The sequence below is a fragment of the Vanessa atalanta genome, chromosome 3 (genome assembly GCF_905147765.1).
Source record: "Vanessa atalanta chromosome 3, ilVanAtal1.2, whole genome shotgun sequence".
Classification (NCBI taxonomy): Eukaryota; Metazoa; Arthropoda; class Insecta; order Lepidoptera; family Nymphalidae; genus Vanessa; species Vanessa atalanta.
Window position 1 is genome coordinate 11,146,420 of NC_061873.1, and position 116,962 is coordinate 11,263,381.

Consider the following 116,962-nt stretch of genomic DNA (forward strand, 5'->3'; position numbering starts at 1 on the left):
CGGCTAATTGATCGAGTTGATCCTCGATACGAGGGAGTGGGTAATGTTCTTTTTTAGTTTTCCGATTTAACGCTCGGTAATCGACGCATAGACGCTTATCACCAGTTTTCTTTTGGACTAGTAAAATCGGACTAGCATATGGTGAGTTTGATTCCCTAATAATGCCATGATCGACCATTTCCTGAATCATATTTCTAACTAAAGTACGATCAGCATAGGACATTCGATAAGGTCGATAGTCGACTGGCTCTGCATCATCAAGTTCGATCGTCATTTCCGTCAAGTTTGTGAAACCTAAATCATGAAGTCCAGTTGAGAAACAATTGCCATATTTTTGTATTAATTTTTGTAACTTTTGTTGTTTGTCCTTATTTAATTTATCACTATAGTTTAAATTTTCGGTTTTCTGACTTTCTGAAAATGTAACATTACACGAATCTAATACGTTGTTTGATAATTTTGACTCTTTAGGAGTCACACGTGACAAAAGTGAACCCTTTTTTATTGTAAAGGTATGTGTAGAAACGTTGTATATTAATAGGGCGCCTTGACCATTCCTAACCTCATATTCACCTGGAAGGAGAAAATATTCTTTACCTTCTGGACCCCTGATAGATCCATTCACGAAAACTTGACTAGAAAGACTTGGTTCAGCTGTGATCTGAACAGCACATAACGTATTGGGAAATATTTCCGTATCTTTACTTGCCACTAAGCGCGTCTTAACAGTGGGGGTCTGTTGAAATATAATTTCAGTAGGAGTCTTTGTAATAATAATATCCGGTTGCTCGGTAAAAGAATGACCTAGTAAGGTTGATTGGGTTATTACGTAATCATCGACAATATACATATTTATGACTTTTTTGATATTTTGTACTTCAACGGTGACAATCGTCATACCTACTGGTGCGATAAGGTTAGCACCAATACCCCTGAGTACAGGCAAATCATCTGGTACAACTATTTCCAAATTAAGCTCCTTAGCTTTAGTAAGCCTAATAAGGGAGCATTGACTTCCTAAATCTAAATGACAATCAACAAAGCTATTGTTTATTTTAATAGTAATTATATATTTGGCAGTTGGATCATCTGTATGACTTAATTGAGCTACGCATTTTTCAGTTTTATCGTTGGTAGGATTAGAGTCTTTCTCACGATCTTTGTTAAATTTATTTTTAAAACAATGAATGGACTGGTGGCCTAATTTATCGCAAGTAGAACATTTTGCAGGAGGTTTGTTACATCTAAAACTTGGGTGGCCTACTTCATCACAATTGTAGCAAACCACTTTTGTATCAGATTTTGAACCACCTGATCTAGAAGTTGATTTTTCATTTCCGGCATGTCTACGCTCATTCCGAAATTTAGAATACGATTCATGGTTTTCGCGGCTTGGTCCGACTTTAACAGTCCTAAAATATTTTAAGACCTTTTCCGGTTCTGAGAACTGCGCAGCTTGCGCACCGACTTTTACGGCCCTATCTTCTACCCCGTACAGTAGACAATCTACAGCCTGGCGTCCATATATCTTACATCTATTTAACAAATTAATTTTAGCGTAATAATATTGCTCAAGAGACTCTCCATATTTTACGCGCTTGGCCAGCATTTCAGTTAAGAGTTCAGCGTAGTCTTCACGAACGGGAAATGATTCAATTAGTTTATTTTTCCACTCGACCCATGTAAATTTCATACTAGGTAAGCTTTGATACCACGACTTGGCTACACCAGTTAGTTTTGGAAGTGCATAATGAATGATTTCCTTATCATCCCAACCGTATATTTCAGAACACTCTTCCACTTTTGTAAGCCACGTTAAAATTGTTTGCTCTTTAGACATAGGGTCGAACTCAGGGATAATGTTAGTATTAAAAGTTAACTTTGACTTATCTGAACTCTTGACTGACTGCAATATTGACAAAAATTTATCTATTATATTATCCTCATTAGAACTATCTCTACGTCGGCGTCGCCTAGAGGTACATGGTTGCTCACCCGGATCATTTGGACTTCTATTCCTCTTACTTCCGGCTCTGAATGTGGAATTTACATCATCATATTCGATTCTAGTCCTGCTTCTTTCTCGCATAACACGTCTCGAGGAACCGGCACCAGGCGATCGATCCCGTGCGACTGAGGGCGTGCGAAGAGATCTTTCCATATTTCTTCGCTCTCGAAAATCATTTAGTTGCTGACGCTCTCCGTCAGGCCGGCGAATACTCTCACCCTCGGTATCACGCTCCCGCGATACCCTGGGTTGCTCGGAATTATAATGTCTAGCTCTCCTGACCTGACCCTCATACCTGGGTTCTCCTGGCCAGCTTGCACGACTAGTATGTTGCCTTAGGTCTAGTGCGTCCTGACCCTGACCCTCGAACCTGGGTACACCTGGGTCTGCACTAGTCCTATCATAGGCTGCTCTTTTTCGTTGATCATTGCCTTGATCCATAGCAAAAAGCTGAAACTGACAAATCTCAGTTTTAGATAACAATTAATATTCTCTTTCATAATAACCTGTTTTAATATTATGAAACCAGTCTAGGTTTGTAAATTTACGTGTATTATTTCTTAGTCAACATAAAACACATCATATTGTCATTATGCTAAGATTAAGCGTTTTATAATAATAAAACGATTAGGTGATCATAATTAAATAAAAAAAAAAAAATATCACTAGTCAATGAAAGGAAAATCATTACGACACAAAATTAGTAGTACACTTTTGTCGCATAATATTTGTATTTATTACTTTTATTCAATCTAATGTGTTAAGTTATACCTTCGTTATTATGAATCACAATAATTTTATCGATTTAGTATTATTACTTCTTATTTCATAATAAAATAATTTTTTAATTTTTAATCACACTCAGATGTAGGTAGAAGAAGAGAAAAAAAAAAATTCTTTAAGCAATTAGATATCAAATTTAAAATATTAACGGTCAGTAAGTGACTTATAGTTAGCTTTAAAGTACGTTTCTTTGGATGAAAAAAAATTATCAAAATAATTATAAAATTAAAAACCTACACAAAGTTCTAAAAAAAATTAAAATAATGTACTATATGTACCTCCACGTTACTTACAGTTTCACGGTGGCGTGGAAAGGAAAATGATATTATCTTCCTACGATCCCACTTCTGAAGTTGAAGTCACATTTCCAGTTTAGCTAGAACTTTTAATAATTGAAACACACTGGTTTACACTTTTACAATTTTATTTGTCTCGCTTCAATTTCGACGCGTCCAAATAACTTCTAGAACAATCTGCTTCCCACTACCCACATTGTCAATCATACTCCTTTATCATTTGTTTATTTGTCTAGTGTTGCTATTTTAAATATATTTATTAGTAATTATTTTAAATTAATAATAAGTGTTATTTTACACAATAAAAATCTATAATTAGATAATTATGACTTATTATTTAGCTTACATTATACACAATTTACCTAATGATCCTTTAAAAATATATATCTATATTATCTATATAAATAGGTAGGCTTACAATACTTACTCAAATTCCAGATCAGGCTCATAATTTTTTTCTGCAAGAAATTCCGAATATGGAGGTATTGCACTCTCGTACTTCAAAAATCACGTAAGGCTCTTGCAACTGATCTCTCTCTCTCTCTCTCCTTCTCTCTTTCTCTCTCTTTCTTTCTCTCTGTTTGTGATCGTGTTGGATTACCGTCCCGTTTTTTATGAATAGTAAGTAAATAGTGAGTACAATGTGATCACATTGAAATTGTCCGAAGTGGCTGAATTTCAGAATTTCTATCGGGTTGTATAAAACACCAAAAATCTACAATGCTTTTTAACATAAAAGTCTTAAATAAGTTTCCTCAATCTATGTATGATTATATAAACGTATCGTTATATTTAATCACAAGTTAATACAGCTCACAACAGTTGAAATTACTCGAACCTACAAAAAATATATACACTTCAACGCAGCGAAATATTATTTTATATGTTATCCCCTTAAAAAGAAACTTACACACGGTATACTAAAATGAATTGCTGTTAATTGTAATTTTACTCGCTTTAAACGGTTACAAGTTGCAAATTAAGCCGGTCAATTTAAAATAAACACCGTCTGCGCTAATTAATCTATGGCAAACGCGCCTCCAGTGTGCCCGAATGATTGAATGCGAGAGCAAATTATAGGCTACGACTGCATGGACACCTTATTACTGCTCTCGAACTGTTAAAGCAATTTATCTGACATTTAAATAATTCCACAGCGAATGGGAGCAGTAATGACGGTTTACTTAATGTAACGTACATTAACCTCAGTTTGTTGCTAAAGTATAAATCTGCCGTATTTCCAATTACAACATATGCAAATATTATTAGCCGAGTTCTCGACTTTATTATTTTGGACTCTAGTATTGTAGAGGTTACTACTCTGATAATAATCAATTGGGTTAATTTGATTTCCTCGAATTACTGTATCATATTATAGAACAAAAAATTCTGCTTGTTTCTACTAATAATCAAGAAGACTCGTTAAACGATTTACAATTAAGTGACAACACCTTAAATCAATAAAATAATACATACATTTATATACCAGTGTCGTATAAAACAGTGTCGAATACTAATGTATTTTTTAAGATATAAAATTTAATACAATATTATATTTAAAAAACAACAACTAACACTAAACAACTAAAAAAATAAGCCACTTCTTTAAAATACTGCAATACAAAACACTGCTGTGCTATCTGATCAAGACGGTTTTACAAGAAGTCCTGCCTACCAATGGTACTAGTACAAAACTCTTTAATTATCACTATTGAGTTCTTGATCTTGTTTATTTATTATTAAACTATATATTGATTATTAATACAAAGTCATAGACAATACAGAGTCATAATCAAAGACAATGGGATTTAGACAAATTTCCTAGTTTTACTAATGTGACATATTCCTTATAGAATCGTTAAAAAAAAACTCAAGACCAGCTAAAACCCAAAACAGTCCAAAACCCTTAACCAGCAGTAAAATTCCTTGTATTGTGTCTTCTGAACCATCTCGACATTTTAAATATTATTTATAATAAATTCAGTGTCAATTAGAAAACATCCGAACAGTGGAACCTAACCTTAATTATGGAGGTAACATGCTATGAAACGTAATTACGTACAAAGTCCGGTAGTTAATTTTCTCAAATTGTTTAATGATACGCGACCCGTAATAATACACCTGGGGCATTTGCAGACCAGACCTTTTTATATATACAAGCTAATCTTAAAATTGTACGTCTAACTATAAACATAATTGTAGCATTATAATAATTCTTTTCTGTGTTATTTGAAATCGATAATTATTTGTTTTATTTAAATGTATCAAATGACAGTTAATATATGATTAAGAGCTTCTGCAGTGATCTTAAGCTATTATATATTAATAAAACTATTGATTAGTTTTATTGGAATCTAATTTGCCTCTTAATTGCTTGACCTTGATTTTTATTCATATGTATTTTTTTAATGCTAAAATTCAATGATTTCGATAGTGAAAACCAAAAATAAATACGTACAATAATAACTAATGTGATATATATAATATATAAACATAAAAAGGACAAAATTAGAAACTGATTAATATGTAACAAAATAATTTTGTAAATTAAAATGTCATACATAAATTTTTTTTTATATATAGTAAGCGATGGTAAGTGATCACCACCGCCCATAAACATAGTGCTGTAAAAAAATCCTCACCAACCTAAACCAAACTAAGACATAACTTATGTCCCTGGTGCCTAATTACGCTGGCTCAAGGGTGAGCCTTCAAACTGGAACACAATAATACATAATTGTGATATTCAACTGTAGTATAAGTGATGAGTGGTACGTACCTACTAAACAGGCATAAACAAGGATTGATTTTTTTTAATTCTATTATTTAAAAAGGTTTATAATCTGTTGTTTTCGACACTGTAGGAAAACATCGTGGAAATGAAAATCTTTCTTGTGTGTATACATACTGTTACTCTTTACTAAAATTTGTGTTCATGCGATATACATTTAGCACAAAAAATTATTGTTCGTGGATGCCAGTTTATAGTAATACTTTTTTTATTAAACATCACTAATAAAAATAACATTACGGAGAGAAATGTTATATTTCTAGCGATATTTATCTCATTAGCAGAGTATATTGCGTAGTGAAACGATTTGCTAACGGTTTATTACGTCAGATTACGCGAATAATACCGCGCGAAACAACTCATTATATTTCCAGCGAGGGTTGCCATATTTTAAATTATAAACTTATCAAAAAGGTATTCTTTCATTACTCTACTTTAAAGAATATAATAAAAAAAAGACTTTAATATTTACGTTAAATCTATTTATGTTGATATAACATTGTAACATATATTTTACGATAAATTTAAATAGCTCATATTTTTTTAGTTACGTTTATTACTTTTGAAATATAAAATACTGCATTATTTTTAAAATAGTCGCTGTCAAATCAATATTGAGCTATCGCAACCCTAGTTACGATAGTGCGAAGGGCGTGAAACGAATCGATAAAGTTGGCCGCTCACAGAACGAATAATATCTCGCCATTAATAACCGATTCCGATTCTGATTTTCGTTCATTCTTTTGATAGGGTTGCGCGAAATCGCGTGCTATCACTTTTATTAGTACCTTTGTTATCTGTAATAAATCATTCACTACTAAGTTACAGTGTGTTAATGTTACAATGTTGGATAAATACATTAAGATTCGTTTAAACCGACTATGTTATTACCTGATGTGGGTTATCTTTTATACCCCCGACTATGGAAAAACATTTAACATGCAAGAGTTTAATAAACTTATCCATTCGTCATAAATGCATATTAACGGTATCATCAAAAAAAGTAGGCCTATAAATTATTTTAAATAAAATATTTACAAATAATAATCAAACGTTGTATAGCTTCTAGCTATTGAGTTATATTCAATCACAGAATTGTATAAATGTAATGAATACTTTTTGGTTTGACAATTTTACAAATAAAAGTAAAAGAAGATTATTTTGGAATTTGACATGGGAATTGTTAGTCTGGGTTGAAAAACGAAAAAATAATAGATGATTGTATCAAAAACTGGAAAATAAAAATCTTGTAAACTATATTAAATATTACTTGAAGCTGGGTCTTCATTAGTATTGTTGTGTTCCTGTTTGAAGAGAAAGTGAGTAATTCTTACTACAGGCACAACAGTTAAACATTTTAGTTAGTTTAATATTTGTCGAACTTTATATCAATGACTTGAATTACAAAGCTTAATTAAAAAAAATTAATAATAATGTCATGTCATGTTAATTCCGAAGAAAATATAATTACTTGGTTGTCGTATTTCATTTTAGAATACCTACTTCTAGAGTTTAGAAATTCTTTGGAATACTGTGGGCTACTATTGTACATAAAAAATGTTTGTATCCGCTTTCGTCGTCTAAAACACTCAACGGATTTTGACACGGTTTTCACTAAAAAAAACATTAAAGGAGAAAGGTTTGTATACATAATTTGTACAATATCACTGAAATATTACGGTATTTTATCCAAAAACTGTTTTTGTACGTTTACATGGTTAACGCCTTAGGAGATACATCAAAATAGTGTACTAGAAAATTGTAGGTTTTAAAAAGGTTTTTATAATTTACACTATAATATTTGAATGAATAGTTTTATTTCCAAATTGTGTTGGAACGAAATATATCGTTAACGAAAACGTCACGAAATTGAAACGCGTAATTGACTGTAAAAATAAAAATTTGCCCTTGGCAATTAACACTGTCCAAAATTTAATATACAAGCCGGGGACACATTTTCATCGATGTATGTCACATATGAAGTAATAAAAAAATATACTTATTAAATATTTTCTTGCACGTCTCATTTTCTTTATTATTAAATTGCAGCCGGGTGAAGTTATTTACAGTATAATAATTGTCGCCCGCATTTTCACACGGGTTCAAGGGGTTGGTCGTCAGGTGTGGGACATAAAAAAGTTCCTTGGAGTTATTAAAATTGGTTTAGTGGTTTGGCTGTGAAAAACCAACAGACAGAGTAGCTTTATAGATTGAGTGCATAGATTTATTTATTTATAATCAGTTCCTCAATCCCTTACTTTTACAATCCAATGAGACGATAAATATGACATGACCGGAATAACCTCAGGCGTAACACCAACAGTCTTCATATTTGCTCTCTTATAAACTAACCGATCGCGAGGTACTTAATTTCCTACTTAATTCAACCACTTGTACGAAGTATCTCCTGGGAAGCAAAATCTATCTAGCTAAATGACAGAGGCATTTTTATTTTTAATTGTCGTTAGTTACACTTTTATGTGACTAAAATTGGCTCTTTGTCGGCTAAGTTAAACAAAATCCCTTCCCTAGATAATATATTATTATTAGCAGACCGGTATTTTTTATTTAAAAAACACAGTTCTAAACTATTCAATCATCTTTAGAAAATAAAATTGCAATCCATTTTCACACACACACACACACACACAAGTCGTTTTCGGAAATAGAGTTGGCAGCAAAACATTCTAGTTTGATTTTGATTGATTTGATTCAAAATGAAACGAAACCGAAGTGCTGCTTGACATAGAAGCAATGAACGGAATTATTCCCAACTTTGTTTAGCGATGTTTCATTTTATCTTCTATATCTGAAATTTATTATTATGTTACAATTCATCACGAACACCACTTTTTGGTGAAAATACACTTTTAATATCGTCTACATTGTCATGTCAGATCATATATAAAAAAACGAAATGTTCGTCTTAGGGCGCCCGACAGAAGTAATAACTTAAACTAATCTAAGTTGAACTATTTAATATTGAAACTGTTTAACTTGAGATAAGCTTAGATTATTACTTAAATTTGATGTATATTAATATGATAATAATTGATATTTGATTGATTGATATAAAATATATTTTATGTTTAGATATAATCTAGAATAATTATATATGTCTACCGCTGTCGTATGCGTAAGAGAAAAAAAAACCGGACAGACTGGCGCCGTAACGCGTAACGTAACGAAGCTGTTTACCCTCCCATAAGAAGTTATGACTGCAAAACATTAAAAGAAGTTTTGCAATTTAAAAATCAAAAAACACAAACCACAGCCTTTTAACTCACCTCGGAACATAAACAAAACGTTCAACCGGGAATCGAGTAAAAATCTCTTAACCAACATAGTAAGGAAATCGCCCTTAACTCGCAGTCATTACTGCTTATTGCGATACATCCATTATGCTTCATAAACGATGTATTATTTAGACTTCATAAGAGGAACCGGTTGTTCAACAATTATTCACGATTCTCTTTTAAAGTGCATTAATTATATCTAATAAAAATAGATTTATAAATAACTGGGACAATTTTCGTTGGTGGCAAGTTTTTAAAGGCGGTTTTTTTTTATTTACCTGCTATTAAGTCTATGGTTAACTATCGTAAGAACAACGATTCATAGATGTTTAATTTAATGTATCTTCAATTTAAATTAGTGCCCGATATCTACTCAATTATTAGCATCGACATTTTTCTATTTTAGAAAATATATTAAAATTATTCTCATTCTTAAATAAATATTTAACTAGAACACTTTAATACTAAATATTTCTTTTTCTTTCTTTTCCTTATTATGAGTTCATACATCACTTATTAGTGTTTTAAAGGAATAAAAAAAAATCGACTCGTATGGCCTCATAAAAATGTACTACCATTATGGTGAAGTCGCATAAGCTGCTTTTATATTTTAATCATGTAATACTGCCTAATGGCTTGAACTAACAAAATATTATATGAATTATAGACTTCAATTAATAACATCTATTTATCAATGGAAGGTTGACTAGCAAAGCGACAGGTGGGTCCAATTCTTATCCTTTGCCTTGTTTAGAGGCATTAATAAAAAAATTAGTAGAGCTGAGCATGGGAATTTATTTGCCTGACTTTGAAATTAAAAAAAAAAACCTCAAGCTACTCGTAGCTTCGCTTGCGTAAATTTTTGAATAAAACGCAACGAATTTGTTTGTCGAACGACACACTATAAATTTGAAAAATAAATAGTATGTTAGTCAACAAAATTATAATAAAATAAATACTCATTTAATACTTCAATAGTGATATATAAAAAAGCATTGTTGTTCGCTTAATATTTTAGCTGTTATAAATATATGAACAATTAAGATTACACTTCACAGGCCTACTTTATAAAGTTTGTAATTAGTTTACGTATATGGTAATGCTCCAATCCTACGCGTAGCGTATAAATAACGGAACGTAAAAATAATTATTAATATTGGACTAATAGTTTCTGAGATAAGTGCTAAGCACTCTAATCATACAAATTAGCCATCTAAATATATTCGTCATACAAATATAGTTAGATGGATAAATTTATTACATTATATAATTACTATTGTTTTTCTTAGACCGGATAGTGTCAGCGGTGTATCAATAACTGGTTACAAAGAATCAAACGGAGCTTTAATCGAGCAGCTCAATTGCGGAATTTCCTTACTTACTAAAGGGAACCTCTTGTAATATATATCGTATCTAGTGGATTTAGATTATTCGCTATTTTCAAATTATTATTTTTTTTAATATGTTTTGTCATAGGCGGGATTTATACAGAAATAATATTTATAAGAAAATTTTATTAACAAAAACTTGAAAAACATTCTATTTTTATACCTTAAAATAACAGGTACATAATATAGTCTATATGTGACATAATATACAATGTTTTAAAAGTTAACAATAAAAATAAGAAAATAATAAATAAATATTTTCCAAATCGTCGTCGTAATTCATAGTAAAAGATTAAAATTTGTCACCCATTATAAAGTCGTAGAAAGACGATTGTGGGTAGGTCTTCTCACTAAATAAGATAGCAAATTCCTATCAGGGTCGATGAATGTGCACTTCGTGTGATTTATACCTCGGCTCGCGATTATTGCGCCAGTTATCACTTTATAACTGGCAGATTTATGGAATAAATTCTCTCTACGGGTTTCTAAGATCACGAATTTTAGTTATACTAAAGGAACATGTTAATACGTAATATATTGTTTACGAGTAAAACTATACATTTTCGCATAATTTAATTTCACTGTCGAATAGTATTATTAAACAAAGAGATAATTTTAAAGCTAATTAAAATTTAAAACAGGTGATACTCCGAAGAGCAACTAACTACTTGTATGTAAATAATAATTTTATATTCTCCGAAAGGCGCTTGATCTTCTGGTAAATCTTTTATATATAGGCTTATCGTTAGTAGTATTTATAAATATAGATTTTATTACATTTACTTTAAAAATTACATTCATATATGTATAACGTAACTGGAGTACACATTTTCTACATTTTTTTTTTTTTGTGTAGAGTGCTAAGCGAATGACGTCTGTCTATAAAGTAAAAAAATTATGTTTCGCTGTTTATTTCTGACATAAAATATGTCAGGCCGTTCATCGTATCATGCGTAAATTGTACTTAAAAAAATCTTTGCATTATTTTACACAGTTTCACGATGTTTATTAAAAATACATATTTTAAAATTAAAAAGGCGTGCGAGGTAGCGGTCGTAATCTAGTATTACGTTTAATTGACGAAGAGTCATAAATAAATTACGCGGTAGGGCTGATCAGCTCTGAGTCCAACTGGACCGCATCTGGTTCGTAATTTAATTAAAAAATTCACAGAAAACGAGCGGCGGCGCAGAAGCAATCTTCCAAATTGCACCGAGGACCGGCAGCCTAAATATTATTTTTGCCTCCTTTATCGTATATTTTGAAATTAACCCATGCCTGGTAATAACTGTAATATCCAAGCTTTTGATTAAATCCACCAAAACCAATACTTAAATGTTATCAAAGTTGTGTTATCGATTTCTGAAGGTCAGTCCATTTTATCAGTTGTGGACTCAGAACCTCCTCTTTTGTGTCCCTCCTAACAAAGTTCTCATTTAGTCACTAATTTTGATATAATTTAGCAATTTCATAAAATAAAAAATATATATTGAACATCAAAACTGGAAATGACCATCGACCGGGAGAGTTACTAATTAGTTCCTGTTTTAAATAAATAAAATACGCTAAAGTTTCGATAAAAAAATTAAACAAAAATCTTTTTCTGCATGTTCATCGTTGGTCAATAAAAGTAAAAAAAAATCTATAAAGTGTAAATAAAAAATAAAAACTATTAAGTATATTACTTACTATCCGTTTCTGAACTACTTTCCATTAACATAAAATACTCGATTTCATTCTTAATAAGCATATAATGCCAATTGATTGCTGTATTTACAGCACATTACGAGTTCCCGCCATTTTTTAGCGGCGCCATTTCCCGCGCACTTGTCTCTGGGTAGCTGTAATTTGAGCGATTATGGCTGGCAACACTTTATGCCGCATTTGCATAATAAAATTACCAGAGGCCAGCAGTGTGGTATCATCACGACACAAAAAATATGAGCGAGTAGAAGACTTGATCACTTATGGTATTAATCGCAAAAGTTACTTGAGTTTGATAATAAATCGACTCCAGCTGTTTAAGCCGTTTATTCTTTAATTGAATGATGCGATATTAATTAAAATAAATTTACGCGCTACTAGTATTCTCTATATAATTAAATTTATATAATACATATTACTTTATAATATTTCTGTAATATTACTTTGTTTTGAAAATATCTTAATTATATAAAAAAAAAATATTTTTTCTTTAATCTACCCATAGACTATTTTTATTCTAAGCCTACTTGATGTAAAAATGATTAATTGTCTATTTAAAGTACTTTTATGAAGTGTATGTACTACACCACTTATTTTATCATATTCCTTTAATCATTTTAATTAATTATAAATATTTTGCTTTATCATATTTTTAAATATCAATTAATAAAAAATATGATCCACAAATATCTGTACATCATTGACATTTATTTTATAATTTAACCCTTTAATGCCGATCTGTATCTGCAACAGCCGACGGCATAGTAAAGGTCTCCTCTCCTATTAAGGAGAAGAAATATATAAATAATGTAATTAAATTATCAGTTCATTTGCAGTATATTATCCAGAATACTTCGTGTCTAGAATTATAGCGCGGCCTCCATTAACTGTCTTTGAACCTAAATTAGCCTAATTATACTGGTTGTCCGCATATTATAGTTCAAGAAATGCTATAAAGGGCATTGTTTTCAGAGTAGTTAAATTATCTTTATTGTGATAATGGAGGATATTCAACTTTATCAGATAATGCATTTGACAATTGTCGGACTTGACATTCCTCTAAAATCTATATGACTCATCAATTGGAATCAATTACAATACCAGCCTGTAAATTACCACAGCTGGGCGAAAGACTGGTCTATATAAAGAGTTTAAAATTTTAAATGAAAGAGCGGTTCTTTGATGTCACAGTATTTAATTTAAAACGTGCAAGTACAGGTGAATTATGAACACGAATTTAATTAATACTATGTGATACTTCATCGCAATCGTCATCCACTTAACATTTACATAGCCTTTGGACCACCTGGGATCTAATTGACTCACGCACTCGTCGAATTTACTAACAATTTGTAACTTAATGCTATTCTGTAAGAAGTCACCTGTGAAATGTTGAAAACTGTCTAACGCTGATAAATGATAGCTATCTTGATTCACCTACCATTAAATGCTACAATTATACCCAGTTAATATCTCATAGTACTTTTTGACATTTCACGATTGCGTTCTGCCGTCTGCGGTGAGTTTCGAGTTTTTTTTTTTTCAAGAATAGTCCCCAAACCGCAGCTATCTTATCTGTCTATCGACGGTCCGCCTTTTATTTTAAATCACGGCAAAAACTTAAATCGAACATATCGAGTGTGACATCTGTAACGAATCAAGAATAATGCTTTGGCTTAATCTTCTATTTCAAGCCTTAAGTGTAGAAGAACTAAAATTGCTAATTCCTATTTTTATTTACTAATGAAAACCATACTATTTTTTACAAAACTCTAAAAGTGTAAAAATTCATTAATCTTATTCGTATTTTGCAAATTGTTTGAATAATTGGTTGGATATATCACCTGATATATCAAACGTTTCTATAACTTAAAGTATCATTTTATAGTTATCAATATTTGATCGGAATTAAATTAAATTACAGGTATTGATTTTATAACTTTATGAATTTAACTTTACAAATATAGTCGTGTTATTTAAGAATAAGCCCCGTTAAATAATTATATAATTTGCGACATAAAACAAACCACAGCATAAATGCTAAAGAAGTGGTTTAAATTACAGCTATTGTAAAAATTAAGAAGTGTACCTACGTCATCAAACCATGCCATGTACCTAATAAATAATATATAAAACATAAAGTTGTTTCCTTTTTGTTGCATATATCACGTTTTGAATAGAGATGCGTTTGTCTGTATAATAAACATATACATATAAACTAAAGTATAAAGACTTCATTATCATTCCTTCTTTTAAAAGAAAGACATACATGATTTTTAACATATAAATAGAGTAACCGTTCCGCATGTGCTCACACACGTTTAATTTTTATTTTTGTTTATAAAGGGAGGAATAGAAATGCTTATTACAATTGCCTCATTAGTCTAATATTAAAGTAGAAATCTAGAAGTCAGTGTGCCTCGAAAGCACATAAAGCCATTGGTTCTGCGCCTGATGCTCTCCTCGAGTCCGATTACCGTCCAGGTAAAAAGGTAATGAAGGAAGAGAGAGTGCACTTATGTACCAGTACACATTATTTTAAATCATTTGTATTTGCTAAGGGTCAACTTCGGTCAGCAGGACGTTTACCAACGATAACTAAGAATAAAAAATAAATCTGCAAAGTAAATTTAAAGACATAAAGTCAGTTGGAATTAAGTTGGAATAGGTAAAAACGCAAGATGGAGTCCTAAAATTATACCCAAATTAGACATATTCACGTAACGCATAATCTTTGCGGTTTCTTCATAATTGCGGTTCATAGTGATTATTATCAAGTTTTCAAATTGGTCACGAAAGTCACCTGGACCTTCAGACATCTTATTTCCTTTCTTTGATAGCTTTATTAAATGAAAATTGTCTCATAAATAATACATATTAAGGTCGGACGTAGTCACGTCACACGCAATATTAATACTTATTTAAATGTTAAGCGTGCATGTTATTTAGTGATTGATTATAAATATCGATTTTTAATTAAAACTAGTTTGAATAACGTATATTTAGAAACAAAATGGATTATAAACGAATAACGACCATAATCTAGTGAGCTTATTAATTTAATGCTATTCTGAAATTGCTATTTAACTTTTATAGGCGCAATGTAAAAAAATATCGTAACAACTTTTACAGAAAGGTACCGTGGTGTATTGAACACATCTGCGTCCTCCCATAAAGGGTGCAGACCTGATATTATGTTGTGTGATTGCGTAAGCAATTTGTAGATATGCAATAGCAACAATGACGGTTGATTTGCTGGCATTTATTGAAGAGTTCCGTCGCCTGTCTTTGAAACTCATCATCATATATTTATTAAATTTAAATTTAACTATTTCGTAACAAACCTTTTCAAACAAAAAACAACAAAAATATGCAAATCCGGCATATGAACGAACTTAGATAAAATGTATGACCCTTGTACAAAGTAGGCTTAGTACTTTCTTATATGAAATATTAGAATTAAATTCAAATCAAAAATTACTTTGATGATTTTTGAACTTGTATCAGGGCTGTTAAAAATAAAGGTTATTTAATTTTTTATACTAAAAAAATGTAAATTCATGTTACGCATAATAACATTTATAATAATTTACATGTCAATTCAATGTCATATTAAAATATTCTGCACGTTCAACCATAAACGATATTCATATAATACAATTTTTATAAGTATTAAAAGGTCAGAAAATTGCGTAATTTAGGAGTAGGACAAATTGCCCTCAATTATACAGGGGCGGCATCGAACTTGGCCGGGATAAAGCAATTTGAGGTAATCAAGGGACAATCCACCATCGCCATTAACTTTGTCGGCACTAGCTCTGTAACGCTTACCCGGAAAGAACATTGTGGGGCTATGTTATAAAGATAAAATTAGCCTAATTAAGCAATTATGTAATACTACAGATGCAGTAAACAAGAAAAAGGTTTATTTCCTCTCTTATTTAATGAGACGTATGATAATGTAAGGCTTACCTAAGAAATTTTGCAATTTATTAAGGATGCGAGAATAGGAACTCAATATTAACCTTCCATTGAGATATTGTAGGCTTTATACAATACTTAAATTTTGTTGAAAATTGAATTAAACTGTTGACGTTAAAAATATATCTGGGAAACTAAATAAAGCTCGCACCTTTTTAAAAACACTACTATCTTGAATTCATTATTTTTAAAATACTTTATTACTGAAATATATTATCATAAAAATAGCATATTGAGAAATAGTTTTACAATTATTGTACTATTAAGTTTTATTTTATGTAATATGTGTGCTTAGAATTGAACTTACTTGTACGTGTTGATACTATGTGGGATTTATATGGTTGAACTTATGAATTGATATAGGCTTTATTTATTTTTTATTATAACTTGATTTTTTAAAAGTTGTTAATGATATGCTAACTTTTTATCATGTACATAATATAAACAACGAAAAACTAAATTGAAACTCAAAATATACTTTATTAAACGGCAACACTATATTGATATTTTATTAAAAAATATATAAAAACACATTTAATTTTGATATAGGTTTAATAAAAACCGAAAATTTACACAGTTCACAATTTAATACAAATCAAAACATAATCTAATTGTTCTGTTTCGCTTCCTTAGCATTCTGGAGTGCTTGAGTCAGATACAACTTAGCCAGACTCTGAGAACAGAACTGACTTATATGTGCACTGTATGTGTTAATTTGACCAGCCACAATCATAGGATTTAGCCTTGGTGGAACTGTGTGCGGCTTGAACAGTTTATTGACATCTTCCTCTGGTAGCGGTGCCTCGTCCTTGGCAGCACGAGCAGCATTCTCTTGAGCCCGCTTAAGCAACCAACGGTGCTTGTCTTGCTGTTGGCGGACTACTAACTGCTGGTAGCGGTTGAATTTAATGGCTTCCTGGTTTAATTCATCAACACGTTCCATCAAACTCCTTAATTGACCTGTAAACAAATAGCACAAATATCATACATAACTTTTTCAAAATTAGTTAATATAAAGCTGGTGCGGTTTTAGTGCAGGTTTTAATTTTTAAAATAACCAAATATTAAGTATTGTCGTGTTCTGATTTGAATTGTGAGCCAGTCTTTGTACAGGGACAAGGTACATCACATGTTAGATGCCATGATTCGCATAGTGCATTCATGTACACACAAATTATTTAAATAATTTAGATGATTATTTTGAGATTAAGCAAAAACAATCCCAGTTAGTAATAAATTTTCGAGAATCATCAAATCAACATATTTTATCCACAGGAAATTGTTGGGCGTCTCATCATAATGAAGCTACTCAGGAAACATTAGCTTGATAGTAATCAAGTGCAAAAATAGACTATGGACCCTGAACTATATTATTGTTGTTTATACGAAATTGAATGCATGCAGTCTATTTAGTTTCATCAAAACCCTAGCCGTTGTCAATGACAATGATGACAATTTGTCATCGACTTACATTACTAAAGATAAGATTGTCACTTTTAGTACTCATATGTGTCTGAGTGAAATTACAAGATAAGTGGTCTCAGTTAAATATTTATTCAATACAAATGTAGACTTTTAAGCAAGTATACTTTTTTTTACTTCTTACTTAGGCTTAAAAACAAAAATTTTAAATTTAGATAAAAATCGTAATAGATACAGCAATAAAATATTAAAATAATTGTAGGATTATTTGACTTTGAGTTGAGCATGCATGTACTTATGGCAAAGCAAATATGTAAACAACAGATAAGTAAAATTAACAATGCATACAAATAAAATTGAATGCCAATTATTTTTAAACTTTCATAGAAATTTAGGAAAAAGGTATATATAGTATAAAATAGGGCAAAAATATATTACCTTCAAGCACTGATGCAGTTCCCAGATCCAAGAACTTGGAACCTTCCTCCTCAGGAATCATCTCAGAGAGCTCTGACATCATAATGTTTGTCAGAGGTGAGTTGCGAATTACTATTGGCACCTCAATAAACAGGCTCTCGTAACCAATCTTTAAGTTACGTAATGCTTCTGGTGTGTAATCTCTCTCCTTGTACATTGCTATAGCCTTGAAACATAGAAGTTAATATTATTATATAATTTCAGTAAAAACACTAAAGAAATGTAAGCATATAATTTAGATTTTTATATAAAAAATGATACTTTCAAACCTTCAAATTATAATGACAAAAACATTTGTATCTATTACTTTATTTGAAATTGTATACTTACTTGCGGAGTCAGACGGTAAGCTTTTAAAGTCAAGAATCCTCTAGCTGACTTCTTGGTGTCGTAGATAACGACAACACTCTCCTCAATCGATGTCTGATAGTGGTACTGTGACTCCAATAGAGATTGGCTTAAAAAGTTGCCCACATCTGCACTCTGGTACCTAAAATTGAGATTAATATTCATTTATTAATTCTATATACAAAAACAGCCCAGTGACATATACAATTTTTAAATAATTTACTATTTAATTTACACATTTACATAATTGTGCTTCAGTATTTTATGCGAAATGTTCTGTAAAATGTACTATAATTACACTTTATTATTATAAATTGAAGTTTTATGCTGATCCTATATGATATTTGCAAAATTATAATTTTATACCTTGTAATTTATTTGATACTTACCAGCCCACATGAAAATGATCAACATTGACACGACGGAGTCTCCGCATCATATCCAGCTGATATTCTTCCTCGTCCATTGTATCATCATGTTTTGGGAATGGAAAGCAGTTGGTGATCTCTAAGCGGTTTTCCACTACTAACCCTAGAAGAGCCCCTTGGGCCACTTCCATGTTACTATATGACTCCTCATGACAGTGCTTCACTATCTTCATCACTGCCTTTAATAACAGAATTCAAATAAATATTTTTTTAAGAATATTACATTTTGCTTTGGAAGCAAGTGTTCTAGCTGAAATACAATTGTACTGAAATTTATATCCATTAATAAGTATGCTTCTCTTGAAAATGATAGTGTAATGATTTTAAGATTTTTAGGGTTGATTTGATAATGTGACTGCTCAATCATTTTATGAATTTAATGAACAGAAAGTTAAATATTTATGAGCATATTTTTAACTATTACTTTTGAATATAAAAAGAGTTAAAATATATTTAAAACAATATCTGAAATATCATCACAAAACTTTTTTAAGCAAAACATCACACACCCATAACTGTTAATAAAGGTCAATCAACCGTTGAAACATAACAAACATATAACTTCGAATAGTAGAAAGTGAGGTGAGCATCTCAAAACAGTTCATGAGTCATGTCTCCACAGGTAAATAAACGAATTTGGGGTACATTATAACCTATACAAAAAGACGATCGATATTTTAATGAATATATGAATCCATACAATAATTATAGTATCACATGATTACGTTAATAAAAAACCATTATTTCTTAATAAAGGAACTGGTGTAACATCTTAGAATAAGCCAAATTTATAGCTAACATGACGCGTCAACAGATTTAAATGAATGCTTTGTGAAGTAAATATGTTCATTATTTCACTACACACAGTAAAATCTTATCATTTACCAATCCATCGCACTGCACATAAGTAATCGCAGCTTCATTTTCTGGAACGCGTCTAGAAGCTCCACCGCGACTCGCCATTTTTTAGGAGAAAAAGGCGAATTGAACACTTGTGCAGCACGAGCTTGACAGCTCTACTTTATAAATAATTTCTGCTTTGAATACAGATTATTTCAGACATTCGAATACTCGTCCAACCATTTACAAAATGACATATAAAAACATGATGATTACTTCTGACAATTTAAATCAGCTGTCAAACTTCTAACGTCAACCCATTCCTAGTATTCGAAGTTAATCATTACCAATTTTGCATAATAAATAAAATATTATTATCAAACGTTTTCCTGAATCAATTTGTGTTTCATATATCAATAATACAATAGTGATCTTGTATAAATGTCACTTCATTATGAACATCACATTTGTTGTGAGAAAATAAATAATCGCCTTAATTGGTCATAATGATCCGCCTAGTTTCAGTCAAAGGAAGGAGAAAGTGTTCATAAAATGAGTCAACATAAGTTCTGGAGAGGTATAACAACATTAAATATACCCTCTTTGCAACAGGTACCTGATAAGATTGTTAAACTTTGTTCTTTGGACACAGATTTCATTGTTCTTGGAAGTGACCATGGCCTTTATTATTGCACTGTTTTGGAAGAAAATTTAAGTTTTAAAAAAATTAGCGGTATATCAGCCATAGACATATCGTACCACAATGATATCTTATATATTATTGATGTACATGGACGCCTCTACAAAACAAATTCTTGTTTTAAAAACAAAGAAGAAATTGTTGTTAAAGAGGAATCAAAGTGTTGCCCTCATGGCTTTAAAAGTACTAGTTTTAAAGTAAAATTTAGAAATGTAGTGACAAGTGATTTTGGGCAACTATTTATTAGCAGTGATGGACATCTCTGGGGCTCTGGTGTAATGCCTCAAATAGCATTAGAAACTAATAGTATTAAGAAAGTCCCATTCTTTGAGGGAAGGACAGTATACAGTGCTTCTGTAGGTCAAGATTTTGCTGCTGTGATAGCAAGAAAAAATGTTAGAAACTCTGGCAATTGTGATACAGATAGTGAAAATGATGATGAAGAAGTGTTTGCATCTAATTGCTCACAGTGTCAAACAATTATAGGGCTGGCTTCACCTGCCTCAGTTCCTTCTTTATCTGAAACTTGTCCCCTTGGAGTTCACATAAGTAAGTCTAGTGAAGATTCGAGTAGCACGACCGCTCCTCAGACTGATGTTCATGTTGATGCTCAAAGTCTTACAGAAGATTCAAGTCCTTCTTCTGAAGAGTCCAAAGTCGAAAAACCTGATGCCATACAATATGTAAATAATAATTTAGATACAGATAATGAAGTACAATTAGAAAATGTTGAAGATGATGATGATAGAGAAAATACTGAGAATGATCATAATAATACAGAAAAAATAAATAATATATTTATTAATACTGATGCAGCAAGACAGTTTTTAAGTAGACAACTGTCTTGGGTATCGGCAGGGGAAGATTATTTAGTAGAATATACAGAGAAACCTACAAGAATAATTAAAGAAAATGTTTCCAATCTTACAAATTTTGTTTATGAAGGTGTTAAAACAGTTGGTGACAAAGTAGCTACTTTATCTAGACATGTAAGTGGTAGTAGTGACAACAATGAAACAGTTGAAATTTTGAACCGTAACTTCAATGAAGAAGTAAATTCACTTATGTACAGTTGCATTTCGAACAAATTTGAAGATCTTCAATTTTCAACAAGTACAATTAGTAGTGAAAAAGAGTTTGAGACAGCTAGAAAGAATGAGAATCTCAAAAACATGTCAAAACTTGGTAAAAATATATTAGCAACTGAGCTGTGGACTTGGGGCGACATATCACATGGACAATTAGGTATAGGTGATACTGTAAAGAGAATCAAACCAATGATAGTTATGAGTTTATCCGGTTTTGGCTTGCAAAAGGTATCTTGTGGTAAATGGCATTGCAGTGCATTAACTTTAGATGGCAGACTTTTTATGTGGGGCTACAATCATTTCAATCAAGTTAGCTTTGATACAAGAGAAGATAAAAGTAGTCCTAAACAATTTACAGAGAATTCTGATAGTGACCGTATCAGAGACATGATAGCTACTGATAACCACACCCTTGCCTACACACACAATGAAAACATTTTCTATATGGGTAAACATCTAGATGGATTTACTGACAGTGTTGTAAATTTAAATAAGAAAAATGATGAAATTTCTAATGAAAAGGATAAAAATTGTCAAAGCAATGTCAATGAAACTCAAAGTCTTGGCAATAAAGCCGAAAATTTGTGCTATCATTGGAGGGTACTGTCTTCTGGCAACATTAGTTACTGTTCTGTAGAAAAATCCACAATATGCCCAGAATTTCAAAACTTGTCTATTGCTCAAAGATATCTAGAAGAAATGCTTTTAATATATCATTCACTAGTAAAGCCTTTTCTCAAAAAGAGCAAAGCAATAACTACACATTCCAATGTATATGAAACAGTTTGTGATATGTTTAGTGACATATTAAATATAACTGCTTTGAATGTTCTATCAACTTGGCAATATGCTGAGAAGCACATAAACGAATGTGATATTTCATTAATAAAAAATTTAGAAGAATTTATTTATTTATATAGAAAGTATTATATAAGTATAAGCAATTTAATTGTTATTGGTGGTTTCGCTCATATTAACAATATTGTTGATGTTCCATCAAGTATTTATAATTTATTTAGTGATCAATTACCTACGAATAAGCAGAAAAATAATAAAAAGACATTGGAAGCTGTTGTTTCCTTAGCATTTGTGCAACCATTGACAAGATTAAGCTCTTACAAATGTATATCGCAGTCACTATTACGTCATAAAACAAAAAGAAAAAAAGCCGAACACAGAGCGATTGTAGAGGAAAAAATAGCCAAAGTTGTTTCATCATTAGATATTCTAATAGAAGACCAAGACAAGAAAAGAAAAGAAGCCGATGTGACTAAATTATTTTGGGAAACTATTGGAAAAAGTTTAGATTTGTATAGAATGCCTGAGAGACGATTGATCAGGGAATCGAAATCACGCCCTTTAAATTTAGTGAATCCCGGGCGATTCAGCAGCCATTGGTTCATTCTATTTAATGATTTATTCGTCCATGTAAGCGGAAGTACACCAAACGTCCATCCATTAGAAACGTTATGGGTTGAAGCCGTCCCAAACAGTGACTCCTTACAAAATGCATTACAGCTTACAACTCCAGAAGAAACAATATGTGTTACTACTACTTCTGAAGAAGAAAAAACCGAATGGTTACATTCAATAAATTCATCGATTCGAACTGTTTTAAATAAAGAAACAACATTCAAACCTCCAGCTATCAGGACAGCCAGTTATACATTTTCTAATAAGGCAGCATTTTACAAAGATGCCAAATACAATGGACGATGGCTAGATGGTAAAATTCATGGTAGTGGTAAAATTGAATGGCCAGATGGCAAGTTTTACGTTGGACAGTTTCAAATGAATGCTCTATGTGGTCACGGAAAAATGGAAATCCCTGGAGTAGGTAATACAAACTTTTCAATCGATTTATTATCCTTACATATAGTTCTATGAGTTAAGAAATGTTTTTTTTTTGTTTTAGGAATTTATGAAGGTCAATGGAAAGACAATCTGCAAAATGGTTATGGTGTTCTGAAATATACATCTGGTGATATTTACGAGGGATACTTTAAAGATGGTCAACCTCATGGTCATGGAATTAAAAAACAGGGTGATTTTACTACATCTACAGCTACAATATACACTGGGGAATGGGTCGTCGGCGTCAGACATGGCTACGGCGTCATGGACGATATTGGTAAAGGAGAAAAATACCTTGGTAATTGGAGCGACAACAAAAAACATGGCTGTGGTCTTATTGTGACCTTGGATGGAATTTACTATGAAGGATTATTTACGCAGGATATATTGACAGTACGTTTTATCATTTTTAACTGTGTAGTTTTCATTTATTATTATATCTAATTATGTTGATTCTTCGCAGGGTCACGGAGTTATGGTTTTCGAAGATGGAACTCATTATGAGGGCGAGTTCAGATCAGCCGGCGTATTTTCAGGAAAGGGTGTGTTGACCTTCTCAAGTGGCGATAAAATTGAAGGCTCTCTCAGCGGAGCTTGGACAGAAGGTGTGAAAATATCAAATGGAGTCATGCATCTAAATGTGTCCAATCCTGTTCTTCCAGATAATTCAAAACCGAAGTAAGTATTAAATTCGTTTAATATTTGGGCTTATACATTTAATGTTGATGAAATAATCGTTATATTGTATTGTATTTCTTCATTTTAGCTCATTTGGCAAACTAAGTGTAGTACCAAACCAGAAATGGAACGCAATATTTCGACAATGTTTTCAATGCATGGGTGTATCTGAAACCGTTCTAACTCCAAACGGTAATCATTTATCGAATGGTACGTCCGCTGTAACAGATAACGTGAAAATATGGCAAAATGTCGCGGTTGCCATATCTTGTTCTCATAAAGAGAAACATTCCAATCTTTCTGCAAAAAAATCTAAAGGGTCCGATTTGGAAAAGTCAGTTGATTGCTTAGAAGTGATACCGCAGTTTGGCCAGAAAACACTGGCTTTGAACGATTACACGGAATTAAAACAATATTTATATAATGTAAGTATGTTATCTTGACAAAATATTAAGATATAAAACCAATTTCATTATCTTTTAGGTCATTGACGAGTCGTTAAGTTTTATGAAGCAAATATTAAAATTTACAGAGATATACTTTATTTATTACAATAGAATAATTTCCAATTTTAATTAAAAGAGAATAATTAATACTTCATTATTATTTTTTTACCTTACATTTCAATGCAGTAAAAATAAAATAAAGTGAAAAAACTATTTTTGTCAATTCCAGGCTTGTGAATCCGCACATCATCCTTTAGGACAACTCGTCTTAAGTCTAACTAACGCCTTTAACACAACGTACGGTGGTGTCCGCGTTCATCCACTTCTGTTGAGTCATGCTGTCAAAGAACTGAAAAGTATTACTTCAAGACTTTACCAAGTTGTTCGACTTTTGTTCCCAGCGTTACCATCAGAAGGCACAGATATTGTGTTGCCTTATAAGACTAAGGAGGATCCAGACGATAATGAAGAAAGCAATCCGATAGATGGGTAATTTCATAATTACTTACTAGACTTAATGAGGTTCTCCGTATGACCCATATGTATTTTAAAGTGGTTAGGTTAGGAGATAGACAATGAAACGCTTCAATAACAAACAGCATATGACTACCGATAGTTATCCTGTCTATGTATTGTTTTCCATCCTATAATATTCCATTTGCTTGGTGATATGGCTTTGTGCAAGCCCGTCTGAGTAGGTACAACACTCATTAGATATTCTACCGCCAAACAGCAGTACTACATATTGTTGTGTTCCGGTTTGAAGGTTGAATGAGCCAGTGTAACTACAGGAACAAGGGACATCTTAATTCCCAAGTTTGTATGAGCGATGCAAAGAATTGTTAATATTTCTTACAGCGCCATTGTCTATGGGCGGTGGTGACCACTTACCATGGTTCATTTGCCCGTCCGCCGACCTAAACCATAAAAATAATAATATTAATATGGCATTATATTTTAACGCCACGTTCGTTTTTCTTAAAAAAATATAGATTGTTTAAAACAATGATATTTTCTTGATGTATATGTAATCGAATGGCTCGCGTGACGTCGTTGAATATTTGAAAAAATTACATGTTCGATGAAAAATTATAAATACCAATCGGACCCATTTTTAGACTTAATAAAACCTCTTAATATTCTTAAACTCTGTCCTTTATATTGTGAATTTTCAGTGAGGTAGTATCAGCAGCATCACTATTGCAGCCGACATTATTGCCTAGAGTACATCCGGCTTTGTTCGTGCTGTACGCCTTGCACAACAAACGAGAGGACGATCTGTACTGGAGGAGACTCCTCAAATGGAACAAACAGCCTGACATAACACTTATGGCTTTCCTAGGAATTGATCAGTAAGTTGAGATGAACATAAATTATTACTTATTTAGGTTAAATGATGTAAGAACTCTCTCAAATTCATAATGACTAGAAACATCTATGATCTAAGGTATACCCTTCTACTTGAAGTAGAATATTATAATTTAAAGTACAAGGTTTATCTAACTATAAAATTAAATTGTTAAATTAGCTATTTGACTGGTTTTTAAAATCCATTTTATATTATTTAGTAGAGGTTAAGGAACCCAGTAAAAGTTGTTTTTTTTTTTTTAAATTCTAATACAGATTTGCTGAAAAATATCAAATTAAAAATTCCATATTTATATAGTGCGCGAAAACGCTACTTTGACAATATGGCACTGCAATGAGGTCGGTGACGTCACTTGCTTGTATTGTAATCAGTGGCACATATAATCCACGTACAGGAGGCAAACGAGGTTAACAAGCAAGTGACGTCATCATAAGCCCGACCAATCAGGAGCGTTTTGTGTCACTTGACTAACGTTTAAAAAAATGCATTTTTAATTATGGATTTTTGAATAAATTAATCGATATTTTCAACTTTCGTTAATAAATGACCATTTTTATACTCATAATATATACCGATTACAATAATTGACACTTTATTTTTCGCATTGTCAAATAGCCTATTGTGAAGCTGCCTTGCATTAGTAGAACTAAAAGCAACCGGAAAATTATTTTACTCCGTATTAATGCTAGTTATTATTTCGATATAATGTGTGTCAATTTATATCCGAGTAAACGGATAAAAGATGTTAAACTTTCACAAAACTAACTAAAGCCAAATATTGCTTTAACTATTTAAAGCTGTTTTTTCACTGACAAGCGAAGAAATAATTGCTTACAGTTTCCTTTTATTTGTTGAGCTTTCATAATATTTCATTACATTAGTTACTAATGAAGTAATCTTTGGTGTTGTTTATAGAAAATTTTGGGCAACCAACCAGAACCATCAATCTTCCCCACCTTTCTCCCCTATGAAAGAACAACTGTTCAATGAAGCCGTGGAAACCCTCCAGCAATTGAAGACCACCTTTTCCCCCATAGAAAAACTCCTCGTCATACGAAGTACTTTCCAAAAAATGACGACGGCCGTGCAACAGGAATTAGGTAAATGTTGATATATCTACTTTTTCAAATTTAAATTTTTACTTTATTAGTTGTAATCAATATGAAGTAATATAGAATAATATAAGCAAGGCCGGCTTAGGGAAGGGATCATACTAATGATGTTAATTCTCAATGTACTCGAAAGATTTTTTATCGCGCTACGCGCTAGGCTGTAGTTATTGCCGTCCTGCCATGAGGGCGTCGCGTCCGTGGACCCGGTACGCCACACCCTGGCTGGTTAAGCCACGTAACGGCTCCGGCGACAATTATCGGCGTAGACCTCTATTTCGACGACGTTGCCGAGATTAATAAAAATCATACTCGGTAACGACAGGTGCTGAGAGTATATGGCCTCCTTCCGCGAAAACATGTCGCAGAAGGAGGTCCCAGAGCCGGTCGATCAATTATCAACAAACATATATGTGTATTAATGGTATTAATAAATTTATTATTTATCCATTTCACCAGGTCAGCATTATCTATGGAGTATGGACGAACTCTTTCCCGTCTTCCATTTTGTGGTCGTCCGAGCTCGCATTCTGCAACTCGGTTCCGAAATACACTTTGTTGAGGATTTCTTGGAACCTGGTATGCAGCACGGCGAGTTGGGACTCATGTTTACAACATTGAAGGTAGATTCGTTATATAACATTATATCATTTTATAAATATTACAAGCTATATTTTTTTCATTTGCTTGGTGGTAGGTCTTAGTCCGCCGGTCTGGATTATTAACATCTATGACCTACTCATCATTATTTCTACCGCCAAACAGTAATTCTTAGTATTTTTATATACCAGTTTAAAGTGTCAATATATATGGATAGTGGTGACCACATTTTATCAGGTGTTCCTTTTTCATCCATAAAAGAACATATTTCTACGTTTAAGTAGTGGATCACTTGTATTTATTAATTCATTTTGTTTCTCAATTACAGGCGTGTTACTTTCAAATTCTACAAGAGAAGATGTCTATCAACTCTTAGTATAATTATTATAAGTAAATCGAATAAAATATTGATCTCGCAATAAACGTAAAGTGCGCTTTAAGGCATGGAATTTCGCTAGATGATGCTATGTGTTCGTGTTTTTGTCGTTTTAAATGATAATATTCAATTTAAAAAAAAAAGTATTCAATATATAAAACTTAAATATATAAAGTGTTAGTAGTATTTGGTCCTACAGTTGTGTCGCAACTTGGTCTAACTATATTTTGATACTAATTGAATAGAATACACCAGAAACGACTCATTGATTTAGCGCATAGACAAGAATACATTTTTAATTAGATTGTCAATACGTTTCTACTCAAGGGATGAGATTTAAGATAATTAAAGTGACTCGAATCGACGGAGCGTATTGGAAGCGTCTAATGAGTCAATTTGTCAAACTGTCTATATGAAATAGTATTTGAAGATTATTTTATTAACGTGGACAATTATATAGATGCCATATTTTTTGTTAAATATATAACATGATATTTAGCAACATCCTTGTTATAATTAGATGTTTTGAAATAAATACTACGTTGGAAGTCACGCGAAACTACGCGGACCCAACATATGTATTTATGTGTATATATTTGAACAAACTTTAAAGAAAGAGCAATGCTTGACCCACCTTCGTATACTTTTCGATAGCAACTAATTATTTGTTATATTTTAATTAATAATGTTATTTATTGAATAACAAATCTTTGTTGGTCGGAACTTTTTAATTCCAAAAATAAAAGGAATTCTTGCAAACTCAATGAAATTTTATTAAAACCTAAATGAAAAAGATTTTCACATATTTGAAATGAAGACAACTTGTAAGTTTTGACGATAATTATGTACTTTTTAAAAGTCGATGTATTTTTTTTTAACTGACTAATCCTAAATAAAATAAATTGTATTTGCAAGGTAGTAGAACTTGCTACAATTATTCACATTTGTAGTAAAGTAACTACTTAAAGTTGTCCAAATTTAACCGATTCCTTCGTCAGTTAGGCGTGACGTGACACTGGCACGACCGTTGACCGTTGAGTAAAAATGCACAGGTAATATTGTATACATAAAAATGTGCCAAAGAAAAAACTCAAAAGTTAATTTGCTTTGAATTTGTTATAATAATTTAGATCAACTTCTTGTAACCAATTAAGCATAGATTACACAGATTAAAAATTTTAAATATTAGTTTTTTTTTTTCATTTAAATTATATATATTATTGATATATATAATTTATTTAATCGTTTGAATTTAATAGAAAAAATTTAAGTTATGTTTAGGTGAATAAATTTTATTTTTTTACAAGTTGATTTTATTACAAATTATTCCGTACATGAGGAAGCAATTTTTATTTTTGGGGCTTTAATTAATTTTAAGAAATAATAACTCGCCTAGCAGCTATCTTAATAGTTAAACTTAATAAAATAAAATTAGAGAAACATTAGTGTAAAAGGTAAAAAAGGTAATTCCATAAATATCAAATATATTTTTATCCCATTGGCAATATATATTTTAGTTTCCGAGAATCAATAAGCAATACATTCATCCAAAGTATAAGTACAAATATATAAAGAAACCATTAATGTTTCCTCATTATTATAACGTAGTTTTAGATATAATTATAAGTATTATATTTATTTAAAAAGAAAACCTTTTTTTAAGTAGCAACATGTTGTTATACACATAAGTACTTTTACCATATCATATTACAAGTGAAAAGAAAGATACATAATTATTTATTATATATTTCATGCTATTGTACTGTAGTATATAAATTTTAAAAATATTTATTTAATTTCAATAAACGTTTAGACAAAATTGTGTATGGTGTTTTAATTTAAACAATGTATTGTCCTAGTCAATGTGCCAAAGCCCAAAACCTAAGAGTTAATTTGACAGCTCAAATTGACATGTTTTTTTTTTCATTTGCTACTTACCAAGGAGCAGCCAAAACAGCCGCTACACATTTTTCATATTTTAATAACCTTTCCAGGGAAACAATTAATTAATAAAAATAATACACAAATTATTAATTAAGGCTATTTATTTCATTCCTATAAAATAACATACCAAATGTCTCTTTTGTACAACATCATATCAAAAATGTACACCACTATATAAATTTCGTCTCAGGTAAATGTTACCCATTACTCTTGATTCCTCATATTTCCTTGCTATTACACTTCATAAATATTACAGATAATTATCGTCCGCTTACCTGCCTAATCTCTGATAGGTAAAAAAATTCATAATACCATTATAGAGGTCTTGTCGTGTAACATAAATAACATTTAAACGATTAACAATATTAAAAGTACAGAAAGTTTTTTTTAAACATTTTCATAAATATAATTAAAATAGTAACTAATGCTAATTAGTTTTGTCAGAGTTAAAATGAAACCTGGATGGTTATCAGCTTTATATAAAGGAAGTACAATATACTTACATTTATTTAAAAATACACGACAAGTCCTTCATTGAATGCTGTACAATATATCTACAATATGCCAACACCTATTTATTGTAATAATTCATTGTTAAGTAATCAAATCTTACAAGTACAATGACAAATAAAACTGTTTAAACAAATATAATTTTTCAAACATATTGCACTGATTTGGTACTTAACAGTCACTTCTACAAAACAATGAAATATTGTCGTATGTCAAGCATATCGTTTTTAAAAAATATTTATATAAATAACAGACAAAAAAATCAGTTTAAAATTTATTTTAATACTATTTAAAATGTAAGTAGTGTTTGATATATCCAGTACTGTACAAGCACGTCAGCTATAAACTCACATACATACAATAGCCACCAAGAAATTTGACTGTCAACATAACAATATGTTCAGTTAAATGTTAATCTTCATTTTTCAATGATGTAATTTTATTGTATGTAAATAATTTTTATTGCTGACGCTACAACCATTAATAAGTTGGATCAATCTAACGAGGCAGTGACGTAGGTGGGTAGCTATTGTTAGTCAATGTGTAAAAATAAAAATCCAGCATTCACCCAAACATCTAAACCTAGAGGCAAGTAATATTTGGGAAACGATAATTTTCGTCGTGGAAACGTGAAAGATGGTACGAAACAGCACAATCTTACACTAAATAAATATATAATGTTCTCGTTATTTAGCCACTGCGTTCTATTTATGATTTGTACTTTGTTTACAAGCGAACTAAAAATCCTGACAGAACACAGAACTCGACCATTATAGCACTTGATCTAGATTAAATTGTACAAAATTGCCAATAATAAAAAAGAAATTCATTGAAAATTAAACGATAATTTGAGAGCTTATTTTATAAATTACGAAATATAAAGAAGCATAATATTTATGTGTTATTATTAAACAATATTAGTGACTATAATATTGTACCAAATAATGGGTTAATGGCTTTTTCTCACACTAAATATGGCTACCGTTTAAATTGGTTTCGAAAAGCACCGGGACGTTTAAATCGAGTTCCGTACCGCTTTATAGGAGTTAGCTAAAATCCAAACACGTAAACGTTATTGCGTTAAAAATCACTATTTCACATAACTTACACTAATATTAAATTACAATATTTAAAAAAAAATCGCAAAATTAATCATATAACAATGAATTCCCGATATAATGTTAAAACCATAAAATTTATACTACACATTAAGATATAGGATAAAAAATATCAATTCAATTTTTTATTGCATGCATAATTTTTTTTTTTTTAATTATCTATTATATCAAAATTAACAGATAGTAAATTCCTAAACAACGTGGACGTTTGATCGGTGACGTTTTATTTCATAATAAGTGTATAATATGATACAATTCACGGGGAATTGATTGTGTTCATGTATAAACTTGCGTTAAATATACATTATATGAACAACATAAATCTTAAAATTACAGAAATCAACGTATATATTACTATAACATACTACATCTATGTGTTAATGCTTACGAAATAAATGCTCTACTGTGGTTTTATGAGTGATAAATATGACGATCCTATTCTACTCAATCTCTAAAATAATTTGACAGCAATAAATATAGCGCTCTCTTTCCTACATACGAGATTGAAAAGAGCGAGTTAGTATTGAAGTCAAATTAGTTTAGTTTATAGATTGCGTACAATGGAATTAGCATCGACTGGGTGACGTATCCGATGCGTAGATAGTGCATACATTTATACTTCTACGATTTAATATATTATTTTCATATTACTTAACAATTATGTAATACTCTTTAAGCGAATAGCTAATAACAGGTTTTTTGTTATTGATAAGTTTACAGGAAATATAATTCTAATATTAATTTGTATTTAATTCATTTTATATTTTCAATTGCCAATAATAACTTTCTCTTCTGAATTCTAACATTTTGGGCTACAATAAATCGCACAAGTATAAACGTCGATTGATGAATGAATTACATATTGAAAATAACGCACATAGCTATATTACACAATAAGATATGAACGGGACGGCTGGTTTAGAAAACTTTAATGAATTATCTACGAACGAATATCACGTGATCACGGACCAATGGATGAGGCGAGACGTGAACAGGGTCAAGGACCGTTTGACATTCGCAATAAAGCTTGACATATAGATCAGAATTCAGAGCATCTTTAAATATAAGGATAAGGTTACAATTCTAGCGATAGTGTATAACTATTAATAATAAAAAAAAATATGTATAATACGTACATCGATATACTAAATAACAAATGTGTAAAATACGAAAAGTTTTAATCAAATCAACTATCGAAATCATTTTTTTCATTTTTTATTTTATTTACATTTCCACTACAGACATTTAATGATTAAGATACAGAATAAAAAAAAAAATAAACAATCAAGGTTTTTGCTAAGCAAATTGAAAGAAAAAAACAAAAAACATAAACGGCATAAGCCAAGTCGAGTAGTTATATATAAGAATATTATATATAATTTAAGAATGCTTCCAAGTTACCGTCCACTGCTCACTACAAAACTACCAACCAAAGAGTATCCGTGTGCGTTACGAGTTTTGCAGTACAATTTTCGATTCGCTTATTTAACTAATACTGAAAGCACCATTTTATTTCACCTAATTATTTAATCGAATTCTTATTATAAAAATGTTTTAAAATTTTGAATTTTGACTCCCCAAGCTGGATATCTGAAAGCTGCACACAATACTGAGTTTAAATTATAGATAATGTTTATATTTATCATGATAATTTGAAACAAACTGTTATGTTGTCAGAATTAATTTAATTTTAGTTCAGTTTTTGATGTCATTACTTTCCACGTTAGAATATCGACTTTTATGCCATGTTAAGGTACAAACACCCAAACGCCTATTCCAATCGAAATAGAAATATATAAATTAACTTTAGATTTAATGTTATTCATGCGTTTTGCTAATAACTCAGCTATATTGTGCACTACTTTTATTGAGTTTATGATTAATATATCTTCATTTATAATACAACACTATTAAACTTATATCCACTTTAATTTTACTTCCAAAATTCCGATAACAGTTCCGTCAACGTTCAAAATTTTCACAAAACCATAGTGAATATCATAGATTAGTCAAGCTCTCGACCAATGATATCGCGTCATTATGCTGTCAAATGTTGTTTACTTGTCTTTTCTCTTCTTACAGTTGGAATAGAGTATACTTCCATACTTTCGCGTTTAAACCTATTCCAATGGAAATAAATTAAGAAATTTAAATGTAAATAAACTAGTTTGATCTTGTATCGGCAGATAAGATTGATGTCTAAAATAATCATTATAGATTTATGAAAAACTTCGTTTTGAGTGTCGGCTAATTTGTTATAGAAAATATGAAAGTAAAATAAAAGTGGATAAAAGTATTTGAGTGCAACAGCGCGATATTATTAATAGTATATACTAGTGTCAGAGATGTTAGTGAATCGCATTGAATTTACAAATTTAAGGTTTGTTTATCTTTACTCATTGACATAGTACACAGTATAAACTCATTAGTATCAATATGTGTGTTCAAAGCGCCCTTATGATTGGCTGAGAATTATTACATCTAATGAATGTCATATTCAATGATTGTAAGCAGAGATCATTAACCTCCTAAAACTGTTATTAATTGTAACTTTGTTATATTTGTAAATGAACATTGACGGACACTGCAATATCATTATCCTTAGCCTCAGTTTTGTGTGCAATTTTCGATTCTCTTTAAAATGTAAAATATATATATATATATATATATAAGGGTTACTCTAAATAAATATTCGTGTACAATGGCATCCATATCTAATAATCTAGTTTAATACTGTGACGACTTAAAAATCATATCTTGTGCTGCAAATACTGATTTCACAAAAACGTGAATACAAAACGCTATATATATAAAAATATCATCATTTGGTTGGTGATCAAATCCATCGTATATTATTTAGTTAGAATACGTTGTGATAATAATTTTTCGTCATTAAACAATTACAATCATGATGAAATTATCGATTAATACAGTCGATTTATGTGACAATTTATAATATTCCCTTACATTCATATACTTTCATCCATATATATAATTCATATTTGATTACATAGTTAATGTATATATATGTATATGACACTGTACCGAGTGACTCATTATTGTCACTAACGAAATTAGTTTTCTTTTTATATATAAAAAAAAAAATATTCCCCAAATAAAAATTTTCGTACATATTTTGTACGGTGTGCATACATTATTATAATGTAAAACTGATCACATCAATGCTTATGCACAAGCATTCATCTAAAGCCAGTGTCAGACTAAATGAAAAATTATATTAGATATTTTTTTAAAAAATAACTATATTTTAACGTTATCATAAATATTAATAAACTTTTGTGCTTTAAATATTCCATTTCCTGAACTATTTACATAGATACCATCGTAACAGTGGCTTTAGACCAGTGCGATACTGTACACCTTAAGTGCTAATCATTCTGCTGCTATTAAATACTATGCTCTATGTACACCATAGTCGGTGGAATATATACCGCGTATGATTAAGACCATTCACATATATATGATAAAAATATATACATTATCAAGGCTGATTAAAAGTCACGGGTAAATAACAGCCAGTCTGCGAAATTCGTGTTTACATGTATGTGTATAGATTAAAGAAGCAAACCGAGTCAAACAATTCCCGTCAACGGCAACCCCTGAGACCACGATCGCAGTACACTAACTTACTCATATTTGATCCCAAGCACGATATAAAAAAGTTAAAATTGATTTTAGTCATTTAAAACACTGAATCGTTACTCATAGACAATACAGAAAGTATTAAAGTCGAAGATTTAAACGCGACGCTCGTCGCGGAAGCTTCACAGCGAACCTACACGGACCACTTACGCACTAGGAGATACCTAAAATGTATAATAGGTACAAATAACGTCCTTACTAACCAGAAGGCAAAATTGGCACTTAAGACGAAGTTCGCTCCTTTCTTGATGAGTGTCTCGAGGAGAGTGAGCGCGCCCGCGTGCCCCGCGTGCCCCGCGCGCCCCGCGAGCCCCGCGCGCGCCTCGGGCGGCGCGTGCCCCGCGAGCCCCGCGCGCCCCACGTGCGTCTCGCGCAGCACGCCGGCCGAGCACGCCTCGCGCACTCGGGGGAGGCTCGAGGGCCGCGGCTATGTGGGCGGCGAGTTGTTCTGTGTGGGGTTGTAGGGGTGATTCGAGTTGCGCAACACTGTGTATACACTGTCAACCTTGCTGAGTTTCTCGAAAAATGGTATTAAGTCCAAAAGTTCTGAATCTGTCATGTCGTCGAACCATGACGCGACAGGTACCTGGAAACAGAAATAATACATATTGTCATTTATAATCATTTGAATCAGAACAAGTAAGTTTCTCGAATGAAATTAGTGTTGAACTGCTTTAGATAACTGATAGAAATAGAACACATTGGAAATACGGTCGACCGATTTTATTTGGAACAAAATAGATAAAATTGGTGGTCTGATTTTGATTTCGTTATGTATGCTAATAGTATAGTGAGTAATTCATTTGTTTAATTAGGGTGAATAGTTAATCAATGTTGTGCTCAGTGTAGTTCAAACCAAACTAATATTTACCGATGAGAAGAGAATAATTTAAAAACTGTTATTTTAGTTCACTTTTACTCCAAAATCCTTTAAAGCGTGTACAAACGTAAAATAAACTAATTTGAGTTGCCCTAAAACTTCTTTTTCAGTTAAAAATTTTGAAAAAACTTGACAAAAAAAAATTAGTTTACATTTGAATGTTAGTTTATATTTACAACGTCGCACTGTTTACTGTTTAGGTAATTATTCGCTTTTTATTCCTAAGCTGTCTATCAGAAGACATTTTTATCGACGTCCGTACATTCGACAACACAATACCAAAGGAACCTTCGTTTTATTTTAGCATATTGCATTTTTTTTTTATTTTTCGTATTATTTTTTTTAACAAATATATTACGTAATCATAATAAAATCAACATGAGTAAATCGACATGCAACCCATAGGTCGCCTAATTAATCAGAACAAGGACATTATGCTAAACAAACTTGTGACACGATAACTATTTTTCTAAATACAGAGCACAGGATAGTGAGATCTGCTCGACGCATATTCATAAGTAACGCCCAATCGAGCAAGATCAACAACGTATAACCTCTTTAATGTTATAAAAACCATTTTGTAATACTTACAACACAATATAAGAATTTTAATTTATTTAATTAGAATTGTAATAGCCTCTATATATAGAATGTATATGAATATGATAACGTACTATTTTATTTATTTCTTATAAAACGAAATGATATGATATTATTTATAATTAGGATATCAATTAAAACACTAAATTTAATGGTATGGACACCCCAGTCTGAGGGTTACTACTTACAGCGTTGTCCGGGTGGAATATGTACGAAGCGGGCGAGTTGTCGACGATGACGACTCGACGCAAGTCGCGTCCGAGACTATTGAGGTCCTTCACGTAGTTCCCGCGGTGGAACACACAGCTGTCGCGGAAGAGTCGAGCACGGAACACGCCCCATCTGAAATAACAAAATCATTACTTGAAATGCGATTTTGTTTTTATTGGTTAATAGTTTTTGCTCGCCGCTTCGCTCTTTAGCCATATAAAAGCTTTTTCCTTCCTTGGATTTCAAGCTTGCTTTATAGCAAATTTTATAGAGTTTGGTTCAGTGGTTTGGCCGTAAAAGAGCTACAGACAGAAAGACTTAAAAATTACTGTCGCATGTATACTGTTAGTATAGGTTTATTTGTACCAGTCGAGGTCAAATTTAATATTCTAATGTCAAACAGAAATATTTAGTATTATTGTGTTCTGGTTTGAAGGGTGAGTGAGCCAGTGTAACCACGATCACAAGAGACATCTTAGTCCAAGCCTTGACAACACATTGACGATGAATGGTTAACTTCTTACCATCTGGTTTCATTTGACCACTTATCGTTTTTATATTTAAAAAAAAACTATATTGTCAAACATTTTAAGAAGTTTGCTTTACTAATCCCTGCAATGTACTATAACAACGTAGTTCACGAAGGACTACAATTGTTTTTCATTAAATATTTACACAAAAGTTGATACAGCAAGATAATGCCCAGTAACATTTGTGCACGCAAAGTTATATACGTAAACATTCGTCGAACAAAGTTCAACAACGATTGCACTAGAATTATGATAATACTGCTCACACTGTTTCTTGAATAGTGCCTAAACCAAAAAAAACTACTAAGTCTCAACTACAGATTGATTCAAGAGAATGTTTTATTTGTATAATACATTTTTCACTTTATTTTTGTTCTCCAATCTAAAAGTTGTATAATTGTATATAGACCGTTATTTTACCCGTGTAAAGCCGAGACGGGTACCCAGTAATTAGTAAAAACGAATTGGAGAGATGACGGTGCAATTTAAAAGGAGCGCTGTACAAGTAGTATCCTCACTATTTCTACAGGCGCTTGGGTAGATCACTTGATAACGAAACACTATTGTTGATTGATAACATTTTTAACTATTACTTATTAGTGGTTTTTAGTCATGACACTAAAGTAAAATTCTGCCACAGAAGTAAGTATGCCCCACTCATTTTTAGGGGAAGTTTTGAAGCACGCTGCTTTTAAGCGGGTTGGTGTGTACATTTATATGTGAAAGATTATCATTGGACACGGGCATTTCACGGCCGAATACGAGACGAATAAACAAGCAAAAAATAATTATGGTTCTTGCTCGGCTTTGAACCCGAAATCTTCGGAGATTAACGTGTTACCGCTGGACCATCACGATTTTCATATGACAAAAGATTAGAGTTCCGTCATCGTTACCGTATCCTATGACCTATATTGATGACCAAGCGAAATCCGACCCTGATATTGTACATGACCCGTAATAGTGTTCACTTTTAATTAATATCTGACTCTACGTATTAAAAAAAGGCGCTATCCGCCGTCTGTACGCTTAAATCGTTTAAACTACAGAATGGATTTTAATGCGGTTTTCATAAATAAACAGAGTCATACAAGAGGAAGGTTAAATAAATAATAATAATAAATAAATATTGGACAACATCACATACATCTAATCCCAATGTAAGTAGCTAAAGCACTTGTATTATGGAAAATCAGAAGTAACTACAGAACCACAAACATCCAGACCCAAGACAACATAGAAAACTAATTAACTGTTTCTACATCGACTCGGCCGGGAATCGAACCCGGGATCTCGGAGTGACGTACCTACCCATGAAAACCGGTGTACACACTACTCGACCACGGAGGTCGTCAATAAATGTATGCATATTATAATACATGCATATTAAGGTGGAGCTAAACCGATAATATTTTTTCCGGCTTTTCTAGCCGGATAGAAACTGTAATATCTCTTTTTATTTATGTTCTGCAACCTAAAAAGTTGTAAATAGTCCTTATTGTGATGTCGTCCTGACCGGCTACGACAGCCAATTTCAAGGGAGACCAGCCAACAACGCAGGACATATTACATAGCACAAGTATGTGCGCAAACACATGTGGACTCTCTATTACTTAACCCCCATAATCGGATAGGAAGACAAATCCGACACGACGAGAAAGATTCCAAGCGCAGTAGCAACGGCTTTACGTGTTTTCCGAGGCACGGAAGTGTACACACTTCCAATTTACAAAGTCCGCGCTGTTAATGAAAATGTTTCGAAAGAAAAACCCCAGTAACTTTTTTTACCGACCCGTTCTTGAGTTTGAATTTAAACCACGGGATCTGCGGCCTTATATCTAACCACTAGACCAAAGAGGTAGTCATCCTTAATGTAGGACATATAGGTATAGACCAAGAGAAAAGTCTATTGCCTTTTTCCCTCAGCTTGACAATCGATACTCTTTATTTTTTCAATCAACTTTAGTATCAATCAAGAAAACATATTCAAAACATGCAAATTCATGTGATTTCCGAATATAATGGTTGCATTTCAAACAAAGAGCGTTCACTCGTAAAAATAAACATACAATTAGCGGAGACATGCACTCCAGAAATCTCTCAATTAAAGGACCCTCTAATTTTAACAATTAGACGTCACGATTAAATGAGCATCTGCGGCTTTTAAATCGCCGTTAAGACTTCAATACACATTTATTCGACCATTAGTTCTCACAACCCCTTCACAAGAGGCCCGCATACTTGGCGATAAATGCAGTGAACAAAAGACACTTCACGCCTTTCCCTCGACCTTTTAGTCTCGAACGATTTAGTTGCTCATTTTATGTAATCTTAATTATGTATACCATTTAAAGACACATAACAAGTAAAACTACGATTATTTAAAAACTTACAAGAAATTTTGCTTGTAACAATTCTTAAAAAAAAAAAGATGCACGATACGAAAGATAAGATACATACACACATACATATATAGGTCATGTATAGACTTTTAATAACTATATGATAACGTATAGTAGTGATATAATTAATAATAAATTCCAAAGATTCGTTAAACTATTGTTTAAACAGGACCCATAAATAAATACACCATTTAAGAATTGTACTTATTGTGTCTCTGTCAATACAGAATAAGGGTCATCTCCCCGTTTGATACATTGGTATGAATTTGACATTGATTTGTAAGAGAACATTAACAACACATGACGCCTGTTTGATGAGGTACAGTCACGAGTTGGATTCGCTCAAGACAATAATTTGCATAGACCATAAACATACGCGTGAATGTCGTGGTCTAGATTGACAATAGTCCGGATATTTAGCAATTGCCGTAAATTGTCACTGGGTTCTTCGGTCCAAAGACTCACAGTAGAAGCCCAAGATTAGGATTTTGGCCCCATTAACACTCCTCTGAAAAATTTCTGAACTCTACCCGGTCGTATCCTATTGCTTTCCCATCGTATTGTGAGAGTTAATGAATAGTGTACACATGTTTGCGCACACAATCAAACACTATAAAATCTCTTGGGAATTGTGGTTTTATTTGATTTTCAAGGTCAAATCTAAAAAATATTTAAGTTTTCGTCTATAAATACTGATTATAGAGAAAATATTTCCTACAAAAGTTGTACAGCAAAAGAAGATTCCCTTGCACAACCCTTTTCCAAACCGTGGAAACTTTAACCAAATAATAAGTTCAATTTGAGGCTTATAATTGTTATATGTTACCTGTCTAGTAGATCAGCGACAGGATCCGCGTACTTTGCAAGGGACGCTGTGAATAACACGCATTCGTAAAGTTCCCCGCACCGCCGAAGGAACTCATCCACGTGCGGTCGCTTCAGCACGTACACTTGATGCACTGCTCCGTCGATCTCGACCGGTACCACGAAATCAGCATTGTTGATCGGCTGTCAACAAGAGAATTAATTTAGACTAGGACTTCTCAAACAAAGAGAAACATGAAGATTAAAGTTGATAGCAGCTCAACACTTATATTGAAATAATAAATTCACAACAAACGACACATTTTTATATAATATTTTAATTTAACGTAAGGTTTAACGCAAAAGTATTTAGTAATACATTTGTTGTTAGTTTTGATAAAAAATAAATTTTAATATATTTTTTTAATTATCTAAATTTAATAATTTCGCTTATTATTTAATCTAAACTATTATGCTATAGTAAAATTAATATATCTCCCTAATATTCATGTCGAGGACCGTGAAGGGTTTCGTCCAAAAACATTCCTCGGACCGATCATTCATCGTCGTCCGGAAAACATTAAAAATATATTAATAACGAATTAGAGTCAACGTCGTATTTAAATAGCCGAATGTAAATTATCTACATAATCTTTTTAAGAACTGTTAGTGTATATATACAGTATTTATATGTGTGCGTATTTATGTAGACTTCGCAAATATAACAAACATTTTAAATTTATAGGTTAAATAAAAACAAGCATATGTATAAACGAATCTGTATTAGTTGGAATGTGTACGTCATTTGGAATTTACGATACTTCGGCAAAAAAGTGACATATTTAATAATTCAATATGCATTGTAATTGGCTGACTCAATGTTACGGGAATCCCGCGAACAAGTAATGAACTTAGTAATTATAAGAATCAGTACCAACGTACAAAACAAAATACAATTAATATCGTCCTAATTATTGGTTTATTTATAACCAAGTATTATATTACTAGCACAATAAATTAAATTTAAGTTATTTTTTTTTAATTACACCCAACTTTAAGTGACCCGCGTTAAATATATTATTTAGACCTTAACCTTACTCAATAGATGAGTTATCTACCGTTAATCTAATATAATATAATATAAAAAACTATCGTATATATCGCAATAATAACATATTAAACAACATTTAAGACTAATTAAATTTAACAAATGACTATTCAACTTTACGTTTAACATGAGAAGCCTACGATACGATAACATACTTCATTATGTATAGCTTGGATGAGATCGAACCAAAGTGTTCGTACAATTCGATGGCTTATTTATAAAAAAAATCGCGTTTTGAATGTTTTAGTTTCGATTTGAATCGCAGTTCTACTTTAAACTAGCGTAAATGTCATGTTGTTTAAAATAAATTAAAAAAATAGTACCCATCTTGTTCCAAGACAAAGACTATTTTACTAAATTAAATGAGAATCACCACTGAATTTTCCTGAATGATATCCTGATTTCCTGAATGATGAATTATAAACACAAATTAAGCAATTTGTGTTTATAATTCATCTCGTGCTCGGCGGTGAAGGAATACATCGTGAGGGAACCTGCATGTGTTTAATTTCAACGAAATTCTGCCACATGTGTATCCACCAACCCGTATTGGAGCAGCGTGGTGGAATATGCTCCAGACCTTCTCCTCAAAGGGAGAGGAGGCCTTAGCCCAGTAGTCGGAAATTTACAGGCTGCTAATATAGATGAAATTCCTCATAGTTGTTCCAGCGCGATCGGGTAACAAACGTGTAATCACAAACATTCGCTTTTTACAATTACAATAATAATCGTAACTCAACGTTTATTTCGAAACTAATAAGGATTACCGTGTATCTACACAAAGCAGTCTAGTTGATTTATATGATAAGAAACGTGTCGATGTCTTAGAGTCAACATCTTTAACATTCCACGACGCGTTTTGCTCCTTTGTTTGAAAAGGAAAACAATGGCTGTGTGACAGAAATATATATCCTTTTTATGATTCTTGATTTTTATTGAATAAAGGTAAACATTCATAGCAAACAACATGTAAATTCGCTAATCGACAATTTACAATTTCATCTGCGTACATAATACCTACTTCTACTAATATTGTAAATGCGAAAGTAACTCTGTCCGTAACCTTTTCACGCTCAAACCGCTGATGAATTTTAGTATGGAGATAGTTTAAGTCCCGGTAAAGAACATAGTCTACCCACGAGGGGTAAAATGGAGGGTGACGGTTTGTGCGCTCTAGGTAGTTATATAAATTTCGCGCGGGTAAATCCGCAGGTTCGGCTAGGTTACGATACATTAAATAATATGTTTAATTTCTTTACGTTAATTAACAATATCTGTAATATTGACAGATTACATATTACACTTAAACTACTTTATTAAACCATGTTTCTTAAACTTACAATCAATAACATACACTCTCAATACTCATACACACACACTCATATTTTCACGTACACATACTCATAATTTTGTTCTAAATTATGTGTACTGTTTTAAAACTATCACGAGACGAATTGATCGATCGAATAGATACATAGTATTGTGATACGGAAGAGCAGGGCCACCTACACAAGTACTAGTTCTTATAGTAACTTACTAGGTTTTGGTTCCTATAACTGTTTATATAGATATCGATAAAATTTAATGTTTGTTACACGACAAACATTTATCATTATGCTTTTATATATATCTACATACAAATATAATTATAAAGCCGCTAAGGACAACAAAGACAATAAATAATTTTTAGTAAGATATGACTAATTAAGTTTTTGAATTCAAATATCAAAACACCTTATTCGAAAAACTGTTTCATAGTCAAAAAAAATGTCAAGGTCAAATTGTATCATATGTCGAAACAAAATCAATGCCACAACCTTGACTAGCCTGAAAAGCTTATCACACACAATGACCGATACACATTAATGGCGTAAAACTTAGTCTTATATCTGAAACTGATTTAAGTGATATAAACTAAATTAATTTTTATTGTTTATTTGTTTATGGCAGCCGATGTCAGCACTAGCGACTAATAAGCGTTCAGTATTAAAATTAAGAGTGTTATCACACCAACAGACCATCGGTCTATCGGTAGAAGTGTGATATATAGACATAATAATATACATCAGTGAAATAACAATTTAAGCCGTCTGTTTTGACCTACTGCTGGGCAAATGCCAAATCTATCAAATTTGGAGTTTTGTTCTACAGCGCTACGATTGACTTTAAAAAATTGTTATTATTAATTATCATTTCTAAGTGTTCTTCAATTTTTGTAAATAAATAAGGAACGAAACATATAGACTTAACTTCCAGAACAAATAAATCATATTACTTACTGAGGCCTCTCAGTAAGTGAATCTAAAAGACTCATTCATGACCGAATGTCAAATTAATTTGTGAGCAAAATGTTGATTGAAATGTTGAACGATTACCATAAACTGGCGCAAGTGGCAATGAATCTAAAAATTGTTTAGAAAGGATTAACCAGATATGAGACATTTGAGATTTTTGCAACGAAATGGCCTTAGTCAGGAAGGAACCCTCGATGCCTGTACCCGAACTGGTTAAGGCGAGGTCCGTCGTTAATAAGGCGTCGCGGCAAACTGGCCGGACTTTGGAACCTCAAAAATCGCTCAATTTAAGCGCATATTATAAGTTTTTTTGTTGTAATCAAATAAAACTGATCCCTAAAAAACTTAATTAGTTAGTTTAATAAATATTAAGCAAGACTTTTCAATGAATTATACTTATACTAAAATAATAAAAGAGTGTAAAAGTGACTTTAGTCTGAAAATCTGATGATTTCTATAAAAGTTTGCTATCTATTTCTTTCGTATAAAGTTTCCTCTACTGTGTATCGATTTCCTAAAGAAAGCTAACATAAACACTCAAGAATTCTAATATATACTAGCCGTGTCATAAAAGCAAATAAAATATCTCTAAGAGATCGTGTCTTTCTAAGACCATTTCACCTTAAGGAATCCCACCCCATACATGTAACAACTGTACAAAATTTCAAATCATTCGTACAAACGATGCGTCAACGAACATACTAAATACAAACAAAATAAAGTATATTTTTTACAATTAAGATATAACATAAACACTTCTGCCATCAAATTGCCTTTAAAAAAAAAAAAAACGAAGAAATAATTATTAACAAGAAGTATACAATCAACAAGACTAAGATCACGTACACGCCCTGTAACTATTTAAAAGTTTAACTACGCGATATATTTTTAGATACCTTACCTCGTGTCGATAGTGGCCGAACCTAATTGCGAAATGGAATTGATCTTCTTGGCGATATTTTTAACATGGATGAATTAAACAAGTAAGTGGAATAAAAGTAATATTGTCATATATTATATAAAGTAGGCGTGCAAAGTACTTTTCTAAATAGAATTTTGGTGTAGCAAATGGATGAATTGACACGTGATTATGTTGCCAACGCTGCCAATCTGTTTTCTACAGAATCAACCATCGTTAATCTAAACTAACCTCTGGATCTGTATTAATATAGTCATTAACGTTGGTAGTTATTTTTCGGTCGAGTATTTATGATAACAACATGAAGTTTTTAAGTGAATCACGTGATTCGGAAAGCATTGATCGGATTGTTTAGATCTGAGCCGCGTTCTGGTCGTATTGAGTGAGCCCGTGTAACTACAGGCAGAACCATAACCTCATAGTTTCAAAGGTATATATATATATATAGTGGCGATGGCAGGAATGGTTATTATTTCCGATAGCGCCAATATTTACAGGCGGTGGTGACCACTTAAAATCAGATCATTGGAAATGGGCCCACCAATTGCCAGAATGGAATTAAAAAGCTGATCTTACGACTGTCGTTTTAGCGCACGATAATTAAATATTGACACGGAAAAAGCTTTACATATTAGAGGAAAATTAACACCACGATAAGATACAATCTACATATCATACATAAATGTGAACGTTTAATATACATGCTAATATAATCTAAGAACCGAGCAGTTAAAGGAACACGAGGAAGCTACAATTAGAGTAAAATTCTTTAGTTAATAAGCACTAATTCTTATGCTCTCATTGCAAGTCTCTACATGACTATTATAATCAGACTATATTATTAATACGATGTCTGTCTGTCTGCCACCTTTCTAAGCCACTGAGCCTGGACCTGAATAAGACATAGATATACATATATGAATTACGGAATTTACGAGTCTAACAAATTTGACGTGGTTGGAGTCGCAACCAACAATTACCTACCTATATAGTAATATGTTTATGTAAAAAATAGTGTGTATTAACGAGTTAAATATTTCACTACCTCGTCATAAAGGAAATAGTAAATATAAAGACATTTACAAGAGCAATAACTGATGGTACACAGCACACGAATGACACACTTACAGCGATAAACTCTTTTCTCATAATATGAATCTAGTGAATATTCCTAAACTTTAAACAAACGAGAATTTCATCATTTTATTCATCAGGCTTTGCGTAACCGTCGAGCACAAGATGAGTTAGAAAATTAAACACATAAAAGTGGTGGTCGTGTGTGCTCGATTTAAATCCGTGATCCAGGTTTAAGGTCCACGAGTTTCACACAATGCAGTATCGGATATACAACAAATATTTAGTTAACGTATAACAGAACAGATTCGTAAAAAGAATTTGATTCACACAGAGATAGTGAATCTTCAAACATATTTGAAGAGGAATCATCCAAAGACGTACATCAACGGGAAGATCCCCGTTATTCCAATTTCGTACTTACTTGATCCATTAACAGATCGGTTTAAGATTAACGATCGAATTAAACGAAGTGTTACAACGTTCTACGTTACGAGTTGAATCTAAAAAAAAATAAACAATACCGTTTCACAAAAATGTATTAAACTTTTCTTTTTAACATCGATCGAAATAAACAGATTTAAAAATTGAGCAACATACTTTACGCATTTAAACTTTAATAGGTAATCTAAATAGGTTTTGTAGAGAATGTAAAAAGAGAAATAAACACAAGGTGAACTTTACTTAGTGCCTTGTGCTAAAAAAAAAAGAAATTTTCTACAAACTAATCTAAAGACTAAACATTCCAAGGACATTTAGTTTTATTAATATAATTAGCTAAAGGATTGCTATGCTGCATACTTTTTACTTGTATACAATCAATCAAAGATTCATAGATTTTTATGGATTCGTTCAAAACAATAACCGGAAAATTCTGAGTCATTGAAAAATATACACAAAGCGTCAAATATTAGACTCGATCTAATTCGCACGACTCAACGACAAAAAATAAGGTTTTCGGGTGCGATTTAATTGTACCTTCACATTCTCGTCGAAAAAGGTCAGGGACCTTAGATGACGTATTTTCATTCATACATTTAACTACTTTAACGAAGGTGCGTAATATTGCGTTTTGAAATATATCTAAACACAATGGTTAGGGAACTCGTTAGAACAATTACTATATAATTTCATGCATTACACATTATTATTACATGGCTATTACTATATCATAAACAACATTAAGTTCTAAAGTACGCCTGTCGATATACCTCCGCGTGGTCAATTTAGACTATCGAAATGATTTCTAACCTATTATAGTAATAATACTTGCTATCAAAAGCGCAAAAAAAAATATATCTTTGACCACGTTAATATTGACAGTTTAAAAAAAACAACATCGCGACGAACCATTTATGTTTCGGCTGAAAATCTACGATACATCCACCGAGTTTACCGACTTTAAAAAAGCGTGTTCGAATAAGCTCCAAACCTTCTCCTAAAAAAAAGAGACGTCTCTTACTTCTATAATACTTGAACAATAAAATAAAACAAGTATTAAATTGAAATTTTATATATTCTGCCTAAAAATCAAAAAATATGAAGTCCAAACTTTTTCCTTGAATATAATCTTGTATTTAGTAATGCCTTAATTATTATCGATGTTTTTTTAACACGATTTTTAAATTTTTTAATAGGCTTTATCGTCTTTCATTTAACCCCATTATCCCGTTATCCAGGTGCTTTAGCTAACGACGGTATGCTCTAATAATTAGTTAGACAATAACAAAGGCGAGACAAGAACATATCTCGTCGCGACATATAGTAGTCGTAAATGACACTGCTAGGTATTACGGTTAGGAAATTAATCAAAATAAACTTTATTTAAATATTCATTTGGACTAATATTATAAATGCGAAATTCAGTTTGTTCCTTTGTAGTCTTTTCACGTCATAGACACTAAGCCAATCATCATGAAATTTTTCTTACAGATTTTCAAGGACATAGTTTACTTAACACCTACCCTGATTGTTATTTTTATACTTTTTTTTAATCAATGAAATATTAAAGAAACATTTATCTTAAACTGTCTGCGATGAGATCATTTTTAATGATGGAAATATTTGCCCACATGTAATGATTATTTTATATATTGAATCATTATTATTCAACAACTACTAAATTAACAACTGCTCAACTATAAGTAAGTCTCACTTTGCCCTTAAGGGAATAATTCAATATTGCAACATTTGCATATTTCTTATCAGTCATAATAATGCAATTGATATACTGATGACAAGAACCAAAACAATACTGAATGGATATATTTCTGAAGGTCATCAAGATAAATAAAGATAAAAATAATTTATCATTCTGTCAGTACAAAAAACACTGAGTTACGTACATTCGTAGGAATCAAGCATTAAATGCATTGAAATTTTTAATAATTTTGATAAAAATGCATTAAAATCTTCATAATAAAACAAAACAGTTGAAATTAAGAAAAACAAATGTAACAGGAATATAAAAAAACACTTCAAATTCATAAATTAATTTTCAAAGACAGTGATGACGAAAAAGATGTCAAAATTTATATATTAAGCGTAAATATTATTAGATAGCTATATTGAATTTCATAATTACTGACATTAGAAGAGCTTAACTTGAAAAGGTTTCATACTATTTCTTACTTACATAGTCTCCGATTGTTGTTTAAATAAATTAACATTGGCATGATATAAACAAATAATTAAAATAAGACCTAGAATGCATAAAATTTTGTTTAAGAGAAAAATAGTAGAATATGCAAGTCTATTTGTTTTATTAAATATTTTAATAGATGATAAGCAATGTTTATTTGCTAGTTTAAGCGATAAAAGTTTAAATATTATGTTTTGTATATAAATAGGTGTTTCACAATCAACTATCTTGAATCAAAAAACCACTGTTTATCAAAATTTGATAAAATTTAAATACTAAATATATTAAACCCAAAAAAACAAAAACATACCTTGAATGAGCTGTGTACTAGTGTTTCATCAAGGTCAATAACCATACATTTTTTATGCATATCCTGATGTCTTACTGGTGGCAATAGTGGTCGTGCTGCATGGTCTGACATAACCAGGAGCGGGGGCGAAGCCCTGCCATCAATACTATTTGTGCCATTGCCACCGGGTGGACCCTTTCCCCGCCCACCTCGCCAACAACACAGCAGAGATCGTAAAAACCCTCCACTCCCATTCGACTTCTTGCTCCCCAATGGGGTGGAGCCTGATACTGGTGTTCCATCACCGTCGTTATGCTGTGCACCGGGTGGCGATCCTATAACAAATATTTACCATCAACAGAGCACACGCGGAAACTCACTTGTTAATTTGTGTAGGTTTGACGAGAAGACAAACTCTCTCAAGGTTGCTAGCAAGAATGTTATCACAGCAACACGTTTCAATTGTTTACCTCAGCTTGGTTCTCACGATATACACAATTCAAGGATAAGGTGCTTCACAATCCACCCATTAGGAATCGTTCACAATCAGTAAATATATTAGTCTCAAATAGAGGTAACATTATACGTTCTAAATTGATGGCAGTAGGTAACAGGTGTAACTGAGTTTGGCTTTACCTCTATCGGATCCATAGTTGTTTAATTGTTCGTCATCCCGTGACACTTGAGTTATAATGGACGATGCGTCCATTTAAACATTTGTTTTGAGCCCTTTTAGAAATGGCAACGACGTTTATATAAAACTTTAACACCATAAAACTATTTTTTATCTCCCTTCTTTTTTTACAAAATGGCAGGCTGGCGCTGGACAAATACCAACTTTGAGCGCCGCCAACATAATATTTACATGATTCTGCCTCTCTTTTTAATACGCTGGATTTATATGAACTAGAAAGAAACGTCAATATATAGGTATTTCTAATTGTATGTTACTACCACTGTCAACAGCCAAAAATAGTTAACTATGGTGCTACAGATATTTATACATTTTATATTACTTACTTACTACACTAGATATAAAAAAGTAAATAAAAACTTCAAAAACAAGTTATGCCTAATTCACGGTTCCAGTCATAAATTTTTAATAGGATAAAACAACAACAACAAATATCATATAAAATTTTTGAAAAGATTGTTTTTTTTTCAATCATTATTGATTGTTAATAATAAAACAGTTTGAATAAGAATTCAATTTTAATAAAGTGTGTATGATTGTGCAGATCACTCATGTTAGAAGTAAAACTTAACAATTCAATTATTTTATTGTTTATGTCTTTATCAAGACGAATTTTTGTTTCATTAAACTTAAAATAACAACGATTTTAAACAAGTTACACTTCAAAACTTAGACTGAACACATAATCTGCTCAATTATTTTAAGCATTAAAATTACTCGACGGTAACATACTTTACTATTTTATAATCTTTCTTAAAGATTCGTGACGGCACTGCTTCGAAGAGGATTAAAGTAAATGGTGTTAGACTTAAAATTATGGATACATGTTTTGACTATAATAAGAACTAAGATATAAAATAAAAAAAAACCAAGACAACTTGATATTTTTCAAAAATATAATTTTATTGTCTTGAGCTCTTTGAATGCGTCTTAGTCTATTTATCCTTACATAAAAAAGTCTTGACTATTATTTTTGGCCACAATAAACTCCTCACCACAGACTATATTAAGTTCATTAGATATCTGTGGAGTGCGGGCTGTGATATAGTTGTCATTTATTCACAATCACTTTCATTTCATTATTTTCTTGGATTAAATTTCTTTATATGTAACTTTGTTACATATTGTTCAATCTTTGTTATCCCTATTTTATGGTAAAATCTTTTTTAATGATATTCTAAATAGAAAGGGTTGGCTGGCTAAGCTTTCACCATGTCTGAAAGACGATCAAATACTATTCCTAATCGATGGCTTAATTGTCCCCGTACATCGGAAAATATTATTGGAAATCAGTTTCTTGCATTCAAAACACCTCTCAGTTCCCAATATGATAGTGAAGTTCCTGAATACAATCGTTTCAAACCAAATATGGTCTTTGAATGCGTAAAAACCTTAAAAGTAAGTAAAGATTTTTAGAACATATTTTGCAGTAATTCAAGAAGAATTGGCACTATTATTTTGTTATATTTGTATCAACAATGTACATAATTGTTTTGACGCATATAATAAAATTCCAGAGAAAGATAAGTTTATGGATTGATCTGACAAATACATCCAGATTCTATGATAAAAAAGAAGTGGAACAACATGGTTGTCGCTATAACAAAATAAAACTTCGTGGTCACAAGGAGACTCCATCCGAAGAGCAAACTCAGTATAATTTATTTTCATATATCTTAATCAACTGTTTTTGGAATTTCTCTTTGTATTTATATATATATATATCAAGCCAAGGTCTAAAAGGTCACCTGTACCCTCATATTAAGTTGTCATCTCTGTCTCTTTACCCTTGCTCTGTCCAATCAGTGCACCAAGATATTGAACATTTTGTACCTTTAGTTAAACTGGTTTACTTTCAAATCAAAACAGTGCAATGTACCTTATAGTAAAATTACTTTTCTTTTCACATACAGGCCCGTAATCATTGGTTTTACTTTAATGCTTATTTTATTTACAGTATTCAGTATTTTTTAATTTATATTTTTAATTTACCAAATATATTTTTTTAGGCATTTCATAGATATTGTAAGAGAAAGTATGGATAAAAATCCAGATGATTTAATTGGTGTCCATTGCACTCATGGTTTCAACAGAACAGGATTTTTAATAATAGCATATCTAGTGCTTGAAAACAATTGTAGTCTTCATGCAGCTATTTTTGAATTTTCGAGGAACAGGTAATTAATTTTTAAACTATTTTCTTAATTATCTAATATATAAAAAATTGTGTAATCTATGAAATCTCTGTTGTTACTATATACATTTATCAGATTGTATAAAGTATTATATTGGTATTAGTAGTGTTAAGCTCCCATATTTTAAAAAAGCAACTAAGCATTTGTTTTTGAATTTCTCTCTCTCTGCAATAGAATTTCGTTCATCACTGGCTCATGTTGATGAGGAATTAGAGATTGCACTTTTGTTTGAGTAATAGCATACTATAATAATTATTTATATTTATTATATATTTTTGATATTAATCATTTAATTAAAAATAAATAATAATTAATATTATTGATATTTATTATCTTCATATATTTTGAGATTAGCTGTGTTCGAAATTACTTGCAGCAGGTAATGTGTTAATTGTGCTATTTTAAATTATCTGAAACATAGTTTGTACTTTCTAGGCCTCCAGGTATATACAAACAGGATTATCTCGATGAACTGTTCAGACGCTATGATGACATAGAAGATGTTATAGCAGCCCCAGCTAGACCAGACTGGTGTATAGGTTTGTTATATTTCTTTCTTTGGTTTTTCTCAGGTTGGAGGTGTTTCTTTACAAGCCAGAGGTAATTTTTTTTAAAGATTCCACATTGAATAATGATTTTGACTCAGACTTTGAATCATCCCCTAAGTGGTTAACACAGCCTACAATTTCGAATGTATATTTGTAATTCATTAATGAAAAAATTGGCATTTAAACTTGTGTGAACTGAGAAAACTGATTCACACATTCTATCTCCTGGACTATCATGACTTATCCTGCGCCCTTTGTATGGGTCGCACTTTGCATGAATATCAATCAAATATCAAAAAACATGATGATTCAAAATTTTTCGATGGGCAGACAATTCTCCCTGCAATGGTAGGCTGTTACATACTTTAAACTATTTCTTTATCAATAAGCTATTTTAATACAAGATTTTTCCTAATTAGACTGTAAGGTCCTAAGCATGCTTAACGGAGCTAGTTGTACCCCGCGGTTACGTTCGAGTTTTAGCTGTCGGAGGTTAAGCGACATTTATGCTTATAAAATGAAGCCTATCGGTTTATACTAAAGTTTAAATTAGTTTCAGTAGTTTGGCCTCGAAAGAGTAACAGACAGAGTTACTTTCGCATTTATAATATTAGTATAGAAATAAGATATATAGTAATTGACATGTATATATATTAATTTTAGAAGAAGATGATGAAGAGGAAGTAATTGAAGAGGAGGCTGGGAACGATGAAGAGGGACATCGATCAAAGTACGTATTCAAATGCAGATGTTATTGAATTAAATTCATATTACGAGTGGTGTGTCTATAGCCTATTCTAATGGAAGTAGGAAAAAAGATAAACAAACTATATATTTACGTATTTCATGCCATTTGCTAATAACTCAGCTATATTGTGCACTGCTAAGAGTATATGATTAATATATCTTTATTTATAATACAACAATATTACACTTAACTACTTATTTCCACTTTAATTTTACTTCCAAAATTCCGATAACAATGTCATCGACGATCAAAACGCCATTTTTTCCCAAACCCATAGTGAATTTCATTGATTAATCAAGCTCTCGACGAATGATATCTTGGTTATGGTTGGAATAGAATATACAACTGTTATAAATTTTTTGCAGGCATTCCTATAAAAAACATTTGAAGGATAAAGAATTTATACCCAAAGTTAATGGTGTAACATTAGTCAAAGATCCAGAAGTAATTAAAATTGTCCGGTCTAAGGCGAAAACATTTTGCAAGTGGAAGAATAATGATTTTCCAGGGTCACAACCTGTTTCTATGGACTTGGAAAATATGAAAAAGCTGTCTGAAAAACCATACTCCGTTTCATGGAAGGCTGATGGCGTTAGGTAATATTTGAAAGAGTTAACTTTATTTTTGTATTACATAACGACTTTATTGTAAAAGTAAGCCCAGTGGGAAGACGTTTACAGGCTATCATACCTATTACCAGTTAGAGTTAACTGAAATACAGCTTGAACTAAAAAAAATCTCACTTAAAAACAAAGATTATTGAAATTTGTACTGAGCACTTAGCACCGTGGTCTACTCAATGAGTAGTTAATGAAGATTGATGTGGAGAAAAAAAAACAAACCTTGGCAAAGCCCTCAGTAATCTTACTAAATACTTCCCAATAGTCAATACTATGTTTCTTTAAAAAAACTGTACTTGAAGTGAGTGCTTTCGATTATACAAAGGTCGTCTCCCTCACGTGGAAGTGAGGGGGAGGGCACCGCTGGATTTGAATGGGTATTCCGATGTACGAGGGCGCCCCTAGTCCCACCTAATGTGGTGGAACGCGTTTTTTGTAATCGCGAAAAAAGTGTAATCAACTCTAAATTTGTGTGAGAACATTTGTATACATAGAAATGTTTATAAGTGTGTGTGTATTTATCTAAATGTGAATACATTTAATTATATCGAATAAATATTTTCAGATATATGATGTTAATCGACGGTGACGATAAGGTGTACTTATTAGACAGAGACAACTGCGTATTTAAAGCTAGCAATCTACATTTCTTTCATAACAAAACACATGAACCTCTTAAAGACACGTTTCTTGACGGTGTAAGTATTATTTACATGTTAAAGTGTATAAATGAGATGAAATGGCTCAGTCAACTTCAAAAATTGAACCAAACTATAACTCATGAGTCAGTGGTACTATTGGTGCAGTTCGACGAACAAACAAAAATTTCTAGTACTGATTGTGGCTACTATTCTTAATTGTAACTATATAATATAGTAAACTAGTAGTATCTACAGCCTATTCCAACTACAGGAGAAATAAAGTCAAAACAACTTTAACAATGAATTGACGCAATGTCATTGGTCGAGATCAGTGGTTGCTAATCTTACAGTAATGATGGACTATTTGACAATTATTTGTATTGCCATGGGCAACGTACTGTTTAAAAGTAGATACAGTAAATAAAAAATAATAAAGGATTCTATCTATAAATAAAACAAACAACTTAATAATTTAACCATTATAATATATAATAAAGACTTTTTCATTTTAATTTTTTGACTGAAATTTAACAGAGGTGAGATAATATTTACTTATTTCTGAATCCTTCATTGAATTGGTTCAGTGCAGTGTCCGATACTTCACTCGTAGACACGCCTCGTGTCACTTTTTGACACTTTTTCCAATTTCTTCGACCACTTCAGGTGCTTCCAGGGATTACCGTTGGTCCGCAACTGGTCTACACCTTGGATAAACTCTCCTAATAATTTAAAACTATACTGGATAAAACTAGTTATAGATCATTTCAACTATTAGCAAAACACATGATTTGCAATATAAATATATCTCGATTTATATAATAGTACCATTGGTCATATTTTGTTGGTTCACATATTATTTTTTTATTTTTCAGGAAATGGTCGTAGATACCGTGAAAGGGGTAATAAAAGTTCGATACCTTTGCTACGACATTATACGGTTCGAAAATATAAACGTCGGCAAAGAGCCCTTCTACACTGTTAGGTTAAAATGTATTGATAACGAAATCATAAAACCAAGGTACGTAATATTCAGCTATTTTTACACAAAAATGGTATTAAACTTATTATTCAGTCTTGTCCAATATTCAAACTTGTAGGCCGTTAATTAATACATCAATAATTTAAATAATAAATCAACGTAAGTTCTCCTTACAAAGATTCTTTTCCAAAAATCAGCAAAAGAGTGTTTCCTACTCTCAACATAAAATCAAGTACAGATACTATAAAAAGTACATTTTTTATATTATATTTCACATAGAATGTTTTATAAGTGTTAATCTGTTTATTTGATGTAATTGTTTATGGTTTGTAGAGAACGAGCAATCGAAAGCGGTAGGATAGATAAGAATAGTGAGCCGTTCCGAGTCGGCATCAAACACTTCTGGGACGTTACGATAACGAAGCAATTGCTGGAGGATAAGTTCATCAAGACTCTCACTCATGAACCCGACGGATTGATATTTCAACCAGCTGTAGACGTAAATGGGCATATTATTTTTACAAATCGCACTTAAATTAATTAATAACACATGATACGCAATTACATTAATAATTGCAAGGGTGCATTTATCACCCCCCCCCCCCATTCCACTCTGAAAAATACATATGTGAATTTTTTCATCAATTCAATGAGACAATTTTTTAGAAGATAAAAACACAAAAATGTTATGTTCAATATTTTTGTGTTTTTAATCTTTCCCCCAACAGACATTTAACCGCGTTCTTCTTATAGGGAATTATTATAGGAAAATCTGCCTGAAGGATTAATAATATTAGAACACAGTGCCCTTTGTCCGGTTAGGGCCGACATATTTTCGATTAAAATCCCATTTTCTAAACACTGTTTCTCGTTGAGAGAAGTATGCGATAATATTTACAATATAAAACTATAGAAATAAATTGAAATAGACATTTGTTGTATTCATATAACATTTAATTTTGAATTTGGAATTCACATAAATTTTTAAATGGTGTTTAATATTTTTTTATTAGATTAACAACGCACTTAGCCAAGTCAAGTAAATGATTAGTTTTTTTAAACTTTAATATGAAAATGAAATCATATCTGGAATGTATAATTAATATAAGTATAAAAAAAATCTTAGGTGACAAATGAAATCAAACAATACAAAAAAAAAAAAACGCAAAAATTAAAGCACTGGTTGATTAATGTACGTATGTATGTATGTATGTATGTATGTATGTGCTATAATTTAAAAGAATATTTAGTATAAGGCAGTTCAATAATTAGTTAAATTCTTAAACAATTAAATCTGGAAATATTATCTATAAATGTAAATTTTCTAGTTTATGTTTATAATATTATAACATCATAATATTAAAACATATATGATTTAAGCTATTATAACATCGCCTACAGCTTTGAAATTGAACGTATGGTAAAAAATATTTATGTTAATGGTGAAAGTGCGCAGATAATGCGTAACTTGTTATATCTTTTCAGCCGTATGTCGCCGGGCCCTGTGAGAGCGTGCTCAAGTGGAAGCCGAGCGATATGAACAGTATAGACTTTAAGCTTAAGATCGTGAAAGAAGACAGACCTGGGTAAATAAAACGTGTGGCTCATTCGCCTGTCTGTTTACGTTTTTCACATTAAATAATATGTCGGAGAAAAACACCGTTATCCTCCTTGACATCTTAACGAAATTGTTTAATCACTTCAAAGTTACTATACAAAACATCAATTATACAGTTAAAATCGAGTAGTGGGTTCTCGATACAATTCTCTTTCACTCAACAACATTGTTATTTATCATTAACTCTCCTAGTGATCCACCTCGATCCAGCATTCGGCCATTCGTATTTATAGCCTATTCCAATCGCAGTAGGAATAAAGATAAACAAACCTTAGATTTACGTGTTTCATGCGATTTGCTAATAACTCGGCTATATCGTGTACTACTAAGAGTTTATGATTGATATATATTTATTTATAATACAACACTATTACACTTAACTACTTATATCGACTTTAATTTTACTTCCGAAATTCCGATAGCAATTCCGTCGACGTTTAAAACGCCATTTTATTGCGAATCCATGGTCAATATCATGTATTAATCAAGCTCTCGGCCAATGATATCGCGTCAATTTGCTGTCAAATGTTTTTTTATTTGGTTTTTTCCTGTTTTGATTGAAATAGAGTATATGTATTTCTCCAATTCCCGTCGCAGACTAAATAACCACTAGGTAATTTCCGCCAAAACGTTAAGATGGCGGCGAAAGAAACACAGCGGGTCAAATGTTGGTAGAGCTTTCACCATAATCATTTTAACAATACAAATACCATTTAAAATATAAACAACAAACTAGTATATATGTAATGTAATGAAACTTTGTAGATTCCGTATACATATTAATAAATGTACACATGAAAATATATATATAATAAAAATATAATTGTAGAATGATACCACGATTGAGGGGTCAACTTTACGTCGGACAAGGAGTGCTGTTTAATGATATTAAGGTCACCTCTGCTATAAGGAACCTCGATGGAAAGATCATTGAATGCAAGTATGAGAATAAAAAGTGGGTGTTTATGCGAGAACGTAACGACAAGTCTTTCCCCAACAGTCTAAACACAGCTAAGGGTATGAAATTTTATTACATTGTTTGTTATTTTTTTTATTACATTGTTTGCTTTACTTTGACACAATTGCTTTGTATCTTCGGATCAAATACCATTTATAGCATAAAATCAGAGTTATATGTTACCTATTTCCAAGAAGTTTAAAAAAAGGCTGATTTTTATTAAGAGTACGCCCAAAAATCTAAATTGACTTAATTTGGACGGTCATTGTTCGGTGGCAGCCAATGGCACAGAAGACCAATCAGCGTTGAAACTCAAATCATTTCTCTTAACCGATTTTTCAGAGCATTAAAACATATTTTTAAATTTTACTATGAACATATTGATCACAATGGTTTTTGCAACACAATATTTCTTTCATTCTAAATCATATTTAGATAATGTTGATAATTATTTTTGTTTCCAGCGGTAGCAAAAAGTATATTAAGCCCGGTCACAAAAGAAAGGTTGCTACAGTACATCAAAGAACACTGTGTCTTCAATGATCCCAAAAAGAAACGCGCTCGGTATCACTAGAGGTAACATTGCATTGGAAATGACGGAGTTTAATTGAATGTTCAAAAAAATTACTAAGTTTAATTTACACATTAGTGTAATCGAAGTTATTTTAGTGCCGAGGTCTCGTGTAGAATTCAAACGAATTTTTATCATCACGAAAGTGTAAGCAAATATAACCATATGCAAAAGTAAACGTTGGATTTTATTGTTTTTTATTATTATTATTATTTTAATGGTTGTGTTAATAAATACTATTTGAAACAGTGGCAACAAAATTGTCTTAACCAATTAGTTGTCCGTTCCACTAGTCGAACTCCTAGGAATCGAAATACTCACACCTCATTGGTCTAGGAGATTATTCTAAGAATATAGATGAAAGGGAACTCGTTTCGTGGAATGGACTTAGAATCGATATTAATGGTATAGAATGATAAAATATACTATTATGTATATGTTCGATGTTTCGAGATTTATTTAAATAAGATTTATTTCTATTGGAACAGCTTTTACAAACTATATATATTAAAAACAAACATTAGAATTACATATTTCATTCGATTTGTTTATAGTTCTGGGATGTACATCAGACTGTTCTTGATTAATATATTTTTATTTGTGATACAACACGAATCCCACTTCCTATGACTAACTCCCTGAAAAGATCTGATAACAATTTTGCCAATCAAAACGCAAGTTTTTTGCGAAATCATCAATGTCATAGATTATTCAAGAAATCGACCGATTTCGCGTCAATTAAATGTCAAAGTTGTTTATTTGACTTTATTCCCCTTGTTGTTGAAATAGAGGTTTGTGAATGAAATAACACACATAAAAGTTTGACGTAATTATAATCACACATCGTAATAATTATTTGTTTTTATATTGACAAATTAAATTTAGATTATGTCTAATCAAAATTTTATATTTTATTTACATTCATATCAATACAAAAATAATTTCTAAATTTACATATGATTTATTTTTTGGATAATGCTGTGATTTTTTTAATTTTCAAAATATTGAAAGCAATGAATTTCTTCTGACGATTGTTGTTTTATTATCTTATTAAAATGTGATTGCCTCAAGTCTATGTTTTTAAATTTGACAACCCGTCCTTCCTTCACCAAAATTATCACAATCTCGTAAATATCTGACAACCTACTTAGTCATTTGGAATAATACCAAAAATATACTAAACTACCACCTAAATGGACTACAATGGAATAATATAATAATTTTAATATAAAAGTGTTTTATATATTAAAAAAAAAAAATTTTTTTTTGTTCACTCATTTAAATCCTATTTTAATTACGAAGTGAAATTTTCGCGCTCGTATATCTTTGTCTATGCTTTCTGACAAGCATTTATCTTCATAGATACTCACACTAATAAATTTTAATATTAATAATCGAAATTTATAATAAAACAAACATTGTATATTGGCGTTATATCGTGAGCACGCATCACAACAATTCAGTCCCATAATTTCTTCAAACGCGCCAAACGAAGTATAACTTCAAAAATATATAATATATTATATTTTTATTAAAGTTTTACGTGAAAATACATATATATCTTCCTTCTTCAATTACAAGTTACTCCGAGAAGCAGTATACTGCCATTTATTTTCACCATCAACGTCAAAACATGTTATTTTATTTTCTTTTGTCAATTTTTTCAAGTGATGGCTTACATTATAGGCAGCTGCCGGCCATAACTGTTCTGGAGTTTCTACATATATTACTTTCACCAAGTCCATTTCATTAAATTTCTTTTCCATGTTTTTCTTCATCACATCGAGTATCTGCTCCTCTCTTTGATTTCTATGGTTAATATAGTATTCTATCTTTTGTATGGGATCCTATAAAAAATACACAATTAGAAAGGTAGGTTTTAGTTTTTTGTCATGTTATTATATTTTGTATTTTTAGCTGAATTTTATATAAATAAAAAAAAAATTTTTAGTGTATATAAACCATTAAATCTATAGAACATCAAAAAATTCACTGAATTTTTTAGAAAACAGAATACACAAGGTTTTTCTTCAAATATTTTAGTGCTAAGGTCATCACTGCATGACACTTACTTCAATAATGTTGCCATGTCCTGGATATATAACATTGGGTTTCAATTCCAATATTTTACTCAAACTTTTCATGTAAGTATATAAATCTTCAAAAACTGCTGTCCCTTCGCCCAATATACAATCACCGCTGAACAATATGTTATCTTCGAGCAATGTCATAACAACATGGTCTGTTGTGTGGCCAGGTGTGTGATGAATCTTAACAGTAGCACCTTCGACTTTGATCTCTTGACCGTCAGCTAGCCAATTCAATGGCAATGTATTAGGCAATTCACTGTCTGGGGCATCGCTTGAGTCTCTCTTGTGTTTCCAAATTTGTGGTTGTTCTGTATGATATGTGGATTTTGTATGAGTAACTCAGCCTACATTTTATTTTAAATATTTAAATACTTTGGGTATTCAAAACATGCAATATTTCTCAGAACTGAAGCCTGGGGTTTTTATAGGAAATTGTTAAACAAGGGAAATTTACTTCATAACTTCTGTTTTTCCTATGCGCAAATTATACGTCAGTTTTAATATAAATTTATATAAACAAAACCTATTTATTGCTACATCAATTTAATTGTGTAGGACAATAAAGCAAGTCAGTGTAATTGCAGGCACTTTACAAGGGTCTTAATATATTGGTTTTTATAGATTGTAATGCAGCTATATCTATAAAAGGAGACGGTGATCACTTTCCATCAGGTGGGAATTGTATGTTTAGCTTTCTATTTTTAATAAAAAATTTGTATTTACTGACTTGCAATTGTTCCATAAAGATTTTCAACTCCACCAATATGATCGTGATGCCAATGTGTTACCACAATATGTTCAATATTGATCTGTTCTGCTTTAACTACTTCAGCAAGGTTTTTCTGATAATCCTGTACATCTCTATCACCCGTATCCAGCAATATACGACTAAAAAATATATATTTAATAAGCATTCCGTAATTATAATTATAATGAATATTTTATGGTTAAAATTATTACAACATGAATAAAATTTGGTGTTTTCATCAAAATAATAAAAATAAGTTAAGATTATTATTATATACTAAAAATATATTCATTTACTTTTAAATGTATTAAGTTGTATTAGCAATTTTTTTTATTTCTTTATTAAAATTTAATTCAATTAATTCAGGTAAAATAAAATAAAAAAGAATTACATACTTTCTGCCATTCCCAATTAAATAAGTATTGGTACCTTGCAGAGTCATAGGACCAGGATTGCAACCAAGTACGCGTATTACTCTATTTGATAATTTTGTCACAGCCGGAATAACCGTAGCCATTCTATACCAGATATAATTATAAATTGAATGTCATTAATTATATGATACTCTCTTATCATGGTTCATATTTTTTTAGTAAATAATTATGATAGTTATTTTGCTGAAAACTTACTTGAAACGTCTTAACGAGGTTATATAGATATAAAAATATTAATAGTTAAATAAAAAATATTACTTTAAACAGCGTTTGTCTAAACCAAAAACTTTAAAGTTCGATTTATCTCATTATCTGATTATCTCATATTGTTTTTTGTCAATTGTGTCATCTGTCACTGGTGGCTGTTGGTGTCAACTTCTGATTTTTGTATGTGTTTCATTTCGGACACGATAAGAATATAACAATCATACATAGTGTTGTGTAGTTCGCGAACGAACTAGTTCGAAAGAGCGCTCCCACAGATGAACTACGCGAACTAAATCATAGATAATACATTTATACTAGCTAAACTAGATCCCCGATTTTTCGTTCCATAGTTCGTTACTGAACGAGGAAAGGTAACGCCAATAATGTCGTCGCGCTCGCTCGCGCGGTATTCTACGGTCTACCTGTCACTCGCTCAGTGAACTCCATTTCGTTTCCGTGGCGATTTACGTATGCACTTGTAGGGGTACTATATATTCTCTTCCTTGACATGCTTGTCAAGAAAGAGAATATGTATAAGTTATCGTTGATTATTTTAAAATTTGTTTTATATAGTTATAATTTTGATACTTAAAAAAAAATAAAAGCAAAAATACTAAAAGAGTATTTTAATTATTACTTAAATAATTAACCTATTTGTTTGCAATAAATAAAATCTATTTTACGAATATTCATTTCATTTATCTTTTATTTAAAGTCCAAATCTTTTTATTATTCTTGTCGCAATAAGTGCAGTATAAAAACGAGCGAACGATCTGCCCTATTTTTGAATCAATAAAAGTCAGATCGCTGTTTTAGTTAATCCGTTCGTCAGCTCGCAGATGCTCGGTAGTCGGTAAGCATGTGGGAGCTGAAGAACTAAAAGAGCGAACTAGTTCGTTTAGGTTCGGCGAACTAAGCCGAGCGATCTCGGTTGCGAACTATTATGCCCAACTCTAACGGCAAATAAACATTTGACATCAAATTGACGTGATATCATCGGTCGACAATTTGGATAATGTATTCATTATGGATTTGCGAAAATATGTCATTTTTAATGTTGACGAAACTGTTATCGGAACTTTGAAAGTAAAATTGGATATAAGTAGTTTAGTGGAACAGGTGTAATATTATAAATAAATAATATATGTTGTCGCTACGATTTTTGAAGCGGGCAACATTAAAAAAAAAAGAAAACATTGGCGGGAAACTTAAGCTCTCTTCTGGATACGCTGGAACATTGTTATAAAATTATCTCACATATTGTTTTACTTTAATTCTTAACATAACCAATAAAGAAAAACGTTATTAATTAATTTCGAGAGTGATACATACAACTTATACAAATACACCGTACAAATAACTAGCAGCAGTTAATTAACAAATAACTTTCTTTACATATATATTAGTAAATAACTCTTAGAAGTGCACTATCAAGATTTAAGTTTGTTTATCTTTATGCCTTCTTCGATTGGAAAAGACTATACGTATACAAGAAAGTATCTAAAACTATTTAGCAAATATACAATACCTTTTTCAATAGTCCTACTATTCTGTCGTACAATATAACATTCAACAATATTGTAAACAACACAGTAAACAGCAAATATTTGTTGGTTTGATGGTTAAAATTTCCTACTAATTTTGACGACGGCCAAATCCTAAATTAAGAAGAATTAAAATTATTATTTACACCTTACTTTTTTAATATATGATAAAAAATATATAAAAATAAATATATATTTTAAAAAAGAACATTTCATCTTATAAATCTTCAAATTACCTACTAACTTTTTAAGCTGTTACTCAATTAGTATAATATTTTACAGGAATCTGTGGTTAATATTTTGGATGTTGACATTAGCTAATTGTCAACTGACAATTGACATTTTCAGGTTTTCTTTTCGAGGAAGAAAATAAAAATGGCTGGTGCGCTGGCGAGAATTATTCAGGGGACGAAAAATAATTTAGGTAAGGGTATATTAATGTAACGTAAATTTGCATATGCTATAACAAAAGTTTATAAATTGAAGAAGTTTGAGTCTAGTGGTTATTGCGTAGTGTGAACAACTTACATAATATTTTGACATATATTACAGGTATAATCGGACCTTTGGCAACGATCAACAATGGATCAGTACGATTTCAACAGACAGAAAGCACTAAAACAAAGTTTGGGCCACTGGCTGACAGTGACAGGATTTTCACCAATTTATATGGCCGTCATGATTGGCGACTTAAAGGAGCCCTGCGACGCGGGGACTGGTATATGACTAAGGAGATCATGCTCAAGGGCGTAGACTGGATTGTCAGTGCGTATTTAAATATACATATATATATATATATTATTTATTTGTGTGTTACTCTTAAATTAAATGTGTAATAATTTCAAAGCCATAATATGGTTGAAGTTGTTGAAATATTTTTTCTACAATATTTTAAAGGCAGCATAGATTTTCACTAATGTTTTTAATTACATTAAAAAAAACCTACTGGCGGATAGGAATCCTGACAAACTCTTGTTTTAATTAAATTAAAGAAACACATTAAAAAAGCCACAAGCCGGAATTTGTACTATCATGGTGTTATACATGTGACCACTTCTTTTTAAAAAGTAGGTTAACTGATGGGAAATGTGCCACCATCACCCAAAGACATCAATTGTAAGCTGTAAGGTATTGCACAAAACCCAAGTCATCACTTGTTACAGCCCAGTCACTCGAATATGTCACCGAAATATTCCTAGAGTGGCAAGAGGGATTATGTGCATGTGTGTGTAAACATGATATGAAATATTTGTTTACCTCTAAATCTTTTTAGATACTAATCAAAGAACTAAATTGATTCAGAATTACGGAAACTCCTAAGAATTAAATGTAAAATGTTATTTGTATTTTAGATGAACTCAAGACATCTGGACTCCGTGGTCGTGGAGGCGCTGGTTTTCCAACTGGTATGAAATGGTCCTTCATGAACAAGCCTTCCGATGGTCGACCTAAGTATCTTGTAGTGAATGCTGATGAAGGAGAACCAGGCACCTGCAAAGATAGAGAAATTATGCGCCATGATCCCCACAAGCTGGTTGAGGGATGCCTGATAGCTGGTAGAGCTATGGGAGCTCAAGCAGCTTACATTTACATTAGAGGAGAGTTTTACAATGAAGCTAGTAATCTACAAGTGGCTATTGCCGAGGTATGTACAGCTTTGTGATATAATCATTTTTTTTATACATATATATTTTGTTACCACGCTATGCCTACTGGCGACAAGCACCTGGGTGCTAGCGGTCCATTCAATATCCCCTCCACAAAAGTTATCTCAAAAAGACCTTCTGGGGCATCTCACAGATGATGATGAAGACTGGATTACCATCGTAGAGATGTACCCCGGGGTTTTTATGCACCCTGGATTAAGATGTTCCTGCATAACATAGCTGTACACTTAATGTTTGATCTAAATAAGCAATCTGAGAAAATTTTAAATTTTCTCTTTGTTTAAGTACTTTAAAAACATAAATCAATAACAAATATCAATTTGAAGTATGGAATCTGCTCTTTACAGGCATACCAGGCTGGTTTGATCGGTAAGAACGCTTGCGGGTCCGGCTACGACTTCGACGTGTTCGTACACCGCGGCGCCGGAGCGTACATCTGCGGAGAGGAGACGGCACTTATCGAGTCCATCGAGGGCAAGCAGGGGAAGCCGCGACTCAAGCCACCGTTCCCCGCTGACGTTGGTCTCTTCGGATGTCCCACCACCGTCAACAACGTCGAGACCATCGCAGTCGCACCTGTGAGATACTTTACTATAGCCCATGCACAGAGATTTGAAAACAACTTAGACGACATTCAAAACGACATTCTTTCGTGAAATTACTATAAATATCGTAGATTATTCAAGGTCATAGCTCATATCGCTTCAATTAAATGTCAATGTTGTCTACTTGTCTATATTCTTATAAACGGGTCTTATCCTAAGTCACATAGTACAGAACTTTGTCGACGAAACTTTTATCGGAAGCTTAGAAGCAAATTTAAAGTGGATATAAGTAGTTAAGTGTAATAGTGTTGTATTATAAATAAATATATATTAATCATAATCTCTTAGTAGTGCATGATATAGCTGAGTTATTAGCAAATCTTATGAAACACGTAAATCTAAGGTTTGCTTATCTTTTTTTCTACTTCTTTTGGAATAGACTATTAATTTTTTATGATAATATTTCCAGAGCATCTGTCGTCGGGGTGGCAAGTGGTTCGCGTCGTTCGGCCGCCCGCGTAACAGTGGCACCAAGTTATTCAACATCTCTGGTCACGTGAATACACCCTGCACCGTGGAGGAGGAGATGAGTATCCCTCTCAAAGAGCTCATCGAGCGACACGCCGGCGGGGTGACAGGTGGATGGGACAACTTGCTGGCCATCATACCCGGAGGATCGTCGACACCGCTCATACCGAAGGAGTGAGTATAGGATTTATATTCATCATCTTTTTTGTCATCTAAGATGTTATATGATGTTGTATTAATTTAGTTTGGCATTTATTAATTCTACATAATAGAAACGTGTATAGAACCTTATGTTGGGCTTGTGCAATCTGCAATGTGCTCTAACACATTTAGATCTAAGTATAACTATATAAATTTGTTCTTAAGCTAACAGACATACTATAGTGTAAATTGATTTATGTAAGAAACTTTAAATATTATAAAATAATATAATAAAATAATTATAAAAACAAATACATATTAATTTAGTAAAAAACAAATGTTTATTGAAATTTTAATTGTATAAATTATATTGAAATAATATTCTGTCATAACAGTTTCTTTATAAAATCGTAATTAATTTTCAGTGTTTGTGAAACAGTCTTAATGGACTTTGACGGTCTCGTGGCCGCTCAAACTTCCCTGGGTACGGCAGCTATCATTGTGATGGACAAGTCGACTGACATAGTGAAGGCCATCGCACGTCTCATCATGTTCTACAAGCACGAGTCGTGTGGTCAGTGCACCCCCTGCAGAGAGGGTGTATCCTGGATGAATAAAATGATATATAGGTATGTAATCAACTTTATAGATTTTATTTTGGTCAACTTTTATACTATGGGATAATTATAGTATTGTATTTTTTATATCCTGAGATATCATTTTGTGCTCTGGTGCTGAAAGGTAAATTAAGCCATACATTCAGGTAATCAGTTTTTTAACTGTTTGTAATATTGTTGAAACTGTAAATCTTAGGCCGATTTGGAAAAAAAAAAAATTAAAATTCAGGTTCAATGGTATTTTTGACTGTTAAGAACCAGGTTACCGAACTAAATATTGCTGACCATATTGTAATGGCAGAACCAAGTTTTGAAAATTTGTCATAGAGAAAGATTATAGTCTGGAATAGTTTCTTTTTATTTGGGAAAAGTGTACCAAACACCTGCAATCCCTACCACTCTTACTTTTACTCAGTAGATGGGTGGAATTTATTATATATATTTTATTCCAGACTGTAAATTAACATCTCATAGTAAAATCCCGACATGGATTAGTTTTAGTACCTTAAAAGGTTCGTATTATATGTACAAATAGTATTCAAAACAGCAAAACGATACAGAGATTTATGAAAAGTGATTATTCTTTTTAGATTCGTCGATGGTAACGCGTCTCCAAAGGAGATTGATATGTTGTGGGAGATCTCCAAACAAATTGAAGGTATTTACTTGCATATTTTATTTGAATAAGTTAGTACAGGGTTGATAAGGAAATGAAAATTATATAGTTGAAACAGAACATTATTACAATAATGTTTTGTTGTATAATCACAATATAAATATGATAAAAGTTAAACAAAACATTTTCATAATAGATATATTGACACAGTTTTTATACTGTCTGTGCAAACATATCGCTTCCGATCACGCAGGACACACGATCTGCGCGCTGGGCGACGGCGCGGCGTGGCCGGTGCAGGGCCTCATCCGACACTTCCGGCCCGAGCTGGAGCGCCGCATGCAGGCCTACGCGCAGCAGCACGGGCCCAGCCGCGCCGAGCGCCTCTACTAGCCAGTGTATGTCGTCACGACACCCGGTCGGCCTCCGGAATGTCTATACGTCGACTCTGTGTTTCGTGTCCACGCTATCGAAATGATTTTGCGTCGATCTATATATTATTTTGAGGCCACCTGTACCTCATTTATTTAATAAAACGATGAATTATTGAAACTAGTAAAAGTATAGAAGCGAACATGAGGTTAACTTTTTTTTAATTGACAATTTTTTTTAAATTAACGTATGAAAATGAGCCGACAGTTTGTATGAATGAGATTCGTCCTGAATGCGGGCTAGTTTCACGACCAATACAAAAGAACTTGTTAATTTTACTCTTAACTTAAACTGCACGATCGTGAAATTAGCTGTCATTCCAATGATACCTCGTTTATTTAAAACTTGAGATTATCTCAATACAATTTCAATAAAATAATTTAAAAAAAGCATTGATGTTTGCGAATCTGTGATTTTGATATCGAAATTAATATTTTGGTTCCAAATTTAAACTAATATGCGTCACTATTCGAAGCCGGCAAAATCATGATATCACTCAATTATATATAAATATCCAAGAATCTTACATGTTAAAGTGACAGTCGGCTATCGGTTGACTGACTATCACAGATTATGTTGTGATATTGTAATAACAATGTATATTGTGTCCAAGTAAGCTGTCAGTAGTGTAAATAATTTAATAAAGTTACAGATCATTTTGAAATTGTTTTATTTTTATCTTTTAAAATAAAGCTGGCGTGCTTATTATTTCTAAAATGGTACAAATTATTATGCCACGGTCACGTAATAAATACAATGGAATTAAATAATAATTTCAAACAGATATGGCTCAATGGTCACGCGTGAATCTTAATTGATGATTCCTTGTTCGACGTTGAAATTTTAGCGAGAATCACTTAATGTTCAATTGTTTATTTTATGTTTATAATAAATCTAATGCTTGACTGAGGGAAAACATTGTGAAGTAATTTGTATTAAGACTTGTAACAGTACGGTGGCATAAAGTTCAATACCTTATAAAAGAAGTTTCTATTAAGTTAATCTCTCATTCGAAAAATTTAAATAAAACAAAATATACTTACGTAAATAAACACTTGATATTTCATTAAATGTACTCAGTTTCCACTCTTAATATTATGTACATTGCAGCATATAAGAAATTAAATCGAAATAGCTCTCATGCGATAATTTCTTCGACGTATGCAATTTGCCAGTACATAAATAATATTTTTAATCATGTTTTGAAGCTGTTAATTTACAATAAGCTTTTTGCTATTAATAATTATCGAATATTATTTAAAGTAAATAATTAGTATAAGCATTAGCAGCCTGTATATTTTCCCACTGCTGGGCTAAAGGCCTCCTCTCCCTTGAGGAGAAGGGTTGGAGCATATTCCACCACGCTGCTCTAATGCGGGTTGGTGGAATACACATGTGGCAGAATTTAGTTGAAATTAAACACATGCAGGTTTCTTCATGATGTTTTCCTTCACCGCCGAGCACGAGATGAATTATAAACACAAATTAAGCACATGAAAATTCAGTGGTGCTTGCCTGGGTTTGAACCCGAAATCATTGGTTAAGATAAACCGAAAATCAAATATCACTGGATGCAGGCCACGCACCGGTCAAGGTGGAAGTCATTGGGAGAGGCCTATGTTCAGCAGTGGACGTCTTACGGCTGATACGATGATGATGATGAAGATTTTAAGTAATAGTAGTGTGTTTTAGGAAGGTAGACGAACATATAGATCACCTAATCCAATGGTCATAATCGTCACTAACTTGTCGCCAAACACATGTCTAAGATTTATCACCTGTGTCTGGAATGCAGGAATACAGCAATGTTTTTTTTTATGTGATTATATTTTTTTATATTTTTTATGTTTGGTAGCAAACGAGCAGGAGGCTCATCGAAATGATAATATAATCTTCTGAATTCTGATCATGATTGATTGGGTAGTACCTAACTATCTACAACTATAAGTTTATAAGTAATCACGTATGTAGTTGTTATTTAAATAAATACATCTCAGATAAGATAATTCTTTAACTCATTAAACAAGAGTTATTTATTAGTCACGAGTTCCTTGTATTATTTTCCTCGAATTATATCAAAATTTGATTGATGTATTATTATCATAATATGAATTTCCGTCCAGTCTAAGATAGGCTTAAATACGTCACAGTTATATAAATATGAACGAATATTTTTTGCCACATTCAATCAATTCGTTTTTTTTTTTAAATAATTAGCCTTATTCTTAAGCAATTAACGTTGGCTGTTGAAAAATTTATGTGATATACAGACACTAGACTGTTGTAAAACAAACGCGATTGACCGGATTTGGACGACCTTCGCTTTAGATCCATGTGTTTTATTCAATAGGCTATTAAAAAAAAACTTATTTAAAAGAAAAAAAATCGAGTGGCATCAACTGTAAACATTTTTTTCTTTAAATGACGAGTGTTATAGTGATTTTGGACTTGTAAAAATTCTATTGTTTATTGAGTTTTTTTCGACATTCGCAAGAATGCCTGTCTTTATTCTCATTTATTTTACAAGTTTTTTTTTTTTCGTATGGCTGAGGTATTAAGAAAAGTGCGGTATAATTTTCTAAATTATTTATTCCCTCTATCATTTCTTCCTTTTTTTGATAACCTTATTATATCTTAGTTTATTTACAGTTTGTATAAATTAATGTATTAATAGTATATTATACAGTAAACTACAATTGTACAGTACGCTTTCAAAATTGAAAGACTTGACTATATCGAAATCACTTTCAATTCTATGAAAGATCAAACAGGAATTCAAAAGACAATGCAACAAGACTGAAAATTACAAAAAAAAACAACAATTTTGATAATCATGGTAACATTATCGATTTTTTGAACTATTCGATTTATAAAAAAAAAAAAAAAAATAATGATTTCAAATTCAAAATCGATTTCAACTCAACACCAAGTACCAAATGATATAATTAAATATTAGGAAGAAGTGCCGCCGTCACACCGTCAATTACAACAACGAATAAATTAATTAAAATTAAATAAATGGCACAAACCAAACTACGATCTTATTCGGTACATGGTGATGCGAATAACATAATTTTGATCGATAAAGTTTATAACAAAATATTTATTTCACACGTATATATGCCGAATAGATAATCATGATATAGATAACCGAAAATCAAATATAATACTCTATGATGGAAGCAACAGATCGTCGTCAAACAAAAGACATTCGCTTCTGTACAACAACATAATGGCAATCAAGTAATCGCTAAATAACATCGGTGGAGATCACAATTACACGATATAAATTTATTATTTTTCATATAAATACAAAATATACACACGTAGGTAGTTCACCTAAAACTATAGCCACAATTTCAATGCAATATATCCATCTATATTGATGTGAAATCGACATATTTAATTGGCTTAACAGGAATTACCGCAGTAGTTAACAGAACGCTCCGCGCGCGCACGGAGCGAGATGGATCGCTTATATTTCATAGTTAGATCACAAAAACGCGATATCAGTCTCACTTATTCTGTCATTACGAACTTTACATATACCACAGCTGTAAAAGCCGACGTAGCGCCAATAAAAGCCGCATACAATTGATTATCCTATTAAAAGAGTTTATTACGTTCTGCATGTATCGATTATGCGATTCTTATTGTGGTACCGTTCGCTTCTACTTCATAAATTAAGCGGACGGGCGGATAACGGACCCGCCGCCTTCGCCCGTCCCGTAATCACTAAATTAAAATCTCGATAGAGACCTTTATTTGGCTTGGGATACTAATCGCTGAAATTTAAACATCGACGGAGCGCGGGATCCGACATTTCAGTCAGTGACCGCAAGCTTACACGGATTTAGGCCGGATTACAATTAAATGAAAACTTTAGGCCTTCGGTGTACGAGCGCAGGGACCGGGCCGAGTGTAGGGTTGTTATTCGCCGAATAATATTATTGATTTAATTTGGACATATCATACAGATTCCATTGAAAGCAATCATTCTATGAAACTTCAGAACCTTCGCGAATGACAACCCTAGTTGGCTATTGAACGATGACACGATGCGAGTAACTGGTGCCAGCACCAGTCCGAGGGGTCGGCGTTAGTGGTCTTCGTCCATGGGCACGTCGGGCACTAGGCGGTCGAGCGAGGCGGCGGCGCGCGGCGGCAGCTCGTTTCGCGGGTCGCGAGCAAGCCACGGGTGGCGCAGCACGTCGCGCGCACTCAGCCGCTCGCACGCCTCCCGCCGCAGCAAGGAGCGTATCAGGCATTTACCTCGCGACGACAGGCACTCGGGCACTACGAAGTAACCTCGAGATATCTTCGCAAAAAGCGATGCGTGCTCCGAGTCGTTGAAAGGATACCTGCGAGACGAAAAAGATATATTAGCTAGGCAAAAAAGCGACATAATTCGATAGAAAAAATGGTTCGCTCGAGACTGATCTTATCGAAGTATAAAGATAACAGATAGGCTCATTAGAACAAAATCTTTGTTTTTTTTAAAGCAAAGTCAAAATTAATGACTGTCGCTCGGAGAGGGCAGATGCGCGAAACAAAAACTCGAAAAGCCAGGTAAGCGCGATGGAACCCTTCCGGCGACAGGTGAAGCGGCGATTGCGGCAAAATCCCGAGTTTCGAATTTAAATTACGGGTGCACGGACCCGAAAAAGTAGAAAACAAAGGATCGCGAACGGCAGGTGCGGACGAGGGCGGCCCGCTTCGGGGAGGGAACAACGTCTTCGCCACATGACCGCGCAGGTGCGGCGAAGATTTCACGAGACTCATTTATATATGTGGGTGATATAATTGCTAGCCGTTGGCGCGTAACGGCCGACAGGTGATCATCCCTGTATGTCGCCAACGGTCGCCGCGACCCTTACATTGCGTTGTGATCTCTAAAAACGGTAAGTCCCACGCTAAGCAGGTGAAGACGCCCACCCCACTGCCCTACGTTTTATTTATGCGCATTTAATTGCGACTAACCTAAATGTTTTAATGAATGAGGTAATTGGTCGATCGGAATTCCCAACCGTTTAGTCTAGTTGTATAATTAGATACACACCTTCCAACGAGCATGGTGTACAGAATGACGCCGAGCGACCACATATCGGCAGCTCTGCCCGAGTACGTCCGATGGGCCCGGAGAATCTCGGGCGACACGTACGCGGGACACCCTCTCTTATCTTGAAGGAGATCTTCTTCAGGGTCGTCTAACACGACCGCATCTTCTAACGACTCAAGCTTTAGTGTCGTTCTGAAACAAAAGAAATTACACATGAATAATTCGTTCATACTCGATTGGAGTCTCGTTGTATATTCTTATCACAGACGAAGGTCCGTTTAACCCGTTATATTGTCGGGTCAACTGCATTTGACGTGCATTGACCGGTGACCCAAATAAATCGCGAATGTTAGGTTGTTAGTAATATAATATCCATACCGACGCGACTCGCGCGCTCGGCCGTAATGGATCCCTTTGTGAACGATCCTTTGACCGGCTACTATTAACGGTTCGCGCGTGCGACTAATTAGTGAAGCACTGTACATAAAAGCGAAGACCTCTCGCGATCGTTGCAAAATATTTCTCTCATTCAGGGATTTCACTGCGTATGCAACTGTAATGTCATGTAAATAATTACATGGCGAACTATAAAGCTGTTCGATGACGCAATAGGTTTTGTTTCATCACCTCGGGCTTTGGGCGCACAGCGGCCTCGTATTTAACAGCAGCATCGTTTCGAAATGCATTAAATGCACAGTTCGAAACAGTACACCGTTCGGTAGAATTATGAATAATGTAGATATGAAAAGGGTACGATGGCCGTCGCTGAACGAGACGCATTCGTTCCCTGGGAGTGCTATTGAACTTCTAATATTTACTCAGTTGCACGAATAATGTCTTCCGTTTATAGCTAACCAATTTAATAGCGTTCTTTGTTTTTTAAGTTTGTCCACAGGAACTGACTAAACGTCATGAGTTAAATTCAGTCACGATATGTTAATATAAGATATTATGGTCAGGCAGGTGCACAAATGCAACCACGAGGCCAGTAGAACGTAGTCGGTGCACGCGATTTTTTAAGCATTCTAAGAATACCCTGGGGGAAAACGGTAAGTTGGACAATTATTGAAGAGAGCCTCAGATTAACTTCGTTAATAACTACGCAGAATTATCTAGAGGACGAGAGCACAAGGTAAGGGAATCGTATAGAAATGATAACCTGTGGATACACAAATTGTCTTAAATATCAAGTTTGCTCGAAGCGCAGTTACGAAACCCGTAAGTTGCGGTTTCAACTGCTTAACAAATAGTGCGCGAGTCACCAACACTGACGTTGCTCATACAACGGTTGTGCGAACGCCAGCCGTGATTAACATAACGCAACGCCGCCGCGATAATTTAAGAAGCGAGATAAAGAGATAGTGATTTATGATTAACGTACATATTTATGAATCGATCGTGACAATATGGAGCGCCGCTCTAACTAAAGGTCACTCTTGTTATGTCTTTCGCAATACGTTTAGCACGCGAAATACGCCCGCACCGATGGAAATTGCTTTCGTTATACACACGTATATGTGAAATTAAATAAACTCCGATACCTTAGTTATGTAAATTAATTTACTTTCTGACATGACAATGTTACTTTGTCGAGATGCCTTTACTATTTACTTTTAAATCTAATCGCGAGCTGAGCGGTGCGAGATTGACGTCATTACCCTTTTTCGACAGAGAGCGGAGCGGGAGTCCTCGTATCCGTTTTAGGCGACTGCGCAATGATCCTAATTAAATCCCTTACAGCAAGGCTAAAGTGCGATGTCTGCAGTTGCAATCGATTCGTATTTCGCAACGTGTAAATAAGTTACACGGTGTCGTAAGCCGGTCGGAAGGTTGGCCGGATTTCCGAGCGTGTTCCGAGCGGCGCGGGCGCTGGCGGCGCGTGGCCTCGAAGGATTCTCGGTTGCGGACGCGGGACCGCGAAAGGACAGCACCGCGCTGTCACCGAAGCGCGCTAGCTTCACTAGACCTGCTCTACCTGCCATTGCTCCACATGCGAGGTCACACGCATACTTCGTTTAGGTGAAAATTGCATATAATTAATATTGTTTCTGTATTTGTTCTTGTGATAGGTAAGTGGGCCTGCTATTTTATGATTAGCTCTTGCATATAGTATGTTGATGTTTTGTTTCTTAATAGTATTTATTTTTAAATGGGATCGTGACGACTCTGAGCATAAACATATTACAACAACATAAACTTGGTATCTTGAGTCACGTATGCGTTGCAATAATATTAACTAATAAGCGTTTCGTTTAAATTATGAACGATGTGTAGTCGTGTACTCTGTAACGTTCGCCTTTGCCTTGGTCAAGACGCCTAGCTTCGACCACGAGCACCTCAAAAACTTACGAAATTGGCAATGAATTAATTCAGATGTATTATTCTTTAAAATTACCTTATAATGTTCTTATATAAGTATTAGTTTATTGATACGTTAATATTATGAAAGATAGTGTGGGAGATCGCCCACAATTAGCGGGATGCGCCGGCGCAAGTTTCGCAATGACCGTCATTGCTCAACTCAACCCTGACAGTTTCGTAACAAACAATGGCAGCCGCGGCACAGATGCAGCACACATGCATGCACTTCCTGCTCGACTTTATATCGCTATGACGAACGCTTGCGCAATGATGGCTAACGCTTTGTGTGCGACCGTACACAAAATCGTCTCGATGCGTCGAACGCGGGTCTTGCGAAACACTACTCTTAATACTTCGTCAGCGATTCATAATTCGTTTGCTCTCCGTATCGATAGTTCCGTGCCCTGCGACGATAGTTAGTCATAGGTTTTCGTAACGCGCATTGTAGGAACATGTGGTGTCGCAAGCGCATTGCCACATAAGAGCGGAGGAGCCGGGATAAGTTGGGAAACCATCCCGGCTCTACCCAATTACATACGGCCGCACGCATTGAGCAATCGAGTTCGTTCCCACAACCGACATGGTTCTGTGATAACGTTCCATAGTGAAGGGATAGCGCTGATATATCAGAACAACTAAAAAGTACCTTTAAATAATATTGTGAAATAAAGTAATTAAATATTCCCATGATGTATGAATGAGGTTTCGCGATAGCTGCGTTTACGTTCCATATCAACGGCACAATTTAGGTCTCAAAACCGCACAAGCTGCGGCATGGCTTGCTTTATCGGAGCCGCGATAACGCAAGGCGTAAGTTTTGAAACCAAGCGCTGGGCTGCTTGCGAAAACGCTAATGTGAACATCGGTTGCAAAATTGTTTTAGTTTTAAAATCGAATGCGGCGGCAATGAACAGGAGAATGCGCTTCGTCACACTGATGACATTTATCGAAGTAAAGAGATCAAGTAGCGCATTGGACCGCAGCAATATGAACCGTATTTGGCAGGCATGTGGCGCGCGTTCACGGGACGCATGTCACCGCTCACAATGGATTATGAGGCGTTGCGATATGGCATGTTGCAAGCCTGGGCGGCGGTCCAAGCCGCCGAAATAATCCCGTGTTGCAACTACGGAGACTGCGGAACGGGCGCCACTCCAGAGCCTGTTGCGCAAATGCTAGTAACCGATATGTAATTGGCCAATTGCACGATGTCATCTTCGCTTCACGCTGCATCGTTTACGAAATAACCGTTCGACGACCCCGACTTCTATTACGCGAAAATTACGCAACGAAAGAAAGCGTCCGGAATGCGTCCGCAAAAAGAATCCAAATTCTCATTGATCTCCCTCGCGGCTCGAATCGTTGCAATTACACCGTTACGTGGTCGCGAGTGTTAATTCCGGTGAGCGGTCGGCTTTCTAGCGCGGGGTCGGTGTACGAGGCGGCGTGTCGCAAGAATTTCTCTGGCGTCGCGAACGAAGAAAGCGCGACCTCTCCGTTTTGCAATCGCACTCCGGCGGAACGGAGAAAGACTACCTCCTTAGAAAGTGTACTTGAGGTGTAGGGGCCGGAGTGTAGCTTGTTAAAAGTTATTAGATGCTTTTGACATCTATATTGAAGTTTTCTACGACGAGGACGGTAGTAGAGTTTAATATGATAGTGTACGCATGAATTGAGTAAGTAGGCACTTACGCAAGCTGCGATAAACGTTCGGCCTAATGTCACAACGCGTGAATTACTTCCGTTCATTGACTCCTCTGATACGTCTATGTACTATTGCTATCCGTGTCGAAATACTTTCTCTGACCGACAAAACTATGTATGTGGGACTAAAAAAGTCGGCCGCGCCGCGAAAAAAATCCAACATCGCGTATCCATTTTCATCTTTAAGGATCATTAACAGATACGCTCAAAGTGAACGCAACTAACGATGCATATCGCGTTATAGCATAACTCAGGCAGGAATTCTGTCGAGCGGGATGTTACGCGAAGAAATTGCGCAGGTAAACTTACACTAGTTTAAATGTTATCTTTCATAACTTGTTGTTACGTTCGTAACCAACTTTTCTAATGGTTGTGAAACGTATATTAAAAAGCCGATGCTCCCACAAAGTTGATGATCGCATATAACGCATTATGAAAGATGATTGTAAAAAGGCATAACGTTCGTGTGATAGTGTTTCTCTTAAGATCTTTCGCATTAACTACATAATGTTGCCGTGAGAGGAATAATTATGCTCCAATCATACCCACCTACGCTTCGCTTAAGTTGAATCGAGCGGGGACACCTGGCGACAGGTGCGCGTGCCCGGCACTCTTATTTGTGGAGGTCGCCGTAACGAGAATACCATAAAGGGCAGCTGTATATGTTTGTTGCTCGACAGATGCGGTCTAGATCGGTCGATAAATAAAAGAGTAAATCCACATCCGCGAGCGCTTGAGCAGTTTCCGCCGCGGCTCATACGCAGCCGGAATAGACGATTGTTCCGCCCTGCAAACGTTTCCGCCTTATTGTAAGTCGGAAACGAAAACACGACGTGCACCTTCCTCGTATATTGCACAGCAACGACGCTGTTTTGCAAATTCGGAGCAGGCGAAGGAATCAGAACGATAATTAATCATTAAAGTTAGTCTTGCAGATTTCAACGCAAGAGCTTGCGATATAATGAGCGATGGTCGCGGACCGGGCAATTCCTTACATTGCATACGATCAGTTGCAGTGTAGGATTATACGTATTTCTTAATTGCGATTACAGATGTTCCACTAATAACTTAATTTTGTCGGAGACAGTTATGAAAGTTTCTCGAACATGATCAACTTATGCGTGTTAAAATAATAAGTGTGACAATGAGTAACTCTTTGATGATTAATATTCTTGGGAGCCGTCACGGAGCCTTTGAGTAATCCTTCTGCATTTTGTAACTGTATAGAAAATTTGTAAAACGCTCCGCATATGTTTTGAACTAATATCGATCCTTGCGTTCGGTTTCTTATGTTTGCACAAGGCGCAACCATCGAACAATTGACTTACACCCACTTGCTTCCCGCTTTAAAAATTGCATTAGGTAATTGAAAAAACTTTGAAACTTGTTACAACTACAAAATATCTTCTAGAATAATGAACCTCGAGTCACGTAATACGATTCTTTCAAATATCAATATTAACATAATATCGTAAGACAATACCAATTTACTCAGATGTAAATACAAAAAGCTTTGGGATGACGTAGGAGTTTCGAAAACGCAAAATAAGCGATGTTGCGATTTAACTTACGAAATACATTTGCCTCGTGGTTGCAGAAACGCGTGGGACGACAAATAGGTTTAATCACTGACGGTTCGAAGCTTATTCATTACACTGTCCATATTATATCACATGTTTATAGCTATTAGGTACGAGTCAATAATTGGCAATATTTTAAAACTGTCTTACACAAAAACGATCTCGAAACCATCTCATCGATTAAATTTCATAATATTTATTCGTTCAAATAAATGTTTGTACACTTCTTAATTATTATCCAAATGGTTTGAATATCGAACTCGATATTGGAAAGTCGAAGAATTAAGCCCAGATACATTTATCGTGATTGTCAACATTTCCCCAGCACCTTATCACCGAAATTCCAAAAAAACATCCACAGTTGTTTATTTGTACGGCCGCTATCGATACGATAGTAAAATATTTTGTAATGACGACCAGGCTTCGTTTGCCTAAGCTACAAAACGAACTTATCACGATTTGTGTTGCGAAAATATCATTCGTAATATTTTGTTGTTCGAATATACATATTATTTGTAATATTCCTTTCATTGTTTGTATTGACATGGTAATATTGGAGGCTTTTAATGAAGCCAGGACAGTGCGTGAACGCATAAATTAAATTATTTATAGTGCATGGACTGGAACGACTTGGGCCAAGACAAGTTTTGATATAGTTTGCGATATCTAGTGTTTTTACAAAACAACTTGGCAGCTGCTATTGCGAATATTACATACATAACTGTCGTAATCCCTTTTTGCTCGTAACTCGTCATTCTTTGTTTTTTCTTTCGCAGCGCGAACGCAAAGTTAGATGATTCTGATAACGTTCGCATCAGACGAATTTGCACTAAAGCAAAATGCGATAAGAATGAGAAAATTATATCTGTAACGTTATCAACAGCACTTATCACGTCGTTGATAATTTCTAAAGATATCAACCGTCGAACAAACGTTTATTTTATTAACATAAATTTCTAAATTAACATAATTACAAATAGTCATGTAGTTTTCAAGTACTGAGATGAATATCTCAGACCTCATTGAAACGGTGCAATTGTTTATTAAGCGCTGGAACAAGTACGTACGACCCCAATAACGTCGGCAAATCGCATCGATAAGACACGTAACCTCACTACTGCTACTGCAAATATAATCAAGCAATAATAATTGTATAACATACATTAACTCCTGATTAACAATACGTTTGCAAAAATTATTGTACACAGCTAGCTATGTAAAACGAAATCTATGAAGTATTCAAAAGTTTATTTCTATTTCAACCTTTAGAACTTTTACAACTACAACGGAGAACAGTAAAATCGGGGAATTACGTACTTTAAATAATACTAGGGAAATTGTTATACTCATGTTCGAGAGGTGATTGAGTCGATTAAACAATTTGCTTTTGTAAATAAACTTGTTATCGCGATTCAAAACAAAATAAATACCGCGAAACGGAAACCCGTTTGTACTGTTAGCTCGCTGAAACGCGGAAACACAAGGACCCTGGTCCTTGTGTTTCCGCGTTTCACCGCTCGAAACGAGTTCCTTTATTGGTTTTCCTTAAAATCAATCACTTAAACCCTGTTATCCATCATACCTTAACTGATAACGTCAACAAGAAGAACCTCTTTAAAAATGCGATGTACTTGTGATGACGGATTTTTTCTGAATTTTTAAAAATAACTTTCTTTTAAAACGTACAACCCACTTTATCCGAGGTTTATTCCCAATAACAAGCGTAACGCTATGTCGATATGCGTGGCGATGTATCTCGTCCCATTTTTATTAGTTTGTAATAGACGCTATGACTAGGAATGTCTTTCGATCAAAACACGAAAGTTCATAGGCCTTCGTTGAAGAATTTCAAACACCGTACGGTTGTGTGAATCGAGAACGTGAATCGAATACAATTTGTTCGCGTGATATATATAGTGGGATTCTGAACAATGCCCTTTGCAATGCACAGATGGAGATAAGGGAATTTAATTTTGATAAGACTTGTATCGTATGACGAGGAATGCTGTTCGCTAACAGAGTATGTGGAACACGAAGCAGCGGTACTTTCTCGATTTGTACCGTTCGGCGAAATGATACGAACCGACGATAGTGTGATAGCGAATCTCAATACTATCTATGACTATTTAAAATTTAATAACTGCGTAGTAATTTTTTATCGCTGTCATCTCATACGGTCAAGATGAGATCATTAAGGATCAACGCTCTACGCGGATACCAAAGCATCGGCTCGATGATTTAAGGAGAGGCGGTCTTCGAACTCGGTCGTTCACCTCGCGATTATTTTTTTACTATACGCAGTGACGTAAGTTGGAAAGTGCGGAAATGGTAATTCTAAGAGGCAACAGATCGAGCCGTGTCTCATTATATCACAAACTCGGGCATCTCGCTGGCGGATGCACGGTGGGGAAGGGTCAGTGAACTTGCGAAACTTCACCTGTCATAGCCGAGGGGAGCGAAACAAAGAGAGCGATGCAACGAAGAAAGTGATAAAAGATTTAATTAAAGCAAACGATTACGTAGGCGAGCGATCACTAGATGAGGCGAAGAATTCGATTTTGAAATTAGAACCAGCGACGCACTTTGAATGCGATGGCGGCCCAGCGCTTGCACAAGCTCGCCTCGGAAGAGTGCGGGCAAAACGGCACATTGCGGTGATGCAATAAAGAAAGTGCGGAACTGAAGTAGATTTTCTAACGCGGTGAATGTACTCCACTATTAGCTGTATATCATTGGAGTCCGCAAAGGCTCTAGCGGCGCAGCGGCCGACGACCCCGCGCTCTCAGTCTCGTACATTTTGCACTCAGCTCTCGTATGATATAATACAGTCCGCGTAGAAAATTGCGAAGTGGAATCGACAGCACCTAGCAAGGGAGCTATGTTATCATTGCTGGTGTTACATCAAACTGCCGGGATCGCAACGAGCGGTTAGGTAACGTGTGTTGTCACACTCGTTTGTTGCAATTATAAGGCTGATGTAATGTGCGAATTGTGGAAAATAGCAGCGCCGATTCATAAAACGATAGGGTATGGCCTTAGAAATAGGTGAAAAACGTGTTTAACTGTGGATGTGTCAAGTTCAGCGTGTGCGAGAGACGGGCGCGGGTGCGGGCGCGGGCGCGGGCGGCGCGATGACAATGAATGGCAAACACCGCTGTACTTGACCCAGTATTCGGTCCGTCACGTCCGCTGCAACTGCCGACGGATGATACACATGGCACTAATTTCCAAATATTCCTCAAAGTTAAGTAACATTTAAATCTAATGCAAAGCAAAGCGAATGTTAACAACGATAATGATACAGAACAACTACACAGACAATTCGATTGTAGACAGGCGTTTATATTTTCACATCGAAACTCATTAAACACTCGACTGCAACACAAAGGCTTATGACAGCTTTGACATTGGCATATTGGCTCACTAGGCCACGGTAAAAAACATCTTTGGCACGAACGCGCGGCTACGTTTACGTCAAGCGAGGAATAATTCGATAAGTGAGACACGTCAGTGCTATCTTTCATAATTGGTGATATCATTGTTTCTATATGTGTTCATTTATGTTGTTGAATGTTTATAGAATGAGTTAATTAAATTCAAGCCGTTACTTAAGCGTCTATATTATAATACTTTATTTATAAACATATCAGGTTGTACTTTAAAAGGTGTATCGTTAAGCCACGTAGCAGATGCACCTGCGTCGCTATTGTATTTAAAACGTCAATTTTTCACTTGTAGTACGAATATCTTATAGTCACAATTATTAAAGGGCAGATGTTTTTTTTTTCGGTTTTAATAGTTTTAACATAAGTATTTTTCTTAGATACAATACATAAGTGACAAAATTAAAAAAATAAACGGTTGCAGCGCTCGCGGCGTCCGGTGTCGGCGTGTAATAATCCAAGTGGGTTAAGGTTCCATCAAGGATTTGTTGCGGCAAAACACCGCTCCAAAACCGAGTGCTTGTTACTGTAAGCTAACTGCACGGTTCGGTTCCGCTGCATTTGCCTTTTACACTTGGAACGATTACAGAGAACACAAAAATTTAATGGCGACGAGCCGTCTGCTAATGTTAAAGTATTATCAATGGGCTCCGATTTCTCTTTTGAAGACACCATTATGTTCATTTGGAACTGTCGCATTTCATTCACCTGTCTCCGACTATTACGAAAAGTAAACACAAAGGAGATGTCCTTTGTTTAATTAGCGTCCAGCAAAACAAAAGTAATTCGATCGCTGGAGTCCTTTGTCCCGGTACTAATAGCTGAACACAATGGAACCGTTCTTTGAGATGCTTTTGAAACTTACGAGTACCGAAAATTGAGCGCAAAACAAACAGGTTAATAAGTTTCAAAACGATCCAGATGTATTACAAAAGCGGTAGCACACAACCGTTTGGCAACTACACGGCCGATTGTTTCACAACTCGCATCGCAGCGTCCGGACCACTCGATTAATTGTTTCTATCGTAAAACGTCGACCATTCGATTCTTTTGTTTTACCTACAAAGCATATTGTCAACACTCGAGAGTACTTCAATACAAATACGCTCCTATTCTAAATGTACTAGAACTGTTTTATTGCCCAAGATTCTTGATATTTAATAACGATGTATTTACGAGTGCTATTAAAATATATTATAATGGTTGAACGAGTTTGAATTTTAGCAATGCAATCTGACCTCGAACGAATTATGTAAGAAATAGACCTCAGATATGTGAATAATTATCGTTTACTCCATTTCAATGAAATTTAGTTAAATTTGCAAATCGAATATTAACATTAATTATATATTTATTAATCACGTTTACCGTGTATTTGTGAAATAACAGCTTGGTTAGAAATGTAAGCTCAATGATTAATAAGGTAATTTAACATTTAATGAATTAAATTTATTTTCACAAAACATGTATAACAGCCGCGCCGCCAAAGGTACTCAGAACTGATGCAACTGAAATCTTGTGTAAGCGAATCAATAAACGTAGGACCTTCGACGCGACGACCTCAGATTTGTAATAATTACATTTCATATTCGTCCGTACACTTAAAGTATAGAAGAAATTTAAAATCACCATGATACATTGGCATTAACATAAGCGGCAGGAGTTATTCAGGAGCGCGCACGGGATTGATGCGATGCGCTGGCGGCGGCAGATGTTCGCGAACAATTGTTAAGGGAACAAAAGCAGGTAGATGCGTAGGACGTTACCGCGCCATGTGCTACGTGTCATTTTTTCAGTTGATAACATGTTTTAGACAAGAAACTAGAAAAAAATATTCCTAATCTGACCGAACAGATGGCCGGGCACATGTTCACACAAAAAAATATATATATATCACAGTCAGATTAAATTGTGGCTCGTTCGTATCGATTGGAAATTCAATTTTCACGCTATCGACGATGCTTTGTTTTGCTGTGTGACTACAGTAAATTAAATACAATGGTTTCCCTTTGTTACAAAAGAGAGAAACGAATTGAATCCCAGTTATCAAAATTAATAACAGCAAAAGCAATTTACTTTGATCGCGTAATATCCTGCTAGCGCATTTATTGAGCAGAATTTTCAATTGTTTTCCGTGCGAATGCGAGGAATAATTACAATCTGATACGTTTTTACCTATTATCCGTTTTTAGAGAACGAATCGTTTGTGATCTGTGCTTACTGAGAGTACAGTAATATAAGCTTTTAAAAAAATCGAGCATTAAATAATACAAAGAAGAAACTATCGAAAAAAATGACAAATATTGACCTCGTAGCATATGTCGAAAGTCAAACTTTAAGACTGGTTATACGTGCATTTGAATAAACATTCGCTGCGCGATAGTAACGAAACATTGTTGACCTTACGATGTATCGAATGTCGGGATTTCTATGCACCCAGATAGAGTTGTCACCTCACGAGCAAACATCCCAGAAGATTGTCCTCTGTTAATCATATCAACAAAGACACTTTTTAATTATTCAATGTTATCGGTAATTTTTTATACCACGAAATGAAAATTAATTTAAGAAGTATACGAAGCAATTAAATCGATTATATAATTAACTTAAAATTCCAGAATATGTTGACTATAAAGCCCTTTGTGAAACAGATTTACGATCGACTCTGAACTTGTTCATAAAAAGAATTTAAGACACCTTGTTATAAAATATCTGCTTTAATACGAGATGGCATTTAAACGACAATAGTCACTTATTTAATGTGTCCTCAGAATGCGAATTTTGAACACGTGCGTTTCGCAGGTAGACATCGCATGTGCATCTCATTGTGTCTTGAGAATAGGTGTTTTTCTTGGTCATGAAAAGGATTTCTTTGCACAATGGACGATTCTATTCTATCGCGTCATCATCGAATTGATAAAGAGCCCGAAAAATACATCAAGCGTAGGAGAATATACAATGCCCTGTTTGTTTTCTCGAACATCTGGTGAACGTACCTTTAGAATTGGCAAGTTTGAGAAACATACCGCATTGTCGTCGCTCAGGTAATCTTTAAAAGATTAACCCGATACGAATTTCATGGATTCGAGTAAAAACACCTTGACTTCTATTTTTTTGTCCGTCGTATATATCGAACATTTTGGAAGTTTAATTCACTATTATTAATAATATATTAATGATTCGTAAGAATCACGTAGTTGCAGCATAAATCGACCTTAAGTCGTTATCTGAGTGATAAGACAGATTGTATGACCTTTAAATGTTGACTAGGTGTCTCTGACAATACGTGATAAGACAAGACCAATGACCGTGTTGAGATACTGGATACAAATTATTTGTACTATTAAAATTATTTCTCTGATAATTTAACACCCATGGTTGGAGATGATCACTGTTATTATTTTCAGCCTGATGGCCAAAAGCAATTTGGACTAAGACGCCTCTGTTTTCTCATTTAACAAATCCTCTTTTTAGACTTTTTGGATAACACTAATCCTTTTGGAAGGAGTCCAGCTCATCTGGCCATCCTTTAAGAGAAGGTTTCGAGCTAATTACTCCACGCTGCTCCAATGGTTGGTGGACTAGCAATTAGACACATGCAGATGTCCTCGCGACGTTTTCCTTTACCGTCGAGCACGACAAGAATTATAAACACAAATTTAACACATGGACATTTAGTAGTGTTTGAACCCGTAATCATCATTTAAGATACACAAGTTCTAACCGCTGGGTCATCATCAAAAAATCATCAACATGTTACTCAACGATTTGAAAATCAACAAACTTCGAAAGTTTATAATGTAAATATTGAATTATATGCCCTTATTAAATTACTTTAACATTACCGTTCCGGAGGTTTTAGAATTTTTACTTTTGTCTCAAGTGTTCTGAAGGGCCGGATGTAACGGGACCGGGTACATAATTAAATAGAACGGCACAATAACGCATCAAACAGCTGATTATGAAGTATCATTGTAAATGACGTTAATATCGTACTCTGATGGGATTTAATAATTACGTACACGAAATAAAATAGGAGTATTTGTTTCAGCTAAATTTCAATATTAGAGAGAGAGAGACAAAGTATTTATGTTATCTTAGTTATATATTATTTTAATTTTAAAATATCCAATATAAGTAAGCTATAGGTATGATCTATAAAGTTGTTCGCAGACGCGTGCTCTGTTGTATCAACTTTGCAAATTGACTGATAATCAAAATTCAGTCACGTAGATTGCTTTCGATACAATAAAGTGCACGTAGTACATGAATATCTATCTTCATTTTCGAGAATTAAACGCATGCAAAACTATAATCATATCCTACCAGACATACTACAATTTTAAAGTCTGATATGATGACGTCATGATCTCAGACGCGTTGATTTAATTCCGTCAGTGTTTTTAACTTCACGGATGTTCCAGAGTACTCATTAACAACTTCTGAGACTCGATTCTCTCCGATTTTTCCTTAATAATTACCTAAGCGGTTTAATTTGTAAAAACCTACAGATTAGCTGTAGCAATAAACGTTAAATTTGAATTGGAACGTTTGTATGTTCCTGGTTGAACAGGCAGCGCAAAGGCGGAAGAGCGGCGCTTGCGCAACTGACATTGAACCAGCGGACTACGCGGAGGCCACGCGCCGGATTCTCGTATATTTTTAATGATATTTTAATATAATCTTAATGATTTTTATATACAAAACCGGTCAGTTTTTCTTTCTGTTTCGAGGAAAACAGTGAACACGTTACAAACAAATGAAATATTTTCCACTAACAGGATGCGATAAACTGCGCACTCGAATATTTAAGATGACGTCTTATCAAATGAAAACATCCGCCGTTAAGATTTCCTTATCGAATTACATATAAAGTATATTTTTAACTATCGTAGAAACAATTTAACAATTGCTATGATATGATGATATAAAGAACGTTAACCAGCGCGTTTTCAAGTGTTATTATAAAATTCAAATATAAGCCTGACGGAGTCGAACATTATTAATAATAACATTTTGCATAAATTATTCCATACGCATTGAAACGTAAACGAGTAATAAAAAATCAGAGTATTGAAGCCGCTATTAACGGTGGACTAAACATCGCACTAGCATGTAACGAAGTCTATTTCTAGATAGTTACGTAGCAAACAATTACAATGCAGAAGAAAACTCCGGCTTCTATTATACGAAAGTACATACATACTTAATTAACAACTTCTTGTTATAATTGAAACTGGAATTATCTGAGTCGATAGTCGAGAGAATTAATTGTACAGTCGGGCTATTCAATTAATTAATTAATTTCCATTTAGTATTACATTTTTGGACAATTATTTCCTATAACTTATTTGATAAGCGATTAACACCTCTCGCGGTTATCATATACGAAACATATTCCGATGCTTATGGTTCTAAAACAAAATCGTTCTAGTCTAATCATGTTACGTCATATAATATTTTCGCAATACTAGTAGTGAATTACATCAGTTGCGGTACGAGTGTCACCTTCGTGATAAATATTACCATGACATAAATACGTAATATTGAAGGGAAATTGCACGCAAATAATGTCTTATCAGAGAAATGACTTCATTAGGAAAACTTCACTTCTATACCGCAAATACAATATAAGTACTAAGTATGTAGAATCCTAAAAGGCCGTCATGTAATGATACGAGTTTAATTTGTACGGATTTCTTTGTTCTTTAAAAATGTTACGAGGTTCGTTATATCTATTCGATAGAAGGGTATATTGTTTAAGTTGTAAATCTAATATGTCGATGTGATATGGTATCAATAACGTCCGGTATCACTTCGTGAACGCGTCCTTGGTCACGGGCGGCTCACGGCTACCGGCTGACCGTAACGCTTCCGCATCTAACTTACGTCACAGCACGAGATCTCTCATTTTTTTAGATATTATTGTTCTTTAGAAATGCTGTAGGATTCCGGGTGAATAGAATATAATTAACTCAACTCAAGCCTTGGATTTACGACACCTAGCCGACTCGTCAATCCGCTATATGCTTTAACCAACTGTAGTATGATTTATGATGATTTAGTATCAATGCCACGTGAGTCTAGTCAATGTCCTTGGTCAGGGGCAGCTCATGGCTACCGATCAGCGACGCGACGCGACTGACCGTAACAGCTTCCGTATCCCAGTTACGTCACAAACGAAGCACGTGTTCTGTTAAACTATTTTGTAGTTTATTTTTTAATGTATTTTTCAGTAATAATATAAGAAATTTAATTACATTATATAAAAATAATTATCGTCGTTTATGTAAGAACAAAACCTGCGCTTCAAAACGTAATTCATCGATCCGGTCGAAGAAAATAAGCAATTGCGTCACAACTCGCGGGAAATTTCTCTGTGACGTCAGTCGCGTGTTAGGCTCAACAAGCCCTCGCATATGCGTGGGTGGAATGCGTCAAAATCGTAGAGCCATTTCAGTAGGCGTCGCTTCACGGAGATCGAAACAATTCCACAAGTAGAATTTATACGGCTTCATTATAACACAGTATGATATTATTACCCTTAGTGTCAAAATGTTAATTGAATTCGAGTACGACTGTACTAAGCGAACATTCTTATAGAGTTACATCAGCGTCGCGAATTAAACGCCTTCATTACAACTGCGCCAATGATTGGAAAACTGTTCAAATAAATGTTATTCGCTAAAAGACAAGAGAGTAATGTACGATGAATTGTTTTACTAATGACGTGAGACATCATATATAGCCATATTTGTGTCTTCGAATATGCGACGCCACGATGATTTCATTCCTTCAATGTTGTCGACATGTCGACGCGATGATAAAGAAACGCCCGATACGATTATTTTTTTAAATTATTAGTGCCTGACTAAGGCAAACATTACATTAAGTATATTTAACTTTAAACCTTAGTCATTAATCGTTAAAAAAAAAAATACAAACCTCCAACGCAGAGCGGCGTAACAGTTCTATTATTGCCAGAAAAGAAAATAGCGCTCCACTCCGATTTAATTTTTACTAACTGTTTGCTAAGTGGGTTTATAGAATCTAAATATTATTATTAAAATGGCAATTGGGTATTGATTTGCTAACGAATAAAGGTCGAATGTATCATTATTGATTGGTATTGTTCAATGCGTGTCAATCAATCGAATTATATTGTCAATTTAGTAATAATACAAGTGCATGCGAGATATTGTTGTCGCGGTCGATTACGCAAGGTGTGACCGCGAACAGAGGTCGTATACGTTCTCATATTTATAATACGTATTCTTCAATCTCGAATGCGAGGCCGAAACCACGAAAAGAGTACGATTTCGCAACGAAACGTATTTCAATGTCATTGTAAACGTTACCGACGTCGGCTCGCGGTTTTTGAAACATTAGATTATACGAGTACACTTAACACTCACGATTTATATGTTCGTTGTTATCACCTATTCGGGTGAGTCATTTAAAAGAGATACCGAACTTACCAGTTCATTATTTTATACCGAAATACAAATAAGAAAATTAGATTTTTTTTTTGTCTGAATATTAGAGTAAAAATTTATTCCGTTGTCTTAGATTTTCGCGATTATTACACATTGAAATAAAACTAGTTTTTAACGGATTTAATCGCCTATATTAATTATTTTTTTTTATTTATTTTAACATTTAAAATAAATAAAAAAAAAATAATTAATATACGCGATTAAATCCGTTAAAAACTAGTTTTATTTCAAAATTTATTCCGTTTTGCTACAATACTATTGAGAGATTTTCTAAGAAAATCCAGTCCAAAGCAAATAAATATTCGCGTTTTCTGAATTCCTTGCAACAAAGGTTGTTAGTGCACCGAGCTCGTATTTTGCAGGAAACAGAATAAGAAGTGTGCAGCTATAAATTAGTTGTTTATTAACATTGGAATCCGTGCAGGGGGATTTAGATCATATAGCTTCGCACTACGATTCAAATTAGCTTAATCGAATTCGTGTAGGTTTGACAGTTGAAAATATTGCCAGGCCATGAAACAGCTAGACTGGAATCAGAACCGGTCTAGAACATAGGTAGCCGGCTGCAATTAAAGAAGCGAGCTTTCCGAGTTATCTATAACATTCACTGTATAATTATTTGTATTTAATCGAACTGAATATTTATTTTGAATTTCTCGTAACATTTAAAAATCAACCCATGCGTAATTTACCTCTCATTAGTAATCGACAGTAAATTATCATTCGTATATAATAATACTATAGTTATTACATCAACGTAAAACCTATTGAATATTTTATTGAAATTGTTTAATTAAAATAATAGAAATTGCTATAGCAGTTTCTTTTACAAATGTTTAATTAAAACTGTTCTTTCGAATGGTTTGACGTATCTTTCATTCAGTTATTCGGTCACGTGAATTGTTTTGGCAAGTTTAATGTTGTGTTGTAATGTTGGCAGGTCGTGCGTCATTTCCTCTTGCTGACCGTGAACCGACGTTACGTCACGCGAGATTAGGATGCGCCTACGCTACCAAACTAAATGACGCTCGTCTTTGTCCCCCATATATTTTGAAAATGACTATTCCCGTTACATTTAACCACGACGTTCAATTGGTCAAATGATGTTACTTTAAAAGTTTTCGTCATTCTCCTTATCAAAATAAGGTTCGTAATACTTTTTGGAATTAGGCAGATGACATCATTCTAATTAGTCTCTTTGTTTATCAGAGGTAATTTCCAGTAACACGGATACTGTAAATACCCTAATCATTTAGTACACTGTTTAAACGGAAAAACTTTTCCAAGATAATTTAGTTCTTTTTTCAAATAAATAAATATCACAAATGTTACGCGTGCAATAGCGCTGATAGCATTTGATCTAGATAATTTAGGTATATATTTATAATTGAGGCTTCCTGTTGTTAAAATAATATTTATCATGAAATATGTTTTAATTTCTAACAATAAAATTTATGGAAATGTAACATTTTGAAACTTTAACATTATTGGTTATGTAAGATATTTAGTAAAACAGACGCAATGACATTTGTTTTCCTTATTTCGTTTTACTTTTCAATCAAAAATAGAAACTGTGAACTCGAGTTTTGGTAAAACAAATGATGGTAAGTGGATTCAATATCAAGGTTAGAAGTAAAAAGTCAATTGTGAACTAATACAGGAAGTTCTTTATAGGGCAGACGCCGTGACTCGATTAGCAATAAATGTGCATTATGGTTCATTGTTAAGACGCAGACGTGAGCTATTACAGGTAATGTCTAACTCATTACTAATCGAAGACAGGCGCCAACAAACAATGCAATTGAAGATAAAATTCAATAGTTAAGTACACAAAACTATTTAGTCACTTAAAATGGCTAAGAATACACTAGAGCGGTCAAAGATAAATTCGACAAACACGTTTGAGGAAAACGATGGTCTTATTGATTATACAAAAACTTTGCGATAATTTATACGATTACTAAATTTTTTTATCTTAAAAACGAGTAGCAATATTATATGAAACGCAATACATAAAAAGTGAAGTTCATGCAGCAGACGCAGACGTCAAGTATTTTTAGTGACGACGCATCGGGTTTGAAGGGTTAATCGCAATTCTGGCCATTCGCAGACCGGTTGTATTTTGTTTTTTTCGACGCCAGACTCGAGGTAAACGCTCTACACACAGGGAAATTGGCTGCCTTCTATTTCATTTAGTCCTGTTATTGGTAGGGATTTGATGTTCTCTTTTATTTAACATTTGGCATATAGGTACTATTTGTGTAGCTTAAATAGGTTGTATTCCATTTGAAAGCATGTTTGTTATTACTTTAATCACCACCTAAACAAAAGAAGGCATCATAATGTCGAATTTCGGAATATTTAAAGGACTTTATTTCATATGGGATTATATTTGGCTACCGCCTACGTAGAAAATATTTTCCGAGCCAAATGTATCGCGTAGGCGGAAAAGTCGGATATTATTTACTCGAATGAAAATAAGGACGACCGAAATTGCTTACGCCTCCGTCTGTGGCTGATCCCAAAAGAATTTTTATTTTATTCCTCTGCTTAACGTTAAATGTTTTCGTACAAGTATATCTTCCTGGCACCCACTGTTTTTATCTCAAAATTAATTTAAATACTGTTTAATTAAAATCGTCATTACATCTCGAGCTTCATCTCGCCGAGGATGGATAACATGTGTTGTTGAACTTAAAGATAAGTCGGTTACTTTAGTACCAAAGAGCTTAAAGGTTTACGGCATTCAGTAGCAGGGACGTCCCCTACTAATAAAATTATATGAACGTTCTCGTTTCGTATACTTTCTTTTAAATTTTGTGTACCTTGTGCTATACTTCGTTACGTTTAATGAAAAACTGAAATGAAGTTGAATATTTCTATTGCAGTTTTTGTGCGCAAAATAAACGGCGCAGAGCGAGTTACGTTTTTTTTTCTCGTTGTTTACACACGACTCTGGTTTTTATTTAAGAAATGTGAGAAGTTTTTGCTCTAAAAGCTGGCAATTAGGGCACTTTTAAATTACTAGAACTAATACTTAGCACGTAGGGGCATTGCATAGTATGTTATTATTTTAAAATTCCATTGTAATTTTATAATTAAAACTAAACATAGGTATCATATACGTCACTAGTACTATTCTTAGCGACTGACATTATGTGCCTACGTGATCCATGTCACTATTTGTGGCTCAGGTATTTTAGAGGGTGAAAAGATATTTTAGAACAATATCAAGGGGAACTACAAATAGCTGAGGGTGGTGACCTGTTAGAGGCATCTATGATTCATCTCGAACCCTCTGTTATCGCCCTTCGGTTTTTATACCATCCCTCCTGATGACGTCACCAATGTAATGACGCATTCGTTCCCTCGAACGACATTCATCATGATCCTGTCATACCCTGATTCATTGTTACATTGTTTCTTTGAAAGCACGAGTTTTATTTTTACCGGAGACCGCAGGCTTAAATGATATTTTGAAGTTTCTTTTGTATTGTGCAAAGAAAGTTATGCGTAACTCGGAGGCACATTCTTGGGTAATTTTGCTGAAATTACTTGGCAAGTTTCTTACGAGTTTGTTGTTTGTGAGTTTATTTTTGGACATTAGGAATATTTTGGATTATTTTTATTCTTTGTAATATGAATCGAAATAAAATTTGTCTTATATAACTGAGGACTTGTGAAATCGAATAACACGAACAAAAATAATTATTTAACTTAGTTCTGTAATATTCCTTATCAATAACTTCAAAGATTTATGTTTTTTGTTACGCTAGATGAGTTTCAGCGGTCAGCGACCTTAGCGACGCGGATATGCAGGCGCGGGTGTGAGCTTGCGTTAGAGTGGAACAAAAATATAGGAAAAATAAATCAGACGGCGTAAAGCTAGAATCTCGTTACTAGGGAGTGAAGAGTTCGTATACCAATTCGTATGGAACGAAATGGAACGGTGTTAAATAAAAATTATCGTAAAGAAATGGCAGACGCGTGTCTTGGCAGTGAGCGAGTCGTCCACTTTAGGCGTTCCTTGGTTATCGATGAGCGCTCGAGTGAGACGGTGTTCTGAGGGCGTAGTAAAAACCAGACTCGTCCCCAAGTAATTGTTGGCACGTGCATATTTTTTGTTTGGGTCAATGTGAATGCACTCATCCTTTAAAGGTTTAGGGTCGATCACGTGCGGCAACGTTTTTGCAAACTTATTTTATGGGGGTTTAACTATTGTTCTCTGTTGCAGAGGCTAACCTAACAAACACTGTTCAACGTTCGTGTGCATACCAAATAAATGATGAGTCACCAGTCCGATAAATTGATCTGGTTTTACATTTTGTTCTGTAGAATATTAAATGTGATGTTTCATAATCAAATTTAATTATATGCAGTCTAGGGTTGATTTCAATTTGATAAAAATTTAGTTGATCTGAATACCAGTGGTACAGACAAGGTAAACGGAGCGTGTCACAATGTACGGGCGGCGTATCGGCGGATAAGTGTGAAGTTACGCAAATCCGCAGATATGTAGCCGTGCGCAGGCGCGCCGCACAACGCTTGCACAAGGTTTCGCAGACCTTTGTTTTACGCAACCAGATCGATTTAATAGTTAGCCGTTTTATTATTTGAACAAATACATAATCAGAAAAGAATAATAACAAAATGTTTTCGCTTTAAATACTATAGGAGACGAAAAAAAAAATCGCATCGACCGGAACTACCCATGCACAATACCCTGCATTTCCGTCTCTGTCCAGCAGGTGGTTGAAAACTTAACCTTTTAAATATAAGTAAAAAGTGTTCTTTTGTACATGAGATACAATGATGTCCGGCAATTTATTTCTGAGAATGAAGCTCGCATTGTGTTTTGAGTAGTAAGTAGAGGTGATGGTTGCTCGAGATCAATGCACTATGTCCACGTCCGGTAGCCGCGTCCGGTGTTTTCGTATCACCAAAAAAGGTGCGAACATGCGTTATTTATAGTAATGACGAACACTCCGTCGTCCTCGTCCGACTCATTTATTTACGGAATGAGGAGAGGTGTAGGTGTTCGTATAATAAAAAAAGCATCTCTGGCTGATTCAATCGTAAAGATGCGTCGAGTTGATCGTTCCTCTACGATCGAATGACGTATCAACATGCATTTTATTGTTTTCCAAATGAGTTCAATCGTTTGTTCCGCACGAGCAAAGAGGCGGCGCAGCGTCGACGCCAGCGACATTGGCACAGTTGTTCACGACCTCAGCAGCCGCAAGTCGACCGAGGCCACAAACAAACGCCCCAAAACGAATAACATAAACGTCTGAATTCCGGCACGCCTGAATCATGTCGTACAAAAGTAAACTAGAAGCGTAATCGCATCAATAAACTACAACTCGAATCGCATGGTCGTTGGCGCCGCGCCGGGTGCCAATAGAAATTACGCTGTTCAATATTTCGTCCCGAAACGTTACCAAGGGTCGATTATGCAATTAAAACAATACCTTCTGCGTCTCGTTGAAGTTATACAACTGTTGAAACCGAAAGACGTACGGATACGGGCGTTTTGCCGCGCGCCCGGTATTATGCAAATACATCGCTGTAACATAGCGGTGTCTTACACCACGATACTTTGGCAACACGGTTTCAAAATGTTTTCAAAACAGTCAATGTGGGTGCAGGCAGGCAGGTAAGCGTTGCCAGATATCGGCTGCGGCCTCGGGCATAGTTTTAAATTCGATTATGATGCTGTCTGATGATGCTTCTATGAAATGGTAACCGGGTGTTTCTCGTTTAATTAAATAAATAGATTGGAAAGTAGGTTTTGATTTTGATGGAAATATAGTACAGGCGGTGGCCGGGCCGGTATGCGACGCATCGGCGTCTGCCGGGTCTATCGCGAACCAATTTGGCACATCCGCTAAAGAGTGCCAGCGCAGCCACCGCCATAAATATCTCGTCCCGTTAGCGCCGCAGACACGCCAATATAATTTCGCGACATGAAAACAGACACACTCAGATAATTATTTATAGATGGTGTGTTACGAAGGGGAATATCGTTTTTATATGATAAATTCCTGCTACGCGGCGTTATAAAGTATGTATCAAGTTGCGTAATCAAAAGCCCTATATCGTGAACTCGTCATTGTTTGCGATGTATGTGATCATCCGATCCGGCTCCTAAACACCGCGTTACGCAAAAAACCTCGAGTTTTGTTTTGTTACCTGGAACGTTTCGCTTTGGTATTATTATTTTGGCGTGGAGTAGGCGGGATGGGCTCGAACAATACGCCGAGGACAATATTTTATACCTGAGATTGTTTACAAAGGTTTCGTTGTGTTTACCAGCGACTGAGAGTCGCGGGCTCCGTCTTGTCTGGTATTTTGTAACATTTATATAATATACTTATAGAAAAAATAAATACTAGAATTTTTTTCCTCAACGCTTATGTATTTAAAGTCCAAAGAAAATTAATTTTCTATTGTTATTTCATATCAGTAAACAATTTTTATTCAATTAATAAGATCTTTGATTCATCTAATAAAAAATCAAATTTATCTACCTACTTTGTAGTGTAAAAAACACGAGGTACCCTAAAATGTATTCAACGTTTTAAAAAATGCAACATAATATTGTGTTCTTAAATATGATTATCTGGAAGGTTTGAATCAAACTACCTGCGTTGTCACTTCAAATCGATCTGATGAACATACTCGGCCGGATGCTATTGATTGATACTTCCTTTAAGATTATTCACTAGTGTCTTCTGTTGCATTGGAATTGTTTGTACTATTTCCTGAATGAAAGTTTGAAAAGCGACATGAATTCGATTCAGTAGAGATAGATTTAATCATTTATTATAAATAATTATATTATTCATCATCGTGTAATTATCCTATTAAATATTCTTGTTTGAAGCTCTATAGAAGTGCTCGTAGCGCGAGAAAAATAATTTAAACCACTCTCAAAGGATGAGAAAAACTACTAACTTAGATCGTAAAAATCTACTTCAAAACATCAAAGAAACGCGGAATCAATATTAATGTTCTTATTTACCTTTGAGACGGTGCGAAATTGCGGGATATCACGGCGTGGAGTCCGCCGGATGACTCGAATTTATAATCAGGGGTGCTTTTATATGCGAGACGTGAGAACGGAGGTCGAAGGGCGGGTCACTTGCTCGTATTGCACCTTCCAAATCAGACATGTGACCATTCTCACGATTGTAAAGAATGCTTAAAATATAAGCTTGACCAGCGCGGCATGTGCACAATCATTAGAATTTATTAGGGGTACACAAGGTCAGCTGCCAGTATGCAAATGTTATTTGACCGGCTGTTTAATCAGATGACAAAAAAATCTCTGGGAAAGTTAGACACACGCCCATTAACGGGAGATGACTTTGGGTCAAGATCCTGTCATACAGCTGGCTACCTGACATGGAGCGGTCCGTTAATATCTTAAAAACAAAAAACTTACATTTCCTTTCTGAAATGACACATGGCAGAACTGGCCCCGCATCCGCAGTGTCGTTCATCCACATTGTTAACGGTTAACTATAAGCTATATTCTTAGAAAACATAAGAAAATATATCGCAATGTTACATTAATGGACGCATACTCGAACCGTATATTTTAATAAAAGATTTCATAAATAAACTGCCTATTTATCTTTTTCTCATTTTAGGATTCAGACTTTTCGTGTAATAACCAAATGCAAAACATTCCCGCTTTGAGTAGTAACTTTGAAAAGGCTTCTCAAGTCACGGTGTACTTGGCTCTGCGGCTCTGCTATTACGTAAAAGGTGAAGCAAAAGTTTTTACATTTGAGCCACGGTACCGTTTCGCATCGTGAAACGACGCTTTTGACAACGTTCGCTTTGATGATACTCCGCTGAAGGGTATTAAATTTTACCTTTTTTAATGTCTGTCCACTCAAAAGCGGACTAAGTTAATACTGTTGCGTAAATATAGACACGGGCGGGATTACGTTACGTTAGGCAGTAGTGGCTTTTATTTCATGCCGTTTCTGCTTATAATTTACGCCAAGGACAAATTTAAACTCGTTTGACGAATGTCATTCGGGACAAAATAAAATAGCTACAGGTCAAAGAAACCATTTTCTGTCAGACTCAATTTTGTGGAGGCGTAATGAAAATTGTTTCGGTCGGGATATCAAGGAGAGCTCAATGTACACAAGGTGGGTTGTTGCCCCTGTCGTGGGAGTGAACTCTACGTAAGTGTGAATTAGGGTGAACAAATAAATCTCGTCAAAACTATCACAATATTCATTACAAATTAAGATTGGATTTGTTATCAAATAAAAGATCTTCTAAGAACTACAATACAAGGGTTGGTATGCGGGACAGGTGAATGATGGTGCCTTCTTATAAGTCTAAAGGAATGCAATCGTGGAGGGGTGCATAAAATAAATTTTTGTTATATTTTATTAGGGAGTTTGTTTGGATCAGGTGATTGAATAAGGGTGGCAGGTACACGTCTGACTAAATCATGGGGGTCGTTTGGTGCGTGAGGTGCGCGGGCGCAGCGCCACTCACCCTTGACCCGATTGTATTGTACGCAGCAATGACACCGTTCGCCTTGAGTCGCTAGCATTGCCGGAGATATTCGCAACAATGGAGGCCAGATAACGTTTCAAAAGTCGAAAATCCGCCGGTTCCTACCGGTTGCTTGTAATTAATAAAGCCGTTGAGTAATTATTTGTAATATTTTCGCCTTTACTGCAATTCTTGTTCAATATGCTGTATATATATTTATTGAACCGTCATGTTTTTTTTATAAAGCATAGTAAGGGATATGTGGTAGGTTCTTTATCAAAATGATGTCTAAATTGTTGTAATATATTACTTGATAACGGTTTATCGTCTTCTTACACGACGCTATCGAATACAAAGGAAATGACGAACTTCTCTATACATGCATCGTTTCCGCTTCCGACGTTTTTTTGACTTTGGAACACTTTTTCTCACGGGCGTCTTCATAGTGGGCGGAGTGAAAAAAAAGTGCAATTGATTGATACGGTATTTGTTACATGTTTTTTTGTAGCATCAGCTGCATTCGTTGCCTTATAAAGTACCCGAATTCTGGTAACATTGTCAATACAAATTACACAAGGTAAACGCTTTTCGATTGCGAGCTAGAGATATCGTCAGTAGGGGAGCATTGCGTCAGTTATTTGAAACTGGCAAAATTTAGCACACGGCAATCCAAACGGCTGACTGTGTTGTACTGCGATAATGTCGTATTTCAACCGATTGCAATTTATACTAGACAAGATTTCTCTACATTAAATCAAGTCCTTGCGAAAACATAACATTAAGTTAAGAAACCATCAATGTGCTATTCAAAGAGCGTAATATTGTATGTTTGTCTAAATACCATAAGATCATTTTAATGGATGTTTTCATAGTGTTTATCATTGCTAAATCAATAGAATTTTAGTTATTAATATAATCTTGCTTGGTCATAAAAAATAACTAACCTTTGAGGATCAGCAAAGACGAATTTCCTCAACTTGAGGTCACGTAAGACGATTCCTTGTTCGTGACACGCCGCAACAGTTTCCGCCATTTGCCTGAACAGCCTCCTAGCTTCGTGTTCCCTTAGCCTTTTCCTCGCCCGCACATAGGAATGGAGATCGGAGTGCGATCTTGGAAATATAAGATACACCCTCTTATCCCCAACCAGGACTTCGTGAATAGGGTTTACATGTGGGTGACCGTCGAGGCGGTAGTGCGCTTGGAGGAGGCTACTGCAGTCTCTTGATACCACCTAGAATAGAACATTTTATAAATATATTTTTCATCATCCATGCAAGCAATATTATAACACTTCCTTATAGAAGAACGATGCTGAAGGGCAATATTCTCTGTGAACTTGTAAAACTTGATTTAAACCCAGATAAATATTACCCTTGCTAGACCAGTTTACTTGGTATATCTAAACCGATTCTATTCCCATTCATTACACTATCAACAAGTACGATAGGGTTTGCGATTAGCTATACCTTCCCCGTCTAAAAGATTACTATGTAGCAGCGTTTCAAAGATCTCTTTTATAAATGACTAGTTCTGAAGTGAATAAAGATACCTACAGGTCTATATAAATAGATTGACCCTTTGCGAATAAATGGCAAACGTGATTACAAACGGAATGCTTGGTTGACGACAGATGTTTCTTTAGAAATCGGATATTCTTTCGAATACGTTGAAGCTATTGTAAATAGAGAATTTATTTTAATTATTATCGTTATTATAAATCGTATCGCAGTTATTCTAAATAAACGTCTGGAGTATTTATTTTCGAACTCGAAACGAAATGTCAACGACATTGTGAACGCAAATACCAAATCAGATTTCCCGACTCACAATTGATGAATCACGTCGCGTGCGTAAGACCATTTCTTTTTACTCATACCGTATTAATAGAAATATGTATTTCGATTCGGTTCAGACGTATCGGCGCTTTATATTTAAGCGCTAAACTTGGGCGTTGTACGTAAATAAAATGTTACACATTTGTCCAAATGTTTGCTAAAAAAGAGTCGATAAGAATTCGCAATAGTTAAAGCGATTGATAATATTTGGCCCCAAATGCGTTTACGGCAGCTAACCTACTTAGCGCTATCAATATTTATTTAATCGCAAGGTGTTGCAAAATATTTACCTATAGCTATCTATCTACATAATATAACTTCGGCACGTAGAGTTATTGACCAGCCTTTAAAATAGGTCGAGTCAATTTTTTTTTATTTTGTTAGTTTTTAAAATCGTTAAATAATAAAATAAAATTATATTTTGAAATTGTATAAATATATGTAACGGATATATCATCAGTTTAATTATAGGTATTTATCTCTATCATTATAACTTCATACTCATTATGTTAGTTAAATAAATTTGACGTCACTTTATCTGTCGCTAATGTAATACCGTTTATGTTTCCTCAATCTTTATTAGCATTGTAGTTAAACCAGCAATGAACTTGTAACACTATTCTATTACGTGTTAACGGAATAACTAGTGGGGGGAGCTGTAAGAGGGGGCCCCGCTAGCCTCGCTGTGACATTCGGTGATCGGTGCGTTATCAACTCGTCTATTTCACAATGTCAATGAGAAGGTCAAGCTTATTTTCGACGCGGCATCCACGGTTGATGTATACCGCTTCGTAAATTAATATATACAAACGTTTAATTTCGTCGAATTTCTACAATCTATTTGGGCTAGTGACATGTCCTACGTTACAATTTTAATACTGATCATCGTAATGTAGTACAAATGTGGCAGTTGTGGCAAGAGGCGATGTTGTAAATATACTCTGCGTTTAGCAACGATCACGTTGCCACACTTAACCTTGCCAAGTTCTCACGAGGGAAGTGCCTATTCTGTGCCTTGACAATACCTGTATAGGCCTTTGTTAGCACTGGAATTACTATGTATCCTGCGTTACCTAAATCGATGCCTACGTATATGTGAGGATGTTCGATATAACAAGTTTTTGAACTGGTTTCTATATAGAGTGGCGCTTGGACGATTCAAGCTAACGCGGAAAAGGCTAAGCGTACCAAAAATAAAATACATTCCATATTCTACTACGCGATGACAAAGTATTAAGCTCATGATTGATCTCTCGGTAATCGCACCAATGTTGCGATTATTACATTTTGTTCGCTATGAAATTAACGTTATTGTTTGCGATATTGCGAAAGTCGACACATGACATTGTAAAAACGGCGATGCTATGGCCTACAAGTGCGATCGAGCAACGCGAGACCGTGACATATAAAGTTTGACATCGACGTTATTAACAAGAAAAAAAAATATACATTTACGACAGATAAGCTCGTATATCTGTGTGAAAATCAATTCTTATGGCAAAGGATTCAATTCGGCAATTAAATTAACTGAGTTTAAGTAACAATTGACTAATTGTTATGAAAGGGAAACACCATGTGGGCATACTATTGAGAACTGGGTTTATCTCAATGGGGTGTCTATCCCGTGGGATACTAGGAACCCTTTTCGATTGACTACTGGATTTACTTCTATGAAAATAAAATATATGATGAATAATGACGTGTTTAATGGTTCACTTTGAGTGATTAAGATATGTATTTTCAGAGCTTGTCCCAGCAATGAATTAACTTAAGTGCATGACAAATTCATTTGTAATAAAACAACATTAAGACTTACTTTACGTAATAATTTACACAAATTAGCTAATTACCGAGTGGACTGGAGAGGTCGAGTAAAACAAGAGATTACACAGTGTATCAATCAAACAAAACTGCGCAACTTCTTTTGAAACCGGGCACAATTTCGACATGAGACGCGTTACGTATCCCGGTCGTGTCGTCTCGAATGCCATGATAAATCGTTATGCCTAAATGTCTTCACGAGAAACAAAGACAATGCGGACTTTTTGACGACCGTTTAAATTTGGAATAATGAATTCGTTTTTATATTTTTTAATTAATTTTCTTAAAAAAAAAAAATATCTATGAATATCGTTTTATCGTATTATATTTTATATCATACTAGACTTGAGGATATAAACCAGAATTATTCTCTAGATATAGTTACTACAGACCTAAGTTAGCTTGAATGTGCTACAAATTTTGTATTGTGCAGGACTGAGACGCGGTCCAACAGGTTTTCGATTATAGTTTCAGTTATCGATATAGTATGGTCACTTACTTTGCAAACATATTCCTCTTGCGTGCGCACGTCCACACACCGACAAAGCGATGAGCCTTCGACTTGTTCCAGTAAGAGATACTTTTCAGCCACCAGGGCTGCTTGGAACTGGTGTTGGGGGGGCGCAGGGCTGGGCGGTGCTGGGCTCGATGGCGATGGAGCTGCTGACAAGCGGTCCGCAAGCGAAGGTGATTGCGCCCGCTCATCGGCTTTGCTGTGCTCTCCAGTAGCCGGCACGGGAACCGTCACTGCAGGCTTGCTCAGGCGCAACGGAAACAATAAGGAGGGGGATCCGGGATCCATCACTACACTATAACACTGTCACTGTCACAAATACACACTAATGTTCACAGAACACAAACACTTAAAACGAAGAAGGAACTATGATGAGATGATCATGATCTGCAAAAGAAATGCAATCCGATTAGACACTTCGCAGCACACAAGCAAAGTTTGCAAATTTATTGCATACGACATGGACTCTTACAAAATTTTAAACGAAACTATGAGACAATCGAGGATTTAGCAACGCGGTTTAGTAAGGGGAAATTGTAAAGTACCTACGAATATGGTACAAACCTTGAAATGATTCGCCCTGAGAGGATATCGTACCAAAATTTGTCTGTCCGTGGCGGCGAATCTCGCTTTATTAACACGGAATTACTAGAATTAAATTCGTGCAATTCGAACGCGTATAGACAGGCTAATATTTTGGGCCGGTGTCCGCTCGGGTTGAATTGAGACTAAACGAACACACGACCACCTCCCACTAACGCCATTGCGAGACTAACTTCGAGTTTTGTGACGAGGCTGACGCGGCGCTCGGACGGAGCCTCGGGCCGGCAACCGATCCAACGTCCAATGTCGACACACCGTCAGCTTGCGTAGTACGCGAGCATACGCCATGCGGTTCGTAGACGCAAAATGTACTGTGTTGTTGTCTCTTTTTAATATAATGATATAAAGCCTCGTAGAACGAGATAGCATGATACCATTCATTTACGTTTGGCAATGCAATGATGTCAAATGTGTATACAGTTTCAATATTTTTCACAACAATAAATTAAACAACAGAAATAAGTACAGTATTTACAAAAATTGTAATTATTGCGAAAAATATATATTTCATGACTGAAATTTTAATGTGGTGGTTTTACTCGTGTACATTAATTTAATTAGCCCACATTTAGAATCTGATCCTATACGTCGTTTTTTTTTTTTTTATTTAATTTGTAATATTGCATCAATTGCATCATTAAGTTGCAAAAATAACAATTAGTACTATTACAAAGCCGTTTAGTAATTGAGAAAAAAAAACATACGTAATAGTTTTTATTTATAAAAAAATGTTTTGATTTACTCATTTGATTTAATCGGTTTAAAGTTTTACTCAATAAAAATAAATTTGACCTACATAATATAAGAATATAAATATAAACCAGTCAGCAGAAGCTATAAAACAGGTATATTCGAAAGATAAGAACTGAAAACTATTAATTATTATAAATAATGTAATTTTTGAAACACGTTTATTTTTATTATATTTATATGATTATGTAATAATAAATATTACTTAAATTATAATTCATCTCTTTATTACATTACTTTCAACTATTGTGTTCAATGACGAATTATCATGTATGTACATAGGAACCTAAATAATTAATTAATTACTATTAGATAATGGGATTTTTTTTGTATAATATCACTATTAAAAATATGTTATTACAACTTAACTCCGTTATCTTGACAGGCTGACGCTATGATAGGTAGGGAGCAAAATGTCACAACTTAAAATTGTATTTTTTAATATAAGTAAAATACCTCGGTACATACCCTTCGGCTGCAATTGGCTTAAAAAGTCTATAGCATTTTAAATATATGTATGTACTTAAGTATACAGGACAATGTATGTTCTGGCAAAGGACGCTCGTTCTACTATTTCATAAAAGAAAATAATAGTAGGGTTGGCCCAGTGATTAGAAATGGTGAATCTTATCCAATGATTGCGGGTTCAAACCCAATCTTCACTGAATTCTCTGTTACTTTAAGTATCAGAAGATAAATGATAAATGCTCCATAGAACGCTATTTTATTGAAGGACATCGATTTATTTATCTCGTCATAATTTTGGTACAATTTCTAGGTATGCCGTTTCGACTCCTAACCAGCCTGTTGTGCGACAAGATCTAGTTCTATTCGACGAGATATAGTTGCCTTATTAATAATAAAACCTAAAAACGTATTTCGATATACAGAATATTGTGATTGTCAGCTAAATACTGTACTGTAAAAGTAGTCGTAACTACTGCGACCTTTATTAAATGTAATTGTAAGGCAATCGTATCTTATTCTTATGAAACTATTTCGATTATTGCTTCAATATAAATTTGATATGATGAGATCGAATTATTAAAGCCCAATGATCCGTCATGTTTTAGCACAAGTACAATAATACATTACATATGTGTTTTAACGTATTGTGCAGGATGGTATAATCTTCAAACCTTTTCCTTAAGAGAATAAAACGTGTTTGCACAGTTCTGTGCAGTAGGTTTCACTTACATAGCTGATATCTTCAACTACAAATTAATATTACAGACATAGATTCAAGTTTATCGTAATAAAACTATTAAAATCGATGTCAAAAATGTTCTAAGCAATTATGAATTAATAATTGATCTTACAACTACCGAAACCAGTTAAAAATGTATGATTAAAATTACTCTTTATATTCATCTAGGTACGTTTAAATAAATCAAGACTATATTTTTTAAACAACAAACGCTACGTAAACGTCTTTGCGTTTTTCGCATACCCATATAAGTATAAAATGTTTGTGTAATATATTCGTTTCATTTAAACTGTATCATTGATTTACTATCAATATAAAACATATTAACGCAAAGCGCGCACCGAATTTCAACAAATAGTTAAATAAACAGGAAGTATACTTGTATGCATGTAGAGGGGTTGAAACTTGAATGTAATTCACTTAGTATTTGACTTGATTTTAGTACACGATACTCCTGACCGGTATCCTGTCGAACTATCCTGTTTGAACTTGCTCTTAGCACGCCCGCATGTTATACCTTGTTACCTAAGGCAGAAGCCTGTAAACATTGTTCAGGACGAGTAAATACTGAGTTATAGTGTTTACTTATTTAATAAAATTATACTTCGAACTTGTTATTATCAACCTAAAATGGGATACACAGGTCGAGTAAAAAGTACCACATTTGGGTTTTATATTTTTTTAAAGTTTTGATAAAGAATATGGTATAGAAAAGAAGGAAATTAATGGCTAGATACTTGTTAAGATATTATTGTTGTGTGTGGTCGTCGAGAATAAATACTATAACGTATATTGTGAAACAAAATAAATAAAAGTCTATCGGCGCCATAAATCTTCTTTTTTTTTCGAATAAGCTCATACAGTCATACTAATGTGTCCTTCAGATTGTTAATGATCAATCATTAAATATACATAATATTTTGAAATAAATGCTTCTTTACATAATATACGTATGTATATATTTTTAATTAAAGTTACTTTAGTAATAATTACTTATAAAAAACTACTTATTACCGCGAATTGGCAATAAAATGTGGTAGAAAGCTTGTAATTCTTGAACCATTTTTTTTATCTGTTAATTCAAACGTTTTACTAACGAAACTATGGTTACATGTTAATTCATTTTTTTATTTGGTAAAAAATAAATAGGTAGGTTATATATAGTACCCCATGAATCAATAAAAAGCTGATTTATTTTTTTCTTAGAAATCTTACCATTTATAAATGTCCTTTAAATTATTAATGACTAATTAATTCACAAAATGTTTTGAAATAAATGGTTACTCACATGAAGATATGTAGGAATATATTTATAAAAAAATAATATTATTAATTATTAGACATTCAAAGAAAAACCGCCAGTTACCAAAAAAATATATAACCTATTTATTTAACTGCATAAAAAAAATTATTTTAATTTTAAAAATAATAAGGTAATATCGTCATAATTAATTATTACAGAAAAAACGATGTTTTCATTGAGTTTTCCAGGGAAAATATCTTCTAAAATTGTTGACAACTTATATTAAGTACTTACTAATCATTAAAGACGATATTTAATCTCTACTTCAGTTTCAAAACAGTAACTTATTATTTAATTCAAATACCTTCCAACTTGGCGATACTAAAATACCTATTTATTATTATTAAATAAATCCAGCAAATCTGTCATAGAATTTTATTTTGTAAGAATGTAATAAAATATTTTATAAATATTTATTATACTGTCATGTATATTTTTAATCTGTGCAATTGCTAAAAAAATAAATATAAAAGAAATAACACAAAACTTACCCTTGCAAAGATACCGGTGTGACTGATATATAAGACAGACACAAATTCGTAAATTGAGTAATATTGCACAATAGTTTTCATTTATTGTGTAAAATTTGTTAGTGTTGTGTATGAACTAAGTGCAATATCTCAGAGTACCTGTATAATGTATATGTCTGGATGAAATTACACAAAGCGTTAAGTGTCGTTTGACGTAGGATATAAATATAATTATAAAATAATTATATTTAAATAATATATACAATAATTCACACACCAATGTGTTTTTTTTTTCTAAAATCTATTCAGATTTAGCTATTTTATATTATCTATTCGAAAATTCCCCCCAGTTGAAAGTAGTTTTTTTTTTATTATTAATAATGACGTTCATCATGTTCGAAAGATCTAGATCTAGAATCTAGTTTGTGCCTATTACAATATTAGGATGTAAGAATTGTATAAATTAATTATCAGCTCAGTAAGACAATTTATAATAAATAAATTATTTCAATTGTTGTATCGAGCAATGTAATCTTCAGGAATAATTAAAACTAATTTAAGTGAGAAGTCGTTATGGAGCCATTTATGTTTAAAGAGAAAAGTACAGGTAAGAGGATATAAGAGTGCAAATTACCTTGTAAACAAATTATAATGTTTTTATCTGCTATCTTAAGATAAATATTGATACAGTTCATATCACTTAAGAAAGAAAGAGAGAGACAGATGTAGTGTTTTAATGCCGTTTCATTAAGCTGTTGTCAATATAATGGTGTATAATTTTTGACAGAACCCAAAAAATAAATTTTCCTCTAAACTATAACCTAATGTATCAGATTAAGAAGGAAAATATGTAGTTTTTTCTTTTAGTGATGTTACTTGATTTGCTCAGTATATTACGTGATTTTGTGAACTTCTGTGATTGTCCGTAAATGTTCTTATTCGGTTACCGTAGAATTTGTGTTAAAACAATCGGCAACATATTTTTTTTTTGTATACATCATATCGACAAACCACCTCCGAACATTTAGTTAAAACATAAATAATAATTTCTATAGAAGAAAACAAAGATAAAAGATTACTTAACGCTTTACTATTTCACAAGAATATATTTGATTGAAATTAAAAATGTAATATTGTTTAAAATATTCAAGTGAGCGTCAGAGTTCTTCGTCGTACTAAAAAAACATCCTTCTGATCATGATTTAGACTAAAAAACATTAATAGTTAGTAATTTATCAATAAATTCAACCTTACTAAAGATCACACTGACATCTTAATTCTAATATAGATTAAGATTACTTTTAATTAATAACAAACTGTTGATTTTATATACAACACCAATAAATCGGACTTTCTACTTTTACAATGATAGTATTGATTAATAAATCTATAAAGGACATGCATGATTCATTACGGATGAGCATCGTTCGCTCTGAATCAGAAATGAGGTATATCAAACACCACACAAATGTACAACAGCTCTTAACGTAATAGACCTAAGCTCTATATCTGTGTGTACATAGTGATGTCCACTTAAAGTCGGAAACAGGAAGTTTCGAATACGTATGTGTCAAGGCCTTAGTCCATAGTCAGATTATAAAAAAAGTTGTTTTAGTATTGCTTTTTTTATATATTTTTTTTTGCTGCCATTAGAAAATAAATTATTATTCGTAAACCACGTAACATGCAGCTTAAAACGTGCGTTAGGCAGAACTGTAATTTCAAGTTATGAATTATAATAATAGGTATTAAAAAAGAATCCTCATAATATTTACTGAACGAACACAGATTATAGTAGAAATAAGGATGGTTAATTTAAAACAATTATTTTTATGTCTCGAGTGCACTTTATGTCTTTGTAATAAAGACCACGCATAAATCACGGAGTCCCTTTTTGTGGATCACTTATCCTTCCTATTAAGTGACTCATAGAAGAGATGATACATCGCATCATTGTTTAAAGTTCTTTGAAGTCTGTTTGTCTGATGCATTCCCTAATAATGAATAATCGAATTACTGTAATGCTTTTTTCGTTGAGGAAACAACGCATGAACAACACGGTCGAGTGACTGAACAGTTCTTTGGTATATATATTTTCATTTATTACGTATATCAAGACTCATTCAAATGATTTTTTTTTAATTTCAATGATTTAGCGTCCTTGTAAATATCCATCTCATTAGTATCCTGTCCACTCAAGTCTTACATCTTTTCTAGAATATGCATAAAATAAATTAAGATTAAGTTTTATTACCGTGATTTATTGGTTGTTGCTAAAAAGATTTACAATTATACAAAGTAAATTTGTGGTTTCTATAAATAAACTACCTACAAACATATTACATACAAATTTATATATTATATTTTGACATTGAATTGGCGCGATATCATTGGTCGATAAAGGCGAAAGATTGTATGTAGGGATGTTTGTTACTCTTAGACGAAAAAAATTAATGAATGGATTTGAATAAAACTTTACAATATAGCTTATACATCATAGTTATAATTTACACACATATTGTGTGTAGGTATAACAACTGACAATCAATCCTTAAAACGCGAGCGAAGCCGCGAGCAAAACTAGTCTTGATGGTATCTGATATTCATCTTCTTTACATACTTATAAAACAAAGTCGTTTCCCGCTGTCTGTCCCTATGTATGCTTAAATCTTGAAAACTACGCAACGGATTTTGATGCGGTTTTTTTATTGATAGAGCGACTACAGGGAGGTTTATATGTATAACACATGCATTATATAAGTAGTCGAGAAATACTGATAATTTTAAAGGTTTTTAATGTGATGTCGAAAATAAACACATTGTTTGCGCTGAACGTGCAAACGTGGGCTGAACCCTACGAGATAGATCAAAATAATGTATTGTACACCTTCAAAACGGTCTTCAAAAAAGTCCGCGATGGTATATGTCTATCTCTTACCGACATTGACCCGTGCGAAGCCGGGTCGGGTCGCTAGTTATTATTAAATGGCATTTGGAATTACGGCGAATACTAAGACAACGTCTAAGCAACAGAGGTCACTCACTCATGATCGTACTAATGCACGTCGATAATAAAATTTAACATGGAGGGAGGGCCTTCGTGTGTGTGCGCGAGTGAATAGATCGACAGCTAGGTGGTTAAGGGCTCCGGTGCAGCGGAGCAATTAAGACGTTTTTGTTTACACAAATTCCACCGCCAAACAGCAATGGCTAGTATTGCTGTATTACGGTTTTAAGGGCGAATGAGTCAGTGTAACAGACACAAGGGACATGTCATCTTAGTTCCCAAGTTTGGCGGCGCGTTGGCGATATCGGGAATGGTTAATATTTCTTACTTTGCCAATGTCGATGGGCGGTGGTGCTCACTTACCATCACTGGCCCGTACGCCTATCTATTATCTTCTATACATATAATAAAATTGGAGTTTCTGTTTGTAATATTAAAATAACCACTTTGTACTAACTGTACTAACATACACGGTACATATAACAAAATATTTTTTTTTTTATTTTTGTCCGTCTGTTTGTTTGTTCCGACTAATTTCAAGTTAATCTTTTTTGTTAAGTCGAAGTCACGGGCACAGATTCAGAAGGATTCTCCAAGGCTTGATTTGAGTTTTTTAATACATAAATAAATACATTTATCCTACAGACTTCTCAACATCGAGAGTGTCTGGCTTGTCTCTGTCTATTAGGAATTCATAATCAATTACTATTATAGGCTCAGATTGACCATTTTACTATAATAGTTAAGGTTAAGGAATTGATCTTTGCGCATACACTTTGCACTTGTCTTTGCCATTAGCGGCTATATTCTGTCAACAGGACATTATTATAAATATATTGATGAACGTACCTACCAAATGAGTTATTATTTATAGAGTGAAAAATACTTGTATAATAATAACATACTTTTAAACATAAAATTCCAAGGTAAAATTTATTATTTCCTCGACAATAATAATATGGTAAAATTTTTTAAGAACAATTTAAATAGAAGGTAAATATCGACACGGAATTTACGCTGAGTAAAAAAAAAAGTAAAGTAATAAAGTAAAGTCACTGTTGGGCGTAGGTCTGTTGTGTTTTCACTGTACCAATGTGGGATACACATGGGAAAAAGCAATTTGATATTAGAACACGTGAATATAATAATGATTAACTTGAACAAATGTAGACAAATAAAAAAAAAAATGTTTATTTAATATTCACGACAGTACATTAGCTATTCATAATAAAATAAAAAACATTAAAAACTATCGCTAGAATGACACGAACTATCATTGGGTAATTATTGCATAGTATTGACAAGCTATAAAATTTCGTCCAGTCCGATGCAAGGCACGAAATCATTGCATCCTATTTCCAGCAAGGTCACGTCAACGTATATCAAACCTCAATTCGAAGAAGACTTACCCGTACAAAGATTACAAAAATAATTAATTTTTTGTTTTATTTATTTGGTGGACGTTTTTTTTTTGTCGTAACGTATCCGAGAATACATTTCACTTTCAATTTGTCTCGACACTCAAATTTGGAAATAATATTGAATTTAATATATAAAAGAATAATAATTATGCAATATAATGTAATTCATCTCAACGGAATGAATAGGGGTGTGAATGACGTCCTACGATTACTTCATCCCACAAGGTGAATGACGCTTGCTTCATGCCTAGGAATATTTTAAAAAAAACCAGGCTATAAAACTTTACTGTTTGTTAAAGCTGTTTCATTCCGAATCAGTTACGGATATTTTTTAACTGTCAAGGAAATACGAAGGTCATTTTTTGTTTAATCGGAATATAATCTTAGTTGAATATTCAGTAACCTAGTGTATTGTATTCTGTAATAACAATCTCAAATTATACAATCATGAAATATCAGTAAGCGGCAGAATATTGACCAAAAAATGTATATAACTAAGGAATAGCCCAATCCATTTAAAAAGTAGAGGTAAACAAACCCTACATGACGGTAATTTTTATAGCTTTTTTGTAGCATAGTTAGGCGGACGGGCTAATGGGCCACCTGATGGTAATGAGCCACCAACGACCATTGGTGCTGTCAGAAATATTAACCATTCCTTGCATCGCCAATGCGCCACTAGCCTTGGGAACTAAGTTGTTATGTCCTTTGTGCCTGTAGTTACTCTGTCTCACTTACCCTCAAACCGGAACACAACATTACAGAGTATAGTTGTTTGATGGTAGTATATCTGATGAGTGGGTGGTACCTACCCAGGCTTGCACGAAGACCTTTCAAGTAAGGCTGTTTGGTAAGCCTGAGTCCATTAGCGAACAGCTTGCAAAGCTGTAAAAGTAAACAGTGTACTTTTGTTGAAAAAAAAAAGTTTTACTTTAAAGTATTATATTAGGTTATTTATAATAATTAGGTTTATATGATTATTCCTCAGTATTGCACGGAGTTTGATGTCGTTTGTACTTGCTATTGTGAATTAAGTTACCATTTTATAAGTTACATTTTTCATTACTGAAGGTATCCGCTTAAAACTATGAGCATGAGTTGATGATTAACAACTAAGTTTCTTGCCGGTTCTTCACGGTAGTATCTACATTCCAAACCGGTGGTAGCATCACTTAATATAGTTAGTGTAGTAAAATGACGATTCACAAGTCTTCCTGAATAAAGTATATTTTGATTGATTGAGCAATAGATACGCTGTTTATTTTTGAAATTCGTTTATCCTTCCTGCTTTTTTTACAGCTAGTATTTAAATAAATACATTTGCTAATAAAATGTAATGTAGAAATTACAACTAAGTCTGATTCATGACCTTGTCCGTTAGTTTGCATTTCAATTTGGCCTATTACGAATTTCACCGTTATGAAATATTGCATTATTGAAATGTCAATTGCTTAATGATATGGTTATTTAGTATTATTAATTAGTCGCTTCTGCGTTCATTTATTTAATTACCTTTTTAGTATCTTCTACGAGACTTCTTACAAAATTTCTTGTAATTGTTCAAGTTTTACATTCCCTTCCATTGTCTGGTATGATCGTTTTTTTTTTAATCTGTAACGGACTTTTTGGTGAAAGTAACAGGGAAAGATTTCTTTCTTTAATTCAATGGAGTTGCAAAATTATACTTTCACATAAAAAAACATTGCGCTACAAAGACGTAACATTAATTTCTTTTAAACAAGAATTTCATTACGGATGTGGGAAAATATACTTTATTGAATCACGTATATTCATTCTTAAAAGTAATAATCTACGGAATAATATTTCCGTGTAATAAAATCATCGTAAAGTTATGCGAAAAAAAAATACCTACTTGTTAGTATAATGCAAAAGTTTGTGTTTATTGGTACTCATGCATGCTTAACAAATTAAAAAAAAACACCAAACAAGCGAGTTGGTACCTAAACAGTTAGCATGTACACAATAAAAATGACAACTAAAACCCAAATTTGTTGTTATGGAAATTTAAGTGTCTGCACATGCGTCAAGCGAACATTGTGATGGTAGGTGATAATTAATTTAAATCGTGAATATACGAAAAGGATTTCCCGGCGATAGTCAATATATTATGTCATTGAGATATTATCTTATATCTAACTACCGCGAGAAAATATTACGACGGGCTATTGTGATACCAGCTGTAAAGCGCCCGCATCGCTCAGTATTAATTAAATTAAGATGATGTAGATTGTTCATGGTACTAAATGGTCCATCAACAATCTATAATAATAAAATATTTCTATGTCCAGAATGATTGAGGAACAATCAATCAAGCAAATTACTATAACTAATAGGATATATTTCTTCTCTACATATATAAGTATTCAAAGTTGTCTGTTCGATTGTCCGACTGTCGAGAAAGGCCATATATGAATATCACGCTGCAACCAACATAGGAGCCAAATCATGTGTGACAAAATCTGTAATATAGCCGAGCAAAATCGAGACGAACAGTTAGTATTTCTATAAATAAACAAAATAGCAATGAAATAATTTCAATAATAATATCTTACTCAGAGGTATTTGTTATCGATGTAAGAAATAAATTACTTATTATTACTCGCGCCGACACCGGCGTCTTCCTTTGACATGAGTCACTGTCTTCCGCGTTATTTCTACGTCATTATTGTATGGTATTTCCACACTAGGAATACGACAACATCTGGTCAGATATCACAGCTTCTTTATTTGGTCACTTTTTGTATATCGTATTACTTATTAAGCTATTTTCCTTTACATTGAAGATATACTTTACAATTTGTTAGAAGCTTGTTATGTTTATCATCATTTTTCAAACATGTTTTCACCGGTTATATCTGTGGGTGAAATCTTGCAACTGAATTTAAAAAAAATTCTATCTAACTGAATTAGCTGAAATGTAACACACGCTTTTAATGCGGGTGACAATACGATGGTACCTATACTGTATTTTAAATTGGTTCGCTTTTTTAGAGGCCTCGATTAAAAATCTGTAATTTGAACAGCGGCTGCTGTTGTAGACTGTTACTTTATGCTGTTCCATTGCAAACCTCAGTTATTAAGTTCATGTCTTTTATTAGAAGATTCTTTATAATATTATATAATTACATCATATTATTTATTTATTTTGATTTTTCGAAAGATTAACAGTTTTTCCCTACAGATGTTGTTTGGGGGTGAAGTGCCTTTTTTAACATATTAATTAAATGAATGTTTACAATATTATGATGTGGTAATAGTGGGATGGAATAATTTAAAGATGGATCCCATTATATCCCTCTCCGGTCATGTGGGGAGTGGATTATATGGTTGACGGATTTGGTTGCTTTTCAGCAAATTTCAGAAGTAATCAATTCGGTTTCATTTTATCTGTTTATATATTGGTAAGTTACGCTATCTGTAAACCGATTTCGAACTTCTTAATAGTTGGAAAAGTAGGATTATCCACTTGTTCTTTTAAACAGGAGTGTCTTAATTGAATACGTACAATTCATTATTTTATTATAAATGGTTCTTTAATCAAGTAGCTTACTTTAAATGCTGCTCGGGCCGGATCAGTAAAAAGCTAATGGGATTTTATGTTAAGAAAATCTCAGAAGCTATCGGAGCTTGAAAGTTTGTAGCATTTACACTCTTGCGTTTGGGAAAGCACGTAAAAGTCGTTCGTCCTGATCGTTATACGGTCTGTTGCCGTCCAATCAGATTATGAAAGTGAGGGTTTGTGCACGATATTTATAAAATTATTATCTTATAAACGGTAAAGTTACAACACATGGTACAATAAGGGTCTTTATACAAATATTAGATTGAAAAGCAAATATAAAAAGAATAATGCTTGCTTTTTTCCGGCTTAGATAGTTGAAATTCTCGTCCTTTTTCGTATTATACATTTTTGACTCTTGGTCTAGTGGCTTGATATAAGGCCGCAGATCCCGAGATCCTGAGCTTAAACCAGGTCAGGATGACAAAAAGTCCTGGGATTTTCTTCCAGAAAATTCTCACTTAGCTTAGAGTCTAGAAGTGTAACTCGTAAAGTAAAGTCGTTGATCCCGCGCTTGATCTCTTTCTGGTCGTATCAGATTGCCCATTGGATTATTAGAGTGAGGGAATTGAGAGTTATCCTGTGCATGTTGTATGTGCTGTTTTTGCATGCACTTAGACATTGTAATATTATAATATGCTCTGCGCAGTTTTCTGGTCTCCCTTGAGATAGCCGCCGTGATTGAAATCGACCATGACGATATCATCATCATTATACATATAAACCTTCCTCATGATGATAACCGCATTAGAATGCGTTGAATAGTTTAAAAGCTAAAATCGGCGACTTTATTTTATACTATGTAGAGATTTTATGATTTTATGATTTTATTTTATTTTATGAATTTATTTGAATATATATTTTATATATTTTTGCTAACACCCCTCAAGAACTGTCATTTACGATTTCCTTTGACTGGGTTCCATTCTATTGAAAAAGCGCGTGGATTTTATGTAAAAATAATGGACTATGTGTTTGATTGTCACAGGTGATATTCAAAATTATTCAAAACGAAGTAAAAACAAATGATAATCGGTTTGTTTTAGGGTTAGTGTGAGGGTTAGGTTAGGATTATGAATCCATTTAGTGTTATTTTTCGAGAAAATTTGTTTATATATTATAGCTATTATATGTATAAGTACGATACTGTAATTACAAACTATTTGAAGGTCCTTCGAAATTTCCCTTGGGAATCTTTTGTTCTTCCATGTATAATGTTATTATATATACCAACGATGACTGGGAAAATGAGATCTAAAATAAATCCAAATGTGTTTTATATTTTTTCCTTAAATAGGACAAAGCTTCCTTCACACCAAACAATGCCTCAAATAGTGTTTTTTCTCTGTAATAACACAGGCCTGTTTTATTACAGCAAATTTATAGTGTACTAAGAATTCTAATACTGAGCTTAGTGAATAGAATTACTCATAAATATTCCTAGACGGGAAAAAATACCAATAATAATAATTATTAATAAATACAAATATTTATATTTTTATCAATGGTATTCCCCGTGCAATTCCTATTACTTACTAAGGATGTTATCAGAATTTATAGACTACTTTATTGATAACTAGCTGTGTCCGCGACTTCGTGCGCGTTTGAATTTAACGAAAAAGCGTGACTTTATTATTATTAAAACTGAGGCTACTTTTTTTTTCTAAAATAAAAGTAGCCTCAGTTACTTCTTATTACATCATCTGCCAGTGAGAGTCCCGTCAAAATCGGCCCAATTCTTCCAGAGATTAGCCGGAACAAACAGACAGACAGACAGACAAAAATTGTAAAAAAAAATATTTTAGTATATGTACCGTGTATACATACATATGTATTTAGTACGAAGCGGTTATTTTTATATTACAAACAGACACAATTTTATTACATTAGTAGATATTATAAATGGGAAAACTTATTAATAACGAATACGAAATAAATACTTAAAAAATCGTAATTTTTGTATTATTATTTTTTTTTGTCGTAAAAATATGTAATATTTTGTCAGCTGGGATGATGGGTACCATTATATATTTAAAAAATATATAATAAAGAAAGACAAACAAACTATCAACAATTAAATTAAAAAAAAAAAACTCGTCTATCAACTTATCTTCCAGAGATAGCTGTGTTATAAGGAAATCCTAATAAGAGATTAATAATATTATTATTA

At 33.5% G+C, this 116,962-nt stretch overlaps 7 protein-coding genes across 7 annotated transcripts; 3 read left to right on the forward strand and 4 right to left on the reverse strand.

Moving 5' to 3' along the window:
* Positions 1 to 16,780: 16,780 nt before the first annotated feature.
* LOC125076896 (eukaryotic translation initiation factor 3 subunit H) lies at positions 16,781 to 19,958 on the reverse strand. Its single transcript, XM_047688626.1, has 5 exons — positions 19,808 to 19,958; positions 18,884 to 19,101; positions 18,477 to 18,636; positions 18,108 to 18,312; positions 16,781 to 17,207 (listed from the first exon to the last, which is right to left on the reverse strand). The coding sequence occupies exons 1-5, from the start codon at positions 19,883 to 19,885 to the stop codon at positions 16,855 to 16,857; spliced, it is 1,014 nt and encodes a 337-aa protein (XP_047544582.1). The 5' UTR covers positions 19,886 to 19,958; the 3' UTR covers positions 16,781 to 16,854.
* Positions 19,959 to 20,078: 120 nt separating this feature from the next.
* Positions 20,079 to 29,142, forward strand: LOC125076967 (alsin). Its single transcript, XM_047688723.1, has 9 exons — positions 20,079 to 23,387; positions 23,466 to 23,797; positions 23,868 to 24,082; positions 24,171 to 24,507; positions 24,758 to 25,017; positions 25,704 to 25,880; positions 26,813 to 26,997; positions 27,466 to 27,629; positions 27,935 to 29,142. The coding sequence occupies exons 1-9, from the start codon at positions 20,315 to 20,317 to the stop codon at positions 27,980 to 27,982; spliced, it is 4,791 nt and encodes a 1,596-aa protein (XP_047544679.1). The 5' UTR covers positions 20,079 to 20,314; the 3' UTR covers positions 27,983 to 29,142.
* A 3,737-nt stretch (positions 29,143 to 32,879) lies between these two features.
* LOC125077304 (carboxy-terminal domain RNA polymerase II polypeptide A small phosphatase 1) lies at positions 32,880 to 49,802 on the reverse strand. Its single transcript, XM_047689214.1, has 6 exons — positions 49,605 to 49,802; positions 48,990 to 49,303; positions 40,666 to 40,847; positions 36,886 to 37,039; positions 35,574 to 35,803; positions 32,880 to 35,537 (listed from the first exon to the last, which is right to left on the reverse strand). Exons 1-5 carry the CDS (start codon positions 49,675 to 49,677, stop codon positions 35,645 to 35,647), a joined length of 882 nt encoding a protein of 293 aa, XP_047545170.1. The 5' UTR covers positions 49,678 to 49,802; the 3' UTR covers positions 32,880 to 35,537; positions 35,574 to 35,644.
* Positions 49,803 to 50,688: 886 nt separating this feature from the next.
* On the forward strand, positions 50,689 to 58,718 carry LOC125076851 (mRNA-capping enzyme). The gene is made up of 12 exons (XM_047688568.1): positions 50,689 to 51,060; positions 51,180 to 51,316; positions 51,672 to 51,839; positions 52,293 to 52,396; positions 53,069 to 53,135; positions 53,519 to 53,749; positions 54,339 to 54,471; positions 55,287 to 55,432; positions 55,727 to 55,892; positions 56,879 to 56,979; positions 57,841 to 58,028; positions 58,434 to 58,718. Exons 1-12 carry the CDS (start codon positions 50,875 to 50,877, stop codon positions 58,541 to 58,543), a joined length of 1,737 nt encoding a protein of 578 aa, XP_047544524.1. The 5' UTR covers positions 50,689 to 50,874; the 3' UTR covers positions 58,544 to 58,718.
* Positions 58,719 to 59,356: 638 nt separating this feature from the next.
* LOC125076852 (beta-lactamase-like protein 2 homolog) lies at positions 59,357 to 62,272 on the reverse strand. The gene is made up of 5 exons (XM_047688569.1): positions 62,008 to 62,272; positions 61,774 to 61,896; positions 61,358 to 61,518; positions 60,613 to 60,938; positions 59,357 to 60,387 (listed from the first exon to the last, which is right to left on the reverse strand). Exons 2-5 carry the CDS (start codon positions 61,893 to 61,895, stop codon positions 60,115 to 60,117), a joined length of 882 nt encoding a protein of 293 aa, XP_047544525.1. The 5' UTR covers position 61,896; positions 62,008 to 62,272; the 3' UTR covers positions 59,357 to 60,114.
* A 1,593-nt stretch (positions 62,273 to 63,865) lies between these two features.
* On the forward strand, positions 63,866 to 68,768 carry LOC125077049 (NADH dehydrogenase [ubiquinone] flavoprotein 1, mitochondrial). Its single transcript, XM_047688836.1, has 8 exons — positions 63,866 to 63,987; positions 64,116 to 64,328; positions 64,916 to 65,208; positions 65,578 to 65,808; positions 66,245 to 66,477; positions 66,870 to 67,073; positions 67,652 to 67,719; positions 67,931 to 68,768. Exons 1-8 carry the CDS (start codon positions 63,939 to 63,941, stop codon positions 68,068 to 68,070), a joined length of 1,431 nt encoding a protein of 476 aa, XP_047544792.1. The 5' UTR covers positions 63,866 to 63,938; the 3' UTR covers positions 68,071 to 68,768.
* A 3,292-nt stretch (positions 68,769 to 72,060) lies between these two features.
* LOC125076853 (tribbles homolog 2-like) lies at positions 72,061 to 103,245 on the reverse strand. The gene is made up of 5 exons (XM_047688570.1): positions 103,016 to 103,245; positions 102,437 to 102,838; positions 99,223 to 99,512; positions 73,169 to 73,360; positions 72,061 to 72,470 (listed from the first exon to the last, which is right to left on the reverse strand). Exons 2-5 carry the CDS (start codon positions 102,737 to 102,739, stop codon positions 72,209 to 72,211), a joined length of 1,047 nt encoding a protein of 348 aa, XP_047544526.1. The 5' UTR covers positions 102,740 to 102,838; positions 103,016 to 103,245; the 3' UTR covers positions 72,061 to 72,208.
* Positions 103,246 to 116,962: the final 13,717 nt, after the last annotated feature.

Coding starts and splice junctions, on each gene's coding strand:
- LOC125076896 (XM_047688626.1), bottom strand. CDS start 19,885: ATGGCGAGTCGCGGTGGAGCTTCTAGACGCGTTCCAGAAAATGAAGCT. Junction 18,637..18,883: donor GATCATTTTCATGTGGGCTG/GTAAGTATCAAA, acceptor TCTCAATTTTAG/GTACCAGAGTGCAGATGTGG. Junction 17,208..18,107: donor AACTGCATCAGTGCTTGAAG/GTAATATATTTT, acceptor ATTTGTTTACAG/GTCAATTAAGGAGTTTGATG.
- LOC125076967 (XM_047688723.1), top strand. CDS start 20,315: ATGAGTCAACATAAGTTCTGGAGAGGTATAACAACATTAAATATACCC. Junction 23,798..23,867: donor TTACGCAGGATATATTGACA/GTACGTTTTATC, acceptor GATTCTTCGCAG/GGTCACGGAGTTATGGTTTT. Junction 26,998..27,465: donor GGCCGTGCAACAGGAATTAG/GTAAATGTTGAT, acceptor CCATTTCACCAG/GTCAGCATTATCTATGGAGT.
- LOC125077304 (XM_047689214.1), bottom strand. CDS start 49,677: ATGGACGCATCGTCCATTATAACTCAAGTGTCACGGGATGACGAACAA. Junction 37,040..40,665: donor GTCGCTGATCTACTAGACAG/GTAACATATAAC, acceptor TTGTTATTTCAG/ATGGGGCGTGTTCCGTGCTC. Junction 35,804..36,885: donor TATTCCACCCGGACAACGCT/GTAAGTAGTAAC, acceptor TTCTGTTTCCAG/GTACCTGTCGCGTCATGGTT.
- LOC125076851 (XM_047688568.1), top strand. CDS start 50,875: ATGTCTGAAAGACGATCAAATACTATTCCTAATCGATGGCTTAATTGT. Junction 53,136..53,518: donor GAAGAGGGACATCGATCAAA/GTACGTATTCAA, acceptor AATTTTTTGCAG/GCATTCCTATAAAAAACATT. Junction 58,029..58,433: donor CAGTCTAAACACAGCTAAGG/GTATGAAATTTT, acceptor TTTTGTTTCCAG/CGGTAGCAAAAAGTATATTA.
- LOC125076852 (XM_047688569.1), bottom strand. CDS start 61,895: ATGGCTACGGTTATTCCGGCTGTGACAAAATTATCAAATAGAGTAATA. Junction 60,939..61,357: donor TCTTTATGGAACAATTGCAA/GTCAGTAAATAC, acceptor CATATCATACAG/AACAACCACAAATTTGGAAA. Junction 60,388..60,612: donor GACATGGCAACATTATTGAA/GTAAGTGTCATG, acceptor TATTTTTTATAG/GATCCCATACAAAAGATAGA.
- LOC125077049 (XM_047688836.1), top strand. CDS start 63,939: ATGGCTGGTGCGCTGGCGAGAATTATTCAGGGGACGAAAAATAATTTA. Junction 63,988..64,115: donor GGGGACGAAAAATAATTTAG/GTAAGGGTATAT, acceptor CATATATTACAG/GTATAATCGGACCTTTGGCA. Junction 67,074..67,651: donor ATGAATAAAATGATATATAG/GTATGTAATCAA, acceptor TATTCTTTTTAG/ATTCGTCGATGGTAACGCGT.
- LOC125076853 (XM_047688570.1), bottom strand. CDS start 102,739: ATGGATCCCGGATCCCCCTCCTTATTGTTTCCGTTGCGCCTGAGCAAG. Junction 73,361..99,222: donor GTCTTTGCTGATCCTCAAAG/GTTAGTTATTTT, acceptor CTTTTGTTTCAG/AACGACACTAAAGCTTGAGT. Junction 72,471..73,168: donor TACACCATGCTCGTTGGAAG/GTGTGTATCTAA, acceptor TTCGTCTCGCAG/GTATCCTTTCAACGACTCGG.